The 121,896-nt window shown below is 32.5% G+C and overlaps 2 protein-coding genes across 4 annotated transcripts; one reads left to right on the top strand and one right to left on the bottom strand.

The window, feature by feature from the left end:
* Nucleotides 1-8,159: 8,159 nt before the first annotated feature.
* Nucleotides 8,160-63,798, top strand: LOC124369037 (RILP-like protein homolog). 3 transcript variants are annotated; one of them, XR_006923033.1, is made up of 8 exons: nucleotides 8,160-8,756; nucleotides 12,009-12,132; nucleotides 15,878-16,005; nucleotides 23,258-23,461; nucleotides 30,200-30,357; nucleotides 34,030-34,144; nucleotides 39,829-39,921; nucleotides 48,654-48,699. XR_006923033.1 is itself a non-coding variant. In XM_046826716.1 (8 exons), the coding sequence occupies exons 1-8, from the start codon at nucleotides 8,469-8,471 to the stop codon at nucleotides 48,672-48,674; spliced, it is 1,140 nt and encodes a 379-aa protein (XP_046682672.1). In that variant the 5' UTR covers nucleotides 8,160-8,468; the 3' UTR covers nucleotides 48,675-63,798. The 3 variants fall into 3 exon arrangements, 2 of the variants coding, with proteins under 2 accessions (XP_046682672.1, XP_046682673.1); XM_046826716.1 differs by lacking the exon at nucleotides 34,030-34,144 and adding an exon at nucleotides 43,457-43,580 and having other exon boundaries at nucleotides 48,654-63,798; XM_046826717.1 differs by lacking the exon at nucleotides 34,030-34,144 and having other exon boundaries at nucleotides 48,654-63,798.
* A 17,246-nt stretch (nucleotides 63,799-81,044) lies between these two features.
* LOC124369036 lies at nucleotides 81,045-83,647 on the bottom strand. The gene is made up of 2 exons (XM_046826715.1): nucleotides 82,841-83,647; nucleotides 81,045-82,169 (listed from the first exon to the last, which is right to left on the bottom strand). The coding sequence occupies exons 1-2, from the start codon at nucleotides 83,641-83,643 to the stop codon at nucleotides 81,809-81,811; spliced, it is 1,164 nt and encodes a 387-aa protein (XP_046682671.1). The 5' UTR covers nucleotides 83,644-83,647; the 3' UTR covers nucleotides 81,045-81,808.
* Between the last annotated feature and the right edge of the window lie 38,249 nt (nucleotides 83,648-121,896).

Genomic DNA, 121,896 nt, shown 5'->3' with positions numbered 1-121,896 from the left:
GTACCTGCCCAGTACGGTTTCCGAAGGTGTAAATAACTCAATGCGGTTGAGTCCTTGTTGAATTTGTAAAGGTTGCGTTTGAAACTAAGAACACTACTTCCTTTGCTATGTGATCTTTCACGAGCTTCGAATTGTGTCTCTCACAGAATTTTAACCATGAAGCTTCAAGACTAAGGTATTGTAGATGTTTTTCTCAGGTTGATTGAATCCTACTTAGAGCATAGGAGTCAAATTGTAAGTTGAAGAGGTTTTATTTCTAGCCCTTCTAATGTAAGACGTTGTGTCCCCTAGGGCTCTGTCCTAGGCCCAGTGTTAGTTTTAGTGGCGATAAAGATTTACTTTATTGCGTTGATTGTAAACTAGTCTATAACATTTAGTCTTTGTCTGAATAATATAAATGTGCCAACTCATGCTGTTGGGCCTACTGCTAAGTTATTAGGGGTTTACTCTTGATCTTGACCTGAACTGGAGTGCTCATGTTGAACTGTATGCAGTAAGCTTAGAAGAGTATTATTTTTATTGAAAAGGATGTGTTTATATGCCCATTAGCTTTGTAAGACAGGGGTTTTTTGGGTTCTTCCAATCACATGTACCATTTGGTATTGTTCTCTGGGGTCATGTCGTCCCATGTACATAAGAATTATTGTTGCAAAAGAAGGCTGTTAGAATCTTAAGTAATGCTAATGTTCTAGATCATCGCAAACCCTTGTTTGTAGAACACAACATTCTAACAGTACATAACCTTTATATTTTCGTGTGTTTGTTGACTATTAAAAAGGATAATTTATTATTACCTCTCAATAGTTATGTTCACTCATATGATACCAGGTTTAAAGGAAACATTTGTATCCATAGATCAAGATTGTACCTAATCTCCAAATCATTTCCAGTAACTGGTATAAAATATTTTAATAAACCGCCAGCAGCCATTAAACAAAAGGGATTTAATCGAGTTTTATTTAGGGAGAGCCCATGAAAACCGTGAGAGTGTGATGGAAACAGATGTACATATTGAAACTAAATTGTTGAAAAATTTAATTACGTGAGACTGAATATTTCAAAATAAAATACTCAACTTAGTAGAAGAATGAAAGTACGATAGAAAGTATAACGCTCTAATAAGAGCGATAAAATAGAGAATAGTGTCGAACGAAGCTAAATAGGGAATCCAAAGAACTGGTTCACACATAATTTATAAAATTAAAAACGTTTCCCAGAATACAATGTTCGCTCTAATATTAATGTGTGTAACTATTTTATTATGTATTTTTATGAAACTCTAAATTTTATTTATTTATAAATTTTTATAAAACAAAATTTCTCGTTTGCCCCCTTTCCGATCCAAGAATCAATCGAAAAAGCTTTTGAAGGAGTCGGGATCAAAATTCAAACAAATAAATCAAAATTAGTAGTGATCGGAATATATAGGTCTCCCAGTGGAAACGAAGATATTTTTTTCAAAATTCGAACAATCACTGACATACAGTGATGACGTACCTGACTGATCAACGTCAGGAATATGTCGTGATGGGGGATTTCAACATTGATGTGTTGGACAACATACACCATTCCACAGTTCGATTAGTTGGTTCACTTAGGTTATTCGACCTGGAGTTGCTAGTCAAAACTCCGACGAGAGTGACGGCTACAACCCAATCGGCTATCGACATCATCACCAATCATCCAAGGGTCGCAGTGTCTGTGGTAAACACAGCTATATCTGACCACTACGGGCAAGAAGCTGTCGTAAGTGGAATGAAACTTGAAAAGGAGCCCAAAATTAACCAAACAATAAGAGACACAAGGCCAGAAAATATCGCTCACCTTATAACACTTCCCTTTCAACAGAAAAGTGGAATTTTCTTCACTCTTCTTAATCCGTAGAGCAGCAGCTCAAAACATTTAACAACGTCCTAAATTTCCATATTAACACATGCTGCCCTACAAAAACGATTAATATTTGCGAGAAAAAACCTCAAGAAACAACTGGATCACAAAAGGTATTTTGGTTTAGAGAGAGAAAGTGAATTTCTTCTAAAAATATTTCAAAAACTTGGGACATCATTAACAATAAAACAAAAACTAAAAAAAAAAATAAAAATAAAAATGGGAATATACTTGTGGAGGATGGAACTGAGGTTGCCAATCAGTTTAACGAATTTTTCGCATCCGTTGCTGTTGGGCAAGGTCCTTGGCCATCTAAACCGCAAATACGTCCCTCGCGAAGACAGAGTCCAACAGGCTCAATGTTGCTGACGCCTGTCACTGAGGATGAGCTTCACCGAATTATTCAGCAGCTCTCAGCCAAAAAGTCAAATGATCTTAATCTAATGTCCACATGGCTCATCAAACAATGCTGCAAGCATTTGGTGAGACCCTTAAATAAATTGGCAAATTCTTCATTCCAAACAGGAGTTTTCCCCTCCCTCCTGAAAATTGCAAATGCTGTTCCAATTTTCAAAAAAGACGATCAACTGTCAATAACTACCGGCCTGTATCATTTTTGCCAGTATTGAGCAAAATTTTTGAAAAGCTTTTTATCATGAGAATGTTTCAGTTTTTGGACAAATACAGTCAGCTCTCAAATGAACAATTTGGATTCAGAAAGGGCAAATCGACGACAGACGTAGTAGTGACTCTTGTCGATATGATTGTAGAGGGAATATAATTTCGGAACCACACAATGTGTGTGCTCTTAGACTTGTCCAAAGTATTCGACTACATTGACCATAGCACACTGCTCGACAGACTGGATCCCATGGCATCAGAGGCGTGCCCCTTAAATGGCTTAGCTCATTTCTTAATCATAGATCCCACGTTGTCCAAATATCAAATCAATCGTCAAAACCAATAGAACCGAGTTATGGTGTTCCCCAGGTATCCATTCTCAGTCCTGTGCTTTTCCTGCTCTATGTCAACGACATAGGATCATCACTTCTGCATGGAGGACTAGTGCAGTATGCTGATGATACGACTCTTTGTTTTAGTGCAATATCAGGTGAAGTGTTGGAACAACAGGCCTTTGTTGACATTAATAACTGTGTAAAATACTTCCAAAGCCTCAATCTCACAACAAGCACCTCAAAATCCAACGTTTTAAATTTTGCTTTGCGTGATGTAGGCAACCATTGTGGACCTGCTGTCTTGTTAGCTGATTCCACACTGGAAAAGTACTCTCTTCAAAATTCCTAGGAATTTAAGAAATTTTATATTAAAATTTGTGACGTTTGCTATACAATGTACTTTCGTCGCTGCAATAAAACTGATTTGATTTGATTACAGTAACAGGTTACGCACAGACAGTTGATTTCAAAGATCACGTGATCTCTTCTCTTATAACGTTTAATCGGGACAGGGATAATTTATAATACTATTTAACCCTAAGACACCGGATAGAACAACCGAGAGGGGAAATCCAGGGTTCGAAAAGGAGAGGTTGTTTCCAAGTTCGGCTCAGACCCGAATTAATATAAAACCAAAAGCCGAAGCAAAAACAGCACCGATGATCAACGGATCAACAGGCTTTCATCATCGTCGACTCGGAAACGAAAGGAAATAAAGGGAAGGCGTCAGCATTTGCTTTAGGATGACTGTTCTCCTACTTAAACGTTCCTTAACACTACAGTTGCTAGTTCAACTGAAGCTCGAATCTAAGGAACGCTGGTGCCAACGTACGTAAAGCGACCCAGCGGCCTTGAAAAGAAACGATAAACTAAATAAAAACTAAATGCAAACGCTAGTTTGCTCGAAATCGCACCTAGCTCGACTAGAGCTCGAAACTAAGGAACGCTGGTGCCAACGTAAGTCAAGCGACCCAGAGGCCTTGAAAAGAAACGATAAACTAAATAAAAGCTAAACTAAATTACGTCTAGCCCGAAGCTAAGGAACGCTGGTGCCAACGTATGTCAAACGACCCAGCGACCCCGAAAAGATACGATAAACTAAATAAAACTAAATTCAAACTCCTTGTTACTAGTAATAAAATCTAGTCCTATTCGTACTTATTTATTTTCTTGCTATACTTTATATCTAAAATAATATTCTATTAGCAGCTTAAGTATGTAATCTCATGTACTTATCGTATCGTTAGTGATTAGGCAAGTGCAGGCAAAAACGTGTTTTGGCAGGTGAAATAAGTACCTACTACGGCTAGGACTTACTTGCACCGTATCGCGTCGTATGTGGGGGCGGTGACGACGACTCCGACTCGACGACTCCCACTGAGAGACTCCGACCGAGAGAGCGAGCCAGCCAGGCACAGCGCACTTACGTACTGTCGTACCTGAGCCGTCCGCTGTAAGGCGCTTCAGCCCTTGAAGCGAACTCCAGCGGATTTATCCTGAAACTCCGTGTCTTACCCGGTCGAGCCGGACCCCGCCAGCTGACGTCTCCTGCGTTGAGCTACTGGAGTATAATTGTAGGTGGAAGAAATTAAGATCTTAACATGTCATCAAAAACTAAAAATATTCTCCTCTCAAAAAAATTAAGTTGTCTTATTATTAGGCTCCTGTAAAAAATGACATGTTACACTCTTAGGTACTCTGATTGTTCGGAGATAGCGCTATGTCTGAGCGAGTAATTTAATAACCCCTCTTGGTTTGTGTTTTTAATGGGTACCATCCCTAGCTGCTTACCGATATTGTTGTTTCAGCTTATCTCTCGCGTTGAGCTTTGTAACGAATAGTCAGTCTGATATCATAATCGAGGTATGTGGCTTTTGTTCCCTCGCTGCCGCTGCGCTTCACGTTTGCTTACCACTCATTTGGACCCAAAACCTCTTTTTTATTCTTTTTACTTGTTTTGTCGAAGGCTCATTTGAATGCACTGTCAAAGGAGGGAATTTCGTTTCAATCCCCCGTTTTTATACTTTTTTCCGATTACCCTATCGTACTAGAGTGGTGAAGTATAGTTTAAGACCAACCTGAGGCAGTCTCGTAGGCAAAACCCCTCTTTGTTTATTATTTACAGTGTTGATTACTGCACACTCGCTTTATTACAAGCCTCTTCTTTTTATTGTCTTATATTTGTAGTATATTGCTTATACAAATCATTGATGCTCTCAGTATTAAATAATGTAGTAATTACCTCTATAAACTTATCTGGTTCCCTACGAGCTAAATACGTATATAAAACACAATACCCATCGATGATTACCGTACATGTGTGGTGACGGTTACGATGATAGATATCAAAACATGAATTAACAATGAAGTTAAACAATGAATTAACTATGAACACCCGTAATTAACTAAGTACTATTTAGACTAAGGTCTTGCCAGTTTTGAATGAAATCAGTTCGCAATTTACTACAACAAGAATAAGTAACGTTTGTGAATTTTCACTAGACAGGTAATTTTTTACGCTAATTTCTGTTGAAAGGTAATCGCACTCTAGGTTTGAGAAAACTATTCACCAGAACGGGTCGCATAGTTGGAGACTCGTGCACAGCCGACGGTGTTTTTGGCATATCTTAAAAATAGCAAACTTATATTGTCAGTAAAATGACTACACATAGTGACGACCTATATCCAACGCCGTTGAAACGTTTGGTTAAAGATAGTATGAACATGGAGAGACAAACTTCAACACTTCTGTCGAGACGTTACCGTTGAAGATGATGGCACGGATTTACTCCGTGTGGTCACGTTACATCCCTATCACCTTTGCTATTTTCACTACTTTCTCTTAGCCCGTAGTTCCTCCAACCTGTTTATTTTCCTAATAATTCATAAATAAGCCTTTCTATCTCCTCCAAAGCTCTTCGTTCATATGTACTGGTTTACTGCCGGCCTCTTTCGAATTCCTCTCTTATCCAGATTAATTCTTTCCTGATCATTACCTTAATTATTTCAGAGATTGTATCTTTATCTTCGAGAGTTTTATTCTATTACGGTATGATTCGGACTCTTTGAAAGAGAAAACAGGACCGTTTTATTTTCCCAGTTCATCCTCCTGTAATACACATTTTTACTTTATCTTCTCGTCCTCGCTTTCTCTGCCGGCAGTATTGTCTTCCCGGGTCTAATCTTCTTCCTTATCTTTTTATGGACGGCGACTATTACTATAGCTGCTCATAGAGCAGATAAATATCGTACCCAGAACAAACCCCGACTTAACTTCACCCTTATCCATTTCTAACCTTATTTTCTTCCGATACCAATATAAATTACACTAACATTTAATAAGTTGTATTTTTGTCATAAAAACCAATAAATCAATTAGAAAGATAAAATATTGTATACATCGCTTATTCTATATTTTCTTGCTGTATGTGTACTTAACACAGCCATGACCGATGCTAATACTTCTTGTAGCATTTGCTTAATACTCCAGGAGGGTTCACTTTTGGCTGGATCATATATTGCATTTGAACATATAGTGGGTACAACAAATACTGACGTGACACTTAGGTTTGTTTAACCCTACGGATACAAGTGCAATTGGAGGTAACGTTCTCTGCTTCTGATACAACGTGAACAAAAAAAGGTATAAGTCTTTGCTTTGAAGATATTATTGAGTGTGATGTAGCTTTTAAGAGCTGGTTTCACATACAATACAATTGTAATAGTGGATTACTTCTACTGTCGATTTTACATTGACCGAAAATGGCATATGTGGTATATTTTTGCTCAGGTGACGAAAGTGTCAACAGCTCATTCCTATAGACTCGAAAGTTAATAGGGTTGATGTCATTGAGGCTTTGAGTTCAACTGGAATTGCAGAAATGAAAGATGAGCAACACTCAATGTTAGGCACCATCTTCAACCTTGAGGTACGCGTTGAGGAACAAGGAATGTAAATTGTCCTCAGAGATGAGATAAATTCAATTAAAGTTTCACCCTTACGAAGTATCTGTTTTGTTGAAAGTCCCGTTAGTGAAATAAATGATAGAGCCCGTAATGCCCAAAATGTAATCATATTCAATCTTCCTGAGTGTGCTGAGTAAGCCACTTACCAAAAAAGAAACTGACGAAACACAACTTGTCAAACTATTACATTCATTGTCTCTTGAGAGCTTCTGTCTTCTCATCTTTTTAAGACATGGTGGAGTCGCTGAAATTATCAGTTGAATTTCCACATTGGTTTCCAGCGAGTTGAGACATTTAATGATTTGGGAGAGAAGGCTGCACAGGTAAGATAGTAAGTTCTGGCCACTTTATTAATTTTTGATTTTTTCATGTAAGATTTCAGTGCAAAATGCTTTTAAAACATTGATGTCATTTAAAGTTTCTGAGAGTACAGGCATCTTACCCAACAATATGCAAATTTTCTGGCCCTGCAGACTTTATTGAACACAACAACATTAACACTGTTATTGAACACAAGTACAGTAAGTGAAAAAATGAGAATGTATCACGTGGAAATATATTTCGAGAAATATCTTAATCTGAAGACTAAACTTTGCATGAGATTTTTTACATATACAAGAATAACTTCTGTGATACTGCATATTCAACCATGGAATTTGGCTGAGCGTCATTAAAGCCTATCACTTAGTAAGCTAATAAAACTTTTCTTTAGTCTGCCGGAGGATGTAAATATTTATTTTCTGCACGATTCTATCTGTCCGCAGGACTTCTCGAGAATAAAATGAGCAATATATTAAAATTCTGCAAGTAGCCTTAGCAAGACCAGTTACGTAACGTGGTATGGTGGTATAAACTGAGATCCCGTGACGTGTTATAAATCAATTCAGAACGATTACTTTATTAATTACAGCAGCTTTCTACTGTTATCTACTATTGCTTAGTGACTGAGTTTAGTGTGTGTATATATGTGTGTTAATTTACTTTACTACATTAGTTTAACATAACGTAAGAATTTATTAAAAAGTCTATAGTATTGGATTGGAAAAGGTTTACAATTAAATATTTAAAAAAGGAAAATTATAACGTTTCAATTGATAATAAGGATTAGCATTGGGTGCAATATCTTCTCAGTGATTGCTATATAATTAAAGCCTTTATCCAAATCTGTAGTACTTTAAAATATGGGCGGTGTTTAACATGGATGTTTAACATGGTGTTCACTGGGTCAAACAACTACAATACTGTGGTTAGTTTACATGACTGTGAAACAGCTGTTTTATCTAATCACCCCATATCATGTCCCAACAGTATTCCTATATGTGTTGTTTTTTGACCTTTGCTCAACCAAAGCAGACAAATCTCGGCTCTGTTAGTGACAAGTGATGATTGAGGGATTTGTATTGAACTGTTTGTGTATGTGTGTGCTTTTGATAGTGGTATAATAATCGAGATTCTCTCAAATTCTGGTTTAGTCGTGCATTAGTATCATTTGTTATTGAGAAAGATAGGAAATTCTATTGAATTCAAATACAAATTTTTTTGTATGATGAGTTCTGCTTCGTTCAATTGCACTTTATGAGTCATCTCTAACTTAAGCAGTGGTTTTAAATTGACATTATCTTGGTAGAGACAGTGTTTGTAGCGACTAATCAGAACTTAATGCCTTTTAATGAAAGTATGGAGGACTATGAATCTGAGGTGTCGGTCATTGACGTTTATGACATTGCATCTGAAATTGGTAAGGAATTTGAAAAGATAATAGATTGCTATGGATCTGAAGCTGTGACCGGGCTGATGCCCAAAGTGATAACAGCTTTAGAACACTTAGAAGTGCTTGCCACAAAAAATGAACGTGAAAATTCTAATGTCCAAGATTTGGAAGCAAAGATACTAAAATTGGAAAGTGATAAACTAGAAAAAGCAGAAGACAGACTTCGGTATGAAAGGGTAAGTTGTTAAAAATTTAACTCTTCAGTCAGTGTGATGTTATTTGTATGAATAGCTCAGTCCATATTTGATAATTCTGTTGAATGAGTGAGACAGATTTTAAGGAAAGAAATCATAGACCTAGGGCTATTAGGGTTGTAACCCAGATGTAACACCCAAGTCAGTTCTTAAATTTTCCAGTGAATATTGGTTCTTTCATTATTCAAGCTCCGAATTTGGAAATACTGGTGATTTGAGGAACTTAAGGTTTTCCATATGTCAGTATCGTACACTCTAACCGCTAGGTCACATGAGCATGATCGTATGATCGTTTCCTGTTTTCTACCATTTCTGTGATAGGCTAATACAGCCCACAGTCTGAGTACCGAGAAATGGTTTAAATTGTCCCACCTGCTGTATACAGACACACACACACACACACAACTATATCTCTCCCAATCCTCCTCAACCCTACATAGGTTTGGCAATTTCTGTAGTTTTAGGACATTATTTCATGTTTTGCAAGTGCTCTTGTAGAAATTCATAACTAATACTTGTTATATTCAATCCATCAATGATTTGGTATTGCTGTCTTTATAAGATTATGAAGTTCATTTATACATAAATAAACATACATATATGTCTTGTTAGGTATATATGTTAATTTCATTAGGTTGATTGTACAGCTTTAATACTTGTAAACAAAACCTTTGAGATAGCTAAATGTTGCGAAATATTGTTTTTTACAACTTTACAAGAAAAACACAAATAAAAACTGAGATATAACTATTTTTTTCCGATATTTGAACCGCCGTCATCTTAAAACCAAGATGTAGAAAAAGTATAAGTATAATAAAAGTCAGTAATGACGTAATATTACAAATGTGTGGCCGTCAGTATAAAGCGTCCAACAGCTGAATTATCAGTATTCATGATTATTAAATTATCTATATTCATGTGTAACGAAAACTCAATGTAGTCCATTCCATGTCAAATCAACACACTTTTTACCTCACCATCTCAGATTTTAATGAATTATGGTATACTAGTACACTCCATATTTAGTCTGAGAAAAATACCAAATTTCAACTTGATATCTCATCTGGTTTCAAAATTACGCCTCATTAAAGTTTGTAAAAAAGCTAAAAATCGACAGGTTTATACACTTTAACCTGAGCATCTCTCTTAAATAAGCTAGAAAGATGTTAATGGTGTCATTGTGCAGAATTTTTCAAGCCCTTTCCAAAAATGCATAACACTACAGAGGTCTTAATAACATTTCCTTTACCGATGTCAAAATAAAAAGTTAAATTTTGAAGTTTTAAAAATTTGCTTCTTTAAAAATTTTGAAAATATTCTCAAATAGTGTTTTTATATAGGTTAATTGATAGTATATACGTTTCCTAATGGGGTCACAACTGTTCCTTACATTCGAATTTCCTCTATGACTTTTACATTCCAGATGGATTTATGGTTATATTAAATTGAAAGGAAGACTAGGTGAAATTTATATGATAGACATAACAATATAAATATCTCTATAAAATTCATCTAAGGTATCTTAATTTTTACAATTACTTTGTGAAAGCCTAATTTAATTTTTTAAGTTTCAGGTATATTGTTAATAAAAAAGGAGCCTTTTAGTAAAGAATTTTAGCTAGGTGAAATTTTAGAATAATTTACAGATGAATTATGATAAAAAGTTTAATGTATTATAAGTGGACTACAGTTTAAACACTTAATTGTTTAAATAATACACTATTGAAAATGCTATTAAGACGTAGAAAAAGTAAAGTTCCAATTAATATTTTATAGATAGCTTACATAACAGAAATAATACACTCAAGTTACATAGTTTTTAACATGCAGACTCTTTTTTAGAAAGGCTCTTTAGAAAGTGACTAAAGTGGGCGAAATCTTGTATGGTTTTTTTATTCTTCTTCATGTGATAATTTTTATGTTCACCCGGTTGGAGTTACTGGATTTACTTTACATAGAAAATATGTCACGGGAAGCCAAATAATACTATCTTGTCTTCTTTACTGACTGAGTTTAAAAAAGAAACCTTTAATTTATCATTGGTTTTTTCTTCTTCAAGCATATAGGTCAGCCACCAGTTGTTGACATAGACGACGGTTATATAACCACTGAATTTGACTAAACTTATTCATTTCTAGATCACAACATTTTTGACTTTAAACTCATTGGATTCTTAACAGGTTTTTAATTTCATTGTACTATTGTTAGAAGGAATGAATTTAACTTTTTATTTTGACATGGGTAAAGACAATGTTATCAAGATCCCTATAGTGTTATGCATTTTTGGAAATGGCTTGAAAAATGCTGCACAATGACACCACTAAATCTTTCTAGCATACACCCCGTAAAAAATCTTACCATTGTCTTCAACCTTTGAATTTGGCACTAATTATAAAATGATCCTAAATTCTGCATGAAATGCATGCCCTTGTCGATTGATCAGTTATATAGGTTTTTTCTATTTTTCCTGTCTAAACTTTTATAGATAGATAATTTATTATTTATTCCAACCTGATAAAGATTCTAATTAGGGTACTGTAGTGTATTTTAGGAAAATTTCATAGAAATCTGTCTATTGCAATCACCCTCTGACGGAATTTCCGGAAGAGTTTTTGTATTTTCTCTGTTCATGGCTTCCAGAATCAATGAATGGAGTTATAAAGTAATCAAGTGTATCCAATTTATAGAAAAAAACTTAAAAGCCTACACCTACATATATTAAATTGTTCTGCTTCCTCAGAATAGTTAAAAATATTTCTTTACTTGACATTTTTCTACTTGAAGTCATATTAAATGGTTTGTACTTTTGTTTTGCTAGGGAATTACATGGTGCTATTTTTAACCCTAGTATTTAGGATAATTAAATGAGCAGAAGTTAATAACACCAAAACCAAACCAGTGTACGAAAACCTGAGTAACTTTTGATGGCCATGGAACACATAAAATTACTTGAGGTCTTATTATCAAATTACTTACTTATCTTTGCAGATATTTGGAAGCAAAATAATGTTATGAACTAGGTCTAATGCCCAGACATCAGGTGCTTTGCACACCCCACCATTCTAAGTCTCTAGCCCCATTGGGCAGGTAATTTTGCTTAGGAATAGAGCCATTCAGTAATTCTCCAACTCAACAGGCTAACCCTTGTACTATTAGTTTATTTTATAAAATCAATTACTTAAAATGTATTGTGGCAGTCAAAAAGTAATTTTTTCACTGGCTGATTATTTTCAGGAGCTTGAATTAATAGAAGAACATTGGAAAAAGGAAACTCAAGATTTAGAATCAGTTGTTAACACTCTGCAGGATGAAAACCGCAAGCTGAAGAACGCTCTGGCTGCTAAACAAGACTTACCAGGTAGGCTACTCATAATTGAATGAAATGAATTTGTGAAAATATTAAATATACTTACATTTACATTTATATATTTATTAACGGCAAGCAGCCAATTCATAAGGCAAATATACCAATAACATAAGGCTCAAGACTTAGACAATGCTTACTTGATCTACTATTAAATTAACATAGAGTTAAAAAAAAGAAAAATTGAACAAGTTTAGCAATTATTGATCAGAAAACAAAACCAGTGCGTGGCAAAATAGACTAAATGACGGATAACAGAGTGAAATATGCATAAAGATATATAACAAAAACCTTTCAACAAGATATTAACAATAATTATAAATATAGTAATACTTTGGTAAATAGACTATAAAGGTTATAACATAAAAAAAATCTATATAAAGCTATAATGATAATAAATCAACAAAATCATTAACAACATAATAATAACAGTAGAGAAAAAATAAACTATATATAAAGAAAAACATTAAATATATATATATATATATATACCGTATATATATATATATATATATATATATATATATATATATATATATATATATATATATATACACATACATACAACTATAACAAACTTTCAACAAAATAATAACAACAATATAATTGACAAGGATTAAACACACAAGAGAAAAAAAAAATATATATATATATATATATATATATAAAATAAAAAAAAAAACAATAATAATCAGGACTGGACACTACCTACTAGAACGACAAGTATTAAGTATCACTGATGCTTAGAATTCTGAAGGCCCGACTTCGGATTTGAGGGATTCCGTGGAAGAAGGGATCACACTCCGCGCCCACTAGATTCCCCAGGCGGACAAGTCTTTCTAGGGGACTGTTGAAGTCAAAGTTCGTGAGGTGATATCTACGACTCAGGAGATCACGAGATCTGGTGTTCGTTGGAACCCTAAAGTCGATCTCAGCTAGAAGGTCAGGGCACTGTATTAGTCCGTTGATTATCTTCAGAAGAAGGACAACATCAGCGACATCACGACGAAGAGCAAGGGAAGGAAGATTCAGCTCACAGGACAAAGCCCGAACCGGAACCTCCATGTAGTTGAAGCCAAGCCGGACACCAACCAAGCGAACGAAGCGGCGTTGAAGATCCTCCAGTCTCATCTTAGCACCGGTTGTGTAAGGGGACCACACAGGACTGGCATATTCCACAAGCTGCCTCACAAAAGAAGAGTACAGGGAACAAAACGCAGCAGGACTACTGATGCCTCCGGAGAACCTTGTAATAAAACCCAACATTTTGTTGGCTCGATTGCAGATGTGGTTCAAGTGTATACAAAACCCCATGTCATTTTGAAAATAAACACCCAAGTCTTTTACATGTTGGGTTCTTGAAATTTGGGAACCAGAGACGAAATAAGAAGTAACCAACGGAGACTTGTTCCTATGATATGTGATAACTGAGCACTTGCTGGGGTTCACAGACATATTGTTTCTAATACACCAATCCTTCACCGCTGACAAGCTTTCTAGAATTCTTTGGGAGTCTTCTACTGAAGTAACTTCAGCAAAGATTTTTCAGTCATCGGCGAATTGCAAGGCTTCTACACTGACAGTGTCCAGAAGGTCGTTTATGAAGACATTAAAGAGGCATGGGCCCAATAAGGAACCCTGCGGAACTCCCTATGACGGTGAGAAAGCAGCCGATGTAGATGCACCAATCCTGACAGTGATAGACCGATTACTGAGGTAACTTGATACCCACGACAATAATATATTTAAAGTATATTTAAGTATATAGCAGTTGTATTAATATCAGAGCTTGATCCTGAGGTTAAATAAATAATGTTTTTGGTAAATATTTGGTGTCAAGTTAGTTCTAATTTTAAGTGTACAGACTAAGAACACAATTTTAGCCGGATCAGACTGGAGTGTTTTAAAAGCACTGGAGTGCTCTAAAAAAGCTATTTAAATATGTTATAGTCTTCACATTTTGATAGTAGGTTTTAAGACCGTTTTAAAAGGAGTTTTTAAGACTTCTTTCTGCCCATTATCATGGGCCACTGGCCTGTGTGAAGATCTTATCAAGTAAACCTAAGATCTTATCTTAGTAAGTAAGTATGTTAAGTATAATAAAGAGGAGTAGTACTGATAAAAACTACTTCGGTCACAGACAGGATTTGAACCTACACTATCTCTAACTTATATCCAAAGTCTGATGTCAGGTCTGGGCCATCAACTCTCAAAAAACAATTTTACTTTATGTACACTGCACATTTCCTAACAAATATATATCCACTTCTAGAGTTGGATTATTTAGTATAAAGTCTTTGACAAATCATAAACTTATTCAATGTAAAAACTCAATCTTTACTACAGATTGTAGATGGCATAATTATTCACAAAACATGTGATATGTTTAACCCTTTATATACAGTAGAATATTGGGTCTAGTTTATTTATTTGACATGCATGGCAAAGAAGCTATATAACAAAGAAAACATAATAATGGGTACATGATGATAAACAGTACTAAGATAAAGTGTAAAGATAGTGTAAACTAAAATGTTAAAGTAACTAACTGTAAGTATTTATTAAATCTAGGAAGAAGTGCCTTATAATAATGTTATTGTATTTATTTTTTAAACTTGATTATCCATCTACCTGCCATCCTCAATGAATAAAAACATTTTCTGGTAATATCCGTAATATCCAGCATCCAAGAGTTATAATTGCCAACTCTTTGGTTGTAGAAGAAGTACTTTCTACAAATTGACCGTTATAAATTGAAGCTGTGCAGCAAAAACACAGATACTCATATGTACTGTCTACCAATAAAAACAAACTAATACTAGAATAATTCTGCATTTCTTCAGTATTCGCTATTAGCCTATTAGAGTGTATTTTTAAAATATCTATGAAAAGTATTTGTGATGAGTAACTACTGTCGGCACAGAAATGATGTACCCCGACTTAGAGTGATGTTTATGGCCAAACCAATAGGCTTATCAAAAATCCAACTAACTATGGTTTTAGTAATTTAACTGTATGTTAGTTTATATAAATAAAATAATTTTTCAACAGTTTATATTATAATCAGAACGGAAAAAGCACAGATTTATTTACTTCATACAACGTAGCCATGGTGTGAAGGGTTGATTTATTATGAATGTTGAGTTTAGCTCCAGTTCACCTTCCTCTTAATGCAGCGTCTGTTATAGCATCAGATTCCAGATGCTCCATTAAGAGGAAAGTGAACTGGAGTTGAATTCAACTTTCTTTACTTTTTTTTGTAATACATAATCTTAAAATGTTTAAATTAAGTTCTGGAATTTGTAAACTATGAAGTAAACAATCTCGTTAACCTTGTATTAAAATTTGAAAGCAATCCGATGAGGGGTTTTAAAGGAATAACAATTTTAAGACGATTTACCATAAAAATAAGTTAAGAAATCTGTACTTTTTCCATTCCTACTGTAGTATAAAATATTAACAGAAAATTTAGAATTTTCTTGGAAGCTTGGAAATGTGAAGCTTTTATAAACTAACGTGAAATTCAGCAAGGAAAATAGTGGCAAATTAGGTTTTGATTAAGCCTATTGGTTTGGCCATAAACATCACTCAAACTTTATTCAATACATTTTATACATACAATGGGAATGGTGTCAAATGCAGAGTAAAAAAGAACGAGTTTAAAATATCACAAACAATTTTGGCATTTTGAATATTTGGTCCAGATGAAAATGTTAATCTACATGTGTTATGTTCTCAGCTCAACAAATGGCTCCAGAAGTAGATATTGCAGCTCTTCAACGCCTTCGGGGAATGGTTGACCAATTACGTGACAACCTCAGAAAGGCTGATCGGGAAATTAGCTCAAAAAATTCAGAAATTGACGAAGTAAGTGAAATAATATGAAAATTTATATATATATATATATATATATATATATATATATATATATATATATATATATAAACCTTACTAATAGTTTGAATTTGGATGATTCAAAGCTCTCTCTGGGAGCCGTTAATCACATTTATTCAGGCTGAGGTTAGATAAGCATGTGAAAATGCTGTACCCAAATCTGGGTCTGAGGAAGGACAATCTGAAACACTAACCACTTGGATACCAGAGACAGCAAAATGTATGTTAGATAAAGCATTTACTAATTTCCCTTATCATGTAACTGGATAATTAAACTAGTTTTTCAATACTTCTCTTATTTACGGTCCTCTTCCTGGCATATTTTCCTTCATTTTCTCCAAGATTTATTCTGATAAGCACCAACACTGTTTTATTTGGTGCCACCTGATGATAAAATCATTGATTTCAAAAGGCCTCACACAAAATAAAAATTAATGTTGGAAAATGTGATTATTATTAGTTGTATCAAATTAAAAATTTTCCAATAGCTCAAAGAATCTTATTCACCCAACACTTATTGCAATGGCAATTCCAATGACTAATTAGCTCAGACATTAAACTTCATAATTATTTTACTAAACTGTGAAATAGTTACATACAGTATCCTCAATGTATGCTGTAAAATCAGTGAAAATTTACTTGTAATCAATAATTATTTCGGTTAAAAACCTTATAATAACAGTGAACAGTCACTGGTATGATCTGTGCCTTTTACATAGCTGTACTGGAGGGCATACTATTAATACAGTGATAGTACTGTTACAATCCTCCTGCAAGAAAATGTTTACACTTAGTAAAGTAGGAGAAATATATTACATTGAAAAATTTATGTTTTCTCAAAACTAAAGTAACATTCTAGTAAAGTTAAGGTCTCGGTTAAAAAGTAAAAATAATTATTAAATTTTTTCTTTATTTAGGATGTATTAAAGATAACAATAGTACCCTAATATAGCCCTACAGATAGCCTACTCTTTAATGTTTTTTTTTTTGGATGAGCAAAAATTTGTACTTTTTAACTTTTTTCCAAGTTACTCTAAAGTTTAATCTCATTCACCATATTAGAGTAAACATATGCAAAATAAACTATTTCAATGCTTAAAATTAGAAAATGTAAATTATTTTTTAGAGTGCATGTAGTAAAATTGCAATAAGTATGTTACCAAAGTAATTCCTATAACAATTGTCCACTGTTTATTTTTAAAAATGTCATTGGAATTTCTTTAGCTAAACAATAATTAAAAAATGCATATATTTAGATTTAAAATATACTAATTAGGCTGAAATTGAAATTGTCATAAGTGAATTGGTTGGACATAACTGTCTGTTAGTTTTGGGATAGCTATTTTTTGTTGATAATTTTCTTACAAAATAGAACTGAAAAAGTCCATAAATATAATGTATTATGCAATGTAGTTTTCAGCTTCTTTCTCAAGTATATAGACTTACTAGTAATGTACATCATATCAATTTAGTAAAAGAAATTCCACCCATATTTTTTTCAGTAAATAAAAAACGGAAGCACTAATATTGATTAGCCATACAGACGCTCTGAAAAAATCTGCTGTTGTTATATTTCAGTATATTAAAATTTTTTTATTTTAGTATTTAAAGTGAACTATAACCCTTTGTTTTGGTTTTTATTTCGCACTAATTTTAAATTTTAACAATTTTTGTATTGAGTGAAATACAACCAAGGGGTGTAATTCACATTTTATACTAATTACTAAATTGTGGAATTGATAATATAATATTTTGATATTAATAGAAACGATGATATACATTTATTTTATTGTATGTTTTATTTATATCTGTTTTATATTATGTATATTATAGAGACACTTTGTGTTATTTTATAGTATTACCTGTTTTTATGTATGTTTTCAATCAATTCTGAACCAGTGCACATTTTTACACAAGTGGTTGAGCCATTGGGGTCTTTCTTATTGTTTTAGACTAATATGTAATAAAAGTAACTACACTGGTACTTAATCACTTATACAGTGAATTTAACCTGATACAACACAAACGCATGTATTCACCATTTAAAAATTGTTGTCTCAACATTGAAATAATACACTACTGAGCAAAATTATCGCACCATTTGGTTATGTTAATTAAGTCAAATTTTATATTTACTTAATAGAAAAATGGTCTATATTTACTTAAATTTAGTTTGTTTGGTGTCAAAATACATATGAAAAAGGAAACTAGTTTGTGATTAACCAAGTTTTATTAATAAAAATGATGTAAAAGTGTTTATTCCAATATAGAGTACAAATTAGCCACACCCCTTGAAAGAGATTTTGTGTGGTTTGTTGGAGGATGTTTTTCCACTCCTCCTGGAGTGCTTATTCTACCACACGTAAAGTTTGTGGTGCGTGATACTGAGACCAAATCAGTCTTTTAGTTGTGTTCCACAGATGTTCTGAAGGATACATGTCAGGACTCCCAGGAGGCCTATCCAATGTGTCCAATTTGTTTTTTTTGTGTGATACATAAGGACACACCAGTTTCCCTTAGGTAGCATCTAATTGCTCTCGCATTGTGTGGGCGGGCGTTATCTTACATTAGTAGAACATTTTCACCAGTAAAAGGTGCAAATGGTATAACAAGGACTTTTAAAATATCCATTATGTACCGTTATGCATTAAGCGATGCATAACGAAACGAACAGTTACTATTGCTGAACGGGTTTCAAAACCTGTGCCTCCCTCAAAACATCATAGAGCAGCCTCCAAAAGGCTCCCTTTGAGCAAAGCACACTTGAGATTATCTCTCCCCACTTCTTCTACACACTTACATACATCCATCTTGACTTTTTAAATTCACTCTGGTTTCATCGGTGAATAAAACTTGTTATTCAAGAGTCCAATTAACGTGATCATGAGCAAATGCAAATTCAGCAAGATGGTTCTGTCTGGTCAAACTGTGCTGTAGCTGGCTCTCTGCTGGCTAACCTAGCCGAGTCAAGATGTCTCCTCACTGCACTAATCGAAATGTGGACATTTCTTACACGTCTAATTAGTCCATGCAGAGATGTGCTGGTCGTGAATGTGTTTCTGAGTGTATTTACAATTTAAACACAGTCATCTCGTTAGTTTGTCACCCTAGACCAGCCTTGTCTTGACCTTCTCTTATCGGATCCAGTTTCCTGGAACCGTCTTACAGCTCTAAGAATCGTGGTATGATGCGCATGTAACATTTCTGCAACTTCCCTGTATGGTCTACCTTGTTGCACTCTAGTAGACCTTGTCACTTTATATTATTATGAGAGGTATGAATCATGTAAAGAAACATTTACACTAAAAACTTAATAAATAATCACCGGTAATCACAGTTCTGTACTTACACACAAGAAGGAATGCTGACAAACCTTATGTAAAATAAGACTGAAATCCAGCTTAACCTTTGTACCACACATACAAAAGGAAATATAAAAAAAGGTTTTAATTATGACCTTCCCTAACTCTATTTTGTAGTGGTCTTGATTATCTCTATGTTACTACTCATTCCAAAACCACTTATAAAGTTTCATGCAATTGAAAACCTGTTTTAAGATTTGGCGATAATTTTGTACAGGAGCATATAATTTATTTTTTTTTTTAATATTGTTTGAAAACATTAAGGTTGGTTGTTTTTTAGTAAGTTTACTGTTCTGAGCTACTCCACTGTCTCAGCTGTTGAAATAATACAAATGGATAAGTTTACTTACATTAGTGTTTACTATGCTCTGTAAAATTTACTAAACTTCTACAAAGACATTAACATTTACTTTTATTAAGAAGTCTCAAACAAAATCATTGGGAGTACTGAATTTTGATTTGTAACAAAAAATTAAATAGTACTTAATGTACAATTCTTATGAATACCTTTTCAACCATTTATCCCTTGAATAGAACTTAATATTACAGTCCATTATGAAACATTGTCAAAGTAAATGTGTATAAATTGATGCATGAAATATGTATAATGTTATTAAATTATAAAACATTGTCATCAAACTAAAATATAGAAATGTATTTATTTATTTTTCATAATGTTATTAAGTTTTTGCATCATATAGATTTCTTCAATAAAGTAATTTTTTGTTAAACATATTTCAAACTCTGATTTTAAGTTTATTATCTTTTTGGATGATTTAAATCTAGCAGGCAACTTATTGTACAATTGTTTTCCAATTCTATAATTTATTATTTATTCTATAATTTTGTTGTGGACGCTCAAACGAAGTATATGAATTGGAAAGTGCAACATATCTCTATTTCTTAGATTATAATTATGGTTGTAGTGATTTGCAAAGAAAACCTAGAAATTCTGTCTTGTACAGAATAAATACCTCAACACATAAACTGATGGACAGGTTAACAGATGTAAATCTTTATATATTCCTTTGCATGATGTTCTTCTGTTGGTTAACATGATTCTTAAATATTTCATTTGGATTTTGAAAATATCTTCCAACCTACTAGAACTTACCTAAATTTCAATGCCACATTTCATGACTGAAGCAAAGTAGCGCAATAAATTGTTTCGTTTTTAACTCAAACATTTCTCAACATTGTCATCTGGAAAAAAGCAGAGTTATACTTTCCAAAGTTTTAAAAAATACTGTCCATTTTATATTTAACTCTTATTTGCTGGGAGATCATTTACATACATTAAAAGTAGTACAGGACCCATAATTGATCCTTTTGGGAAACTACAATTTAATTAATTCCATTCTGATATAAATAATATATTATTTTTTAATAAAAATGTGTGATAGAATCTAGACAAAAGATAAGAGTTGATCCAGCACCATATATAGAAAGAAAAATGTAATAGAATTTTTTCCAGTAGAATTTCAATTAAAGGCTTTGGACAAATCGCAGAACACAGAAGCTATGCCCTGTGACCAATCCAAGCCCTCTCCATACACAAAATCTGCAATAGCCTGTGTTTTTTCAGCTCTAAATCACATTTTTCATTTGCAAACATATTATTGTGCCCAAATTGAGATATTATTTGATCTGTCACCACTTTTTCAAACACTTTGGAGGAAGAAGGAAAAATTAATACTGGCCTGGAGTATTCTGGATTGTGCTTACTTCCTTTCTTGGAAAATAGGTTTTATTTCTGCTTATTTAAGTTGGTAAGGAACATATTAGTCTCAAATAATCTATTTATTATAAACAAAGAAAGAGGTGAAGTGATGAAATCCACAGGAATTTAATTCCAACCTTATGACTTCAGTTCTTCAGTTTTTTTATTATGTTACATAATGTGTGAACTGAAACAGCTTTAGTGTTTAACTGGACAGGGTTTTAAATTTAACAAATACTTGAGTAATTGGTTTACATTTGGGTTCAGATTAATCTCTTTAGAAATGTTGACGAACTTCTTACTAAAATACTCAGACATATTCTGCCCATCAGATATTATGCCATTGTTACAATTAGTTCAGAGAAATTTTCTGGTAGTCTATGACTACCTAGTTAAGATTAAAAAAATTACCATGCTGACTTAGTTTCATTTTCTGAGGATTCAATAGTTTAGCTGCAGCTTTTATTGGGATGAGCTGTTTGGGGGTGCCTCTATTTTGATTAAAGACTGCTTATTAAATGAAGTAATAAATACTTCACACTTGGTCTGTACGTCTTGTTGAAGCTGTTTGTATATATGTCAATACTTTTAATGTAGTATTTGTTTTTGTATATAGAACCCCTGATCCATGTATATATTTTTAAATTTGTTTGAGACTGATATTTGTTGTTACTAACAGGAAACCCAATTGTAAAATTTTCCTTGGGGAGGATTTTTATGTTCATTTTTTTAAACGTGAATGACAAAGATACAACTAAGTTAGTTAATCTTCATGAATTATTTAATTTATATCATGTGAACAACTTACCAACTCAGAACAAAAGCTGTTTTAATTTTTATTGTTTTAAAACCAATTTGTGTAGATATAAAATTTCTGACCACAATATACTTAATTTTAAGTTTTATGTACCCTCTGTTGCCATTAACACCCAAGAAATATATTGTAGGAAAATTATAATGAAAGTATAAATATGTTCACTCGAAAGTTTTATCAGTTTGATTAGGAGCCTCTCTTTAAAATTGGAAATGCTAATGCTGATTTGAATACTTTATAAATAATTTCTTGATCCTGTATAATTATTTCTGCCCATGAATCCAAAAAGTTGTTAGATTACAGAAAAAGAGAAATATTAAACGGTTTAATGAATCATTAAAGGAAATTAGAAATATTTTTAATATTCTTAGTAATATGTTAAAAATGCCATATTATAAAGATAATATAATGTTAAGAAATTGTTATAGTTCTCAAAGGAAGATGTACAATGAAAAAATTAAGGATGCTAAAATTAGGTACAATGATGAATACATAGTTAGAGCTAGTAATAAGTGTATAAAGTTTGTTATTGACGATGACAGGTTTGAAAGGATAACAGGATTTCGGACATTTTCCATCATTATATGTTACAAAGAATTTTCTATGATGTTTCAAATAAATTGCAGTCTGAATAAACCAAACAATTATTTAAATTTAGTTATAAAGTTATTATTAAAGTTAAAAAAATATTAACAGCACTTTTTCAGGCTGTTAAAAAATATAATATTTCATGCTTTAATGTGTTTATAAAGAAGCAATCAGAATTAAATCACTGATTCAATCTGAGAACCAATGATAATACTTTCTTGTCCAAACCAGTTGTATCAATATTTTTACTGTTCATATCAACTTGGCAACCTTTATTTCCTGAAACGAGGTTTGTAAGAGAAGGTCAGTAACCGCTTGCAAATAGTATAATAGTATACTGTTGTACCCCAATACCAACAAAACTTCATCTTGATTCATACTTTCTTTGTAAAATGTTTATTGATGCTTTTTGTTTCCATTATAAATTGTTATTTAGACCAATCTAGGTAATTAGCTTTCATACTAAAAAATTATAATTTTTTGAAAAGGATTCTTACACAATTAAAAGCTTTGGGTAATGTCTTCTCAAAAAACCAAACTGGTTTCTATAAGAATTTGTAAATATGTCACTTATCAATGCTAATATTGCACATAGTACCCATGAAAATAAAATAACCTGTATAAATTTATGTAACTGGTGTTTGTTCTTTGTAAAATAAATTCAAGAATGTTGGAATGAATGAAAGTGTTATAACTGATGGAATGTAATGAGGTAAATAGAAATATGTTAAATGATTTCAGTTATCAAGTCAGGTGAAGAGGATGACGAATTTGAAGAAAGAAATGAGTCGCAAGCAGCGGCTAATGCAGTTCCAGGTGCGTGGGCTTGTGGATGAGAGGGCAGACTTCCTCGCCCAGATACAAGATCTAAGCCATGCCAATATAGCTTTGAGGGAACAACTTGGCGAAGCAGTGCAAGAAAATGCTCTTCTCTTCAATGCTTGTGTATGTACACCATTAAATGCAACTGAATTGTATTCATGGATATTACTATATCTGTGTATTGCTTTTAACAGTTTTTGATACGTTCAAAATAAGCAAGTGCCATACAATTTGTATTTTTTAAATATTATACATATTACAGTTCAGATTTAAAAAGTATTGCCTAACAGCTCAGTAAAACGGCATCTTTTTTACTATATCACCCAAAGTGGCCATCCGACTGGGGAAACCAGGAATAAGCCGGGAATTTAACGTACCGGGAAAATCTCAAAAACAAATTTTCTGTCTCTAAGAATTTATTAAATCAAGAAATAATTTGACAGCTTTTTAAATCAGGACCTGATTAATCTCGAAACATCTTATTTTATACAACTTGGTCCTTGAAACTGTGAATGAAGATCGAAATATATTCGCAAGCCCCATCTGATGCCAGTTAATCCAAGGTTGTAACCAATGGTGTAGTAAAGTTCATCTTGGTTAGTTCTACCCTTTTGTCGTGGTAAGCCCCCAAACACGTATTACCCATTGGACAATTAAAGTTGGCAGACCAATTGTCTCAGGGTTCAGCCACTTTGTTTAAGAGTTCAGCCACTATATGATCGGCACGCTGTAAGTGGTAAAGTGGCAGAGTGTTAGTGCCGTGATACAAGCAATGTTTTTGTGTTTTTTTTTTCAGTTCCCGAAATGGGGTATCCGGACGGGTATATTGCACAAACCTAAAATGTACAGTGTTTACCCTATAAATAGGGTTAGAGTTCAGTTTGGCGAGTATTATTATCTGTTTGACAGTTTGATAAGAGATGCAACCCGGTTTTTGAGTACACCAGAATGTCAGTTGGAATTTTACCAGACCTAAAGAGACGCCTATGAGATATTTGTATATCTGTGTATCGGCAAAATCATGGTCTCATACGTTCATGCAGTCCAGACCTCGGACCCGCAATGCTGGACTGAAGTCTGCCCGATGGTAGTGCTTTTTAGGCAATTGCTTGTGTTCTTTATTTTTCTGAATTGAATTCATTTATTTTCCAAACATCATAGAAAGGAAGATTATTAGGTATACACAGTGTTTTAGGTATATTATTAGGTATATACGAGGGGTATCCAAAAAGTAAGTTTCCCTGTTCTGTAAAAAGACGCGTACGTAACACAGCGTGCATCTGTGGGCGGGGATATGTAGCGCGGTTCGGTTGGCAACAGGTGCGCCGGTCACTGGCCCATTGTCACGCTTCTCAGTCAGTTGCTGCCCAAACATCATGGAGACTCCACTGCGTTCTGCCGCCAGTTGCGAAGTCCGTAGTGTTATTCGTTTCTTGACCGCCAAAAACGAAAAACTGCCGTTGAAATTCATCATCGTCAGTTGTGTCAAGTGTATGGTGAACATGTTATGTCCGTTCAGATGGTCCGTTGTTGGCGTGCAATGTTTTTGGAAGGAAGAGAAAATGTTCATGACGATGAGCGTAGTGGCCGACCGGCCAATTCTCGGCAACCTGACGTCATTAATGCTGTACGAGCAGTTATTGACAATGATAAGCGAGTGACTCTCGATGAAATTATGGATAAACTGCCGTCAAGTGTTGAAGTTAGCCGGTCATCTGTGCACAATATCATGACAGAAGATCTTCAGCTTGCAAAAGTGTGTGCAAGATGGGTGCCTCGCTTATTGAGCAATGCCCATAAACAACAATGAATGGCTGCTGCCCAGTCTTTCTTGCGATTGTTTGACGATGAAGATGAAAACCTTTTCAGTAGAATAGTCACTGGTGATGAAACATGGATTCACCACTCAACTCCAGAGACCAAACGCCAGAGTATGGTGTGGCAAAAAAAAAAGGAGAGGCAGCTCCTCAAAAAGCCAAAGTTTTTGAGTCGGCAGGAAAGGTAATGGCTACAGTTTTTTGGGACTGCCGTGGAGTGTTATTGATTGACTATCTTCCTCGTGGCGAAACCATAAATGCAGAAAGGTATTGTGAAGTTCTCACCAGACTTCGGCGGGCAATACAGAATAAACGGCGCGGACTTTTTGTCGCGCACGGTTCTGCTTATTCAAGATAACGCCCGACCACACGCTGCTCGTGCAACAATGGAACTTTTGAGGAAATTTAAGTGGGATGTTTTTGGTCATCCTCCATACTCACCAGATCTTGCACCTAGCGATTTTCATCTGTTTCCGGAGCTGAAAAGACACCTTGGCGGTCGGCGATTTGCCAACAGCGATGACCTTCAAAATGAGGTGGATACTTGGCTTAAAAATTTGGCGGGTGAATTTTGTGATGCTGGAATAAAAAAACTACTTCCTAGATACCAAGAGTGCTTAGAAAAGGATGGTAACTATGTAGAAAAATAAGGTATGATGTAAAAAGTTGAATAAATGTGTTTCAGTTATTTTTTGAGTCTTTTAAACTTTTTCATAATTAATGGAAACTTACTTTTTGGATACCCCTCGTACAATGTGTTGTCAACACATTGAAAGGCACATAGATTAAAACTAAGGATCTTTAAATAGGTGAAGACCTTATAAGTGATCTTTACCTTATTTTCAGTAGAAAGGGGTATTGAACCGTCACCGAATTTCTCGCATATTGCTAGCAATGAAATTTGCTATACCACCGCAGTTTCGTGGTATTTCCTGCAAATACAGTTGGTGGTTGACAATAAACCTTCACTGTTGTACTCAGTGTAGGAGTTAAATACAGTATTACAGTTGTTTATTTGGTTTGAAGATGGACTAGTGAATCGGAAATGTTTGACCAGGAAAACCGGGAGTTTGAAAAGGGGTTTTGAGCGGCCATCCTGTCAAAATTCACCAAGTAAAAATACAACACTGAAGAATTATATTTCATTATAAAATATTGAAACAATTACCATGGTAGAAGTTCCTTCACGGGATAAAAATACACATAAACTTTTTTCAAAATGGTGTGACATGTCTGATTTTCAAACAGCTGCTAACATTATTAGGGCCGGCCTCAGGCAGGTGCAGAAGGTGGGACCCTGCCAAGCCCTGCACTTGAGGTGGCCCTTCACAGAGCTTTAAGTATTTAAGAGGCTGCACATCTGAGGCTCTGCTTTTAATATGGGGCTTAAGTTTAAAACTGTGTTATGAATAGAAATGAACTTATCTCAGATCCAAATATGTTCACTTGAGGAACTTAAGATTTTAGAGTCTCAGTGCTGGTTATCTGTTAATACTATTTATTGGTTTGTAATTTATATTCAATAATATAGAGATTTTTATTGGAAAAAATCTATACTGGTGGGATTAAGTTTTGTGTGTAAAGCCGGTATGTGCCCAATACCTCCTTGAGATTGGCAAGCAACAGTCAGAGCTCGTATTTTCATATGTAAACAGATATTTTATATGAGCACCTTCTTTAGAAAACACATTATACATATAAAAACTGTAGTTAGTTGTATTGTATGGCAGCTGATTTACTTCAAACGTTATAAAGCTTGCTTGTTTTTTTTTCTTTTTTGATCTAAACAGGAGTTATGGTGTTTTAACAGCCAAGTATTTCTATTGTAGATATTTGATTTTTTTATGTTTATTCCGTTATAAAATCAATTAAAATTTTTATGAAATTAGTTTGACTGTATGAATACATATTTTGTGTTTTGAACAGAACAATAAAAATGATATACACATATTTATAAAGCTTTTTATAACTAGTCTAACCATTAATGATATATAGCTTAAGGAATTTATCTCAACAGCTTCAGGGTAATGTAATAAAAAGTCACTCCCTACAATTTTTTTATATGTTGCTTATACGATTGATTATTTTATTCGTTTAGAAAAATATTGTAATGTACATAAACAAGAAGAATAAATAAATTAGCCATTAATATATATCAATTAAACACAACAAAAAATGGAAAAGTTGAACATTACTTTTTATAAATACATAAATTGTTAATTGTTTTATTTGGTTACTTTAAAAAATGCTATTTACTAAAAATATACACAGGGGCAACTTTAGTTATCTATGGCCATAAGTAACAATCTCATTATTTTATTTGTAAAACTATGCAAAATGCCTAATAAATTATCCAGCAATTTCAGCACCTGTCTGTGTAAAACAGTCTGGCACTGTGGGGGATTGTAGTGAGTAAGTTGCCGTGATCAAAAAGTTAACAAAAGTATTTTAGACCTTCAGTAGTAATAAATAACAAGTATTAAAGATTGCAAATTTTGAAATCGAAAGTAAATAAAAGAGAGGAAATAGAACTTATTTTCAGTAATTTAGTTTTAATTACAAATATTTAAAAACATGATTCAAATTAACCCTCCATCGGGCGCTTAAAATTAGAAACACCATCAGGCGCTCACGGAGGTTTCCTCCAGGTTAGTGAATAATGGATATTATAGTCGTTTAAACTGTTTTTATTTGTTTAAATATTCATACGATTTAATTACAATGTAATATATTCATTTTTAGAATTTAAATAAAAATTACTCTCTTATGTAATGAATTTTCCAAATAAGAATTTCGAAATTTAAAAAAAACTGTTATTGTATAGTAACAACATGATTTATTTTAAGGAATATTGCAATTAATTGTAAAAATGTTTAACCTTCTGTAATAATATATAGAAATTAACTTAGTTTTTCACTTCTTACAAAAACAACTTACTTCAATTTTTGAGATATTATACAATTATAATGTCAATTATTATTCTAAAATCAAAATTTATTCTTTACTAAAAATTTTTGAACACTACACAAAGTTTCAAAACATTTTTCCTTCTGGTTCTTATAACGACAATGTTCACTCCATAAACAGTACTGAAATGTTCCCTAGCACACGGATACTGTACTGACAATTCTCTCGTCTTCATTCTCCATTTCACAAAATTCAAATAAAATATATTGTAAAACTTAAAAAGAACCCATCACAGGTCAGGCATTTAGGCGCACACGGATTATTACTACATAAAAACTAAACACTATAAGGCGCTCACGGAGATTTCGTCCAAACACGACATCGGGCGCTCACGGAGGAATCGTCCAGTCTCGCACGGAAGTAGACCTCATACTGACAGATTTTGACAAAGATAAGCGGGAGGCTATTGTTTCGCTTCCCCGAAAGATTGCCGTGAAGTACACTGCGGGACACGACTGCCAACATCAGAAAAGTAGTACTATTTTTAATAATAAACAATACACGGAGGAAAACTCCGTTTAGCACCCGATGGAGGGTTAAGCTATACATTAGTCCTTAGAGTAAAGAAAAGGGATTTCCCATACATACCTATTGAAGAACAACAGTTGTGTTTCTCTGTGAACTATGTAAAATGATCTAAAATTAACCATTTGAAATTTTGGTAATTTGAAAAATTTAGGTACTGGTAAACTGGTTTTATAAGGTGTTGTAAATGATAATCAGTACCTATGAACAATTAACAATTCTTAGTATGCCAAATTTGTTTTTAATAAATAATTTGGTGACAAGAAATGAAAAAAAACATTGCTATCCCATTCACAAAACATTTATATCTTTAATTAGAACTACCCCAAGAGTAACAATATTTTACAGAAATTAAAACATACTAAATATAAAAATGAAACATATTTTAAACATGAGAAATGTATGCAGTAAAATGTTCAGAGGTAAACTTTAAAAATTGAAAATGATAGTCAGTACAGTATTACTAATTGATTAAGAAACAGAAATATTGTTTCTGTATGTGAGTATCAGAAAGTTAGGTTTGCTTATCACATCAGACATTGATGATACTTTATCTGGCATGACATTTTGCAAATTTTATCGGTTGTTACCCAATTACTCAGATTAAAGTGGAAATTACCTCATTGTATGTTTCTGAGTATGAAGTCTAGAAGTTATCATGTGTTGTGTATTTAATTTTATATATATATATATATATATATATATATATATATATATATATATATATTAAATTAAAAATTTAAAACAAAATATTTAATTTTTTAATATAAATTTTTTTTGTTTTAATGGAAATCTCTTCTGATTTTAGAAACAATAAATAGTAAAAAAAAACTTAAAATTGTTATCATTAATTGAAGTTAAACTTGTAAAATATAAACCTAATGGTATGAAGTGTTTATGTATGTATGTGATGAAATTTAATTTTGAATCTAATATGTACCAGATTTAGATAATAAGTTTGCAGTTTTAACTTGATTCTTATTCAAACTTCACTTGGTTCCTTTTATGTCTAATCAATAGTTAATAGTCAATAATCCTTATTGCAATTTCTTTGATTAATGCACATTTTCAAATTTTTTATTTGTAAATGCACAAATATTTAGAGTATCAAATTATATTAGCTTCTTTTCACCAATCTAGCAATTCGCCATCTTCAAACTTACTTTGGTTTTATATTTTATATGTATAAGATGTTACTGCATTCTAATAAAATACGTATTAGATTAAAACAAATTTGAATTAATTTACAAGTAACTGAAATAATATAAAGTTTCGTTCATAGCTTACTTAACAGATCTGAAAGTCGCAACAATACTCAACTCTTGCCAGCTGTTTGTTACATCCTAATTATAGTTCAGTAAATGGATGACAGGTATAGGGTATTAAAAAGAAAATCAATAATATTTTGCAATTTCATGTCTATGTATTGAAAATTTCCTACAGTTGAAAATGTGGTTGTATTTCTATTAGGTAAATAGGAGATGCACAAAAAACACTGAAATAATAATAGTTTTGTGTACATAAATAACATGATAACTTTATTATGATGTAGAAAGACAACTGTACAGAAGCACAAGAGGATCCTAACAGACCTCGATTCACAACAGCTGAGCTGAAAGAGATTCTTCACGAACGTAACAATCTGAAAGCAAGAGTCAGTGACTTAGAAGACGAACTAGAAACTTTTCGTCCCAAACAAGAACCAGAGTCGTAAGTTTTCTTCACGTTTTTATTGTGCTTGTATTTCATCATGAATGTTGTACTGTTCACTCAATACGTACCTTTTATCCCTTACTTGGTGCATGTATTGATAAATTGTTGATAATGTTTATTTTTGAGACCTTGACTTTGAATGTTATCATTAGAGACATAAAATAGTTATACACTGTACTGTATAATAACATTTACTCCAAGGTATTTCTGTTAATTAAGTTACAAGGATAACCAAATATGAGGGTTGTTCAATAAGTCCTTAAAAAATTTTTAAAACCCATTTTTTGGCAAATTAAAAAAAATTCTTTCAACCTAATTTCCTTTCAACTCTATAAATTTTATTTAAGCCGTCCAATATGTAGTATTTTGGAAGCTCCTCAAAATAGGCATTTTTTTGGGCGATTACTTCCTCGTTAGACGTAAACCTTTGTCCGCCAAGCCATTTCTTTAAGCTTGGAAATAAGAAATAGTCACTGGGGGCTAAATCTGGTGAGTATGGTAGATATTGTAATAATTGGAACTTTAATTCCATAATTTTGGCCATCACAACTGCACAGGTATACACTGAATTGTGCAATTTCTTTGCTCAATCGTTCCAATAATGATGTATAATACTCTTCTGTTATCGTTGTTCCCTTTTTCAAGTAATCACTGTAGATGATTCCGCGACCATCCCAAAAGACCATGGCCATAACCTTATCAGCTGTTTTGACCATCTTCATCTTCTTCGGAGCCTGCTTGCATTAAAAAATTCACTGTTTTGACTGTTATTTTGCATCTGGAGTGTAATCATGTATCCATCTTTAATCACCAGTTATATAACGATGCAGAAACTCATCAGGATTGTGATGGAACAGTTGCAAACACAGGAGCAGATGTGCCATGAACTTTGTTCAGATCAGCTTTTATTTCTTTCGGCATCAACCCTTTTAAATATAAGTGTTTAATCACTGCTTGAAACTCACTTTTATCCATTTTTAGACAAATGAAAGTTGTTCACTTCAATCTACAACAACAATTAAACTATGTGATGGATACAGCTGAAACTTTAACAGCTGACTAGTTAGGAGGGCCACTTAATGACGGACATTTATTTTCGATACTACGATCGCCATCTCTTAGATTCTCTAGGGACTTATTGAATGACCCTCGTACTTAAGTTACAAAGTTATTACTTAAATTGTTATTCCAAACAAGATTATTCAAATAATCTAGTTTGATGTCTAAAATGTTTATAATAAATGTCCAGTATTATTATTGAGCAATAATTGAGCTAATTTAGATTCTAATGTCAGTTATAAAATTGTTCTATTTATTTTATACTTTTTGTGGATTTTTGAAAAAGTTATATCTATTGTAAAAAAGCAGTCAGTCATTAGTGCATCGTTAGCACGTTTGAACCATGTACATTTGTCTACAAAACATATAGAACACTATGTATACTCGGAAAATAGATTAAGTTGTAAACTGTTGGCTGCCTTGGAAATAATTTTTATTACTAACTTATTGTTTGTTATGTTCACCCTTCTTCAATATTTTTATAAAAAATTTCTTTTTTCTTGAACACTTTTTGTGAATAAAATTTATTTATATTGTAATAATCTTTGTAACATCACTTGTACATGTTGATTTATAATAAACATGTATTATTAAAAAACTTTTACGGAAAGGGTACAAATCACCCAAAAATGTCCTGCTACTATAGGAATTTTGAATTGTCACTTTGAGGGTTAAATCAAGTGTACAGTTTACTCATAAAGACAAGTTTTTATCTTGTTTCAACGTTTAAAGATGTTTTAAGAGATGACTGATGTCTTATTACTACAGCATTTGGTACTACTTATACATAGATGCTTCACATTCAAGTACATGGTAATGCTTCTTAATTTAGAATATTACAAAAAAATTCAAATATAAGATCAGTACATTTTAATATGTTCAGGCTATATTATGTTCACCTGATTCCTCAATAGGAATTTAAAATATATTTCTTTATTTTTTAGTTAAATAGAATCAATCATGACATTATAACAAAATATTGAATATTTTTGTTATTTATTTGAAATTATTGCTTTTATTAATATGTGTTTGTTGTTGCTTACACATTAACTTTGTGATGTCAAACTTATTTAACCCGCCATCTCTTGCACCGCCTTTTCAGCTGATCTACCTTTTTCATGCCACTAGGCTCGTATATAGATGGCATCCTATCATCTGACATTTAGAAAGTTTATGTGTAGTATTGATTTTTATCATATTGTATTTTTTATATTGTTATTCAGTGCTTATGTGGATTTTGATACGTGTTATAAATATAAATATATATTATAAATAAATAATGTTAAAAAGGTAATAATGAGAAAATAGTATTATAATTTTGATTTATAGTTAGATTTTCTAGGTTTGATGTTTGAAATATAACATACACTACACATATAGGGATTTTATATTAAAATATTAATTGTGAAACTTAAATTAGTAAAAATATAGATAGTATAACTGTAAAAAGTAAAACTAATGAAGTGAAACGCTTTTGATATATCAGAAATTAAAGTGATGTTACAGCTTACTCTGATTTTGTGACAACTAATACATTACATTTGGTCAATTCCTTACAAACAGATCTTTTACAATTATCATATTTTTAAGTCATAAATCTGTTTACCTCATAGAAACAGCTCAAATATCACTCATAAATAGCTGTAAAAAGAAGTTCTGTTTATGTTTTCCAGATACATTTTTTGTTTAGTTAATGTAGGGAAATGTGTGTAAATTATAGTATGCATATAATTGTTTTTATCTTATGTCATTTATGATATCATTGACAGTCACGTTATTCAACAAACATTAATTGGCTTGTGTGTAGATTTCAACTAACAACAAAAGTGATGAGGTCTGACTTGTAACATGGCAATCTATCACTCTTAGTAAAAGATCCTGCCGATTTATGAAATTTTTGTAATGTGTAGCATGTTCCTACTCTTTTAGGAACAAATAAGTGCTGATACAGATATACCCACTATTAAAAATATTTTCTTCATTGAGACTTCTTTTCTTAGATGTCATCTAGTAACGAGCCTCAAGGTGGGTAAAAGCATTTTTCAATGCACAGTAAAAATATGTTGATATATACATTGAATCTGAAAGTACTATAAGAGTAATAAACATACAAGAACAAATTTTATTTTACAAGTGCATCTCTGTTGGATTTATCAGACTTAAGATCTAATAGTAATGTTTAATACACATTTATATTTCTGAATAGGAATAAAAATTAATAAAAAATATCCTTTTATAAAACCAAAAGTATTGCTTTATAAACAGTTATGCAAACAATGTTTTTATTGTTTTCAAAAACATAATGTTGGAATACCTTTTTTGTGTCTTTACCTACAAATATTTCTGAAATGTATTTAAATTAAATTTTATAACAATCAATAGCCTTTTGGTTAGTTTAATGTTAAACAGTGTTAAAGAGATATAACCATACAGTATAATGTGACACAACTTACACTTACATTTTACATTGAAATAAATTACAGTACTCAGTAATTGACTGTTGATAATGTACATTGTAACTTGGTTCCACAGTAGCATGGTATGGTTTTGCTTGGCTGTTAAGTAACTTTGCATGTTCACCTTGCTTGCTGATATGTGCTTGGGTGATAGGCCATCTGAGCCAGAAGCTATGGAGGATATGGAGGTGTGTACAAGTTGACCAAACACTCTCTTAGTAGTGGGTTGGCCTTTGTCATCTCCTCTCAGCACCATCCATGTCTCTACGGTAAGTCTACTTTTCAGAAGCCTGAGGAAAACGTAACTTTACTTTTTATTAAGTAAAGTTTTAAGTGTAGGACTCTTAGTCTATAAATTAAACAAATGTAGATGGTGAAAAGAACATTATTTTCTTAAGCAAGTGGTTTACATTTAAGTACGGTTTATACGGTTAGTATCTTGTCTCTTAAAACATTTTCTACAGGTCATCAATCCATCTGCTCTTTTAAAAACACCTTCTATCTTTAACAATTAAAAACTTTGAGATCTAAGATTTAATCTTAAGCATCAGGGAGAATCATATCTTGTTCCACTTAAGGGACTAACTCTTTGATTAAACCTATCTTGGTTCACTTAAGGGATTGAGTCTTTGATTAATTGGTGTCACAGGAATCTCATGAACATAGACTCTTTTTTATTTTTTTATCATTTGCCTTCCCCTTTTTGTCAGTTTCAATATACAAGTGGTGCCTGTGATTTCCCTCTGTCTCTATTGAGTGATATTTAGTCTGTGAGATTGTCACTACTAAGGGCTACGTCTCTCTAAATAAGGAACAACTGCATACTCTGCAAGGGCATTGAAATTTATAGAACTATTAGTAAGCCAAATCTTTTCGACATCTATTCACTACATACCAGTACCACAATATTAATAGCAGTATCATAAAGAGGTTATGATTCAGAAAAGTTAGCAGTTTATAGGAATTGTGTCCTGAGAAATTGAATTTATCTAAATACTATTCATCATTCAAAGGGAGATACCAAACATCATCATTATATCACTTTCAAGGACTTACAACTAGAAACGGTCAGATTGGGATCTTAGGAGGATTGGATCCACTGAAATTTGCACTGAGTTTGTACTTTATTTTGGTTTCCACTATATTGGATTCCATGTAACTAAAACAGAAAATATAAAAACTAGGTTTGGAATTATCGATCTTTTAGTGTTTATGCCCAAGTGTTGAATCATAATTAACACATTCGAGTCTACGCTCGAGCCAGACTCGAGCGCCATTGTTTAAACCCCCGGCCGGCGCTCGAGCGTGACTCGAGCATAGCTTTGCCGATTGATATACGGAGTTGCTCGAGTGATATTCGAGTGCCGTCTGCTGCATTAGAAAGCCAGCGTTAATGGTTAGTTCAGAACAATTCTGCTAGGCGCTACTACGTCATACCCGCTTGAGGCTTTTGTTTATCCAATGACGTGGCCTGGCGCGTCGTCAGTCTGTCTACGACAACAATAATTTTTTTAGCATTTGAAATTTTTTTTGGCAATTAAAATAATTATTTGTAAATATGTATATAGTAAATGCCTTTAAAAAAATTGAAATTACTTGTTTTATTTATTCAAAAGTTAGTTTTCAAGTAACACAAGACATGCGGGAGTTTTTATTTTTCTTCAAAAAATGTAAGTTTTGAAAATTTTTTTTTTAATTAATTACATTTTTATAGGAATACAGTTTTACATATCATTTTAAAGAGGAAAGATAGAACTTTCAAGAAAATACAATATCTTTTACATAATATTTAACAGTTTTCTAAAAACAAAATGTGAAAACCAATTAATTTATGCAGACCGGGTTATAAAAACAGCAAATAGCGAGCCAGACTCCAATGTGTTAAAAATAATGTTTGTAAGAAAAAATCCAGTCTGTGTGAACAAATCATAACAGAGCATCATGAGAAATGAAATATTTCTCATATAACCTGGCATAGAGAAAAAATGTGGTTGGAAAGATTATGGTCAGAACTCACGAGAATCTATAGTTGAATCAAACAGAATAACTTTTACTCCACACTTGTTTAATAATCCTAAATTATTAAGTGTAAGTTAGAAACCATAATAATTAGTACAGTAAAACTTTACAATAAAGTTTTACAGTACAACCAATAACATTTGTTATTGGTGATACTTTGTGTTCTCTGCTTATTTATATTTTGTGTAATTTACGCAAAACATGTAATGTTTCTAGTCTTGCCCACTTATTTTCAATATACAGTGGAACCTCGATAAGTCGGATTAATCGGGACCGCGGCCGATCCGGGTTAACGAAAATCCGGGTTAGCCGAAGAATTAATAAAATACGGTATACTTATAGATAAACCCCATTATAATTGTAAAAACATCAAACATATGCACATTTAATTATTATTAATCCTTACAGTACATTTATAACTGTTCATTTCCTGGTAAAAAACTCAGTCAGCTTTGGTTGTGCCAATGTCGTCTGCCGCTTGCGATCCCGCAGTCTCTTCAACATGAGCAATTCAGCCGGCGATGTTTGTGCCTGCCGCTCGAAATAAACCATTAGTTCGTTTAGTTTGGTCACTGCATCTCCATGACCTCCGGAGCGAGGTAGGAACGGTACTGAGGGGCCAGGCGTGGCGGTAGCGTGGGAGAGGATTTAGGGAAATACGCGTCTGTTATTGTTTCCGAGAATCCGGGACAATGACCGCCACTCGGCCGCCGTGTGCCATGAGTCACACACACTCACTGTCTTACAGTCCCATCAAATACTGATGCAAAATAGATTCACGGATACTATACCACTCAAACATATTACGTTTTTATTATTGAAATGTTTGTCTGATTTTTTAATTTTTTAATTGAAAATCTATCCGGGTTAGCCGGACTTCCGGGTTAACGGGGGCCGACTTATTGGGGTTGTACTGTATATTGTAAAATGCTAAACTGGTTTCAAATTCGTTGTTTGTAGTTCACTTTTGACAATACATGAACTGAGAGGGGATAACATAATTATGGACATTTGCCATGGTTAAATGTTAGAATAAAAGAAACACCTAAATTCTTACAGTAGTTTAGTTTCAAATTGTATTTTCCAAGACTGGTACGGCAAATCTGAGCATAAATCAATGTATTTACATTTATGATCATAGCTTCCTTTTTTCGTATGATAAATTAATAAATTTAGTCTTGTTATATTTCTTTTCAAATTGAAAATACTATGTAGTGTGTGTGGTCAACATTAAAATAAAAATAGCACATATATGGTCTATAGACAAATAATAGTAATGTCTGGAACCAAGTATCTCAATTTTAGTTCAACACTGAAGACTAATAGATCACAAAAACTATGTCAAAAATTGTGCGTGGTTTACACGTGGCTGTCCACAGACATGCAACTAAATGCAAGATGTAACTTTGTTAAATACAATATAATAAACAATACAATATTATATTTTATAAATAAAAACTTTTGAGGAATATACATTTAAACTGATGAATTATAAATAGAAAAGTTAATTTGAAGATATGTGTTATTAGAGTTTAACTGATTATGTGTAGGAGGGAGAGCACATTTTGAGAAATAGAAGTTGCTAGGACTAGAACACGAGATATAATGCATATGAAGTTGAAGTATTTCCTGACCTCTGATCCCTGCTGAGTGTGGCAGCTTGTCCAATAACTTGTTCTATCAGTCTTTCTTCTACAAGATTTTTCTTGTTTGCTTATAAGTTCAATGCTCTCTTGGTGTTCTCTGAATTGTCCTGTTCATGAGCTCGTCTGCTTCTGTTTGTTGTTTCACTTTTATAATAGAGGTTATCATCAACTCATTTTATGTTTTGAAGGACGAAATCAACATCAACCATTTCCACTATCCGACTCATCATAAGCAAGGTATGTTCATATAATTCTTAGAGTTTTGCAAATGATTTCTAATAAGAGCTCTATTAGATTCCTGTTTAGATAATTAGATAAAATAAATTTGTGTAGAATATTAAATAGTCAACTTTTCCAATGACCTAGTGGTGGATTAGCCATGTTGTGGGTTAACAATTGTGCCTCAGTAAATTAAATTAATACAAATTCTGAGACTTACACCAAACACAAAGTGAGGTAAAGATTAGATCTTAGAAAGATGTTAAGTTGTTATGGCATTTCTGGGGTTCCTCCTCCTTAAAGCCCCCAGAAGTGGCTTTTTCATCCTTTAAGCCCCAGATTTTAAATTCAGCTAAAAATTCAAATTTTAAGGATTTGCTTGGTCACATGCCTATCCTGTTGGTTGTAAGTGAAGTAGTTTTAAAGTTCATTGAAATAGAACTGTTGTGAAATGTGGCAAATAGACTCCATGCATGTGAGAATGCATAGTTAAATGTGTAGCTGACTTTTGTATTACTCCTTATGACAATATCACAGTAGTCATAATCACTAGATGAGAGAAGCTCAACAATAATCAGGATGTGGAACAGCCCTTTAGTTACCGTCCTATAAGCAGCTACAACAAATATTCTGTTTCCTAGTACTTGCTTTGAACAGTTGCCGATTGTATGCTGTTGCTGTTTATTACCTTGAGGCCAGTTTTATTTCACCATATTGTTCATTTATATAAATTTAAATTTAAGAAAATATAGCTATAGTCTTTATAGCACAGCTATCTATGAGTATAATTCCAATGTAGTGAGGGAGGAGTTTACAGTGTTATTTGTGTTTGGGTTTGATATATTTTGTTTTTTAAATATCTCACATGTAGTAAATGTGTATTTAGGATCATGTAACCATACAGTATAAATCTTTAAATATGCTTGTGTACTTAAATGTCAATTTAAATACTAACAGGTACTCATTGATGATCCATTGTCAAGTGTTTCTATAGTTGTCGTGTTATTTATAGTTTGCCAAACTTATCTTCTTTTGTGTATTAGAAACATACCAGGGTAAACACATTCGTGAAAATATAAAGTGTAAGATGGAAATGGAAATTCTAGAAATGTATCTAACTAAGCAGTTAAGCTCAGACCTGAAATGCATCCAGTACAGACAGAGTAACACAAACATTGTAAACTTTTCGTAGGAGATGGCCATTATCTCCCTAATTAAATTTAAGAGTTGACTATCGTAATATTTTCAATCTATGAAATAATTTGATCTATATATTATATATAAAGTATCTTTCATTGATCCGTACAGTTCATGTAGAAACATAATTTGTATACAAACTGTCTTTGATATCTTACATTCATCTTAAAAATTGTATTATTGCATGGTTTTCAATTTTAAATTATACTTTTAGCATGGTTAAAGTAATACTTAATTGGTAAGTTTGATTATCCCTGAATCTCCACATATTTCATTTAATCATAAACATATTGATCAAACTAGTTATATTAAGTAAGTATTTTGGATTATGACTGCATGGTGTTTACATTTAGATTATTGCTAATCATTACTCTCTCGTATTTTATATATATATATATATATATATATATATATATATATATATATATGTAGCATGCTTGCATTTTGGATACTTATAATAATGTTTGTTAACATTTTAAATGTTCCACTACTTATAATGCATGCAGTGTGTATCGTGTTCACAGCATTGGACTGGCCAAGTTAGCAATTGCTGAGGCTGAATATATGAAGCTCAACGAATTTTGTTAACATTACATTTTTATATAACACAAATCTATAAAATTTAACTATAAAACTGAAAAATTCTCAAAAATTCATAATTGTTTTGTAGAAAAACTGCCAAGCACCTTATCCTTTATTTATCAGCAATCGTTTCAATTATGTAACATTGTGTATGAATCTTGCCCCGATTATTTGTGTCACAATCATTCACCAATCATTGTGATTTTATATTATTAGTAATATTTATTTACTTTCAATAATGATGAACTGAGTGTAAATTGATTTTTAACCTTGAGAACTGTTTATGGTAGGCCCTTGGACGAGGATTCAACCGTGCAGGGACCTCTACCCTACGAACCTGATGATGCTCCATGGAAGAAATCTGATTCTGGAATCCGCAAATTGTAAGCATAATCATTTTAAGTTTTATAGAATGTTTGTAATGTTCACTTGTAAAATTGGTATTCATATCAATTCAATTGGTATTGGTATTCATTGTAATTGCTTATTGCATTAAAGCAAATAAGGTGAGTCAGTATAAGATGGCAAACAGCTGTCTGAAATTTCAAGGTATACAGTTTCATGAGTATAGTAATAAAATATTATTGATAGAACATTTTACAATTCAAGGGAAGTAAGCACTAATAAATAGATAAATCAAACTATCCATTGTCAATAAGTTAGACAATAGAAATAATGATTTAACATTTTATTTTCCCTATTTTTTTGAAAAGGACTGGTGTTAATGTTGAGGTTATCTTCAATTCATCTTCCTCTTAGTGCAGTGTCAGAATTCTGACACTTTCACAGACTCCACTTCTGGATCTGAAGTCATGTTGGTCTGAAGAGATCCAAAAAAAGTCAACGATGAAGAAGCTCAAAATAAACTGTAGCATTTCATCATTAGAAGCACCTAGACTAGGAAATATAGTGTAATCTGGGTGAAGAGGTATTCTCATTGTCTTATAAGATGCACAATTGAGATAATGAGTAGTCTAGATGACTCTGATGTCGAAAAAATGCAATTTGTTAGCATTCTTTCGTTGCTGACCTTTTTGGATCTCTTCAGATGAACATGACTGGAGTCCAGTCTGTGAAAGCATCAGATTTCAGAAACTTTACTAAAAGGAAGGTGAACTGATGAAGGGTAACCTCAACATCCATATTGACCATGTTGGACTTATAAGTCATTGATGAATGAATGTGGATGTGTAAGGTGGCAGCCGAATGACATTGTGTGGCACTAGGCTGGTAAACCATGCATAATAAGGCCGTCGAGCGTTCATATAATCCTTAATTACACCCATTCTCCTGCCAGCTTTGATAATTACATATTATTATAGTAAAGAAAAGATCTAAAACATTGTAAACCCTAAATTAAAGTAACTCGGACAAAATACGATCACACATTCACCAACACCACGCCGATCACCAATCATGCTCAAACACATCACTACATATTTTAATTTAGAAAATCAACTGTCCTCTCATAATTTTCCGGCACGTGACCCCCTCCCTACTAATTAATTTATTCCATAATAATAATAAAATCAACTTTACGAAAATTAAGATAAGACTTACAGTTATCCCTCGCCGCCAGAACAGTACACATCACCAGTCAGTCAGTCACTCAAGATTCCTCATTCTGCTCTGTCCAAACCGGCTGGTGATCAACAATTAGGCAAGCTGCCTTATCAGCACAAGATATGTCTGGTCCTAACTGTTGATCTTATCCCCTTATATCTGTGGTTGTCAGCCACCACATAGCTATGTTATGTGAAGGACTGGTAATTTAATTTCCTGTTTCGTTTATAATATTTTCCATATACTGCCCAACAGAAAACTCATGTTTATTTATTAAATATCATGAAAATTGGTCAACCAGCTTTTATGTCTTGTCAACGTTAAAGATATGCTGACTGATATTCTCTACAACACAACTGAAATCACAACAAAAACTGTTGAACCTGCTTATAATTATTTTTTCCAATCTGGAAGAATATGAATTTGAGCACTGTAAAGTACATTTTTAACTGTCCTCTCACCTATTTATCTATTACATTTGAGATACTGCAAAAATGCGATGTTTACCAAACCACTGATCATGTGTTCACAAGTTACATCTTTACATATAAGATCATGCTATTAGTGTCGGTTGAAGAATCTTGGTTCCTAGAGAAGACCACTTAATTTAGTAACCAAATGTTTCTTCCCGCTATGTGTAACCCTCAAACTTTTGTGAAACTAAGTATGGAATGATTTCTGCTTCTGTAGCCTGTGGATATGAGCTAGTTTTCCTTAAGCATTTGTCTTTCTGCAGCTCTTAGTTTTTATTTCTGAAGAGGATGCAACTTGTAGCTAAGTTAATTTAACCTCCTTCTCAAGTATTTCAGCAGTGACACCATCTACCACAATTCTCAATATATATATGAAACTCCTTCATTAATTCTCCTAAGCACTTTACATTGCAACCAAACTCATTTTGAATCCTTAGGAAGTTCAGTATCTATTTATAGGTATTTTTTCTTGAATTTTGGAAGTATGCTGTAAAAATCTTAGTCCTAGGAAATTCTTTTTCTCACACAGTTTTTTCAGATTGCAGTCTTGATTTTGTATGAGCTTGTCAGCTATTCCCCTATCATAATATAAAGTATTACTAAATAGTTCTGCCTCTTTTGAACTCCACAGAAATGCAGTGTGCATGCATTGTCTAGAGACCAGTTTCGATATTACTTCCTGCATGTCTTCCATGTATTGGTTACTCAAGCATGTTGTGTGAAAGTTTGAATGTAGTATGCCCACACTGGCAACTTCCACAGTTTGAGTATAACTAGTTTTCGTTGGAGGATTGTGCATCTCCTTCCTTTAGAACTTTCTTTGCAGAGTCACAATTTGTCTGCTTATTTCTATTAACAGTTTATATCTCAGGTATTGGACCCATATGATTTGAGTCTTTATGCCATGTTTTTTTTTCTGTATTGCTTGTTTACATGTAATTTACTGTGTTTAGGACTTCCACTGAACGTGTCTGTTCAACAGCCTAAGCTTTTCAGTCTCGGATTTCAGTTCCAATCTTTTGAGTTTTTACTCTAGTCCCCATACCAGATTTATGTGCATGTGGATAATATCATCTTCCAATTTTGGGAGTTATTGAGTTTGTAGGTTTACAGAGCCCTCCCCTTTCCTTTGCTGTGGACAGAGAGCTGTGGACATTCCATTGTATCAACATACATTGTTTCAGTAGTGATCATAAACTCACCAGTACTTTTATCAATACCTTCTTTATTAAAACACTCATCTGTCTAGAGTCTTTTGACTTCAACTTTTTTTAGTTTTTTGTTCTCCCATGAAATTTTGCACAAGAAGCTAGGATGATGCAAGCAATGTTCTACATGCTTGGATGATGGTAACATTGCAGGATATCACCCAGTATCATCCATTTGAGACATCATCATCCAGTGCCATCCACCCTCTTTTATATCACCTTACGAGTGAGCTGGAGCAGAAATGGAATGCTACCTGAATGCCCTTCAGGAACGTTTGGATATGTTGAATAAATTAATGAAAATACTTATTTATTGAAGTGAAAATCTGGACCTTATGCTCCACTCTCACATTTAACCTCAGATGGCATTGATGGTACAGCTAAAGTCCAAATGCCTTTGTGTATATACTGGTTGAATCTTTGGACCAAGAATCAGATTGTGAACATGATCCATTATGGTCAGGAAATGTTATTAGAGATCTACAGGTAAAAAATCAGCTGAAATAACTACAACTGAAGAGACAACGCTCTTCCACATTGATAATGAGCAATGGGACAGATAAAGACTCAGTATCAGTGAAAAAAGGAAAGGTTCTGTACAAAACTAGAATTAGACCTAGTGTCACAGACAATATTGTTGGTGGGATTATCATAGAAAAATGGAAATGTTTCAGGTTCACTAAGTGGTTTTCAGCCAATTTGGTCACTTTGCTGAAGGGGAAGCGTTCTGCTCATAGTCAATTGGAGCGGTCTGGCGTTATGGATGACTGTGCAGTGTGTTCTGGCTTAAAAATAGAGGTAAAAGTAGAACTGAACCACTGCAGAGGCAGCATTCTGGAATTATTAAAGGCGACTTAAAGTCTAAACCAACCAACTTCTAAAAACATACTAACATTAGGTTTCTCTCTCAGTTCTAGCTGTGATGGGGATATCACTGATACCACTGTGCTGTGCTCAAAGTTTAGAGAGTACTTCACAAATGTATAACACTTTTAATGAAGATCGGTGAGCAAGAACCTGAGATGGTGAATACATCTGAACTTTGCTACAGTCTTCCTTCATCGATTCATGTTTTCCAGTCTGACATCAAGAAACTAAAAATTTGTTCAGTTTGTGGGATAGACTGTATCTTTATGTTTATTGATAAATTTGTTATTGTTTCTCCTTTGTGCTTGTAATTTTCAGGTGAATTTTATTGAGTTGACAGTTTCCTTCCATCTGGAAAACTGGGGAGGTCATGGTGATACCACAAAAATTATCCCAAACTTCCTTTAATTACAAACAAATTTCTCTTTTACGTGTCAAATCAAAAATATTTAAATATGTGTTTGTAATTTTCTTTGTACCCAAGTGCGTCACGTGGTTTCTTGAGAGGTCATTTGACTACCATAAATTGTTCGTAGGTTTTACCAGAGACTGATCTTGTGGTTAAATGATGAGGTCAGTTTAATAAAATATCACTAGACTTGTAAACAGCATTTGTAAAACTCCTAATCACTTCTTTTTTATATCTTGCTTTTAAATATTTTTGTTAGACTTTTGCTGCTGCACCATGTTTGATTTTTTAGAAAAGAATATTTTGATTACAATTGGGTAAAGTTTATTTTCTATGAGTTTTGTTGTTGATTCAGTAGTACATCAAGGCTCTAATTCAAGCCCTCTCTATTTCTTAATGTTGATCTAGACTTAAAATCTATCTTGAACTGTAATGTCTAGTTTAATACTGATAATGTGGTTATTTTTACAGAGTAATAAGCTCTTAATTTTTTGTATGGTGTCATCTTTCTGGTGACATCTGGCAGATCATTTAGCTCTGTATTCAGCCATTTATTCTGCTATAATGTGGGGCATGTTCTAACTCTCAGTGAACCTTTAGCTTTTTAGACTAAATTAGTCATAATTTATTTTTTAGGGACAGTAGGATAAAGAGAAAGCTTATTGTGCAAGATATTAGTGTTCTAAAAAGTTTAATCTGATTGTTTTGAGCTAAAAGGTATTCTGAACACATAAGAGGTGTTGGGTTGAAATTTAGGTGGATCTTTGGTGTTGTGTTATGGATTCTTTGATTTTTTTAACAACAAAGTGTATTGTCTGATGCTTTAAGTATCCTTGGTCCGAAGCCATCTTGAGTATGCACCATTATCTGCAACGGTGACCAAGGTACTCAGATATAGCAATCACGGTGTTTAAACAAAAAATTCCTCTTGTGAATGGTCTGGAATTTTTTTCATCTTGTTGGAATAGATAAACAAATAGAAGCTTTGACTTTCTACACTTAAAAATTGTCCTGTGATAGAAGCGTTGTTTTTCTTGTAATGTTATATCAGGAAAAATCCAGGTCTTACAGTTTTTGGGCATACCTTTTGAATGTGAGATCTGTTAGTTAATCCCTATTTTGTTGGAGTATGTGACCTGGTAATTAAATGTACTGACATCGTAAACATTTTTATCATAAGATATTTTGTATAATGGATGGCAAATTTGTATATGGCAAGTGTATAAATAAAATGTGAGTTGCGATTTGTGACATACTCTTGCATCTAACTTGATTTAAGTAAGGGCTGTTTTTTTTCAAATGATGCATACTTTTATCTTGGGGTTGTTTTAAACATTGAATTTTCAAGAGTAGGATTGAAATTGAGGGAACTGGTTCTTTGTCATTGGTAGTTTGATTGGAGAAATGGTGAGTAGGAGTCTCACTTATAAAAGAAAAAGTAATAAAATTGAATAAATGAACAAATTACATAAATTCAACTCTTTGTACACAGTAAGCGGTCTTTATTGCCGATCATAATTTGTCTAAAATTCTGTCAGAGTGCGCGAGAGTGCTTGTTTGGTCTACAAAACAGTTGTTGCAGTCACAAAATTAGATTTTGTTGGCTTTGAATGCCTGTGCAAGCATTCAACCAGCCGTCTTTACGCTCGGAGAGGGTAAACTTGCTTGTGAAAGACAAAAGCTGAACACCCATTGTTTACTAACCCTTTTTAAACATAAAATGTGTTTTTATTTATTATATGACCAATATATTCAATAAAGAAATACATTTTGAAAACTAATTTTAGAAAAAAATTAAAAGGAAGCACAACAGGTTAAAAAAATATTAATTAGTTTACTAAAGGTTAATGGTAAAATTAGTGTCTTATGACGGTGTTGAAAAGTGTTCTTCTAAACATAATTATTCATAATTAAACATAATTAAATAGGGCCGTTAGTTTAATCATTTTAAATTTTGACAACCATGAAGAAAAATTGTTATTCTCTTATATTTGCCATTTATATTGCCATTTAAATATCTGTTTCCTCTTTTCAGAACCTTCCCATAATAGTAGTTGCTACAAACTGGCCTATAACTCTCTATCAAGATACATTAAGACATAACTATCACTTAAAAGACCAAGCTTTCTAAAAGATGTTTGCATGAAGTCACACCTTAAATTTCAATGTCAATAAATTTCAATAAAATATTTAAGAACTAAAACTTGTTGTCCATATACAAATCATTAATAAAACGTGTATGTGCAAAAGTGAATTAAGCATGACAGAAACAAATGAAATACTGTAAATAGTTCTTTAGTTAAATATAGACTGAGATGAATGTTGGGGATTAATTGGCGATCAAGGAATACATCCAAATGTACATGTCCAAAAATAGTGATAGGGTTTAAAAATGTAAAAATGTTATGAATACTTTGTAGATGTATTGGTTTATTATTAAAGTTGAATATTTTGACAGAAACTGAGCTTTTCTTGCTTCTACATAAACAGAAATCAGAAACTCTTAATTAAAATAACTTTTAGAAATGTATAGCGTCAATTAAGAATAATTTTATATCTGTTTGTAATATTTACAATAATAATGTTTACACAAACGTACATTTATGTACGTGTTTATAAAGTTAAAATGCAAGGTTTCTTTTTAAAAATTCTGCCCAGTGCAGGTATTATTCCAGTGTGTAGAAGGGTTTTAAAGTCAGCCATTTATTCAGTGATTTCTGTAGCGTCTTTCTTGTGAGAATCTTTATTTCTGCCAGTAGTAGGATGAAAAACTTCTAGTCTGCATATACATAATGCCAAAGAAATGTAAATAATTAAAGACAAGAACAGATAGAAATACTACCAACACCTAAATTATAAAGATACAAAGCAGTTTGTCTTCAGAATTTGTAAAACTTAAATTTCTAATATTACGGTTGAGGAACTCGTCAACAGAGTAATAAGCTCTTAATTGTAACTATTTAATTAAACAGACTTAAATTTATTGATACAGGGTAGCTGTGCATTTAAATGTAACTTATTAAATATTTCTCATACTAAAATTAAAAAAACTGTTTACTCATCACTTTGTCTTCAACTATGTCAATCTATTCATGACTGGTTTTGGTCACAGTGTGATCATCATCAGTACTTTACCAGGTTATTTATTTTTCATGACATTATCAAATAACATTTAAAACCAAAAATACAACACATAATTATACATCTAATCAATGTTTTCACGAGGGTTCACTTCTGGCTGATTTGTATCTTCTAGTTGAACTCATACTGGGTAGAGCAAACAACCGATGTGTCACTTAAATCTGGGCAACCCTATGGATGTCCTGGAGTGGTACACTAACCGCAAATGTTGAGATTCTGGAGTGCAAGGGTAGATCGATAGGTCTAGTCTAACTCCCTAAGTATAAAATATTCTTGCTAGCCTAGACATAAGGGTGCGCCATCTCCTATCTGCTTTGACTGGAGAGGCTGGTTCAGAGTTGGCTTCCCCTTCTTCCAAGGAGACATGACTTAGATTAATACCCTAAATTCTTCCTCATGGATGTTGACAGGAGGCGGCCCTACCCCTAACCTTACCCATCCAGAATATCCTGTCACTCCGGAAGCAACGCAAAGGTTCTTTTAGGACTTTGTGCAATTTCTAAGCTTCTTCTCCTTAGAGAAAAAAAAACTGATTGGATAAACAAACACAACACATAGTAGACCTACAAAACCGAGTGTGTTACAGTATGTGGTGACCAATACGTAATAACTGTTCAAGCATTTGCACTTTCTGCTCTCTCCTGTAATCACTTAAACTTTGCTGTGTTCTTGCCCTGTCTTCTAGTCATTGTTCTTATCATGCTTTATCAAGGTGTTAAAAATTGGGTGGGAACTGTAATTCAGTTTCTCATTTAATAAACACTCAGGCTTTGGTTTTTAGATTTTAAAATATGGAATTTTTTAGTGTATTCATAAATTTATTGTTATCCTTTCTTAATATTTTGTCAGTATTTAAAATTATTACCTAATATATATTACTGCAGATTGACAATCACACTTGACAATTATTTGTTTCCTATCACTTATGTGAGACGCAAAAACTAAATTCTTTAAAATCTACACCATAACAGTAAAGCTTTTGTATTGAAGGCTTTGCAAAATGCAATCAAACACCTTAGATAAGCCAGTTAGTAATACATTTTCAAAATTTATTATACTTTCAACTTTACTTATTGTATTCAACTTTTAGATTAAGTACAAAAACTGTTTCTAACAGAGGAAATTATTATTTTTTGAATATTGCAAATGCTATGGGTAGGTATCTTGAAGGATAAAGCTCATTTTCCATTTTGAAAATTGCTAACCTATTATTTGATTTGCTTTGCTATTTATTTACATGCCTAAAGAATCTATGGCAGACTGTAAAATGTCTGCTAACTTTTTATTATTAATTCTATAAACTGTTAATAAAATAATCATTAAAAGTGAATTGGTTTATCTCTGCATAATATTTGCTACAAATAGTTTCATTTTTAATTCAATTCCAGGCATTTTTGTTTTTAGAATTTACAGTAAAAATATCATTTTTAAATGATGTTTGTCATTTGTTTCAGTTTTCGAAAACTGTTCAGTGAATCCAACATTACTTTCCTTGGAAGCAGTCCAAAGCGCAGTCTGTCCTCTCTGTCAAAGATAGCTTTGGCTGGCAGCTCTTCAGTTGAAGCTGTTGTTTGAATTCATGATCCAGCTCTTATTTATGTTTATTTATATTTAAAGAATATGTATTATCTTGTATAGTAATAGTGAAATTATTTAATAGTATAATATTTGTTATGCGATATTTTAACAAGTATACCATTAATATATTTAAAGGGCCCAAATATCCAATAATGTAATATTGTGGATGTGATATAATGTCACAGCCAAAATAATTAGTAATATTTTTGTATGTGCACTAAAAGCCTAATTTAACAACATAGTGTATAATTTTATCTGCATTATAGGCAGAAGTCATTTATATCCTGCTGTGCTTATTTGGAGATAATTGCACAATTTAAAATAATATACAAGTGGAAACTTTAAAAGGTTTGATAACAACAAATCCTACAGTTAACTTTTAAAATAACTTAAAGATCAAAATGTAAAGCAGTTCAACAAGTTTTACAGTTTAAATTTCATATAAATTGTATAAACCAAAAATTGTTTCTAACAATGCCTTTATTATTGTTTTAAAAATTTACACATATTATTCATTATTTTTGTGTTCTAATAACTAGACTATATCATTAAAAATGTTTGATTTCTTTTTCTGATCCATGCCAATGACAAAGAAATGTTAAAACTAATCAGTATTTGATTAATTGGTTCTTTGTGGAATTCACCAGATAAAATAAAACATTTGGCAGTTTTAAAAGTTCAGCCAGATATTTTTCCAAATAAATGAAAAAATATGAATCTTGTAAAGATATAAGATTTGGAGTAAAATTTTATAACCAAGTGTAAATTCATACATTAGAGTCCCATCATGTCAACGAGGATTTATCGCATTCCTTGCAGTTTATTTCAAAGTGTATTTCAGTCTGGCTTCTATTGAGTCCCTTTGAAAGCTAGATTCTAAGCCAAAACTCAGCAAATAATAAATAATCATACTAAACTAATCATCTGACAAAAGCAAAGTATTTCCTGTTCCTGAATCAAACACACTTATTATGGTATCTTACATTGTTGGATATTGATGACTACCAGATAATGTGTACGAATACAAATTGTATTAATTAGCCTCTATTGTATTTAAATCACCAATGGGCGCATGGAACCTGTAATGCCAGTGAATGCTTGCAGTCTTTTTGACCACGCTTTTAGAAATAATTTGAAATAACAAAGAACATCTCTTATATGCTGACCAAACAACATTTTCCTTGCTTAGTAATATATTTTGAGAGAGTTAATAAAGAATTATTACAATTCAAAGAATATTCAAATTAAATATTGTAAATAACAATTAAAAATAACAGCAATAATGTAATTATTGAGTTCAATAGAGAGTTAAATAAAGTAATATTCAATAAAATAAAATATTGTAATTATGATAAACATGGGTAGAAAATCACAAAAATTTAAATGTAATAATAATAATAATAAAAATATAAATTAGAGAGAACAAAATCAGGAATCCATATGTTATGCATACTGAATTTAGTTTCAAATAATGTTATTTAATATTTATTATTTTAAATATCATCCTTCACTCGTCACTTTGTGAAATATCATCCTTCACTCGTCACTTTGTGATTCCTCATCTTTACAATATTATACACAAAATTTGTAAGTAGTATATGTTCGCCCCACAGGTATCATATTGGGTTTTTAGTTTTCCTGATATTTCTTTATTCTTTTTTCCATACTACGTATCAAATGTCCAAGTTATTGTTCTTCATGGAAGTTTATTACTACAAATTTAAAAACTATAATCAAAATAATTTTTTCAAAGGGAAACTTGCGATGGAAAAGACTCCTGTTCTCTGAGATGCCTATGAGAAAGACTTCGCTCTTACTTCTGTTAAAAGACAATAAGTCAGACTACACCATTGTTTCATACACTCACCTGAACAAGTAAATGTAAGCGAAAAGTAAAAGGCCAACCAGCAAAATAAATCAAATTAAATCAGTAGTTGTGTGATATAAGAGACCACCATGTGCCCATTGGCAGTTTCATAAATGCTAGTTGACTACGATATTAATTCAAAGTGGGGTAAAATTATAATAACAGTAGCAGTGAAATGTGTACATGCAAATCTTTAAATTGTGACATTTAAGAAAGGCTAGTATGAATTCCATTCCATAATTTAATAAACTAATGAGACTGTTTAGTAAACAAAGTCCTTTTTCCATAGTGAGTATTATTTTAATTATGTTTTAAATATTAATATTTGTAAATATACTATACTAGCTTGTAAGTGATTTCTTTTGAGTAGCAGAACTTTAATAAAGCGGTGCTCTTTTCATCATGCACTTTCAGAATAAAACTACTCAAATGCACTTGAGTTTTGAGCTACATGATTCAATGTAATTTTTAGGAGCTTTTTATGTAATATATGTAATTAAGCTAGTTTTTATTAATATTTGTTAACCTTATTTTTACTGTATATTAATTTATTATAGTGTATAAAATTGGTTTTAGAATGTAATTTGAAAGTATTTTTTTTAACATAAATATTATTGAAGCATTTAAGATGGACGTTTATTACTTCACAGTTAACAAGCAATTAAATTAAATAAATTAGTAGCATGAGTGTTGTGGAAGGTTTATTTTAATTGTTTAGGAATTTGTGTTACTTTATTGCTCATACTGATTGTGCCAGTATGGTCGGGTGTCATATAGCCAAATTAATGTACTTATTCTGTCTATTCATTAGACACAGGTTTTATTTTTTTACAATAGTTGAACTAAATAAGTTAATATATACAAAACTATATTGTTAAAAATAATAAAACATCGATGCATAATGTATTTGTATTTTGAGTAATATTGCGAATTTGTTAAATAATCCTTTCCGGCCCTTTTTATTGGTGTGATTTTACTATATGAAGATTTAATTAGATGCCCTCTAGCCTGTATCAACACATTCTATTTTATTTTTTAACATATAATTATGACATCAGAGCCTCAAGCCTTGCCTTCTAGACGGTACTAATTTTTTGATTAATACCGTCTAGAAGGTAAGGCTTGAGGCTCTGATGTCATGAATGTGCTATTAACTCAATCAAACACACTTATGTGCTTGCATGTAAGGCTCATTGAATGAATGAATGAAGCGGTGATTATATTTCCTGTCTCTTTGTACAAGTTTACAACACATATATAATGAACATAAACATAATAAGTTTATGTTTTATTGTCTTATATCACCAGAAAGACATAAAACTATTTACAGTAGAGCTGGGATGTTTAAGAAGCTCTCTCTACTTGGTTGGGATTCACCAAGAGAGCTGTTTCCATCTTCCCCTTTTGACTAGTCTCACCTTCATGAGAAATATTCGGGTTCTCCACAGCCAAATTCTATGACAAGCGCCTCCCCCCCTCACTGGGGTACAACAGCTGTGGACTGCTGAAAAACTTAAATGTGACAGGCAAACCCCCCAGCATCACCACTGGGGGCTCTAGTGATTATATGTAAATAAGTTGATTTTTATTTGATCATATGATCACATTATGTTTATTTGAGGTTTAGTGGCGTTCTGCTAAAACCTAATACTGGGCCAATTTCAATTCTAAATTCTTCAATTCACCATTTTGTACTGATTTTGTGATGTCAGTGTTTAGATTATTGTCATTATGCATTGATGTTCATCCCTGGAATTCCTTATTGATCAAACTCAAGTATGATGTCATATTTAGCACCCCTGCCTTGTCTTATAAGTGGTATTAACATGATGTGAATACCATTTCTTGTTTGTTCTTCACGTAAATTTAGCATTTTAAATTTGTTGTAAGTTCTAGTCATATACCACATTTTGAAATATTTCTTTTATTTCATAAATGCTAAGTTCTTGTGATAAAACCTTTGTTTAATGTGCTTACATTTTTAAGATTATAGTAACAAAAATTTGCAAATTATGTGCTCTGTAGAAATAAACTATTAAATTAATATATCCCGTATGAATATTTACTTATCTTCATTTGTAATCTTGGTAAAAAAATACAACAAATGTATTAAGGCTGGTACCTTTAAGCTCAAAAAATGGTGCAATGATATAAAATAAATGTACGAGATATGAGGACATAAGTTTTTGAGTAGATTTGTGCGTGACACTACCTTGGTTAATCTGTTTATCTAGACTTTTACTGCAACTGCACTAAATGGATATTCATGATTTGAGTTGAAAACATCTTCATAGCAGTGGAAGACATAATCTCACATATTAATTTTATCTAATCCGTGTTAAAAATAAGGTTTATTCATAAATATAGTAAGAACGTTCATTCCATAATTTACTTTTAAAAATATATAGTCCAATGTAATTGAATGTTTTTTCAATTTTAGAGGCAAATTGATTTTTAAAATGGTAATTGGTGATGGCAACAATAAACACCTGTTTCACATAGAGTTTTATATATTTTCTTATATTTAGCATTACCTTTTTTGATAGACATAAACATACAATCTATACACAATATACGAAAGCGTGTGTTAACAACATATAATCCAATGTATTAAAATTTGATTTATTATAAAACATAAAGTCCGATTGCATGTAACATTTTAAGTAGTAATAGGCTGAAAAATTCTATTTCAATACCGATACCAAAATTAGGTCAGCATTCTTGATACAGTTATTATTAATAACAAATAAATGAATAGCTAAAGAATTTGTATAAAATAGGAAGAGCAGGCTTACCTATACCAGACTGAAAGGATATTCCTCTTCTTTGCCTTAGAGACAGTAAAAGAACACACTCTGTGAAGAGGAATATCCTTCTGATCAGGTTATGTCCTGCCCACATAAATGCAACAGACGCACGATGATGCACATACATATCTGATAAAGAAAATAAAAACTGAAATCCAATATTACTTACAAAATTACTATAACTTGTTGATTTGGTTATTTGTCTATATTTTGTTATACAGGAAGTACAATAACAATACATTTTAGCAATCGGTATTTTTGCACTGCCACACAGCTCTTGTCCATGAGTAGATGCAACAGAATCGCAGTGATGCTTAGTCTTAATTATATGAGAATACGAACTGTGAACAAAATATTATTTTTTAAATTATGGTAATTATTGTATGTATGTATGTTTATTTGTACACAATTTACGATAATAACACGATTTACGGGAATTTGTGTACTGGCGATCTTGCTGTTGTAGACTTATTTCAAGATTCAGCTTCTACACATCACCATGATCGTATTAGTACTTCACTATTATGAAGTAGTGACTTTCCAATCGTAACCTTAATTCTCATGTATAAGTATTTCTGGTGATTTTATTCAGATTTTTGTAATAAAATATTGGTATTGGAATCAAGTAAAAAGAGCCACAGTATTGAGAATTGTTGATACCCCTAAAAAGCAAGGTATTGTGATATCGAGTATCAGAATTGACCCATCCCTAGTTTTAAGTATTATCATTAACTATATGACAGTTTGAAATGCCACTTCATAATAAGACTGTAGCCTTTTTCTGTCACAACTTCAGCTTTCAGTGATTGTATGAGTTAACACATATGGAAGTGAAAGATTAAAGACCATTCTTTCTGGTTGGAATGGAATGCTTTTTTGTTATACTGATTATGAGGTTATCATTCAACAACCAGTTAGTTTTGCTTTTTCAATCATTGGAATCTAACAGTAGAAGAACTGTGTTTTGTTATTGCTTTTCAAATCACATACGAATATCATGAATTTTTTGGTAATCACACATCACATATGAAATAAAACAACTTTAAAGTGTTTGGTAAACACCATAAAACTGTGACGTATTATGAAGTTAAAATTACTTAAATCAAAATCATCGTTAAAGAAAGTATTTTATTTTTGTATTAGAGTTTAAACTATAGTAAATAATCAATCAGAAAATATAAAGTATGCTATACAATATATTGTACGGCATAATCTGTCCCTGGATTGTTTACATTCCTAACAAAACTAACCATACCTAGATGACATGCCATCCAGAAATAAGCTTAGAATAAATTTTAGAGTGTTTAATTTTGAACAATTTGGTATATTTTAATTTCATTTATAGAACATTAGATCTTCTATAAATCATTAGATCTTTTTCTATATAATCTTATCCATTGGTATATTTAAAGAATTGAGATGTCTTAAAAATATTGTTGCGTTATTATATAAAAATGTCATTAACCAAAAAATTCTTTAGTGCAGTTATAGTGAGAGACTACAAAATTAGAGAATATATGTGAGATATTATCTAATAAGCCACGTGTAGCCTGCTACCCAAGATGATGTCACAGCAAATGGCCAATACTTCTTTTATTACACCATGGATACAAAATATGCGTAAAAACAAAACTGTGTATAGAGTGTTGAAAAAGAATAATCAGTTATTGAAATATTTAATTCAGTAATGATTTACAAAGACCACATTGATGAATTCTTTTTAGGGACTTCAGTGTAAGCGAACATTATGTATACTTGTAACGTGTCTCTACTTCTGATAAAGGAAGTATACAGCAACCCGACTTGGTATAATAGCATACTATGTACGGTGTGTTAACACAAATTGATGTATACTTTTTGTATTTGATTGTATACTTTGAAAACAGTTGCAAACTCCTAGTTTAGCAATTTAAAAATATATAGTCCTCTCAAATCTTTTTGTAACTTTTAAAACAACCTGTATACCAATGAATAAATAATCAAATAATTACCTCACAAAATAATAAGAGACGCCATATAGTTTTTTTTATTATTTAAGGCTAGTTTTCATAAAGTAACTTCCATTATTCTAGTAAAACTTGAATGTAGCTGTCCTCTAGTCAAGATTATTTAGATTTTTGATGTGTTACTGATACATTTTATAAGCTAAATTACCACTCATATATTGTGTCAAATCATTAGTGGTAAAACTAGTTGTTTATAAGAAATAAAAACAAATAGGGAAAAATATGTAGCAAACATGTAATTCACTTAATAAATAAGAAAGGAAAAGTAGGCTTCATACATATCTTTCTTTCATTCTCATACATTATAACTTCCTTCCTTTCTTGTGAATTGTCTTGACTTTGGAGTATCACCGGGTTTTAGTGCCTAATGTCTCAAGGTCAGAAATTAATATTTTCTTTGAGGTACAGTAAATTAACCAATGTTGCAATAATATTTTTAAGCAAATTTTTGTATAGTGTGTTCTGACGATCTTAGTAACCTGGATATTACTGGAATGCAGAGTTTAGTATAGTCACGTCTTCATAATGAATATATTATTAATAAAAATAATGCAAACTAATCAAACTCATGGAAATATTGTAACCTAAAATCTTATGTTTATTACATGGGGTGTCTTTTTTAAGTAAGGACCATTTTATTTAATAAAACAAAAGAAAAATCTTATTTCCAAACCAATTTTAGACTGATTATTGATTACTAAATATCTTCATTATTCACTTAGTTACCTTGTGTTTTTAGAAACTTTTCATACCTTACAAATAAATTGTAAAAATCCTCTTCATAGAAACTTGTTGCCTATCCAGAAACATTTCACAGCCATTCTCTTTTTTGCATTATTGTTGTAGTGCTTCAATTGGTTGAATTGCTGAAAAAGGTGGAGTATCTGTGATTACTGGTAGCCTCTATTGATCACTTGGACATCAAATGGCCATGAACATTTTGATTGCTGTTTTTAAGCTTTCTGATCTATTTTGACACTTTTCCTTGATCGATGGGATTGGGATCGATGGCATTGGGATCGATACTTCTCACAAATTTGATGGTGAATGTAGTTGGCACGTTACATACCATCCAAAAACCGTAATTCATTAACCGTATCAAACAATTGGTGGGTCATTCAATAAAGAATATTTTAAGACACATGACAAAGCATATGGGTTAGCTGCAGAACTGCCACCTGGTTGTTGGTGTTTAATGACGGGAAGTGACACACACTCCTTGCTGTGCACAAGGAAACTGCAAGAGTAAAACAGAAAAAGGCCCTTACTTAAAAAATGTGCCTCATAGTAACATGATATTAATATTGAATGATTACTAACTTTGATGAATATTCAGTAAAGTTTTATTTTTATGTAGGTATTTATAATTTGTATCTCACTCTAGACACAAATTAATCCATTGAGTAAGACTGATGAACTAAACTCATACTGCTATGTTTTGACCAAGAGTTAAAAGATGAAACTGGCTTTTTTCAAAGAACATATTGTTTGTTTTTGTTACAGACTGAAATTATGTTGCCAGATATTCATAGTTGTGGCTCTGATTTTTTTGTTCTTTATGATCAACAGGCTAATCTTGTTTGTTTGTGTACAGTCAGTGGTTTGTTTTGTATTGAATCATGTTTATGTTTGACAAGAAATTAATTAAACTATTTTATATATAAAGATTTCCATTTTCTTAATATAAAAATCTTTCTTCAAACTTATATCCTATTTAAAAAAATACTTTGCTTTCAAGTTTCGACAAAATATTTCTTAGATAATAAGTTTAAGGAAATAAAAAAACAAATTTTTTACTTTAACTTAATTAATTTACTTTTTTGTTTAATAAAAGAACAAGTCACTACAGTTTAACTAAAACTTAAAAACTGTTATTTTATTAATGCTGCTAATGTGTAGTAGAGTGAAAAATATTGCTTCCTCAATGGATTAAACCTCTGTACCAGCATATTTATAGATAAGGTTAAATGTATTGTCTAGTTGTATATTCAGGAATTTATTTCCACTGTAAAAATCAGTATTAAACAAAGTATTATATAATGGTAGCCTATTGTTAAAAATTTTAGTTAAACAATTGAAATTGAATAATAACAGGTAAATCTAACTGAGTTTTATGATAAAATCCAGGTTTTATCCAAATTTACCTATTTCTAATATCATGGTTAAGTAAAGAAGTATTTTGTTCTCTGTTTGTACTAGTCCTGGTGCCAACGGTCAAGTTTTATAAATAAGAGTAATAATCTCTCATCAAGAATGTATTATTTTTGTACAATGTTTATTTGTTTATCAGGCCTTTTATATTGTATTTGTAGTGAATTTACCTTGTGCTAATCCACAATATGTGTGTTGTTAAATTAGGATGTGTGAGATTAGACAAAATTACTTACTCATTTGTTATAGGCTTAGTGTGAGTTGTTCATATCACATAAATAATTGTTTAGTTAAAAGGCATATAAGTTACAACCAATCGTTGGGAAAATATGAATGAATACTATATACAGTATTTAGTAACTACTGTAGATCATAGCTTTTGGCATCTCTCCTGTCGGCTACACACAGCTTTGTCAAGATCTCCCTAGTACATGAGAAACAAACAGAGTTAGTTATGAAACAATACTCTTTTATATTTGAATAAAATATTTAATTTTTAGTAAAATCAGTAAAAATTAATTTCTATGGATATGGTTTTATTTTTGGCTTTTTAACTCTGCCAAAATTAATTGACAGCAAGATTTGTTTAATTGAGTGGTAAGAGAATATGATGGGGCTCTGAAAGCTGGGTTTATAAATATAATGTTCTTACTAAATTAAATATGAGGATTGTTTCTCATTACTAATAAAATGATAATTACCTGTTCTTATGGGTATAGCGGCCATTGCTAAGAAAACAAAGTGAAACAAAAACGAGTGTGGCTACTTTCTAACTTAGCCTGGTAAAATAATCTTTAACTTAAAATTTTAATAAATGTTATGATAATTAATTAGATTTATCATTTCATTATATTATTACCAAAATACATGCAAATTTATCATAGTGAAGGGTGAATAATTGCAGGTTTTTAGAATGATACTGGTTTTTGGCTTCAAATTGCAAAAGTTTGAATTTGTTTAAAAGTCTATACCACACAATTAATATTATGTGTTATAAGCTGTAGAAACATATAAAATAATTTTAAAAGTCACACAACTAATAATTACAACAAAAATACTTTAACTTTTAGAAACTGGTACTCAACTTATGCGATTGTTCTCTCAGATCGGGGCCACAATTGGTGCCATGGCAATTTTATTTAATTAGGATGAGAAATTTACGGTCTTTCAGCTCAGTGGGCCATATTTAGTGACCCACATTGAGTGACCCACTTTATTATGCAGTTATAAAATTTAATCCTTATCCAGGTATGGCTGTAACGTTATGTACTCTCTCAGACAAATAAGGAACTAAACTCATATTTCCACTATTTGAAATACATACCATAGCAAACATTGTTTAGAGTTGTTTGTAAATCTGAGTGCTAGTGACACAGTTGCTGTTATGTGTATCCTATAAATGTATTAAGTAAAACTATAGCTTAAATCATACTACTTTGTATGTTTATGAGAAAAGTATGAATACAATTTTAAACTTAAAGCTAGTAGACATTGTAAGTATTTAAGAAATGCTTTTAAATCCCAGTAATTTAAAGCATCAAAGCTCAAATACTGACATTTAAATCTGAATCAGAGTGACATACATGTTTGAGCAGTCACTGAGTGGAGACTCCGAATACAACCAGTTCCCAGGTGTGTCCTGCCGAGCTTAGAGGACAACTACCTGTAATTTCACCTGAGGTGTGCTAGAGATCAGTTAATGCCACACTTAGTGGTCTGCTGAGACTAAAGGCGTAATAACAACTAACACTGTACATAAATGGTTCACTTGGGGGTTGCCAGTCCACTGTATGCCACATGGCCTTTACATATCTGTCAGCTCATAACAAACAATATTACGCATATGAACTATAGAAAATGAAATATAAATGGGCAGTACACTACTGCCAATTAATTCATATTACTTAGGTGGTTAATGCCAGATTATGGTGGGAAATTGACCAATGACTGTGCCGTGTCTATCAGTTTACAATGGATTAGATAAACTGATAATTGGTTTCCAATTGGTCAGTGTTATCGGCTATCAGTTAGGGCTTAAGTAAATTTTAACTGTGAGTCTTGAAGGGATAACCCATTTTCTATCCATTATTTGATCTCTATAATTCACTTTCCTGCTGGTGATTCTCAGCAGATTCCTAATTTCCACAGTTTTACTACCTCAGTTATTTCAATAAACCAGTAATAAGTGTAGACAAAGCTTGCTTCTTGCAAAAGCGTGTAATGTGTTTAGTACGCACACAAGAGGTGCTGACTGCTGTGATGTAGAGATTTGTATGAAAATAGCATTCACTTTTCAAATAGATCTAGTATATTTGTTTCTTTGATGTATGGTAGCTTCTATGTAAGGCCTAATAATTTAAATATATTAATATAAATGTTATAACTATGAATTGTGTCTTGGTTTGTCAGAAACGATGCAGGAGTGATATACATAACTGAGCACTCAAAGTGCAACACTGAAGTGTTAATGTTCTTTTTGGAATTTTAGTCTTTGAAACATTCGTCTTAGACACCTGAAGTTATCACCCACTTAAATTTTCATTAACTTATTCTTTAATGTTTTGAATAATTAAAGTGGGTATTTCGTAATATCAAAGTAGTAAATTAGATGATCCAATTATTCAATGACATTAGAGTGACAAAACGTTGGGCTTGTGCCATATAGCTAATGATGTGAAGATGAATAGACTGAAATAATGAAATGGCCAAACACTTGCATTCTTTTTGTATGGGAAAGAGCAGTTAAATAGAACCTAATTTAGTTCAATTTTTTCATACAAGAAGCTTTATACCTCCTCAACTCATGAACCTCAATATTGTTTTGTCAATATTCTCAATAATCAAAAAGCCAATATACATAAAAATGTTTTAATTAATTACTTGAAGTGATGAGTATTAGTCAACTAAAAATACAATGGTGTGTAGGAGGAGTAGAGGGATAATGCCCTAGAGTTCACCCTCCATTAACTACGTACTCTGACAGGGAATCCCTGCTTTGTGTGTCTCACAGTGTTAATATAAATTTGGGTATTGAATTTCAATTGGATTCTTTCATGATTGTTACAATGAAAGTATTTATATATTAAAATGGCAATTATGTTTAAGTGTTTATAATAGGAGCTAACTATCATATACAAGTTTTTTTGTTTTATTAAGAGAAAACAACAGTACTGTTACTTTATGTCGCCAATCTTTGTGAAGGAACTTACTTATACCTTAAGATTTACTTCGAGGTAACCAGTCTATTATGGTATTAGTAGAATGTAAATGTCTACATTGCATGTCTCTAATAAATATGTTAAAATCATAAAATTAGAGAAGAAATTATGTTACAATGTTCTATAAAAACGTACTGATATATCAATAATACTTGTAAACATATCAGTGAAACAAATAGTGATATAAGTTACAGGTCCATATATAAATCAAAGTGTTATAGAGCTTCAACTAAATATTGTTGCTTTAAATCCAAATATTGTATTAAAATTTAGTTTAATAGTTTAAACCTTGATCGGTTTAGGAAGTGTAAACTTTACATTTTGGACAAATTATTCTCAGATCCATTAATACAGATGGATATATTTCTGTGATCAGGCCTGGTTTAGTCAAATTATCCAGTGCAAGATACGTTTATTCGTGTTTGTGTAATGAATATGTTTTTGTTATTGGAGTAACTTAATAGATTTCTACATATCTCCCAAAAAATGAAATTACACAGTAATAAGAAATTATAAATGAATAATAGTGGTTAATAATAAAGAAATATTTTTACAAAATTTTATTATTTGATTTAATTTCCTTTGAATTATATGGCATCACTCTTTTACGTTGTTTTGATTTTTGTGTGTGCTAAATCCTCAAAAGAGTAATTCCATATATGATCAATATTAATCACCCCCTGAGTCAAATCAGTTAACCTTATTTCTGTTGCATTCATTTTTGCCAATAATAATAATAATAATAATGGATTGAGGGGTCATGGACCTCTCAAGCCCTCCTTTCCGGAAGACAACATGACAATGTAAAGTAGCAATAAAATATTTAAGATAGATTGGACTTTAAAAGATAACATGAAAATTTTGAGGCAAGGAGATGAATGAACTAGTGCAAGCAGTTGCTCGGAAAGAGAAGACATGAAAGCAGCCTTAGCCTATTATTCACAAGAAGAATAATAAGGTCACAAATTACGCAGGTGATCCTTATTTGGATTGATTCTTCTCTACTTCCCTTGATAACATAAAAAGAACACATAGCTATTAGTTTGAAGGTCAATGAGTTTTATCTGTGTGACTTGTGCGTCTTTTTTGGTGGCTTGGTGATGTACTTTTCCTTACTGGAAGATTTGTGCTAGGTAGCCTTCTTGGTAGCGACAGCTGGCTTTTTCGCTGCGGCAGGTGTTTTGGCAAACTTCTTCTCTCTTTTTATTTTTTTAGGTCGGGGCTTTCTTTATGGCCTTCTTGATGGATTTACTGCTGGTGGACTTAGCTCCTTTGTAGGGATTTTAACGAACAACCTTAACGAGCCGATGGCACCCTTGTCTTTCAGCTGTGTGAGAGCATTGGATGCTACAGCCGATTTGAGGTACTTTCTGATAAACGGAGCCAGTTGCTTGGCTTCCACCTTGTACTTGACCATGATGTACTTCTTAATTGCCTGCTCCTGCACTCTTTCAGGTCGTTGATGGCTGCTATGTCTGAAATTGGATGGTGAACTGGTTTGGTGCAGAGCTTCCTGCTGTCTTCACCTTCTTTGACGTAGAAGTTGTGTGTACTGGAGCTGTGGTATAGGAGTCTGATATTTAATCACCCTGGTATTGAAATATTGAATATGGCCGATTCCACTACTACAGCACCAGTGCCAGCTGTTCCCACACTGTAAAAGGGAAAGAAAATGGATGGCAGTAAGAATTCCAGCTTCAAGCCAGCTCACATTCTGATGTAGGACATGGTGATCTTGAAAAGAAGAACATGACAGCCATCAAGAACCTGAAAAAGGGCAACAGCTAGTCTGCAGGCGATCAAGTAGTTCATCATGGTCAACTACAAGGTGGAAATCTATAAGTGGACACTGAAAAACTGGCTCTGTCTGTCAAAAAGTACCTCAGATTGGCCGTACCACCTTGTGCTCTCACCCAGCTAAATTGAAAACGCGTCATCACGGTGGTGTTCAAGCTTTTGATTAAATCCTTTGCTGAAGGAGCCAAGTCCACCATTGGTGAAACTGTCGAGAAAGCACCGGACAACACGAAAGAAGGGAAGAAGCCGGAGGTTGCCAATAAGTCTGCTACAGTCGGAAACCAGCAGCCCCAATGACCAAGAAGGCTGCCAAGCTATTTAAACTTTCAGGATAAAACTTAATGAGGACATACTCACAGAGATAAACAAGAACACTTTGTTTTTTATATCTTACTCTGTTATGTAGTGAGAGACATCCACACCTGGCCACTGTACACATGATGATGATGAGATTTATTTGTATTTGGTTAAAAAATATGACATGAACAAAAAATAATATTTTTGAAAAGGGAACATTACAAAACCCACATTACAAAACTTAAACTCAATTAACATAATATCTACGGTGTTAAAAATGTAATTAATTACTCATACTCATATATAAATGATCTTAAAACCAAAGTTACCTTGGTTTAAAGAATCAAAAGCTACAAAACTTATTGGCCCATGCATAATTTTTAATTGATTGCTCTCTCAATTAGAATATGCCACAAATCTTATATGAAAATGTTAATCTTTGTTCTGGTGTTCATTAAGCTTTTCTTGAGTCTTTGTATTTGAGTTATGTTACCATTAGTTATATAAGTTAAATTGTTTATTATCACTAAGTTGTACAAAAATAATACCATATGTGTTGGCTATTATGTGTACAAGCTACATAACTTTTGAGCCAGTCTGTTATGTATAAAAATAATAAATTTTAAAATCAAAATAAAGAACGTATTAGAATTTAAGATTATATTGTGATTTTTTAGTGCCAACAGGTAAGTTAGTATTTTGAGAGAATTTTTCACCATGTTGCTTGTGAAGGTTTTGTGATTGTAGGATAAGAAATTATATCAAGATGTAGCCAGAAATCTAATTGAAAACAATTTAGTTCGAAAAAGTAAATTTGTTTGTGCTATTTGATAGGTGAGAACAAGAAACAAAGTTAAAATAAATATTGTTTCACTTAACTCAGACAGACTTTCTTTCCTTCCTTATATGTCATTAAAACATTTCTACTACTGTGTTTAGACCAACCTTTAGTACATTTAATAATTTTTTGTATTATCAGATTTACCTGATGAGTGCTGGTGAAGGATAATTTATCTTTATTGTTAAGCATAAGTTAACACTAAGTTTTTTTTATATATGCTTAATGCTGTTTTTAATGGACTACTTTGTGAGACAGACTGTAAAGTGGTGTTTAGCAAGGCCCTATAATGATATTAAAACACTTTTATAGGCAAGAATCAAATACTCATTACTTCATTCCACATGCTCATACTAAAGTTTTAGCATTGGTGAGCTGTATTTTTAGTGTGTATTTGACTGGGTATGAATTCTTATGAAAGCAAGTGCAAGCAGTAGCTGTATCCATCATCTTGAGTATTGGAGCCTTTAAAAAAATTTTTGTTAAATATCCTTTTTTGGAAACTGTGGACTAAAACTTAGTGAAATGGGTGAATAGATTTGAATACTCAGAACAAAACAACTTCTCCTATTATTAATGACAGTAGAATCCAGATTCTTGGAATCAGACTTCAAATTTTAAAAAATTGACTGCTGATTCTACTTGAAGTTCTAATCCCAATAGTTTAGCGCAAGTTTAATGTAAATAAAATTATTGACACACCGATGTTCGCAGTTCTTAAACCTTTTTGAGACTTGTCCAGTAAAACAATTGTATGCAGATAGTACATTAATAGGTCATTTTATGCCCGGAGACAGTACACATTCTTTGGAAAGCGAAATTCTTTTTTTTTAAGTTGCAGGCATCCCTTTAGGCAACATATAAAAAAAATCAAATTTGTTTACCATATTCAGTTAATATTCAAAAGTTCATCATAACTTTCAAACAGTTTGTTGTAATTACATGCGGTTTTTTCTTAAATATATTGCAAAGATAAAATATCAATTAAAAATTTGAAATAATAATATTTGCTCTGGTAAGTAGTCAAAATATTAATTCGTACTCATATCAATAATATTTTGATAGATATTTTTATGAATTAAAGTTACTTAAATAATTTTTATAAAAATACTAATTATTTAAGTAACTTTAATTGTGACCAAAAACTGTTTTAGATCAAACTTGGAGAGAATCTAGAATTTCTATTAACTTTAAGGTTATAAGTCATATTGTTCCTGTAATACACCCAAACATAGATTGCTACATGATATTGAGTGTTAATGGAAAATTGACACTATTGTTGCATAAAACTACACAGTTCAGACTACTGCAAATGCAAGTTAGGGAGGACATCAAATCCAGCAACAAGAATGATCAATTGAGAACAACGCATAACATTTTCAACAAAAAATACTGAGACTAATTTGTCAGAATGCTCAATCATCTATTAATAAGGTTGATGCATGCATATGCATAGTTAATGTGTGCAGATTTTAACCTTAAGCAAATTTTCCTGTTCTATCCATCCAATCTTGTATCCAGTATTAATGGCTACCTGTAAAGCTCTTGTAATAATATGTGCTGTTGTGCTTGTCAGCTCTTATATTCAGTATAGTTGGCTACTCACAAGCACTGTTTGATTCTAAAATGTTGTGAATCTAAATAAAAATGTATTAACAAAATTCCTTGTTGCATGACAATGTATCAAATAAACATATTTTACTAGTAATTATTGCCTTATTTCCTTTCCTCATAAAGCTAAAAATGAAGGCAAGACCTGTCCTTAGTTGTATTGTAAGAGGTGCATTATTGAACCATATCTGATAAGATAACAATCTGTAAACAAAGATGATGACTCAATATGTTAGGTGTTACACTTCCTAATCATTCCTTTTTCTTGGGAATACTTTTGTGACTAATCTTCTATGAAACAGGCTTTTTACGAATATTTGCTATTGTTCAGTGATACAAAATAATCAGTAACACTACATTTTGAGATGTGCAATCTGATCTCTTCCTCAGGTGAATGACTAACCTAGCACATTACAATCAAGGTTGAAATAAACAAATCATACCAGACATCGTGGGATGTTGTCACAATGACAATAGCCATGTTGTGTCTATTCCATGCAAACTAATGCTAAAATAAAACTAAACTCTAATATCAGGGCCATACTCAGCTTTTGCAGGCCCTGGAAAAGATATTCGGCGGACCCTGTCATGCCCTTCCACCACAGCATTCGTTGATATGGTCCATTTAAATAGATATGTGGTGGAGCCCAACTGAAGGCCCAGGCCCCAGTAAAATTGTCCAAAATAACCTGTCTGAGTACAGGTCTGTTAATTATTAAAAAATAATTCTGTAAATAATGGTATAGAGGCTAGTAGTAAATGGCAATCACAGCAGAAACAAGATGGCAGAAAAAAATAAGGGGATAAGAGTGGCCTTTTTTTATTATTGGTTCATTCTAGATGAACTTCTTAAAACCATACTGTGACTCCGTATTGGGCTTTTTTATGGAGAAAACAGGGTTGTCCCAATTGATTCCTGTTAGACTAAAATCACCAACAACAATGACCTCATCCTTGAACGCCCATGAGACATTATTTATTCAATAGAAGAAGAAAACCCTTTATATATTATCATTGTTTGTAATAATTTCAGAATCCTTAACATCTTCAGATAGATTAGTTTCAGTAAGGACAATACAGTCGAGAGTCTGATATGCTTACAGATGAATTTAACTTTTGTAACTTACTTCTCATTCAGTTGACATTCTGGTGATAAAAACCTTGCCTTGTTCACTATTACAAGTAATCCATTTTTGTACTTAATAGTTAGATTCTTTTCGCCCGTTTTTTCTCTGGTAGCCAAAGAAGTTCTGAGATTTTGGAGATGTGACATTTCCATTAATATACGACCACGAGAAATTTTATGTTTAATTGTCTTGTACTGAAGTAGGCCACTCCTTTTTGACAGAGTTTTGATGGTTTGATTGGTAATTTATATATTTTCCTGTGTGTTTTCTTTTAAAAACCTTGTGGACTTTCACTTCCATTGTAAGGAGGATTGAAGGAGAAATACTATTAATGTGATGAAAAATCTCATTCAATTTAGTGTCTCCATGAGGAAAAACAACAAAGGTATCATCCTCATACCTCTACCAAATCTTCGGTTTGAGCTGAGCTAAAAACCAAGGCTTTTTGCTCAAATTTCTCCATAAATATACTGGCAAAAATAGGATACAGTGAATAACCCATTGCCACTCCTACATCTTGACGGTAAATTTTATCCTCCAACTGACAATAATTACATTGAGTGCATAGTTCTAACAGTTCCATAATTACTGGCACAGGAAGTTTAGTCCTTTCATTTAATGTTTGATCTTGTTTAAGATGTAATTCAATGATTCAAGAGTTTCTGGAACTGATACATTTGTGAATAGACTTTCAATGTCAAAATTTTGCCAACTTCAGGGATTTTGACTTCTTTCCAAAATTCCTAGAATTTATGATAAGAATCAGTTTTTTCTACCAATGGTGGTAAAATATCCAAAAGGACTTGGAAAATTCCCTGCAAGGTGGTAATTATAAGATAACTAATTATAGATCGGAGAGAGATACTAGGTTTGTGGATTTTGGGAGAGCCATAAAGAATTTTGAAATGGCGAGGAGTTAATTTAGATCTTAATTAACCTTAACAATATGCTTGTTTTCTTAAGTTGTGATCAATTTCCTTACATTCCAGACGAACTGCAATGCGGCGTTCTGCATTCTTTAAATCCCATTTGCTCTGTCTTTTGAAATGCTGTTGCCATAAGTTGGAAAACAGTAGTAGAACACCAACAACACCAGTGACTGAATGATCTGCAATTTCACAGCCTCAGGTAGCAGTTTTCTGAACCTTCACAATCTTCTTTGTAGGATATCCGGAACACCAATGAGTCACAGGCATGGAAACCACCCAGATTAACAGGGAGGGGGTCCAGGAAATTTTTAAAGTATTAGATCCTAAAATTGTTATCTTATAGTACTTCTGAACTAATGAAAGGAGGACAAAGATCATGTCAGAATGTATAAAGTTTACAGTAAAACCACTCTACCACCAATCATCAAGAGATTTATACAAAAAAATTATAATATTCTGCAACAAATACAGTTTTTTTATGAAATGTATTTAAATAAAAATAAATTAAATTATAACACTAACAAAATATTGAATAAAAAAGTTAAGTTTAAATCACAAAACAAGACCAAAGATAAACCTTGATGTCTACTCTCGGATCAGAAACTAATTAATAGAGCTACAATAATGGAATTTATATTAAAAGTTTGGCTTAATATGTGTGTTTATATACATTAAACTGTTTACTAACACAAAGTTTCAGTTTTATATTGATAAAAACGAAAATTACTGATTTCCGCGCTTTTAAATCAAACTTCAACTTTGAAACTTCCTAACTGGGAACTTATGATCCGACTAAGACCAAATGTTTAAACAAGATACAAGTGTAACTGAGAAGGCTATGTAATTTTAGAATTTAGAATAGTATGAAAATAAAGTTTTTATTAAATTAAGTACCATCCTAACTTTATTCCTGACCAGGTGGTCCACAAAATTTGGCACTGGGTACGTTATGGAAATCTCAGTCATTATCTTGAGCGTGTAATTTTGTAAACCACATTACCTTGTAGTACTTGTACTTGTAGTAACAACAAATGATAACAAACTAATACAGTACAGAACTGCTCAGAGCTGGCCAACTCACTCACTACTGTCACAAGATCATGTCTGTCATGTAACAGATACTTTGTAATGGATACTCATCTATCTCGAGAGTACAAGTTACTGGAAACCGAAAGTACCCGGTACAGGTTACTGTTACAAGTACATTTACGATATATATACTTGACTTTACACATTTACCACCCTCCCTGGTACAGAGTAATGGGACTTGTTTAGCAGTAACAGTAGCTGAACAAGTAACTGTGCCATTTTAAGAATACTCCATAATGTATGATTCTAGACAAGTACGAGTACATTACACGGTTAACGTTGTTCCTGTTACGAGTAAACTGTTACGTATGATTCTAAATCAGAAAGAGTACATTTTGTACTGGGTACAGGTAGAAGCATAAAAAAATAGTAAGAACTAACCTAACCTTCGTAGTTGCTAATGTTTGTTAGTGAAATTCAAACATTTAATGTTTTGAACAAACTTGAATTATTATATGTGTGGTGCCAAGTATTTCATAAATTAAAATAGTTTAAGTTTATATACAATATTTGATTATGACTGATTTCAAAGTTCCAACATCAATGTTCTTTTTAGTCGGAAACAGACTATTAAAAAATCAATTATTTTGAAATAAAATGCTCCTGGAAGGAGGTCAGGTCCTGTTCGTCCACACTCCTTTGGTGCGCCATGAATTATGGACAGGCCAAATATTTGAATTATTTTAAAAGTATTAATAATAAGATAGTTGTCATTTGTTATAAGTGTAGGGAGAAGGGGCATTACGTGAATGACTGGATGGCCAAGAAGCAGTGAACAAACATTCCTTCAAAACCAAAATAGAAGGGGTAAACAAAATTCTACTGGTCCAAACCATTTGTTAATTGAGAAAGTTCAGAATGTTTGAAATTTAAACCCGGGCTTTCCCAGAAGGCAGTTGTTAAGAAAATTACTTCAAAGCTTTGGCTTCAATCTATTTGTACGATCACTGGTGACAAAACCTACAGTATGAAAGAATCTTTCAGACGAGATTGAAGTAGCAGGTAAACAAATATATTTTTTCTGAAGTTCATGTGTATGACATGTTTGTAGGGGGCACAAAAAGGCAAAGGATTTTTCCACTTTTTTGGTAAGGGCAATTCCAAATAATCAAGAAACAATGGATTGCGGGAAGGAAGTAAGCCAAGTCTAAACTTGTCTGTTAGAAATACTCAATGGAGATAAAGTATTTGAATACAAGGGTGCTTTTGAATACACCATATTTGATTCTCCCATCACTAGCAAGTAATCAAGCCCTGCTTTTTTAGTGAGAAAAGAAGAGGGAGAAGAAAGGCTTGTGATAAATTATAAGGATTTTACTATTAAAAAATAGGGTTGTAAATTATTATCTAGGGAATATGAATGAAATATGCCATAATTCAAGAGGTAATAAAGGTTTTAGCGTGATTAAGCAAGTCATTTTATTAATTAAAAATGACACCTTGGCAGTCAAGATTTAACCAATTTTAATGCATGCACCATATGAATTTATTGTTCAAAAGACTCCTTTGGTTTGGTTATAGGAAGTGGTTTAGTAAGTACTTATTTAAACCAAATTATAGATGAACTTAATTAGAAAAAAAATCTATTTAAATGTAAACCCAGAGATTACAAAACTTTACTACAAAGAAATACAATTTTTAAGACATTTGGTGTCTAACGAAGAAATAAAAATTGACCTGGATCTGTAAAATAAATATTCAGGTGTGTAGTCGGCATAGAGATAAGAAGGAGATAGCCAGGTTTATTGGGATGGCCAGTTATTTTTCAAATTCCATATCAAAATATTCGGAAATAGCTGCAACCCTTAAAGAACTCAGAAAATATAGTTGTAGTTTTTTTGGAGTGAGGAATGTGAGAACGCATTCAACAAGATTACATATCCATTACTGCCTATTCCAAATTATGAGCCCTTATATAATGCAGTATGATGCAAGTGATGGGGCAAATTGAAATAAGGGGATGAGAAAATTAGTGTTTACCAAAAATGTGGTTTTGGAAATATAACTATTTAAGCTCATGACAGATAATCCTGCCCTTACTTAAGTACCATCCCACTATAGAAAACTAGGAAAATTGTCCATAAGGGTTGAGAAAATGTTAAGTTTGCCATTTAAAACTAGTCATGTTAAAGATAAAGACATCCCTGTTACAGGCTTTCTGTATGGATTGAATTAAAAGAATTAAAATTCTTGATAAATTAAAAAACAGACTTGGTTTGAAATTAGTTGTTGGTAGTTTTCCTTATTAATTATAGTCTCTTGTCGCTATTGACCAGAGTAAAATTTGTTTTCTGCTTTAAATAATTATGGAATTAAGTGAGTGAGATCACATAACAGTGCTAATGATACGCTTTTTGTGACCGAATTCGCTCTTACAATGAAGTAAGGAATTATTGAATTATTTGCACCTCGATCGAAATCCTATTTCAATATTGGTAATTGAAATAAACTATTTGACGTTTTGAAAAAACAGGTTCTCTCAGGAATCATGCTAAATCAGACAGACCTAAATCAGAAACAACCGAGAAACAATGTATGGTGGTTTTGCAGTATGTTGTTGAAAATCATCATGAGACAACCACTTCAATGTTTAGACAACTCGGGATTCCTTAAGCAGCTGTGCGTTTGATTTTGAAATAACGTAAGTATAAAGCATACAAAATTCCTTTTGTGCATGAGTTGAATGATGTTGACTTCGATTGAAGCTTAGAGGTTGGTCATGAAATGACGACAAAATTGATACTATAACAATCGCATAAAATCATATTGTTTTCACTGATGAAGTAACTTTTATGTTCAATGGAGAAGTTAAAAGACACAGTTCACGACTGTGGAGTGATGTAAACCCTCATGGATAAAGAAACAACACACAACATTCGGTAAAAAATCAACGTATGGATAGCTTGGTTTTATCACAGGACGAGCTATTGGACCTGTTTTATTGACAGGAACCTTACTGTTGAGGCGCATATAACAATGCATCAATAACAGTTTATTGCAGCTATACAGTAGTTCATATATGATTTTGAAGAATTGGTTTTGGACTCCACATTATGGCCTGGAGTCTGCCACTATTTGGGAATATTTTTCCGGAGTGATGGATAGGTAGATGTGGTGCTGCTGAGTGGCCTGCCACTTCAACCAGACTTGTCACCGCTGGACTACTTTGTGGATTATGTTAAAGATAGAGTTTTGAAAATAAAACCACTAAATATTATTGATTTCAGTAATCAAATAGTACAGGAAATCCCATTAATGCCTCAGGAGATATTCCAGCTTGCAGTTCAAACATTTACACAAGACTAGCACATTGTCAGGCTGTTGAGGGAAAGTAATTTGAGCATCTCCTATGAAGCAGCATGATGGCCAGAAGACAAAAATTACTTAGTCCATTTTAAATTTAAGTTGTTCTCTTTATAATGAGAAACAATACAAATATTGTTCAAGCTAATTGTTGGGAATCATTCAAGGTAGAATAGAGATAGACACCTCTAGTTTGGTCTGTTCAGTGTCTTTTACCAAAACCTTCAAAAAGAGGGATATATATAGAGGTTTGCATGTAAACATTTTGAGCTGCCCTTAAAAATCTCCCTTATGACTTTTGGGCTCTTTAATCAATGCATAAAAAGTACACTTATAAATACATGATGAGTGCGGTTTTTCTTTTTTAACACACTAAAAAGTTATCTTCAAACTTTTAATTAACTCTTTATTTTGTCAATGGCGTTCAAATACAACACATGGGCCCAATTTTGCTATAGCCAGTTATATTTAAACTTAGTTGTTAGGCTTACGCAGCCGGTGCCAATTGTCATCTACACTTTTCCAGTTAAGATCGCTTCACAACATTAAAAATTTAAATATTACATTATTTTTAGTTTTGTTGACAATATTAGATAAGAGTCAAGTTCTATTTAACGTAATAATAAAAATCTGTGTTGAATGAAAGAAAAGTTAGTTTAAGAACTATTAAGGTTTACTTTCTCTCTGTGTGGTAAGATTAGTGTAGTTTTGTTTCTTTATATATCAATGTATATGCCTCTTTGGGTTTTATCTTATAAACAATTATTGTTTGAATAATACAGTAGACCACTATATCATATCAAATTTAGCAGAACCAACACTGATTTGCCTAATCTGTTTTAAAACACCTGGTTAATAAACAGATTACATAATTTATAAATGCTGAAGAGCATTTGAGAAAACTCATCTTTCACAATTATCATAACATTCCTAATAATAAAATAAACATACAAGGACAAGACAATGTTAACTAATTTTTGACAACAATATTAACTAAATAGGTATATCAGCAAATTTAAATCAGAGAAATGGGTACCTTGGTTACATAAAAGTTGTATTTATCTAATTAATTATCTATCCAATATGAAATCACTTCTCAGTTTTAGCCCAATATTTACTCTTACTCCTGTAACTTCCAGCGTAGGTTTATTATAGTTCTTGCTATTTCCATCTTAAAGTAATTAGTGAATATTTTTAAACGTTCATTTATGAGGGAACGTTTTGTGAAAATTAAAGTATGCTTTATGTACACTTTTGGCTTGAGTAATAATCATGTTAGTATGTAGTCTATCTATAATTTTTAGATTGCAACAGTATATTTTTATTTGTATTTGTTCTGATTTTTAAATACACAAATTTTGTTCTGACCGTAACATAACTTCAAAATAACAAATTAATAAACACTAAAATATAAGGCTGGGTTGAGGTAAAATCTTGTTTCAACAGTATAGGTGTATAATAAAAACTAAATAAGTAAGAACTTAATTAGTAAGAGCTTATTAGTGATATTTTGATGTTATACATTAGAGGAAAAGGTCTTTTAACGAAAAATGTGTGTCCATTTTGTTTATAAATCTAATTAAAATTGAACAAATTATGATTATTTAAATATTTTACATTAGGTGTAATCCAAATTGAGTACTTTTAGCTTTAAAAGCATAAAAAATTGTTGGCCGCAACCGCGAACGAAGAGATTACCAATCCCTAGCGTGTGTGGGCGTTGGACTTTAAGCTCTCTTTCTGGAAACAGGCAACAGATTGCGGCATTAACCGCAAACCAGAGACCGCAGACTTTGGAAGCCCGCCTCAAAGCAGGAGGAAACTGTTGCTGACGGAAGCTACGTCGATTTAGCTATATGAACGGAGAACTCAGTAGATGAGGTGCATGTGATAAAGTACCGCACTCGCAGCTCACGGGTTCTTGCCGCTCAATTTCCGAGTTAGCCGCGCTACACATGGCTGGGGTCGTCCCTACATACCTGATTGCCCAGAAAGGGAACATTTTGGGCATTATCCGGACGGAAATTGTCCGTACACGTTCGTATGGCCGCTGACTGCGTTTTTCTAAAATCATGAGGTAACGCTCAGATTAAATAAGATAAATAATCTTTTCCAGTTCCTTACTATCGACGGCTACTTTGTACACTTGCACCGGATGGCCAAAGTTACAAACTGGCGCACACGAGACCGACTTTTCATATAGTTTGTGAACGAGGATTTCGCGGTTTGATGGAAGGGCCCTCTACATAGATCGGGGGGGGGGGAGGGTTACAACCCAATAATGTAATTGTCAAAATGTCCTGGTAGTTACTAATTTGAATACATTATGTGTTTCGCAAGATTAACTGTATAGCAGAAGAGAGAGGATTGGTCTCTGAGAGATCCTTGAGGTCGAGTAATGCTAATGTCTTCTGACCAATACCTAGGTGGAAGTGACAAATTTTCATACCTGATGTGCCATGTTTCTAAATTTTCAATGAGCATTACAACTCGATCATTCGTTACAGTGAGAAGTGTGGGGTTCAATTAGAGAATTATTCTTTCCGGTCGACCTAAAGAAATGCCATCCCCGTCAACATTACAGAACTATGAGGAAGTTAGGTTATGGTAACGCATTCACTACCGTCTGTGGGGGTTTTGAGAACATCTTTTAAAATTTATTCTTCTAATCATTATTACAGTTATTTTGATATAGGTTATTTGGAACAAAGTTAAATTGATTTTCTTCTGAGACAATTAATTACTTCACACACTTATGTAATACAATGTTTAACACATGGCATGATAATAGCGAGTTACTTACTTTGGTACGATGTAATAAGTGAATTAGGCATGTTGTAGTTAAACCCTTCTGTTTTTTTTAAGACTAAACTGGAGCCTTTACAGGAATTTCTAAACAAAAATAATGCAGAATGAATAATTGTATTTATGGACATTTTATTTAAGATTCGAATTATGCATATTCACTAGAGAAAGTTTATAAAATAGAGTAGGTATGTATAATTGGTATAGAAATTATACATTTAAAGAATGCATTGACCTATTGAAAACAATTACACCAAAACTGTATTCATTACACTAATCAATGTAATGTAGTTAATTATTAAATAATAATTGTTGCAATACATTAATTTGTAAAATGCAAATTGAATTATTGATACTAAAGAACAAACACACTACTATATGAAAGACTAAGAATTTAATAAGATTGTGTAAGATATAATTCTCTAGATCCCCATTTCATACCACATTTTAAAATCCCTCAAACTTTGTGTGGGTACGCGTGCATGTGTTTCTGTACACGTGTACATGCATACGCATGAACTTAAGTTGTTTATTAGAACACAAAAAAAATAATACATTTTACTTTTAGCTTAACCCTATTTACTCTTCTAGATAATACTCGTAATTTAGAAGTAATACCATCAAACTGCGCTAAATACGAGAAAAATTGTTGGTTGCAAGAGCCAGCTTGTCAATTTATGAATCGATTCTCATTTGTTTTTAATATTGCTTAGGCTCTCATTTTCAACAAATATTGTAAACTCAGTCACTAAGCCAGAATGTTTAGATGAATACCGATGCAATGACACACTACTCGTTGTTTGGTAGTAAACAATATTTTAAGATTAACGGTAGGTACAAAGCAAGGACTGGTCTATTTCTGCGAAACTTATCAGTCAGCTGTTTCACGTATTCCAGGCCTAACATTGCAAAAACTTTCCGTTGTCTGATTATAGTCAATTTCTGTATCTCTTATATCAAGTTTGCAAAATTGTTCCAAAACGCTTTCAAACATTTTAAATAGCCTCGATAACATTTGTAGCACTATAATCTTGTCATCTTGTACGAATGAGCATCTTCATACAAATATCAACGTTGGGAGAAAAAAGTACTGAAGTTTACAGTTATACACCGATAATATTAGGCTAAAAATGTATATAAAAGTGCAGAGGTCATATAAGGTTATAATTAATTTTAAAAGAAATCACTTCCAAAATAAGTGCAAGTACATTTTCATTTTCGATAACCCAAAACTCACTGGAGATTGATATACGAGGTGTCCAAAATATTTTTGAAAATATTTAATATAGAGCTAAAAAAACTTGGTACAGACATACTGGACATAAAAATAACTTTTAAACGAAAGCATAGATTGATATGCACACCAAATTAAAGGTTAGTAGAGTACAATGCTGAAACCCGAGCTAAAAACAGACAACCGAGCCGGAAATTACAGCCGTTCACGAATGGCTTGAATTTTCAATTAAGCAATGTAAATAATAAACTACTAATGCTTAGATCATTGACATTTTATCCCTAGATTATGCCATTGTAATGGGATTCAGTAATCATCAATTGCTCAAGTCTTGCTTGTGACTAAATTAATCAAACTACCTTGACCTAAGTTACGTTGACCTAATATTGTAAATTCAAGCCATCTTTGAACGACTGCCATTTCCAGGTAGGTGGTCCGTTTGAACTAGGGTTTTCGACATTTTACTCTATTCTAGTGTAGAGCGACATAAAGTGTTGAAGACTCGGTTATCCCACCGTGCTTTGGGATCGTGTCTAAAAACATCTCAGTGCCCTCTTCTTCTTCGCCAACTTTTTTTTATCTCGTCAGACGTACATGACTTCAGATTCCAGATTTTAGACGCTGGACTAAGCAGGTGTACTGGAGCTAAACTCAACATTCTCTTTGATTCATATCTTCCCCATAGCATGAAGAAAAAACGGTTACTCCAAAGTACTTAGAGATCATGTCCAAAATATCGCAGTACACCAATTGTGCATCTAATGAGACAATGAGAATACCTCTTCACCTAGATTACACTTTATTTTGTAGTCTAGGTGACTCTGGTGTCACCTAACTAATGTCGAAACGATGTAATGAGTTCGTATTGAACTTCTTCGTCGACAATGTTTTTTATCTCTATGACAGCGTCAGATTTTAGACGCTGTAATAAGCCGAAGATGATTTGGAGTCAAAATCAGCAACCCCAAAACTGTGTAGATATCCAAATATTTCTACTTGACTATTAACAATATAAAATTCGCAAAATTATAAAACCAATTATATATTTTACATTAATTATTCAGCAGATTTGCTAATGTTTCCCAAATTTTAATTTTCTACTCGTGTAAACCGTGTTTATTGAGCGAGTCAGTGGTTCAGCTATTTATTACATCATGGCTATAAAAAATAATCTCACGGCTGTAAAGAATCTCCTATATGTATTTTTATTCGAACAAATCTTCGCGAAACATTGTATTGATGTTTATTTATTTAAAGAAAATGCAATTTTAATCATACATAACCATTCCCATATATTAATTAAAGCCGTTTGTAAAAAAATTACCTCACTGTCAAATTTTATCATTCTTCTAAGAGTTTCAAACAGACGATTTACGTGTTAAAATATTGGAAACCACATTTTTAACACCGTAGTAGTTCTATAGAAATAAAATTGCTGACTTAAATACTCTAGTAAAGCACGTTTCGTATTATAGAATGCAATGTACAATTTTATGATTGCCAAAAATTAAAAATAATTAGTTGCTGTTTCATATTTTTAAAACCATTGAATAATAAAACATTGTTTTTAATGGATTCATTCATATTAATATGAAGGGTAATAATTCGGCAAATTTTCCTAAAAAACGCAGTAACTAAGTAACAGAAAACACAAAGCGGTGACTGCCTACATCGCGTTGTGACGAACGTGGGCCTCCGTGTCCATATCTCTTCTGTCAAGATCTTTGGAAAAACTAGACATGTGGAAAAAAGTTCTCGAATAAAATACAAAATTTAATTTATTACCAACAAAGTTCTCGCTGACAAAACCTAACCGACCAACACAGCGAGATATGACTTGTCATGTAGTGTTTTAGGCATCGATTAATTGTAGGGTTAAGTAATCAAACAAAACCTCAGCATGGCTAACAGCTTGTGAGTATATGGATCTGCCCTTCGTGTATGGATTTTCTAAAGGTGTAAGCAGTATCAAAATGTATACCCTGATAGGTGAACCCCGATCCTGTAAGTAGTTTAGAATTAAAGCAATGTTCATTGTATGAAGGAATGTAACGTTAATAGCTGTTAAGATATTTACGATATAAATGTTCAAGAATTGAGTTTGAACATCTCAGGCAAACTTACTAATGACGTTGGTTTATCATTTTCAGAAATGACATATATTTTGCATTATATTTATTCACTATACAAATCGTGCTATTATACAGGTGGAAATTCCTGGAAACGAATAGTGTTTCTCTCTAAAACACAATGCAGTATATAAACAAATAAAAATAGTTTGTACCTTGTGCATTAGCCTAAAATATTACAAAAGTCTACAGTGTACCTTTGTACGCTATTCTTTATATTCGTATCGAAATAAATATTACGAGAGCCTTTAAAAAAAACGGACGATAAAAATATGCTTTATTTTGATCTTCTTGCACATTGCACACAAAATATACTTGAAAATAAAATCTAATTTTTTTGCTGGTTTTTATGGAGTGTTCATTCAGTGTTTTACAAAATTACCTAAATTAGTTCAAAGATGAATTGATTTATTAAAATGTTGAAGATATGTTCAGAAACATAGGCATGCACGATCTTAAATAGGTTACATAACTAAATAACAATTTAAAAAACCAGCTCCGCCGTCTGTTACTTTTTTTCTGAAGTAACTGTACAAAATTAAATTATAACTCGAAAGGAAATTACTGCAGCAAAATGAGAGAATTTAAATGTCGACTCACGAAGAAATATGAATTTGTGTTTTGTGTACAATATCCGTAAATATGATCTCATTAATGAGTTTCGTAACGCTGCTGGAATGACATACATGTATATTAAAGATCGAAATAGCATCTTACCAAAAGTAAGGGTAAATAAAGTTTTACTCACAGGTAACTCCCTCACTTGAAGTAACAGTTGATAGCACGCTCTGTTGCAGGGGAGCGGAACACTCGCAGAACCCCATGCTGCAGCTGTCTCAGTTTGGTAGCAACACCTTTTCCTACTTTGGACCTTATGTTTACAATGCTTTGCCCCCTCTTCTAAGGTCTACTAAATATTGCAATATGCTTTAGAAAGAATTGTAAGGAATTGACTGAGTAATGTTATCTTTAATTGTCTTGTAATGTAATGAGCCTGATTTATTAATTTATGGTCATTTATTGATGTACGTTATAAGAAATAGTTTTAGTATAGTTTTACTGACGCATTATTTGGAAATCAATAATGTTAAAAATAGCTCCAAAATAAATTCATTAAGTAGGCTACCAACTTTTATATATTATATCTCTTCATTATTTTATAATAACAACAAAAACAAATACCATAATTTGAAACTTTGGATCATTTAAAATTTTTTTGCATATTTAATTATGGTTACACGTTAATATATCTGTACTACGATGTCATTTCAAAAAAGGTGTGTTCATATGTTTTTTTAATAAATGCTTGCCATGTTAAATCGCTTATTTTTCGTGTCTTATCTGATGATAATGATAACATTAGTTTTAATACTGATTAAAACTAATAATTATGGAGAAACAAATAAAATCAATCAAATCAAAACCATATTTATTACCAAAATATGTATTTACAAACGTGATAGAGTACATTTTATAAGAATAAAGACATGTTTTAAAATACGTTTTATGGTAAAATAAACAAATAAACAAAGAAATGTTAATCAAAACACATTAAAAATGTCCAATTTCCAGAGGAACCAGCTCAACACATTCAACCGATGACCTTATTTATATCATTATAATTTTACTACTATTGTCTCCAAAATAAAAGTCTATAGGATATATGAAGTAAAAATGCAAGATTCGCAATGCGGAGGTGCTTAATATATTTTACATTGTATCTGTTTTGTAATGAAAATCTTTTTAATTTGACAAAGTTAATTTTGAGCAAATTTTCTGAATTGCCTAGCTTGAAATTAAAATTATTAACAGAGAAACAAATGTTTGCCAGCTCAACAGAAGCTTCGGCTCTTATATTTAAATATTTTGAAGGTTTTACAGCATTTTACGTGCTTTCTAATCATTTGCATTATTTTGTACGAAAATCAGAACAATGTATAAGAGAAATGCACTTAAAAGAAATGTTTTTATTTGGATGAAAGTTACACGTCACCAGGATATGCCAAGTAAGCAGAACGTTATCGCAAGATAACCAGTTCTCAACAATCAAATATATTCCAGCGAACGGTGATCACTGAATACCCTGTCAAGGTGCTGCAACGGAATGTCGGTTTGGAATTTTCTGTTTTATAATTATGTCAAAGTTATAGCTTTTTAAGATGAATCAAGAATACAGAATTATAGAAAGATCTTTTTTATTATTAACAATTTGTATTTGAAAAAAAAATATTTCATTCAATATTTAACAAATATTTAAAACATGTAACTTTCTTAAATTATTATAGTTAATTAAAAATACACTTTTGTTGAGCCATAAATGAATAAAGAAAACGTTACTCCCTGAAGTTACAGGTGTTAGTTGTTTTTTAATTTCATATTTAAATTCAGATTTTCTTTGACAACTCCTTAATCAAAAACAATATAAAAAACACACTTTTGGTCAACGCACATGAATTTATTGTAATTTAAATTAGGAAGTTTGGAAAAGTGTTTTATTGAGCCCGAGTTAAAATGGATGAATTTAAGAATGTAACAAAGAATGGGTGTGTCTGTAAAACCTCAGAGTATGACAGGTTTTTAATAATTTATATAAAGAATTACATTTTTAAAGCTTTCACCTGCAGTCACGTTTCATATACGGACAATTTGAAATCTTCATCTTCAGCCGTTCTTTTGGTGGGCCTGAGAGGCACCCACCAATAATAATTTAAACACGTAGAATTTCTCTGAATGGCAAACATGTGTTTCTCCTATTTTTCTTATCTTCATCAAAGATATTTTTAAAGAGCTATGACTAAAATTATTTAAACGCCTAGAAAAAATTATCAAATCGAACACCATATTGAATCGTCTTAAAGGGATTCTGAAATTTTAAGCTAAGCCGTAGGTCATCAGGTAATGTGTTTATATAGACTAAGAGGCTTTCTTACTCCTATCTTTACCTGGTAAAAACGACAATTTTAAATTAAACTTATAACTGATTACAACTATAAAAAAAATAAAAGCCCCAAGCCATGAGTTATTGATTGATTGATTGATTCACCAGTTGAGGATTGATTCACCATCTGCCACATACTGAACTCTTGACTAAACCATAAAGAGAAAGTTCTTCTACTAGTAGGTAGTGTAATAAAATCAACAGAGGTTTTAATCAAAATTATAAAAATTTCAATAACGACAAACTGTTGCCTTTGTTTAGAGGGCAGTGGGGTCATGACGTCAGAACATACAAGATTCTCGCCTTAAAACTGACTTACTGGAGTGGGAAAATGTGACTGTTTTATTTGTTTATTTTTATAGTGATATAGCTGATCACATCAATTTACTTCATTATTAGTTAAAATACAGAATATTTTAAAATTGTGAAAATATTGTTATAATTATTAGATAATTAACCAACATGTAAATATATTTGTTACTTAATCTTTGAAATATTATTTTTATACATATATAAGAATAAAACACACGAATCTACTAAAATCTATCTTTGGTATATCAGAAAACAAAATTAAGTTCATAACTATTACCTAATGTATGCAACATGTTATTATAAATGACTGGCAATGTTCTATGTTATGACCATTAAATACCCGTATAATTAAGGCATACATATTTATTTTAATAAAATCCTTGGATGAGACCTATGTATGTAATTCATGTCATGGAGTTCTGTTTGCCCTTTACTTCGTGTTTAAGTGCTGAATAGTAAAGTTATTTAACAAATCAGAACATAATATTAAATTTAATGATAATAATATTGTAAATGAGAATAATTACAAATGCTGCACTGGAAACTGCAGATGTTTGCGCCACGCAAGACTGTCTACAGGGAGGTAATGCTAAAGGAGCGCTGTGGAGTGGCCTGAGTGTTGTTGACGCCAACCAGGTTTTCCATGGATCGGAAGAGACTTCGGTCGCTGGGGGTAAGACTGGTGATGTGCGTGAAACAACAAGGCCAAGAGATGCTCGACTTGGAGGGCCGTTTGGTCTTCTTTTTGCGTGGCAGCTTTGCTTTAACATCCTTGGGCAGCGATACACCGATGTTTTCGAGGCAGCTTGTCAACATCACCACACGTAAGTAGAAGTTTTCTGCCTCAGATTCCTCATCAAACTTAAAGCCGACTTTCCAGGAGTGGTTCCAGGACAATGACATCATGTGACAGTCAGGTGACGTTCGTGTGTACCTGCAATCATTGTAATTATAAATCATTTGTTGGACACAATAAGTTGGATGAGATCGATATTGGAGAAGTAACGAAATAACCTAACCTAAAAATATCCAGGTCACATATTAGAACAATCATTTGGCTGAGTAATTTAAAATATGGTCTTTATAGGGACAAACTGCAAAGGCATTGGTAGCCCTGCAGAATGACATTGATCTATTGTGGAAGAAGCAGGCAGTGTCTAAACAAGTATCCGATAAAAACACTATAATTATAAACGGTTTCATGTATATTATTTTTAAACTGTAAAGAACGCGTTTAAGACGTATTACATATTAATCCTTGGGTGAGACCTTGGTAATGATAAAATGATTGTGATTCCAACACTTAAACCCTAACAATAAACTGCTTTTTGTGTGTGCATTGACTAGCTAAACAGACACTGATAAATTTTTCAGCAACCTTGATTTTGTTATACATTATTAATTTTAACATTCCAAATTTACAACCCCTCCTCTCCCTTTACAACCGCAATAAAATTTTAATTTTATATATAGCTGTTATTATAATCCAATAATTATTAAATGTTTTGAATTTGAAATATCCCAAACAGTTTTTTGCTTTTTGAACACTGAGTATACGATTGCTGCCTTGAAAGTTTTATACATTTTTACAGGAGATTGACTCACATGGTGTTAAAATTTATCTTATCTCTCCAGATTGCCAGGCCAGTTCCACGCTCAGCCAGCAAGAGCCAGATAGTGTTGGTGAGGGTGCCCTTTTCAAGAACCAGGACGAGAACGCCGATGTGCTCGAAAGTCCAGTCACCCTCGGTGGGGATGTATCCGTACATTCTTGCCTCGCAGTTGCACAAGAAAAGTTTGGTCTTCAAGCCTCTGAACACGGATTCGACCTGTAGTTGTTCATATGGTGTCAAAAATGGTGTTTTTAACTCTGGGATAACGCGTCTGTTGGTAAAATCGTAGATATCCACTTCTCGCGTGTTTTCCGTATTTGTCTCCTCTTTTTCTGTGGTGATATCCGCGTTGGCTTTAAACTCGTCGTTAGCTTCGTTTACTTCTGTTTCTTCTGGTACAGGAGTATCCACGGGATAATTTTCAAAATCAAAATATACCCTGACCTTTGCAAATTGTTCTTTTATTGATAAGTTGCTTTCTTTACTCTCCTCTCCAGTTAAAACTTCATTTGCATATTTTTTGGAATTCTCTCTACTCATTATTCTCTCCACTTCTGCGTCTTCTGCAGAAATCTCTTCTTCACGTTCCTCTTGTATTGTTTCCATAACTCCTGCATTTTTACAAAACTCAATAGAGTCTGTTGCACCTGCATCATCATCGTTACTAGGCATTTCACCCTGCAGGAGCTCTTCCTCAGCTAAATCAAAGCCGGATACATATTCGCCTTCTCTTAGATTTATAGCCAATTGGTTCATGTTCTCCCACAAGTGTTCCTTATCTGCTGTCTTAGACATCTCAACCAACCTGAAACGGAACAAAACAATGCGGCATAATTAAAATGAATTCTTAGATAGTGTACGATTATCAAAATTTTTTGTACGAGTAACTAATTTTGTTTGTCAGAAGCTCTTTCGTTTTTTAGGCATAAGCAGACACATTAACCATACAATAAGTAAACTTGTAGATAGCAGTAATGGGAACGGTTAATTTTCACATGATATACACCTGGTTAACAATACGTTCGTATAAATGTAGAGTAAAAATAAAGAATATAAATATAAAATAATTTAAATACAATAATAAACTTCTTTATAGGAATCATGTTTAAAATATATAAATCTGGAATTACTGTTTGGAAATTTTTCAGTTTATATTAACATACCAAATAAGCAATATTTCAAGGAAACAGTCTCAGCGAGCGAGATCTTAAGGTATTAAAGTGTAAAGCATAAAGACGTTCCCTAGAGGAAATAAAGGTTTTCTAAAATATGTTTTAGTTACGAAAAGTTTTATTACATTTAGTTCAACCTGTATAGATGTTTAACACTAGTTAACTTAAAGAAGGTTCTTTACGTCCTATTTCAGTGTTTAGTCAATTCGTAATTGCTCTAAAGTTATAATTTTGTAACTTTTAAACAGATTTGAAAGATTATTGCATAGTTTTGAAACGAATAAAAAGTACTAACGATGTGGATAAGCGTTGTCAGTACTAATAGTGTTTTTATCTATAACAATTTAGCAGTTACGGCTAAACAATCTCAATCTAAGTCACTTATTTAAAACTTATGTACATAATCTTCATACATAATTAATCTATGAAATAAATTTAAATCAAAATTCATGACATTCAGTGAATAATGGCCAAGGCAGATTTTGCAGTTAAATTGTTTCCCGAGCTAAAAAAATTGTAGTTTCTTCACATTTTGCAGATGTATTCCTAAGGCCAATAATTAATATACAACGTACATTTTATTCCCCGATTCCCCCTCTTTGGAGGGATACCAGGACCCCCTTTTAAAAAAGTTCGATTATGACCTATGTCTTTCTTAAAACATGTGTTTATGTCTGTTTTCTGTAAAATAAAATCTGTGAAAATTTCTTACCTTCAATTTACTTTAGGGGGATCAGAAAAGTTCTGGTTGACTAAGTCTAAAAGGCCTCTTTTGGGGTATTACAATAAACCACCTGTTATAAAAATTTTCCGATTTTGATCAAATCTGTTTTCTAAATGTCTATTTTCTCGAAAACACCAAAGATTATACATCCTCCAAACTCGCAATGTTAAATGGGTGGGCAATGTTATAAACCCCGGCAAACATAACATTAAATTATTCATTCGTAATTATGGTAATATGAAGGAAACAGAATTTTTCCGGACATTTGCCATCGTAAAGTGTTACTGACTTTTTGTATCATTGAACGATGGCAAATGTCCGGAAAATCCTGTTTCCTGCACACTCCTTCTATAGGGTAATATGTCTAACGAGTGCATCCGAAGATTTTTAGCGTTTTATTTCAGTCTAAAATTAACTCTTTAAAACTTTACTTGGAATACATGTACAGTTTCATCACAAAATAATTAAGTCAAAACATAGAGATAAGCGCGTTTCTTCCTAAACAGGCAATTAAAACAGAGTATTATTACATTAGAAGTCTGAATCTTTCTTTCTTTTTAAAGTTTTTTTTTATCTCACCACGCTTAACAATTTGGCGAAAACCTAAATAATTAAACATGGTGGTCATGGCATTATCCCGAAGGCGAGGTGAGGGTGGAGGAATGATTGCAACAAAACTATCACTTACAGGAGGGAGGGTATATAGGAGTAAGTGCAGACTCCAAAAAAAAGCAATTCGAATAATAGCCAAAATCAAATTTAGAGAGTCGTGCAGGGAAGCTTTCAAGAAATTGCAGCTGTTGACTGTGCCGTGCCTCTACATTTTGGAAACAACTTTGTTTTGTATGAGTAAATGTGCCTTAACCAGAGGCCAAGACATACACATGTATGAGACACGTGGTAGAGCGAACTACCGAACTGGGAGACACAGAACGGTGGTTTGGGAACACCTGCCCTCGGAGGCGGGTGTTCATTTCCTCAACAGACTGTCCAATTCAATTAAAGATGCTCCAACGCCCAAGGCGTTAAAGACTCGCCTTAAACGCTTCTTGGTGACACAAGCATTCTATAATGCAGGTGAGTTTTTGGCATTCGACTGGAAGACCGCCCAATTAGAAAACTGACTCCGCTGTACTAAGTGGGTTGCATTGGCGATGTATGAAAGAGGCGTAACTGTGAAAGTGTATGTGTGAGTGTGTATTGTTGTATGAATGTCAGAAATTTAAAAAACCAATGACGTTTGCCATACAATGTAAGAATTGTCGGTGCAATAAAAAAGATTTGATTTGATATAGGCCCACTACTATATCGCGCGCTGCCCGTGAGGGCCGTGTATAACTTTATGTGTCGCAAACAGCTTTGCATGTCGGGGATTCATCCGGTACTAGAAGGCGTTCAAAAGGAGCAAGAAGTCTGCCGTGTTATGCAAGTATACGGCTTTCTGCTGTTCATGTTTCGAAATGCAACGGTAAATGCCAGAAAAAAACATAATTCCTCACTCATCTGTAGAACAGGACGTGTGATCCGTTTATTACGCGGATTTCTTTTACGGCAAATAGTTAATAGTTATACAGCTTTCAATTGTACGCTTAAAAGGCAGCGTTATTTCTTTTCGCAAGTAAGAACTCGATATTATTTATATATTTATGTAGACTTATAATATTGTTAAATAATTAATTGCATTATACTCACAAATAAGTAGTGATAACTACTTTTATTATGAGAGGTCCTTCGTCCACATCTACACAAAAATATTCTTTAAGTAACATATTGTTTGTTCATTAGGGGCTAGACACTATGATCCTACCCACCGGATTGGCAACCCAGTCTTCAAACTGGAATGACGCTGAGACAACTAGTGTGCCCGTATATTAGCAATTTACTACTGGAATTAGTGTTTTCTGTGTAGTAGGAGTGATACCTGTTATCAGTTAAGACCATTGGTCGACAGAGATAACAAGATCTTTTGAGCGATCGTGAGTAACGAGCGAGTAAAGTACAAAGTGAGTGACCACCAGCGTGTCCTACTGTCAGTCGTATCCCCTCGTCACGTGTGTGCGCGTACAGGCGGCGACGTTGTGCGTACAGGCGGCGACGTTGAGCTCCAGACTCAGCCGAGGTGTTTAGGTCCGTGCATGTTTATGAGTGATAAAAGAATTTCAGATTTTTTCAGGCCCCGTTCGACTCAGTGTTCTAAACGGTAACGGTCAAACAGCTTGCCGGAGTTGGACCGTAACAACAAGATGACGGAAGGATCGGTTGGGGGTTTGCTTGTTGGTTAGTTAACTGAAATTTCAAGTGGTCCTTTAGACAAAAAAACTGTCAACCTTGGCTACTGAGACTGATTTTGAAAATTTGGTCTGTTAAGATATCATCATCCTTTCCCGAAACTTTTGCCATGGAACGGAATAAAGAGTTTTTTGTAAATAGTTTAAGTAATCTTAAGTTGGAGTTTGAAGTTGCAGTCAGAAATAACAACTTAGGCAGACCCATAGGAGGTATTGTAATGGGAATAAAGAAAAACTCAGATTTTTCATAATTTGATTTTTATGCAAATCCAACACCATAGGGCGATTAAAATCTTTGACCATTCTAAGAGTAATTTATTTTCTATTTTGCCCTGTATATAATGGGTGATATGAATGAGAGAAAAGAAGATCAGCAAAATGTGTCAGATTATGATTATGTATCTGTAAATACGATAATATTACGTTTAAGCCTGAACGCAAGTCAAAAGATAAAATATTAAATTCAAAAGGTCGTAAAATTTTGGAAATATGTGAACAATTTTAAAGAAGGCAGCCAGGTAGGGCCGGATCACATTCCTATCGAACTCAGTAGATTACGATAACGATGTGGAATAGAAAGGAGCAAAAATAGTGTACTCTCTTTATTGCCGACATTTAAACGGTGTTATATTAACGAGAGTGAGCATAAAAAATCAATTAATTGCTGCAATGATTTCGCTCAATTCATCGGTTGATGTTCAAGAGAATGTTGAAAATTTAGTAAAATGAACAGGAGCTCTACTAAGTTCAAACCAACATGTACTCATTAAATGATTAAAATTAAATGACTCGTTAAAAGACAACCCTGGTTTGACTAGGAGTGTCATTCCCTAAGAAAAAAAGTGTTTAGACTTTTAAATGTATTTTGGGGGAAACAAACCGTTTTGCTACGTAAAACACGCGCGCGCGCTCACACACACACGCACGCACACACACACACGCGGAGGAAAACAAACGGCACAACATTCTTAGCGAAAACAAAAAGGTGAGTATAAAATATGGTTTATGCCCGGTTAAGAGACTCAAATGGCAATACAGTGTGGAAAACAATAAACAATTTCAAAACAGGAGGGAAACATTAATAGGAAATATTTCAAGTGATGGAAGGGTTTTATCGAACCCTTTAATATAAACATTTTAAGCTTTTATTGAACCCACCGCTGAATTTTAATAAAAGATGACTTTTTGGATAAAACCTTTGACATGCACGAATTGAATGTTATATTGGATGGCCTGAAAGTAAATACGACTCCTGGGTATGATGGTATTCCCGATGAGTTGTTTAAGTTATATCCCGATTCCTTTAAGCTGAAGCTGTTGAGTGTTTAAATAAAATTGCCATAGACAGATCTGTGCCAAGTTCGTTTAATAAATCTATAATTTTTCCAATCCACAAGAAAGGTGACCTAAACAATGTACACAATTATAGGGATTTGTCTTTACTGTCTGCGTTGTAAAGTTTGTTGACTAGCAGATTAAATTCATGGACAAGCAAGCGTCACGTTCTTACAGAATTCCAAGCTGCGTTCAGAAAGGGATACTCTACAGCTGACAATTTGTTTAATTTACCGAATATGATTAAATTCGGTAACAAATGAAATTTGATTAAATTTGTAACACAAGATTTCACCGCTGCTTTCAACACAATCAGCAGAAACGCGCTGTGTATTTTTTTTATATTGCCAGGTTTGGGGGGTTCTCTTATGCTAAGGGCATTGAACAATTTATATGACAGCACGAGGGTAGGAATGTGGGCGGGGGTGGAGTGACAAGCTGTTTTTAAGACGCAAATGGGGGTAAAAAAGGGATGTATTCTGAGTTCATTACTTTTCTCATTAAATATAAGTTATATCCCAGATGTAGAAGAAGGAGATTGTAATTTTGAAGGAACCAGAATAAAAGTTTTACTCTATGCCGATGACATAGTTTTAGTAGAAAAGTACGCTAACATGCAAATTGCAAATAATTATTAACAATTTAGAAAGATATTGTGAAGATTGAAAGTTTCGTGCCAAGCTCAGCAAGTCCAAAATCATGGTGTTCCGACAAGAGAGTAAACTGAGAAAAAAAACTGGAAAGTGGCTCGAAAAGGGCGAAAACATTTGACGTAACAGTAAATGAGTACAAGAATTTGGGCGTATTACTATTAACATCATTGTTATGGGGCAATTGACAAAGAAAGCTCAAATTGCAAAATTCGCCATAAAATGCATATGGAAAACATTAATTGGTGCTGAAAAAGTTCCAATACAAAAGTGTTATGTATTTGTCAATAATGAAACCAATCATGTGCTGTGGGTGTCAGATTTGGGAGTGCTGGGAGAACGATCAAGTAGAAAGTATTTTACAATCTTATATTAAACGTGTATTTATTTTGCCTAAAACACCCCGAGATCTACACTCTTCACGTAGAGACGGGATTAGGAAAATTGTGAGTGTATGTATTGCTATGTAAGCAAATAATTTAATTAGGGTTTTTGGAATTTCCACATAATAGGTTACCTTGTATATTGGTACAGCAAATGAGTGAAACATGTGTACTGGCATAGAGAGTGGGGGCGCGAATACGAGATAAAAGTGCCTCTGAAAGGACTGGACGTGGCGGGTGTGTTTAGTGCTGGAGGACAGCCGGCGGGTCTGCTTGCAGGCTGCACGCTCCTCGCGTTATCACTAGCTGGCAGATGTATGGGTCACTTAACCTTGAGCTTGGGACCAGGTCTTATCCCTGTGCTAACACTGCATAAAATTTAAGGCTGGATTTTTAAAGCTCGTGCTCGTCCCTTCATTTGAACCAAAATCCTTGGGTTGCTGATAGAAAACAACAACTCTGTTCATTGTGTAACCCGGCAATAGGATGAGTATATTTACCATTTCGTTGCCAAATAACCTATATTATCCCGGCTAGGAAAATACGGCTGTCTAAATTGGAATTAAACCGAAATGGAGGAACTATCTAAAATATGCATGGCAACATATATGGAATTTAGTTTATGAATTTAACTTCAAATTACTATCAGTTTTGGAAATCATAATATGTACCGTATTATAAATGTTTGATATCATGAAAAATAAAAAGAACGCTTTGTATTTGTTCTTTATAACAGTTTTTAATTTGTTTAATTTATTTAGAGAGGCCCAGACCACGCACATTGTTTTGCTTAATTGGGAAATGTGCTACTTTGTGGTAATTTTAATTAATTGTTTATTGATGGATATGATTGATATTAATTCTTTTTTGACAAATTTAAAATTCTTAGTTTATATGTTTTGATTAAGGGTTTTAAAGGATATTAAGTTTTGTATTTCCTAAGCATGTTTTTTTTGTATACGAAAAAATATTAATTTGTTAAAGTTTATTTCTCTTTATTTAGAAAGCTAGACTTTGTTTATAATGTAATTAGTATTTGGGAAAGATGTGTAAGTTTGTGTTGTATGTATATGTTGTACGGAAAAGTGATTTAAAATTTGGAGGGGTGCCAGCTCAGTTTCAAGGTCTGTAGACCAAAACTGAAATGCATTTTTTTCAGCCAGGTGCCCTGTGTGGCACCTATTGTTGTAATTATGACACTATTTTAAAATAAAGCACAATTGTGATTTAATTTTCTCATTAGGCCTACGTTCTTTTAAATTTTTAGTTACAAATCAACATTTATAATAATTGGTATGGATTACTGCGACAAATAAAAAAAACAGTGTTTTATGCAGCAAATATCTCACCAAAGAATATTTACTACTTATATTGCGTAACATGATAAAGAAGATAATAAAAATAAAGCAGTTCCATCAATTTTGTATTTTCCTGTTAACATACAACATTAATCGGAAAATCAAAGCTTGGAGATCATTAGAAATCAATTTTACCACACGTACGAGTATTTTCCACAATGAGTAACACGTGTTTCTTGTAAGTAAATGAGTTTTACTCTATGTGTAAATTTAACTCACAATCAAAAATATCTTCTATATAAAATGATATTTTATTATAAAGATAAAAAATACTATATTACAATATTTAATTGTTTACAACATGAGAAATAAATAAAAAATTCTCAAATTAAAATAATAAAGTTGTTTAAAGTTTGTTGATGACGATGGAAGGTTTGAAAGGAGTAATAGGTTTGAATAGGATTTAGGACATTTGCCATAGTTATATGTTATACATTTTGTAGCATATACCGATGGCTAATGCCCGTAATCCACTTATCCTATTATTCTTTTAACAAGGTTGTATTCTTTCGATAATTTAAAAATGATTTTACTGTAAAATATATAATCAATTCATATTATGGCAACAGCATTGCTTATTACTTCATAGTATAATTTTTTTCTATTTGGTGTGCTACATTAGGGGTCAATATACAGGGTGTTTGAAAAGTATGGGTACGGCTTAATATTTTAAAAACCATAGGAGATAACATCTATAAACTTTGCACAGTGTCGTATGGCTATGTAAACTATTTTCCCTTGCTATTACCATGACATGCCAACCATGGGGGGACGGCCCACAGAGGAAAACATGGAAATCTTAAATTGAAGCTTGGGTCGAGTGATACCTCATTTGAAAGAGCTCACTTAGTAGAGTTGAATTCCGCAAACCGCATCTCAAAAGTTTATCCAATCAGAAATGGCGGGTTGTTTTAGGTACACATTGTGAAGTACATTATGCGCTGCCATTTCTGACTGGATCGTCGTATTCTGATGCGGTAGGCGGCGTTTCACTCTAACCAATGTGTTTTCACTGACTTTTTTTAATTAGCAAATTATGTCATAAATTTATAACACAATAAATAAAACACAATAAATACCGATGTTTTTTAGTTTTATTTATTGTATGCGCATAATGTACTTCACAATGTGTACCTAAAACAACCCGCCATTTCTGATTGGATAAACCTTTTGAGATGCGGTTTGCGGAATTCAACTCTACTAAGTGAGCTCTTTCAAATGAGGTATCACTCGACCCAAGCTTCAATTTAAGATTTCCATGTTTTCCTCTGTGGGCCGTCCCCCCATGGTTGGAATTTCATGGTAATAGCAAGGGAAAATAGTTTACATAGCCATACGACACTGTGCAAAGTTTATAGATGTTTTCTCCTATGGTTTTTAAAATATTAAGCCGTACCCATACTTTTCAAACACCCTGTATAGGTAAATAACGACAGTAAAAATTCAAACAGCTCACTTGGGAAGTAAAAGATCACTAGTTTTGAGAAAGTATCAGGGCATCTAAAAGTGCAAACTACCTTGGACTTCTTGAGTTAGGTCATGGTGTGATTTGGAAAATAGTGATAAAAGCGAGCGTCGTTCTTATCATGGAAGATTATCAATGACAAATTTTATGGATGAAATTTTATATTACAACTGAATAGTGATTGTGAGACGATTAGAAAACACCAATTGTAAGGATTGTAGTTCCTTACTTCATGCCAGAGACTACGATCTTAAGACACCATAAAGCACTTTATAGCCTTCTAGCTTCACTTGTTTCAAATGCAAATGAAACTTAATTAGATCAAGTGAGGTGTTTAAACTGTGAAGTATTCCCATGTAAACAAAAACATTACTCATAATTATTGGCACCCAGATTTAACAATGAGGTACGACTGTAACAAATTCAAAGACAACTTTTTTAATGGGTTGTTTGTAATGATAAAGTTACCAGAAGTAATGAATTACTTTTGATTAAATATGTATGTATTTGTTTTTATTTATCTGTAAGTAATTTATCAAGATGATATACCACATTGTAAAAGAAAAAACTTGTATTTACCAAAAATCAAACATTGGATTAAGACAAAAAGCTGATAAGTTAATTTTATTTTGTAACATATAGATATGGACACTCTCTTGTCTGTACTAATATTTAAATAATGCAGCCTGCATAAATATTGAAAATATTTTGTACCTTGGAATAAAATACAAGCAATACCAAAATAGTTGTATTATTTTACCAGCCATTTTTATGTCTTACCAGTAAATGATATACTAATAATATGCAGAAATTTAGTGAAGACTATCCCTCGTGGGGCTGGAACAATTTCTAGTCTATCTGTTTGCCTATCGGCACAATATCTCGAAAACAAACTGACCTATAGACATGAAGCTTCATTTCTACATGATAAACATTGAGTTCGATGATGGTGCATGTCACTCCATCGGATTTGGTTGAGCGTTAGTAAATATGTTTACATTGGTCTTATGGGTAACCATGATGAAAACGAGAAATAACAAAATAAATACATATGGAAACAAACTAAATATAACTAAAAAGTCAAACATTTAACAATGTAGCGTAACTATTCCAACATAATTTTATACGGACTTGGCGAGTATACTTTTATTATTTAGGCTAAATACTGATATGAATTCCAATTTAATGGATCATACTTTGACTATATCATGTGGCAATATGTGCTGAGAAGGATTAAATACGTGGATTTTAAATTGCTCCTGAAACTGTATTTCAACAAGAATGAGTTATATCATGCGTAACTTTTATGTCTACTTCTTGTTTGTACGATTGACTGTCAGTCTATCTGTACGCTGGACATTCAGAGAATGAATGAGTAATTAGATTTGAAATCTTGCTTGCAATATCTGCGACATATGGTGTGGCTTACTTCTATCTTATAAATAAGTAATAATAGCAACTAGAATTTGACAACACATTATTTAAAATGAAGAACAAAGATAACGAACTCTTAAAGATATCCAACACCAATCCAAAAGCATTCTGACCGTGAATCTGTAGCATCTGCTACACTGTAAGAAAACAAATCTGAGATAGTAAAATAATATTCATAAACATACACAACAATTATTGTAATGACCGCCATGAGCCCAGAGAGAGATTTTACCCTTTAACGACACATTCAGATCCTGGACGCAACCCCAGATTCCAGCTCGAATTCTATAGCCCAGTATGCCATCTATAATATAACTCAAGGATAATAAACAGGATGAGTTAGCTGGTGCAGTATTCTTGGGCTAAGGTGTTCTAAACATATACTACAAGAATGGTTAGAACTAAAACAAATTAACAATGTTTAACCAACCTAAATCACATACAGGGAATCTATCTAAAATAACTTAATCCAATTTAAGAAAGATGTTCCAAAAATATTCCAAATTTGAATCTCAGAACTTTCAAATTTAATCCGAAAACATATGCCACATTGTCTTAAAAGTCTAGTTGACAGAAATATTTTTGTAAAATAAATTTTACCGTTTCAAAATAGTGGACGAAATGTAATGTGTCACATGATCATATAATAAACCTTGCCCATTCCCAAAAAATAAATATTTTGTAAAAGTTTTAATGTGTACATAATTATTATTGTTATATCATGTTGTACATAATTTTAAAACTCATAAAGAAGAAATGTGATTTGCATACAACCATGTGTCTATATCTAAGAGATTTTGAGTGAGAAAATATAATAGTTATAATCTATCTACAGAAATAATACTTTTCAGTCAATTTTTTATGAATTGCTTTTTAAATTATACATTAACATATTTTACATATTTTCTTCAACTTCAAATGTATATTATTAACAAAGTTTAAAAATGAGTGTTTACAGGGTTTTATACTTTATTTGTAAAAACAGAAATAGTGGATATTTTTAACACCTGAAACTGTTTATGTTTTGGTTCGCCATCTTGAAATGGTAAAATGTAGATTGAAAAAATTGTACCATAACGATTTTTTATTAAAGAGTACTACGTTCACGTGCCATGTGACATAACGCTAGTAAATATATTAATTATAATACACAGCAATTATATTGGATAGGTTTTCAATTTGTAACATTAAAAAACTGTTTTTTAGTCCTCACTTAAAAACTGTTAGAAATAGAAATGTGTTTTAAATGTATTACGTATAACATATCACATTTTATTTATTTTGTAGATATGCCCATTTTAACTCACAAAAATTAATTTTTTGAGGGATGACCAGATTTTGGTAAATAAGATCATGTAACACAACAAATGAAAAGGAATGTCAAAAGTACGATTTCCCACTATTTTGAAAGACTAGATGTGTTTGAAAATATACTTCACAAACATAGTTCTGACAACTAGGCCTTTAAAAGAATATACCATATGTCATAGAGACATTTGAGATTCAACCTAGGACCTCCAGATTTGGCACATATTCTTTCTTAAATTGTATGGAATAATTTTAAATAGATTCCCTGTATGTTATTTAGGGGATTGCATTTCGATTCTGTGGTATAGCTCTAACTATCCTCGTAATATACGTTTCGGATACTTAAACTGACTCACTCTGTATATCGATGGGCAATGTTTGCTAACTCGACCCACTTGTTCGTCGGATGGGTTACGTGCACCTTGCAGTTTAGGATGGAGGAGGCCGGAGGAACGATCGCGGCTTAACACGAACAACGACTGGTGGGAAGGACTATAGAGGTGGAAAAGTAAGTTACTGACGTCTACATATCGTCAAGTACTAAACAATATGATCTTGATTATTTAATGAAACGGGTGATAATCACAATCTAAACAACATACTTGATAAAGCTAGTGAAAACATTTACCAGAATTGCTGAATAGCAAAGAGTTCTGTCTCATCCTTCTGTGTTCTTAATTTGAAATAAAAACGGTTCAGGACCAAGTTTGTTGGATTTGAAAAATAATACTTTCATGTGATATTTTGCAGTATCCAAAGTGTACGAGTTGTTATATTCCATAAAGATAAAACGTGTGAGTCCAAAAGTGTGTTGTATATATATAGGATAAGTTTCTATACTTTTATGTAAACAATTAAAAATTGTTTCCCGCCTGAATTGGAATTTACCAAATGAAACAATTGATTAGTTCATAATTATAATATTGTGAATCCCTTACCTAATGCTAAATTGTAGGAAATAAACTGATTCCTTGGTTTATTTAATTAAGGATCTAGAAAGTAAATCACCGTTCATATATTCATAAACATTGATTAGTTATTAAACAGAAACAATTAATCTATGTTATTCATAAAACCGTTCCAAACAAGAAAAACATGTTCGGAAACGCATTAAGTTATCAAACTGTATGTAAAGTATATGCAATGACATCCTTTTGAATCTAAATGATGTGGAGCTTTATCATGCGGTTAGAACATTAGACATATATCAATATCACTAAATGTAACATAAATCAACAATACTTTTTTCTTATTAAAACTACAGCATCACAAGCGCTACTAAAAAGTTACATTAACATCCCTTTTATAACAAGAAATTCATGGCTTTAAATGGAAGTGTTTTTTTTTTTTAATTTTTAATTTACCAGCATACATGAAACGTATTACCGAAGTATAATCGTCTCACGCAATTTTTGTATGAAGGTTACGCCTTTCTTCATAGTATATATCAATATTATAAGATAATTTTTTCTTCTTTTAATTTTGAATTGACAGCAAGTGTGATTTTAAAATAACCATTACTTGGAAATAAATGGATAATGATATGGGAGAAAAGTATTGATTTATACGCCGGATGAAGTCTGACAGCAGAGGTATCAAGCCCAAATCCTTAATCAGAAGTGTTTAAAGTGTCCACCTCTTGGGCAAGAATTTATAGTTTAACGTTTAAAAAAATGTGATAGAATAGAAAATTCATATATAGCAATCATTTAGTGAATAACATCATACTCATCTGTAAATGGACATCCATTATTAGGTTAAAATTAATATCTTTATAATTAGTATATTATAATAGTATATAGTATTATATATTACAATAATATCTAATGTACTCCATAGAATAAGTTTATAAATAAAGATTCGACCTCCAATAATAATAATTGTATAAGAGTAGGATGTTATACTAAATATCTTTGGAGAATAAAATTGTCCTGGTTGCATATGTAAGTAATAAGTTTGCAAATATTGTCCCAAAATTATTACTTCAATAGAAAGGGTTTTATGATTAATAACCACGGTTCTACGAAATTTACAGTTCTCAATAGTTTGCCATTACAAAGACTTACTGAAGAAAAAATAAAAGTATGATACCCGACGGATGTACACAAACTGTGTTATGTTATGTATAAAATATATTTAGGTTCAGAAATAGCTATGAATTATTATAAATATTTCTTACATAAAGAACTTACTTAAGTTGTATACTCTACTGGGCAATACGACTCGTAATCGAAAAACGTGTGTACCGACAGTTAGGCAAAGTTCACTTTCGCATGCCCTATCCACAGCGTCTGCGTGCTCGATTGCTCCTAGAATGCAGCAATAATACGGCTAGTTTTGTTGACAATTACAATTTCGAAATGGTTTCACAACCACCGCAAGAGATTATGAGTTATCATATGTACATGACTAATCAAGTTTGAAAGCTCAATCAAAAAAGTACGAAACATTATGTTTGGTAAGCGTTTGTTCATATGTTTCAACAAGCTGTTTGTAATAATTTGTTAACGCAAAATAATGTTATAGTTGTATATATAAATACTCAACAGGGCAGGGCTGTAAATTATGGGCAGGGTAGGGGTAACTTATTGTACTGTATTTATCGTAATGTGTTTTCACTGTAGTCAAGTCAATTTGGAAAAATAGGAGCTATTGTCACCGTAAAACTCTTGTATACAGAATCACCTGCCTCTTTCTCGAAAAAATTACAACGCATAACTTTGGTGACGTTTATTGTTTATGGAATGAATACGCCCCAACAGATTGCGAGTATAAGACGCAGGCGAGGGCTACCGTCAATAAAAGTGACTTCTAAAAGGTTAGCTTTCCTTCAATACTTTCATTGAACAGTAGTGACATGTAATTCACTTAAAATGTACTTGGTGGGCTACCATAATTTGATCTGCTAGTAAAATGCTGCTATTATTTAATATTTAAAAATAGAAAACTGTGTAAACAAACTTTAATAACGACACATCTGTCAAGTAACAACAAACTACTGGTTGACATGGAGTTTACACCAAAATGATGTTGGAATGGGCTATCATAAATCTGCCCATCCACTAAATATTCGCTTTCCTTCAATATTTAAAAGTTAGAAAGATCTAACCTAATACCAGAAATGGAAAGATTCGTAAAAACCAGCGATTGGCATCTAATTAGTGGGGGGAGTGAGCCATTGGGAAGTTGGTGCACATTAAAACGTGATGTCAAAACTAACAGAAGTACATCACATTAACATTGAAAATAACTAAACTAACAACTATTCATTATCGAATTTAGCAATTTTTAGAGGTTTGCCCAACTTTACAGACATTCCCCAAGTGACATTACGTGCTCAGAACTACAGAGAAACTGTTACTTTTTGTACGTAAACCATAAAAAATTAAGCGCCCAAAGGACACTTTTGGTCATTGTCACGAACCCGTCTTTATCATACGCGAAACAACATTAAAACTTACACGTTTTATTTAATTTCTATTACATAATACTATTCAGCTTTTATTATATTAATACTGCTAAGTTTAAATACAAGAAACAGCTGTGCGGTTTGCACTTACTTCTACTGAAACAATTACAAAGTTTGAGGTTAGGGCACTGACAAATTTAAATTGTGTGTTAGCTGAGTTTTTAGATCTCCGTTATAAGGTAACATACTTTATTATAGACCAAGCTGAGTATAAAAACAGCTGTTAAGTTTTTAATAAGATAAAAAAGAAATTTATACGCTTTCTTAGAGGGACGTAGAAAACGGAAGGAAAGCCCTGGAATTACTTCACCTGCAGTGCCCACGTTTCACATACCTGTGATTTAAGTCTTCCAGTGAAGTACAAATTAAATCATTTAACACAGTTAATGATAATGAGTTCAGTATTTTAACCAATCAAAACGTGTTGCAACACATCAATTAATTGTAAAACGATATATTGTCATAATTTAAACATGATTTGGATGTATTTAAAATCCGTCATGAAATTTGAAAATTTCATAAAAGCGAATTCGTTTTTTTTTATTTATTGGATGAAGAAGTTTCGTCATCGAAGAGGTTTCAGATTAAGACTCAAGGAGATTTTAAAGTAAATATTTTCTATCATATCTAAGTTAGCCAGAATTTTAGTTTGTATGTAGAGGTTACGAGAGGGCCGAACCATCCGTGCCACTGCCACTACTCCAGCCAAGTTCATGCTTCTGTTGTCACTCATATCACGGTCATCACTTGAGTGATAGTAATATTTGTGTATAGGTACACATATAAACAAAAACAAACATGTATGATGCAAAAAATAAAACTTTAAAAATGTAACTAAAACCAGTAAATATTTATATTTAACTTTAGGCAATGGAACTTGTTATCATAAAATGAAACCGCTATCTAAATATATATTTTGTCTAAAAGTTTTGGCAAAGTTAATTGACTTTCGATAGATGAGATCAGGAGGTATTGAAGAAAATACATCTTTAAAGAATGAAAGATAAAAAAATAAATATGTCTTAAATTCTAAAATGTCTTTTTTGTGACACACAACACACAACTAACACAACTAGCCTTCCACAGATTTGTATTTATTTCGGGATATCGTTTTGCTGTCCTAACTTATATTTATATACACTCCTGTTCATGGTGTTTGCAAAAAGGTACATTCTTATCTTAAGGTGTAGTTTCAATGAATAAAGTTGTATATTGGCCATAAATCCATAAATATTAATCTTAGCCAATGTAGAGAGATTACAACTTTCTCTGCTGTGTCGTCGTGTTAGAAGCTAAAATTATGATTAATTATTTCAAATCAATCTCATGGTTTCCTTTGTTATATCAATCTCTGTAAACTAGCTTACAATTACAGGTAAAACAATAGTTTATATAGTTACACTACGGTTGCTGATTTTGAAGATCTTCTAATAACAGAGTAATTCTGCGAATCCGTCAAAACCACATTCAATAACAATGAGATAAAGGAGCGTCAGTACAAAACTTGTAGAGACCACTAAGACGTGACAATATTATACAGAGTGTCTCGCAACCATTATTTGATCAACATTTACAACGTTGTTCAGCAGGTTAAAACTAACAAATAATACATCTATAACATGCGCCATATCTAGTTTAGTTTTGAAGTGGTCTGTCTATATTTGTTTTTTACATTACAATCTCATGAACTGTGATAAATTAATGAAACTGAGATACACAATAGAAAGTTATTATTTTACGTACTTGTGTAACTCAGTATTATAAAGGTTTCTGTCGATATTTATAAAAAATACATGTTATGATTGTTTTCCAAAGATTCGATACACACAAAGGACAATCTAATTCTACATGCACAAAACTATTTAATCCATTGACATCAAACAATAAGTTCAATCCAACTCAAATTGTAACTCCAGGATTCATAAAAAAATTAAACTTATTAAAACTACGTAAAATATCCTTTACCAAGATAGAAATTTAAATGTAAAACTTTAAATGTAAGGTTTTATTTATTCGAGGTTTCTAATATTAATTTAGATAAAACTCTGTTTGATAAAGTCCAGGTTTCACTTCTTAACTAATATTAGAAAACAACAGACACATTTAGTCCAGGTTCGATTAGTGTACACGTAGTCTTGTCAACTACAGTCAGGCCGGTAAAGTGGCCTGCAAGTCCTTTCAGTAGTATCCACAGATAATACATGTAGCTTTCTTTATTTGTTTTTGTGCCTTGAAGATGTTTCCAAAATTTGACGATTGTCCCCATATTTAAAAACCCAATATAATTAATTGTATGCAAAATTTCAAACCTATAGATCAATTCGGTCTTAAAATATCCTGTTGACAGTTATCCAACTATCCTACGGAGGGACATGGAAAGTTAAGCTTCGCTAACGCTCATCCAAATCCCATAAGGGAAATGTATCTTCAAACAGCAATATATCTTAAAAGTAAAAAATCTTGAAAAATTTTAAGTTTACAGACAATTTTTTCAAGAGAAATCGTGAATACATACAGACAGACAGAATAAACATTTGCCCAGCATGACAGGCTCCGCTGGTTCCACATTAACTAAAATGTTAGCTTAGTTAGCCTTTCAAATTAAATGAATAGAATGTTTACAGTAGTATAACATTTATTTATATGCTTAAAAAGGTTTTTTTTTAGAAAATATACCGAACATTTTAAGCAATAGGTTACTTAATAGGCTAAACTTTGCTTGTCAAAAATAGTTCCATTTAACATGTAAATAATTATACAGTTCTAAAGTTGTTTGATTTACTTTCATATCTACAGAATTTAAAATGCTGTATTTTTAATGCTTTTCGATATTGAAACATAAATGCAGCTGAGCGTTATTGTGCCAAAATTAACTTCAGTTACTATATCTATAAATAAGAATTAATATTTTAAATGCTCTTATAAAAATAAATAGATCATAACTATCATAATATAATCATACTATACTAATCTAACTATACTAAATATAAAAAATGAAATTTAAATGTAAAATTCAGAGATATAATGGCCCTTGTTAACTAATAAATTAAAAAATATAACTTATTTCATTAATAAAACAAATTATTTAGTTGAAATGCTTCTAATTCTTTGTTTAAGTTTATTACTTAGGAATACTTCAATCCTCGAAACGCAGTTTTTATCTATATAATATTAATAAAACCGGTTATCCTTTGTAACATTGGTGTTAAACACTTTAGTAGCTTTATTGCAACAGTAATGCATATAAATGTATTTGTCTTATATGTATGAAATAACTGGGAAATACTGAAACTGAGGGGTACTAATTTAGTGCCTTGACCGTGTCCATGTGCTGAATAAGAACCCCTCCCCCCAGGCGTGACGTCGGAGCCAAAGGGGTTACTTATTCCAGGGGGTGCTAAGGTACCGGCACTGCTCAGCTAACACTCATCCAAGAGGATATAACATATTAATCTTAATGGTACTAATTTCTTTTACAGTACACACTTCATTGACCATATCAATTGTTTAGTGCATAAATATCAGTGAATAGGAGTAATGTTGTAAATAACTTCTTAACTATACCTTTTGAATTACTTATTATTTTACGCAAAGTTATGCTGATTAAGTCTCTACGAAAACTTGAACTTCGAAATGACAACATGCGCGCTAAAACATCATATTTTGAATGAACACATAGCGTAAAATGGTAGCTATCAAAATGCACTAGTAAAAAAGAAACACGCAAAAAACGGTGCTAAAATAAAATTTGTTATATCTAATATCAATAAACAAACAACAATAACAATTGTTAATGAAGTCATTTGAATAACCTAAGTACTCACTTACCTTTAGATGCAGAGAGCAACCGTCAGTCCACCTCGTTCTAAGCACACTCACAAACTAACCGTCAAGTCACGTGAAGCAAACCCCCTCTCTTGACTCCTAGCAGTTCGCTGAAGTCTGCAAGAACCCCGCCGCCGTCGCCGCCACCACCGCCACCGCCACCACCACCGCTGCCGTCGACGTCGCCAATGGCTGTTCATGGCGGCACTATGACTCACCCTGCTCCCTTCAACTACGGCATTGCGCCTCAGTTTTTCTTGATATATCTTCATCTGTAAATAAATATATTGTCAACTTATTCCCTCAATCATCAGATTATTGTGTATTGAAAAGTCTTATTGTAATTTCACAACTAGTTTTATATTATTAGATTATTGGGAAGTATGAAATGCGTATATCTCTGTGTGCACTGTGGAAATGGCATACTTAGGGGAGGGGGTATCGGGATTTGCAGGGCGTTAACAAATGTGGAGTAATATCTTACACATGGTTCAATAGATTAAAATAAATGTTTTCTTTGTCACCATGGCCTATTTAGATTCGAAATGATAACAGGACTTCGAACATTTGCCATCGTTATATGTTATAAAATTTATAACACGACGTTTCGATTAGTGGAATCTATCCTCTTCGTCAGGTGGGGGAGTTTTGAATAATATGATGAAAAAACACATTCAACCTATTTTGAGGAAATGTTTCATTTAGTTTAGCATTATGTGTTTCTGATTAGAGAAGTTAATTTTTTCAGAGTACATTTTATTTAGTTTTAGGTTACTTTAAATTTAAATATTCATATTTTATCTTTGACAAAACATGATTGTTACGCTGTTGATTAATAACATTGTCATTCAAAAATTAGCTTACTCGACCAATGATTACAAGGTACTGGTTGGACATAACACCTAACAATGTTTTGAATGACCTAGTTTTTGGGGTTGGAGATAGGCAATATGTTTAAACAGGCGAGCTCTATAGTCTCTTGTACCCACATTATAATGTTCCATTCTATTTAAGAGCAATACGGTGTTACTGTAGTAGCCTACAGAGTCAGGATGTTCAATAATCTAAATGTAATATATATTTAATTAAATTTTAAAAATAATTTTATTTCTCAGATCCATTCAATGTCTAAAAAGGTACACATAACTTACATGCCAAATCTGGATATAATCATCACAATGGAAACCCTGTAGTTTGATTAACATTTCGTCTGTCTGTTGTCCATATACATGTTTTATGGAAAACATTTTACAATTTGCATTATAAATAGTTTAGATCTAGTTCATAAGTTCCTCGCTGATGTACACTTGGGGAATCGACATTATCTTGACTACCACCTGGAATTGTGTTGTAAATATTACAGTAAATATTTCTGATAATATTATTGTACTATTCTTTCTAAAATAATCGTCAGCACTCAATTAACTCTTTAACTAATTTTAATTAAAATGACAATTTAATATTAATTATGAAACCGTAGTGATAAATTATGATAAATTAGAAAACACATTAAATGATACGTCAACGTAAAACAACTACACTATAATAAAAGTTCATGGAAATGCTATAACGGATGTGTGTGCATTTCACATTTGTTCTCCTTCATTGTTTAAATTTTATTATTAACGATGGATGGTTTGAAAGTATCATACAATTTTGGACGTTTGCCATCTTTATACAGTGTGTAAAAATAGTCCTGCACGGGCTTGATAACTCTCAAACGATTACAGGTAAAGTAATAAAACTTAATACATCATTATTGCACCTATAAATGTACTTTTTGAAGTAACTAACATATTTTTGTAATGTCAGGGGGATGTCCCGCAAGAAGTCAGAAGGAAATCTTAAATGACACCATAGGTCGAGTAGTACATCAAATTAAAGGTTACTAGTAGAATAAAATGCAGCAAATTCAACGTCAAAGGGTTCACTCTTAAAAAATATACTGTTTGAAGTCTGAAACATTTACAATGTAGGTCCTGCTCTAGATTTTTTAATAGTCTTGTCTTGGCTCAAGTTGTGAAAGTTAAACTTAGTAAATGAGTACTGAACTTATGAAATAGTTTTTAAGGTAGTTAGTGACTCTTCACATCCAATGGAGGATGGTCAACAAGGAATTCAAAAAAAACAAATTAGCTCAAGATGTACATTGTTTTAAAGTGTGATGTAAGATGTATATCAAGTGAAATCCAAATCCCAACCTAAAAGTAAGAATTTTCTATTATAATAACCGATACCAGGTTTGTACCTTTAGCAAGCATCTCTGCTAAACAACCTCTTTACAATGATGTACATCTTGAGCTAAGCTTACGGTAAAAACTCCTTGTAGACCATTTTCCATGGGATATCTACTACCTTAAAAACTATTTCTCAAGTCCAGTATACATTTATTAAGTTTAACTTTCAGAACTTGAGCCAAGATAAGAATATTAAACCATCTAAAACTGACTTCAAACCAGTGTATGTTTAAAGATTGAACCCTTTGAGGTCGGATTTGCATCATTGTACTCTACTAATAAATACCGTTAATTTGATGTACTACTCGACCTATGCTCTCATGTAAGATTTTCTTCTGATTCCTGGCGCATCATTCCCTTGACATGACAAAAAATTCTAGTAACTTTAAAAAGTAGATTTAAAGGCGCAATAATGATGTACGAAGTTTTACTGCTTTGCCTATAAGCGTTAGGGAGTTACCAAACCAGTGCGGAACGTTTTTTACACTCTGTATATTATAAAGTGTATACCACTAAGTTTCGAGGATTTAAAAGCATCCTCTTCCTCGGGTATAAAAACCTAATACACAAACACACACTTAAAACCTAAATAGTATATGTTATGTATTAAGTTTTTTACACTTGAGATGGGGGTAATTTTCAATATAATATATATATATATATATATATATATATATATATATATATATTTGTGTGTGTGTGTGTGTGTGTTATGTATACTAATCACATAAAATTAATTGAAATGCCATAAAAATCGCACTTAAACATTTTTGCTTGAAGTCTTGTGATGACATACATGCTAAGACAAACCATGGTATCTGATGGAGATAGGTATTCCAAATTATCTGTATAAATTCAAACAATTTTTTGCTATAGATTGAATTTTACATCTTCTTCTGAAATAATGCAATAGTACCTTCGGTGTGGATAGCTGCAAAGTTAAGGTTGGTGCACATCCTGTAGAAGGTTAAGAAGACACTCACCCATTGAATGATTATGTTGGTTATATCGATTTAGGTAGCAGATAAGGTTTCAGTGATTATTCCGTCACTTATGGTGACAAACTTCTTTATTTATCTAAAAACGTCCTTCTTAATCTTTATCACCTATAAAATTCAGATTCTGTGTGGCCCATACAAAAGCTAAACAAAAACACAAAAACTAGTGAGTAATAAAGAAACAGCCTTATGCAGTTTTTCTTGGAGTAACTAATATTGTAATTCGTAGTAAAATAACTTTTGAAATTTTTATGTAATTGCATTGAAATTTTTTATCATATCATAAAAAATGTACTGAACACAACACTTTCTTAATTAATTATCAAGGTCTCAATTCTAGATTTTTTAATGCTTGTAATTGTAAAAACCAGAAACAACGGAGTAGAAAACATTAATAATTGAACTTAAGTGTAAACCATTTCATTGATCTGACATCACTTATATATCACATGCATATTTTCAACTTCAAGAGTGAAGTATAGTGTACTTTCAGTATTTACCAACTTATACGAAGAACAATGAATTTGTCTCTAAGTCTCCTTTACTTTCCAGCGTCAAGAGACTTGGCCTTATTTTCACAGGTTTGGCGGAATGCGTCTGCCTGTGAAGAATCTGTCGGTTACCTAGAAGTACATGGGTGTTTATCATTTCAGGAACACGTCTTACCATCGTCAGTGTCGTTTATACCCTTTGAAGTTTGATCGTTTCTGCGTTATCCACTGTAGTTTCCGTACATGAAAAGTGCCGCTGTCGTGGACTGCTCGCAGACACATAGCGCCGCGCCTGTCGCCCCTGCAGCTGCCCAGTGCTGATACTGTCGCTGTCTTTCTGGAGTCAACATTTTTCTATGGACGTTTGTGCGCAACTACTACGCTTAATGTACCTCTGGTTGTTAACAGTCTATTACACTCGAAACCAATTTCTTTACCTTCAAAATGAAGATAACATTATATAAATATTCAAACACAACAGTAACATTTTTAGTTAATAAGTAAAATGGTCAAGATTATAAAATGCACAATTTAGAAATAACCAGAGAGACAGGCCATATTAATTAAATAAAATAAGCATGCACGTGTGTAGGTTATTCTGTAAATAAAAATAACAATAGTTCACGTACAGGCATGCAAAAATAATTCAATTCAGTACAAGTACTGGATATTGAAATATTATGACTACGATACATCAGTTACTTAAACAAGCGTTTTATACTCCTAGGAAGTTGAGAGGACCAGTTACATCCTATACTACACATCTTTAATTTACAACTTTGATAAAATATTACCGAAATGAATTTAATTAATTTTATCCACATACTATATACGTACATACCTTAATATTGGGGTTTAATTTTAAAATTTTTCACACAGTTATGATATTTATCAAATATACAATGTTAACGTTTTCTTTCATTAAAAACAAACTATAATTAATTTCAAATATAAGATGTTTAAAAAAGAATCCCAGTTTAAAATAATGTATATAAGTGTTACACCTGGCATTTATGTTAAGATAATTAAATAGACAATAATACAAATTTAAATACTTATTATCATCTTCCAGTTAAAAATAAGAGCATTTAAAGTTTTGTAAAACATTAATATTCCAAAAACTCTTAATCCTCAGAAAGGATTCAAGGTTAATTATTTATTGTAAATGTTATTACAAAACTAACAACTAACATTTGTTAAAATGGTTTGAGAAATAAACTTATTGCATCAATTTTAGTTCTCGAGTGTTTATGCTTTGGAATACATGCGGAAAGAATATTTTTAGGTCCAAGTCCTTATTGTTTGTTATTTATTGGTCTTTGCATCAATAACAGCTGTTTTCTAGTATATAATTAATCATTTCCTTAAATTACTATAGATTGTTTCATTACAAGACTACGACGTGTTGTAATCATTCTTTTTTAAATTTGGCTTTTATTAGCATTCACTAGTACTATTTATTCCATTACAGTGTTATTCCGGTGATATGTGTTTATCGTACGACGCTGCTTGGGGGAAACAGTGCTGAAGCAAAGAGGATTTACATGGAGCAGTTTCTTGGCTGACATATCGCTGTCTATTTGCAAATTGTTGAGGAAAGTCCAGGGACAAGTGTAAGAAAGATTTCGAATGGACTAAACTAAACTTGTATGATATATTGTATGATTAACTCCACTGGCCTACACCTATTTCATCTGACTATAGTCCGAAAATTACTCCCAAAACCCTACTATTTTAAGAAACTATTATTTACAGACGAAGCTAAATTTTCCAGAGATGATATAATAAATTCTCATAACATGCATACTTAGGCTAGAGAATCCTCACGAATCTGTGATTAGGTCACACCAGCAGCAGTTTGGTTTAAATGTGTGGTGTGGTATACTTGGAGATACTCGCTGGACCACATATTCTTATGCCCCGTCTCAATGGAAACATTTACCCAGAATTTTAAAAGAACTTTGCCGAATTTATTGGATGACGGTCAACTTCCAACATGAGAAGACATGTGGTTTATGAATGATGGTGTCCCGATTCTTTTCAGTAATGTTGTGACTGATAAACTCAGTGCCTCATAGCCATTGGGCATGGAGGAACTGTAAATTGATCAGCTAAGATCACCGAACCTCAACCCTCTGGATTATTTGTATGGGGTTATCTTAAGTCTATAGTAATATTAATTATTCTTTATTTCTGTAAACGATTTTAAAAGTTGTATTGTAGCCGTAATTTCTAAAATATTGTTTTAATCATAGGTACAGTCTGTTACAAATACAGATGTACGAAAAAGAGGTTCCTGATGTACAAAAATTGCTGCCACAGGTGTAGGGAAAATAAAACAGCATCATTGCTACTCCTGGAATCTTTGAAGGTCCAAGAAGAATCCTTACACCGCCAACCTGAAGCGTGCATTGCTGAAAGAGGGCGCCACATTGAGAAACATTTTTAACTTCAAATCTCTTATGTAAAGTTTACGTAAAAATAACATTTTTTTATACACATACATGTCTCATTTATTTAAAAACAGATAATAAAAAAAAAAAAAAAAAAAAACTGTAATACTAAGACTTACTAATAAAAAATAAGACTTGGTTCTTAGAATTCCAGTAAGAAAAGATAAACACCTTTTATTATTTGTGTCTACACTCATATATATAAAGGTAATGGTAACACATTCATCCGGTAAGTGAAAACCGGGTCCGAGTCTCGGCGGAGTAAGTACCTTTTTTGATTCAATGATTATTGAATATATATACCTGTATATGTATGTGTAAATATATATATATATATATATATATATATATATATATATATATATATATATGTATGTATGTCTTTAGAAATTCATTACCTATATTTATCATTTTTGAGAATAGAATGAATCAAATTGTCAAAATAAGTTTTGAAAGAAATCGTAGTAAGAGGTAGGCATAATAGTAAAAGAGGTGCAAGCAAGATCTTTCTTTACTAATGCAGGTTCTCGTTGCTTTTACAGTCAGTTTCTCTTCAATCATATCGTTGCAACCTGCACAGACTGAGGGTAACCTCCTCTCTTCATGGAAACGTTTATTGAATAATTAAAAAGTAAAATATAATTTTTATAAGTTATCAAATTATGTCATTTCATGGTATGTAACGTTTAAATTTGGATTGTAAATAGATAATGGTTTAAGAATAAAACATGGTTATTGGAAGATACGAGTAGTACTGTTCTTTAAACGTTTATGAGATGTATATCATTTAATAATATTAAAATAATACATACTAAGTTTGGTGATCGACGATGAACTTTTCTTTGTCTCAAAGTTGATCTAAGTTACTAAATGTAAACAGTAAAAAAGTCACAAAGAACGAATGTTTTAATACTTTTTGATTTGTACGATAACAAACATAAATCTACAAAGTGTACTTTTAATTTTTCATTAACCGTTGTTGCCTCACAGAAGCGTACTAAAAATTGGATTTTTATTTGATCCCAAGAATCTCTCTCTGGCCTTGAAAGGTCCATAGAAACTAATAAAATATCGGGAAACACTTAAGCTAAAAAAAGAAATGTATAGGATGGACACGTTACCTTAAAGTAGTTCGGCTGTTTCAACAAATCCATTCAATAGCTTTTAAGGTTTAAATATAATTAAATTTAAAATAATTAACTTATGAATCATCGCAGAAGACGTTGCGCATGTATTCTTTACCTCCTTTCTTTGAAGTATTCACTAAGGAAAGTTTTGGTATCCAACTTGTAGGCTCCTGCTCTGTAAAAACTCCCTGGCTTGTGCTACTCAGGTTTAGTTATTCAAACTTTGAAGACTGAAACAATGTCCAATAACGATAACTCATCAAGTAGTAGTGGATATACATGCTTATATTTTTAATCTGGAGGAAATATAGCTTTCTTTAAAGTAATAAATCTCAAAATGTACTGAGCCATGATTTTTTCATAATTTATTTTATAATGTAGCTACATACCGTTGTGTTTCACTACACTAACCTTTAAATTAAGAACGAAATAAAATTTAAGAAAATGCTATTATACGTTACATTGATATTCTTGTTACATCACAAGTGCCATCAAGAATGTCTTGAGTACCAAATTGGAAAGGTTACTTTCTGACATCAGGGTTCCAACACAATAGCGTTAAAACTGAAAAGTTCGGATTTGTAAGTACAGTACCGCTCAAATTAATTAGAACACAATGAGAAATTTTCTTTTTGTAGATATTATCAGCTGGCGTCACTGATTCCTTTGTTTTAATTACTCTTCTGTAAACATACACTCAAAACTACTTGCTAGACACATGGTATTTATGTTACAAGCATTGTCATCTTGTTTTTATTTATGCTTTAAACAAGTAAAGTGTTATTTACTAAGGTTGTGAAATTTAAGAGATTTCAAAAAGGGTGACAGTATGAATATTACTCCAAGAAAACGTAGCAATTTTATTACATTCTCTCTGCATACTAATATTTCACAAAGGAAGATTGCTAAAGAATGTGAGGTAGTTGTAGCCACTGTTAATAGAATTTTAAAGACATTTAACAGTATTGACAGGGCTGAATATACATATGGGCTGAATGAGCTTTAGCCCAGAGCGGCAGAATTCAGGGGGCGGCAAATTTTTATAAAAAAGAAATTATTCCAAAATTTAAAAATATGTGCAAAAATTACTTATAATAAATTTGTATACATAAGAATTTGTAAATTGGAATTGTTTAAACAATCATTCGCTTAATACATTCTATTTATTTCGTAGTCATAACATTAATGAAATATGGTATGTTCCGGGACGCGACAGTATTCGCCCGCAAGTAGTCAGTCGATAGCTCTGGGCCTCTGGGACTTGAAGGTATCGTTTAAAGTTGCCGAGCCCGCCGCGGCCGGCCCCGTCAGGCCAGGTTGCCGCCCCCTCCCTCACTATCTGATCCGCGTCAATCTTTTCATGATTTTTTAGTAATTTGCCAGTTGACAAATGTTGTAACATCTCATATTTTATGGTAGAAACAATAACTGCAACTATAAGAAGCGTAACTTCATTGTTGACAATTCAACCTATTTTATTTGAGTGTTATTTCAAGCTTTAACGTGGCCGCCTCGCTGCCGCCAACGTAGCGTCTATCCACCGCGGGTACCAAGGTAAGGAGGGGGGGGGAGGCAAATTGTGGATAGCCCAGGGGCGACAAAACTTCAAATCCGCCTCTAAGTACTGACTTTTTCACCCAAAATAAAAGGAATGTGTGGACGTAAAAGGAAAACGACACCTCAAATGATAACGCCTATTGATAAGAAAAGTAAGGCTTTTGGAAGTTGGTCGAAAACCTTACTGTCAAAAGAAAAAAAACAGCTTCTCACTGATACAATGCGTAAAACACGTTTACAATGGGACAATATAAGAGCTATTCTGTTGAAGATTGGAAAACAGTGATGTGTTTTCATGATACCCATTTGTTGGTACAGGGACATAAAGTTAGCTTTGTCCGTAAAAAGCTAAATAAGATTGAGTCATCCACAAAAACAATTGTTTTGGGGTTATATGTCCCATAGTGGAACAAGAATATTTGTTTCAATAGAAGGCAAGTTCAATGATGAAATCTGAAAAGTACATTAATTTATTACAATGTAACCTCTTACAATGTAACAATTAAGGTAGGTGACCCAAATAAGGCCATGGCCCCAATAAGGCCAATAGCCTTTATTTATAAATTTAGTCACACTGGGCAGAAGAGTGCAGCACCAGTCAATGGGTTGTCAATAAGGATATTATCCTAGAAGTTTCAAGTATCCAAGCTTGATGCGCTAATGCCTGTCACATGTAGCATCAGAACAACAGTGAAGGTTGTAATTTCAGGTAAGTTTAATTTTTCAAATTAACAAAAGTTTATCCATCAAATTTTCTAAGTGTTATACGTTTTAGAGTTCAGTGTAAGTTGTATTATAAGATCATGGTAAGTATTTTTGAAACACTGAGGTATATAGTGGTAATTATGTCAGATTTAATTGGTAAACAGGGATGCCCCAATAAGGCCATGCGTGGCCTTATTAGGGAAATAGTTTAATACCTGTTTTATCCTTTTGGGTGTCCTTTAGGCTTTGCGATTCTCTAGTTTATAAATATATCCATACAATTTATATATATCACACTTTATAAATATAATCAAGTTACTATGTTGAGTAGCTTTGAACTAACGATTTTTGTTCATATGTTTCAGACGAGATGGAACCAAATGACGTTACGAAAAAGCGAGCCGAATGGAATGAGGAGCAAATGCAGGAGGCCTTGAATGCTGTTGGAAACGGAATGTCTGTCAATCAGGCTTCAAGAGAATACCAGATACCAAAGAGAACCTCAGGAAACCATTTAACAACAAGTTTACCAACTAGAAAATTAGAAATTCGATTTTACCATTTAATCAAGAAAGTGAACTTTGCTCAAGAACCTCGTCAAGAATTATTGTTTACAGAAATATTGTTTACTCCCAAGATTAAAACTAAAAGGGTTAGAAGAAAAAATATTATAACTTCTCAAGCCCAACAACTTGTTTGACGCACTCTCTGTTAAAGACAAAGGTGCACCTGAGAAAACCTTTAAAAAGGAACATAAAAACCCAAAACCCTCCAAAGAAATGAAAAAACAATATTCAAGCACTCAAGTTTTTAATCCGTCAATTCCATTTACTAGTGGTGTTAATTTCAAGTCTTCACGGAAAGGTGTCTCCCAGAAGAACAGCTGGTACTCTTATATACTATATATATATATATTATATATATATATATATATATATATATATATATATATATATAAACAAGATGAACCAAAAACTTAAAAATCTTTTTTTAATAGTTGAACCTAAATTAATACATCATTTTTCAATGTTTTTATTTTTAAATTATTCAAAATTATATTGTTTGAATTTCAAAATATATGTAAAATAAATTGAAATTTTATTTGCAATCAGTCTTATTTATTGTTTTAACGTAATGAAGCACAAGATCTTGATTATTTTTTATTGGCCTTATTTAGAACCTCTGGCTATAATAAGGCCAATTTGCAAAAAAAGTTAAAAAAATCACTAAAAATCAGTTTAACACAATATTAGTAAAATGGAAGGGTTTATTGATTTAAAATAAGATAACTACCATTTTAAGCTATTTTGATATTTGAAAAAATCGGCAAACCTTAATGTGGCCTTATTTGGGTCACCTACCTTAGTTTATAACATCAGTTCGTTAACAATGATGTATTTGTATGTACATTAAAGCTCAAATTAATAAATTCTGTCCTTTCGACCTTTGAACATTCTTATAATACATATACATGTACAGAAACAATTACATTATTAGTTACAGTATCTAAATTTACTGTGATTTACTGTGTGTAGGGGTGCCGATGGCCGAGCTGTGTTTGTATATATATATATATATATTTTTTTTTTTGATCAAAAAGTGGAAAAATAAGCAATGGAACAACAAATTATAATATCGAAGTGAATTACGATGACCATAAATTACACATTTTAACATAGTTTCTTGATCGTGAGAAGAAGGCAAACTCAAATTTAGCGTCGAAAATAGAATTTACTCGAACCAGAAGTGCTCATACACGTACAGAACCTACGAGCTTGCGTGCGAAGTCGCAGTTACTCGACTGCTAGTATTATATATACGAGGTTTGATAATGTGCGGCACCAAATTAAATTATTTTACTGATTTCTAAGTCAATTCGATATTGAATTATATGGCATGGTAAAGTTTTTTGATGGTAATGACATATGTTGAAATATTTTTATTTGTGACGTATGCAAGAAAGAAACATAAAGTTATAAAATTCCCTCATTTCAGCAGTTTAGGCGGTTTTCAATAGCAAGTCGTCTTTAACACTATGTCGAAAGGTAACTGTATGAGTTGCACTGTGTTACTAAGTTAAAGTTCTGAGGCAAAATTTAGGAGAATTGTGTGACAGCCCAAATTGAGAAATTCAGCGCTCCCATCTGTACTACTCTAAAACATTAAGTGAACATTTTTCTGTGGTCCACAAGACAACGTGGTGACGCCCGACGCTACAGATGATCTGTCAGTAGCTTCTTAGGAGCAAAGAAGAAAAATGAGCTGTGTCTTTATACGTTATACCATTGATGCAAAGCATTTTTATGATTTTCTGTTTTATAATTTAAGTAATTCTGTCATGTCAAATTATATTCGGCTTGTTCCAATATTCGGCTAACCACTACTTGCAAAGATTCATATGTATGAATGTATATGAGCAATATGAAATACAAACAGTATTTAAATAATTAGTTGCTAACTTAATTATTACTATTTCTAATTTACCACCTAAACGTTTAGGACACTATCTATCGTGCTAAAAATAAAACGCTTGTTTTGGCTGCAAGTTTGTCATTCATATAATCTACAACCATCATAACCTTGTTACAAGATCTTCATTCAATGCATTTCATTATCAGATCATCTTAAAAGGTATAAACTATTTAGCTCTTTAGTGGCACAGTTTGAAACCGCAATTTTCAAAATATTTATAACCCCTAAAACGAATTAATCAATCGTCATGAATGTTAACAAGATTTAAAATTATGCTTTTACGGTACCTTATTCCGATGTTCAACACTAGTTTCTTGAGAATAATGCACACTCACTGATTTCACAAGATAAATATTTTAGGCCCTTTAATAGTGTTCGGGAGAAGACTTTAAGTTGATATTTATCATATACTAGCAGGCCTAATGTTTTACCACGTTGTTTTATGTGTGAGATATAAAACTCAAGTTACGGTTCAAGACATTGTTAAGTCACCCACTTACATTATACCCTACTTTTCTCACTACCTAAGGACAACGAGGATCAGTCGAGCTCAAATTGTTGGGAACGGTGTGAATACGACCCAAGACATTGCTATGCCACTCACTTACCCTATACCTTCTATCACTGCCTACGAACAACGACCAGTTGATGTCAAATTGTTGGGAACGATAGGAATACGACCCAAGACATTGCTATGCCACTCACATACCCTATACTGTACCTTCTATCACTTCCAAAGGATAACGACCAGTCGATCTCAAATTGTTGGGAACGATAGGAATATGAACCAAGACTATGCCACTCACTTCTCCTATATTATACTTTTATCACTGCATAAGGACAACGACCAGTCGAGCTCAAATTGTTGTGAACGATAGGAATACGACCCAAGACATTGCTAAGCCACTTACTTCTCCTATATTATACTTTTATCACTACCTAAGGACAACGATCAGTCGATCTCAAATTATTGGGATCGATGGGAATATGAACCAAGACATTACTATGCCAGTCACTCACTTTATACCATACTTCTATCACTGCATAAGGACAACGACCAGTCGATCTCAAATTGTTGGGAACGATAGGAATATGAACCAAGACTATGCCACTCACTTCTCCTATACTATACTTTTATCACTGCCTAAGGACAACGACCAGTCGAGCTCAAATTGTTGTGAACGATAGGAATACGACCCAAGACATTGCTATGCCACTTACTTCTCCTATATTATACTTTTATCACTACCTAAGGACAACGACCAGTCGATCTCAAATTATTGGGATCGATGGGAATATGAACCAAGACATTACTATGCCAGTCACTCACTTTATACCATACTTCTATCACTGCATAAGGACAACGACCAGTCGATCTCAAATTGTTCGGATCGATGGGAATATGACCCAAGAATTGCTATGCCACTCACTTCCTCTATACCATACTTCTATCACTGCCTAAGGACAATGGCCACTTGAGCTTAAATTGTATGACAAATATAAAGCTGTAACAAGAAGGAGGCCTAAGACAAAGCAATCGGATTTCGGTTACCGGTAGCTTAATTTTATTTTTCTGTTTTTGTCCTTGAAGAAATACTTTTTTTATCCAATCCCTCCGTAAATAGGTGTACAGAATTAAATTGGTTATATAAAAAAATGAAAAAAATCTGGGAATGAAAAGCTTTTCCAAGGTAAGGACTTTTTGGACAAGGAGGAAATTTTGCTGGATGTATATGAATTAAGGCTTAAAGAAGTGACATTTTAAAACAAACTATAGCTTATGAAAGTGATATTTTTAATTGCAAAACTTCTTGAATTTACACGCTATAATGTATACGTATGGAATGCCTGCAGTCGTATTTCATAAAAATATTATACATACCCTTGATCTTGCCCACTTTACTGTAGGTCTGATTTAGCGGAGGCCGAAATTACTACTTAAAATGTATTTAATTGTTAGTGTTAGTTTAAAGTTTTTTACTTCTAGAATGAGACTATGAAATAAAAAACCCAACTAAAAAATTGTTGCACTACCTTGGGTCTAATGTAAGTGTTACGAAAGCCGTTAGTCACATAATATTGCTTTACATGCTTGTTTCAAGATTTCTACAGAGATCGCTCAAATAGTTAAAAAATCAAGAATACTAAAACTAGATTTACAAGGACGAACAGTTTTCTTGGAAGTGCATTTAATTGCTGCTCCCCCGTTCTGTCTTCTCAGCTGAGGCGTAAGTACGAATATACAATTCTCTGGTGTGAAACAAACAACAAATCAGTTATAACAGGACAACTTGAGCAAGTATTTCTCACCAGTGTGTCATCTAACAAGCTTCGGATCTTATAATAAGACATACATTTCTTTTACACATTCCATTACTTGGTAAAACATTACCTTATCATTACTGCAATAAATATTACGAAGTTGTACGTAAATATCTTTATATACCAACGGTAATGCGATTTGCGATTTTAACCGCATGCATGATGTACTGTATTAAAATTAATAATTGTATCACATTATGAAGATATAACAAGTTTGAAACAAAATGGCTGTCACGATAACTCAATAAACAATGTCCAATATAAATAATAATAATGTATAGCAATAAAAATCGCTAGTAAAGACAATCGTGTAGTAATAAAATGCTAGTAACAAACATAACCAATATCAATATTAGCATAGTGATGTAATAACCAGTTACAAACAATAACAATACAACATATTAGTGACAATTATATAAAACAGAACTATTAACTTAGAGATAACAATAACAGTACTGATAAAATAAATCAACATACCGTATTAATAATACAGATAAATGCAGAAATGGATGCAATAATACAATACATTTTTGTATATTAGAAGTCATAAGCAATACAGCAAATAACTATATGGATGACAATTATATTTTTCTTAACAGCATACTAAGTTACATTGTGGGGGAAAAGTGGGGAGGGGAGCGAATAATAATAATACAAGAGAAAGGAAAGAGGCAGAATGAACAAATACTAGTGCTTAGCAATGATAAAAGTGGCAGAGGGCGAAAAAAGGGAAGAAATACATTCCCATTCGTTCCTAAATGTTTGAAACATACTATTTATAAAGCTAACGAGTTTATATAATATATATGTACTTTTATCGTATTTTTCTTGATAGTTTAAGAACATTTTATCCCATATCACTAATACCAGTTCTCAACCAATCATGGATATAGGCTACTTATATGATGACACATACATTTTCCTATAACTTAACATCCAAGTGATCAAATGATTAAACATGACTATAAAGTATTAATTTAGATTTTACCATTTCAAAAATCTTACCTTAAGTTTTGGTTACTGTGCTACAACCTTCTCAAAATTAACCTTAAATAGATCTGTTTGAATACATTCTGTATAGTGTGCAAGATTTATATTGTATAGTGTGTTAGAGATCCAAATTTAATCACTGTACTACATCTGGATGAACAAAATAAGCGTATCTCAGAATTAGTGGCAATTAGTTTTTTTAGGATATGATAAGTAGATATAAATAATCATCAAGCACCATTTAAGGACATCACATTGCAATGATTTGGGAACGTATCCTAAAGTACTGTGTAGGATTCATGTATACCAATATAATTCATCCTCACGACAGAATTTTTGAAACCTATTATAACAATTAGCTTCCACACCCAACCAAATGTAATTAAATATACGCGCGCGCGCGCTCGTGTGTGTGTGTGTGTGTGTGTGTGTGTGTGTGTGTGTGTGTGTGTGTGTGTGTGTGTGTGTGTGTGAATGTTGTACTAAGAAACAATTCAAAATCTTTAAATTCAGAGAAATCCATTTATAATAGTTTAATTATATTTGTGTATAGTATACTCTAATCTGGAGATTTCCCGATCGATCCTCAAGAACTTCATGTTTACGAGAAATGTGGTTTATAAATGTAAAACTAAATGTAAGACTCAATGTAAAAGTAAACATTTCTATAAAAAGTAGTGTCCACAACATTATATTATTAAAATATTGGCGGAATTAACAACAATTCGGCATTTTAAGAACTATTGAAAGTTTATGATGGACATTGAATCTAACTCGATTGTTTTAGGATACGATATATCCTAAAGGCAATCCATTCAATTAACAATTTCAATATTTCGGCCGGTTGTATTAGTTTGATGAAAAATGTATATCTTGTATTTCACTATCTAGATACTTTAATTTAAATTATCTCCAGTTGTGAGCTTCTACGTTTATATAGGTTATATAATTGTAAATTGTGTTGTTTGTAAATATTCAATATTCAGTAATAGCTGATGAAAAAATGTTATACAGGTTGTGGACTCATGTATTGAACAAGCAGTTATTTTATAATTATATTCAAAATTATGCATTTTTAACGTATTATTATATACTTAATAGTCGATAAATTAACATACATCAAGTTAATTGGCATTGTAATCAAATTGTTGTAATTTAATTAAATAATATATGTAACTGTCAAGTTAAAACACATCGTAATCATTGAAATAATCAATGTCCTCAGCGCTTATGATTTAGGACCTTGTAAGTATTAAAATTATTGAACAAGTGCATTTAGTACGACAATGTTAATTTTGTTAAGTGCCTGCAAGGGAGGATGCAACCTATATACTCAATGTCCTCAGCGATTATGATTTGGGACCTTGTAAGTGTTAAAATTACTGAACAAGTGCATTTAGTACGACAATGTTAATTTTGTTAAGTGCCTGCAAGGGAGGATGTAACCTATATACTCAATGTCCTCAGCGATTATGATTTGGGACCTTGTAAGTGTTAAAATTACTGAAAAAGTGCATTTAATACGACAATGTTAATTTTGTTAAGTGCCTGCAAGGGAGGATGCAACCTATATACTCAATGTCCTCAGCGATTATGATTTGGGACATTATAAGTCTTAAAATTACTGAACAAGTGCATTTAGTACGACAATGTTAATTTTGTTAAGTGCCTGCAAGGGAGGATGCAACCTATATACTCAATGTCCTCAGCGATTATGATTTGGGACCTTGTAAGTGTTAAAAGTATCGAACAGGCGCATTTAGTACGACAATCTTGATTGTGTAAAGTGCCTGCAACGGGAGGATGCAACCTATATACTCGGTGTCCGATTATGACTCGAGACCTTGTAATTGGTAAATTAACGAACAAGCACATTTATCGATGGTGCGCCTGAATATGCACCTCTTGGTCATAGCACCCCCTTGCTCCTGACGTCATTTCGATGTCACTAAACGGGGTGCTAAATCAGCGCAGCGGACGTGTCCATTCCCTAAATAAGCACCCCTTTGCACAGGTCGATCCTAATTCGGCACCTTGACCGTGTCCATGTGCTGATTTAGCACCCCCTTGAATCTGGGGGGGGGGTGCTACATTGTTGTGATGAATAAGCACCCCCCACTGAATATAAGAATAAACATCTAATCATATTGTGATTTGATAATGAGTATATTTATTGTATCGCTACGACTTGTTATTAATATTTAAACAACAAGTAATGAATTGCTGCTTGTAAAAAGATACTATGTATCTGTTTGAAGGTTATTTTTGACGATGGAAGGATTGTGAAGGAAACAGGATTTTTCCGGACATTTGCCATCGTTAAGTGAAACAAGAAAACAGTAACACTACGTTTCGAGATCTGCGATCTGATCTCTTCTTCAGGTAAAGAACTAACCTAATACATAATTACAAACTATGTAATTATGTATTAGGTTTGTAATTATGTATTAGGTTAGTTCTTTACCTGAAGAAGAGATCAGATCGCAGATCTCGAAACGTAGTGTTACTGTTTTCTTGTTTCACTTAACGATGGCAAATGTCCGGAAAAATCCTGTTTCCTTCACTATGTATCTAGTATGCTTACATTAAAAAAACTAGGCTCTAGATAGTAAAATACAACTTTATTTTACGTAAGAGTAATTTGAAACCAAGGTACAAACCATGCAGAGGGATTGATATTGCCTTAATACTGCATGTGTAATAAATATACATGTTCGAAGATTATATTAACCTATTAACAACTTTGAAACAAGGATATGCTATTTCCACTATGTTGTTTGTAAAGGAGTTAGTGCAAGGTGCTAATGCTCGTGAAGTTGATTGCGTTCATTAATATTCATATAATACAGTTTAACTATAACCAACAAAAAAGAAACTATAACACACTATGTTACACTTAATAGTAAATATTTTCAAAAACAATATTTCTCAGGTCAAGAAAACACATTTATACATGAATTAATCTCAATTAACATTGATCTCCGATGTAGTTTTCCCTTCTGTATGGGGTTTTATTAAAACGTTTGTATCTTAAAAACTAATAAAATTAAATCCTATCAAATCTTGGTAAAATGATTCCGTTGGGATGGCCAGTTAAAAAATGTTAGGATATTATCTGAAATACTTTGAAAATAGCAGCCATATTTTAATTTTAACTTTGAATATCTTAAAAATCTGCAATTTTACCAATGTTGACAAGAATTACTTTTTAATGGAATTTATCACAAATATAATGACCCCAAATTTATATAAAATTACATACACACAGATTTACTGTGTCAAAACAGGCGTGACATTGAGGTTCTCAGCCAGTAGCACACAAAACAAAAATTGAATAAACTGTAGCTCCGGAGTATCTTATGACAATGGCGCTCAGATTTGATTTCTTTGATTTAAATTACATGAAGTACATTAAAATCTGTTGCCAAGTCAATTTTTTGTCTGATAAATTAAAAACTAGTAGACGTATTGTAAATAAGTTATTAAAAATGAACGTCTTTATAAACAATGACAGACAAAAATTAACTTCTTAACTTACAACAATAAGCTGCTTTTTTAACCATAAAGCTTTAAATTATTCACATCTGTAACAGGTGACTCTAGGTTAACCGTTGTATATTACGAATATTAAACAACAATCACAATCGTACATTTATGTTCAGATCACAATGCTTTTATAAATGACAATATCATGAACATAAAAGATATGCTATCCTTAGGTAGGCCTGAAACTTATTACATTGTGTAATTCACAAAGGACCCTCTACATTGAACTTTTGATGAAATCCAGAAAATAAGTAAACACTAGGTCAGGGGTTGTCAGCCTTTTTGAACCTTTGACCCCCTATTTGTGTTTGACATTTTGATGACCCCCCACCGTAAATTGCAATTTGGGAGGCGAGGCGCCCAACACCACTAAATAAATAGGCCTCGTATATTGAGTGTAGTTCTATTTTGTGCTATTCCCTCATTAAATATTTGATAAGAACTAAATTGATTCTTCCACTAATATAAGCAAGAAAGAAAAAGCGATAGTAGGTAACGTGAAAACGAAACCAAAATATAATATTTTGATCGAGTTATAAATACTGTGGATCAGCGCGATCAGCCTGTGCTGCTACCTGCGGGCGATTTTATGAACTAACTCAACCGGCTGATGACGGCCTATGTGTGCCCGATCTGTCTTGCTTTTGATTTGTTTATTTTGCTGTTTTGAGTTAGTTCAACGTTATAATGGATAAATAAAAAAGAGTGCATCCGTGAGCAACGAGGCAGATCTAACTAT

This window comes from Homalodisca vitripennis, chromosome X (genome assembly GCF_021130785.1).
Source record: "Homalodisca vitripennis isolate AUS2020 chromosome X, UT_GWSS_2.1, whole genome shotgun sequence".
NCBI classification, from domain to species: domain Eukaryota; kingdom Metazoa; phylum Arthropoda; class Insecta; order Hemiptera; family Cicadellidae; genus Homalodisca; species Homalodisca vitripennis.
The sequence above is the reverse complement of the archived record's forward strand: the minus strand, read 5'-3'. Positions and strand labels throughout refer to the sequence as shown.

Bases quoted from the DNA above. Each gene is read 5' to 3' on its own strand.
- LOC124369037 (XM_046826716.1), top strand. From the start codon at position 8,469: ATGCCTTTTAATGAAAGTATGGAGGACTATGAATCTGAGGTGTCGGTC. The intron at 8,757-12,008 runs GTAAGTTGTTAA...GATTATTTTCAG, and splicing joins ACAGACTTCGGTATGAAAGG to GAGCTTGAATTAATAGAAGA. The intron at 43,581-48,653 runs GTAAAAGTAGAA...CATTTGTTTCAG, and splicing joins GTTCTGGCTTAAAAATAGAG to TTTTCGAAAACTGTTCAGTG.
- LOC124369036 (XM_046826715.1), bottom strand. From the start codon at position 83,643: ATGTCTAAGACAGCAGATAAGGAACACTTGTGGGAGAACATGAACCAA. The intron at 82,170-82,840 runs GTGAGTCAATCT...CAATGATTGCAG, and splicing joins AAGATAAATTTTAACACCAT to GTACACACGAACGTCACCTG.